This window comes from Balaenoptera physalus (genome assembly GCF_965194825.1).
Source record: "Balaenoptera physalus genome assembly, chromosome: 10".
Classification (NCBI taxonomy): Eukaryota; Metazoa; Chordata; class Mammalia; order Artiodactyla; family Balaenopteridae; genus Balaenoptera; species Balaenoptera physalus.
In genome coordinates, this window is record NC_138889.1 from 90,288,527 (window position 1) to 90,432,705 (window position 144,179).

The 144,179-nt window shown below is 41.5% G+C and overlaps 1 protein-coding gene across 5 annotated transcripts; it reads left to right on the forward strand.

Annotated features, from left to right (window-relative positions):
• The first annotated feature begins 4,394 nt into the window (after window positions 1–4,394).
• Window positions 4,395–116,924, forward strand: TRIM44 (tripartite motif containing 44). 5 transcript variants are annotated; one of them, XM_082477522.1, is made up of 6 exons: window positions 4,396–5,397; window positions 24,691–24,768; window positions 54,758–54,997; window positions 67,612–67,631; window positions 85,423–85,539; window positions 113,467–116,924. In XM_082477522.1, the coding sequence occupies exons 1-5, from the start codon at window positions 4,726–4,728 to the stop codon at window positions 85,496–85,498; spliced, it is 1,086 nt and encodes a 361-aa protein (XP_082333648.1). In that variant the 5' UTR covers window positions 4,396–4,725; the 3' UTR covers window positions 85,499–85,539; window positions 113,467–116,924. The 5 variants fall into 5 exon arrangements, with proteins under 5 accessions (XP_082333646.1, XP_082333648.1, XP_082333647.1 ...); XM_082477521.1 differs by having other exon boundaries at window positions 85,423–85,489; XM_082477520.1 differs by lacking the exons at window positions 85,423–85,539; window positions 113,467–116,924 and adding an exon at window positions 72,435–81,690 and having other exon boundaries at window positions 4,395–5,397.
• The last annotated feature ends 27,255 nt before the right edge of the window (window positions 116,925–144,179 follow it).

The window sequence follows — 144,179 nt, forward strand, 5'->3', positions numbered from 1 at the left end:
TCACTACAGTGACAGTCTAATTACGTAAGAATGGGATCTGCTGAGGGGTGAAAATACCTTCCCTAAAGCAGTGTACTTAGAAATTCCACCCTGTTCTCTTTTCAACTTCTAGAGGTTTTTCTGAAATTAAATGTACTATGTTATGAATCTTACTAAGCACGGTTTGTCTCTTTGGAACAGGTGAAAGAGATAGAAATTGATTTCAGAGCTGAAAGGTAAAGATAGGTAAGGTTGGTATGGTAATATGGTAAGATGGAGTCAGGTAGATCTGAGTTTGAATCCAAATTTAGCTACCTTATGGCTGGGTAACATTTAACAAGTTTCTTCACCTCTCTGAACTTCGGCTTCCTCATGTGTATAGAGTTCAAATGTCTAATAAGTTAACAGCTATTGCCCACATAATTAGGAGATACTTATTTACTTTAGGAATACACCATTTATTTCTCAAAGTCCCACAGGTACTCACAAAACAGTCTCAAATGCAAACTGCCTTGTTCTCCACAAGCACTGCCTGCTGAGTATCTTAGAGACGTCTTACAGTTGTTGATAACCACAACAAGAAGACAATGCCAATGCCAAGTGTGGTAGCCCCCAAGACGATTCAAAGTTTTGCAGTAATGCATTATGCATTAATAGGCAATTAATATATATTTTATTATAAAGAGTGAGGTGCTTCCATAACAAAAACCTAACCTAAAATGTTGGACTGGTTTGGAATTGGACAGTGGGAGAAGCTGGAAGGACTTGGAGGAGAGTGTTAGTGAAAGCCTGGAGAATCTTGAAGAAACTCCTATTAGAATCCTGATGGGTTTTGAGAAAGCTGTAGATAAAGGCTTAACGGGAAAGCAGGAAAAAGTTGTTGGAAACTGGAGAAAAAGGGTCCTTGTGATGTAGTGGCAGGAATTTCGCAACACTGTCACCTGCAGTAATGTGGAAAGTAGAAAATTCGCCTAATTAATTGGGTATTCTAGCTAAGTACATTTCCAGGTAGAGTGTTGAAGGTGCTGACTGACGTCTTCTTCCTGATGATAGCAAAATGTGAGAAGAAAGAGATAATATACAGAAGTAATTTTTAAAAAGGATCCAGAGCTTGCTAGACTTGAAAATTCCCATCTTCTTTAGATGGCAAATAATGCTAAAATGAAGAAATGGCTTCCAGTTAAAAATAAACTCTAGGGTGCTGCAAGGAAAACATCATCAGATGATGAAGGTGAGAGTGTGGCTGTAAAACCCTTTGTTCAGATCTCAGAAAGAGCTACAGCAGTGATTCAGAGACTCATTCAGACAAACAATAGGGCTTTAAAGAAGCTTTTGAGTGTTGTGCCTCAGCAGTTTCAGCAGAATCACTCTCCAGAGTAGAGAAGAGCTTATCTTGAAGAGATTTGTGGGTATGACTTTTGTCCAATGGAGTGGTGCCCCAGTTAGATTCACAGGAGACTCACAAAATTTTTAAATGAATGGTATTGGCCAAAACACTGCCAGCATGCACTAAATGGGACAGAGACAGTACAAAATGAAAAGGAGACCTTGGACCCCCAAATTCTACTAACAGGAAGCAGACTGACAAATTACATAGCTGCAAACATGGGTATCTCTTCATAGAAAAGGAAGGATGACTCAGAGGGTGGAATCAAGAGCCCAATGGGGTAAAGTCAAAAGCCATGGAGAGTCATTCCCAGAAAGATGTAGGATTGAGCCCTAATCAGGGAACTTCTAACATGTGTCCAGCTGGATTTTAGGATTGCTATGGGCTGGTGACTCTTCTATGCCTCCTGTCTTTTCTTCTTTTTGAACAGGAGTGTCAGTACCAGTTATCCTAAGCTTGTCCCACCGTTGTATGTTGGGAGGCATTCAGATGAAAAGAATGAGTGTTGAACTATACTTGAGGAGCTGCATGTAAGACACTACACCTAGGAGCTTCACCCACACCTGGACCTGATTTAGATGATAAGATTCTGGGCTTTGAGCTGATGATGTAATGGGTTGAGAGTTTTGGGCATCTTGGGAGGAAGTGAATGGATGTTGCATTTGAGAGAGATATGAATCATTGGGGGCCAAAGGGCAGAATATGGTATCCAGCCTCAAAGATGGCCCTAAAGATCCCCACCTCTTGGTATTCGTGTCCTACACAAACAGTCCCCTCCCATACAAAACAGGGCTCATCTCTGTAACTAATAGGCTATATTGGAAATGATGATGTGTGACTTCTGAGCTTAGGTCATATAAGACATTGTATCTTCCACCTTGCCCTCTTTTGGATCACTTGCTATGGGAAAATCCAACTGCCATGTCATGAGGCTATTCAAGCAGCCCAGTAGATAGTGGTGAGACCTCTTTGGAACAGCCGTGTGAAGGAGCCATCTTAGAAGCAAATCTTACATTTCTAGTCAAGTCTTCAAATGACTACAGCCCCAGCCAACAGCTTCACTGAAATCTCTTGAGTGACCCTGAGCTGGACCACCCAGCTAAGACACTCCCATATTCTTGGCTCAGGAATGTGTGAGATAATAAAAGTTCATTGTTTTAAGCTGCTACATTTTGAGGTATTTTTTCTATGCAATAATGGATTAATATAACAAGGTTTCTATCTCTAGATACTCCCAAAGTTTCCAATTCCTGTGGAATCAGACCATTCCGATTTTTGTGCGGAGGGGCACAGAAGGTCCATCTCATGAGTCTGCCATACTCCATCCCCAGAATTTTATGAAGTCCCTTTTTTAATAGTTCCATCAACTTCTGTCTCTAAGACCTCCTCACCACAGAGGACTCAAAGAAGGTTTGTAAAGTGTTAGATACTGAACTGCATAGCATGATATTTTAACTTTCTGTTAGGTAAAATTAAGAACAAACAATAACAACAATAATGACAACAAAAAGACAATTTCTGGAGAAATGAATTGGAGAAAAATAGAAATGTGGACGGAACTGGAACAAAACAAACCTTTGGACCTTTCCCCTCACATTCTATAGAGTTGTCCTGAGGTTAATAAAACAAAATATTTTTTTCAAAATAAAATCTCTGACAAAAGCTGCACAGAAATTAAGCACACATTGTATGTGGCTATATTAAAAATTATTTTAAATGATTTTTACCCCACTCCATCCCCTGGCATTTTTGTGAAGATCATCTGGAAATCCTAGATCAAAAGTATCTAAGGGACTCAGTGAAAAACACACCATTCCATCCCCCTTCCTTCTTCTCAACCACATCTCCACCTCTCCCCGGACTAGATCAAAATGTCCATTTCCTCTCCCAAGTACAAATCGCAAGTTCTTCAATGAGCGGTGAGACATATATACGGGGTAGAGGTGAGGAGTTGCTTACACCAGCAGCCAGCCAAAGTGTGTTAAAAATGTTTAAAACCTCCTTCAAAGGGTCATTATGTGCGCTAAATATAATTCATGCCAATAATAATAGTTAAAATGTAGTGAATATCTACAAGGCAGGCATCTTTACATTTCATTCACAAAATGGCCCCATGAGGTACGTATTACCATTATTTCCACTTTACATATATATGTACTTTATATATGTAAAGTGGAAAACAGAACGATCAATTAGCTTCTTCATGGTTGCAAAGCCAATAAGTTGTAGTACCAGGATTTGAGGGTCCTTGGGCAGTGGCTCTTCCAAACTTGGGAGCCGCAAAAAGATCTAGCCCGATTCTTGGCACTTCAGTATTGGTTAATAAATAACAGTCCCTTTCCTTTCTCTTGGAATCCAATCTGAATCTAGATGGCCTCATTACATAAAAGATAAGGACTACACACTGGAACTCTCACTCCACAAATACTGTCTCTCCTACCTACCTCCCCATACATCTCAGCCAAACCCAAAGCAAGCTCTCAAAAAAAGGCGCAGAGGTTACCATCCTAGAGGTTCTGAGCCCCTAGGAGAGCAGGAATGCAAATAGACTTTGAAAACAGGCAAAGCATGAAATCGCTTTAGATCGAAAACATCTGTTTGCTCAACCTGACTCTGATTCCCTGAGCCTGGGAGAACAAACACAACCCTTCCCCCGAAAATCCCAAGGGGTCAGGTTCAGTCTGGTAAACAACACTCCGTCCTAGCATCTTGCAGAACAGGCAGCAGAGGGGACTGGGACGGGCAGCAACAAATTGGAAGGAGGGAGGCTGAAATGCACCTGCCCACCTGCCTAGTGGCCTTGAAAAGTCAGGTTGGCACCTCCAGGGAGGAAGTAGGGCCCAATTCCCGCCTCCAGAGTGAGCTGGAGTGAATCAGAGACCTCATCCATCCTCTCCCTCCTTCCAGGGATGCTGAACCCCTGCGGGAAACGCAGAAAAGGGCCATTGCCACTTTAAATGACTCAGGAAGTGAAAGCAGGCCGCCTGACGGGGACAGGGAAAGTGGAACCGGGGCGGCGCGGGGGCCGGCGGCACCGCGATCTCGCCGGGGCAGCGGGGGGCCGAGCGGGCGGCGCGGCGCAGGGGCCGACGGGGGCGCTGGGCGGCTGCGCCGGAAGTGCCCGGGACGCCGGAGGAAGCGCAGCGGCCGCCAGGCTGCCGAGCCGGCGGGGAGGTCCTGTGCTCCTCGGCTGGGCGCGGGCTGCTGGGAACAGGCGGCAGCGGCGCCGAGGCTGCGGGACACGGCGCGGCCGGTCTGCGGGACGGGCCCCGGGTGGAGAGGAGGACGCGAGGAGGCCGCGCCGAGGCCAGGCGGCGAGCTCTGAAGCCCGGAGACCCGGGCCGCGGCACAGCTCCCACATGGCCTCCGGAGGGGGCGCGGCCTTCGAGGAGCTGCCGCACGACGGCACGTGTGATGAGTGCGAGCCGGACGAGGCTCCGGGAGCCGAGGAAGTGTGCCGGGAATGCGGCTTCTGCTACTGCCGCCGCCACGCGGAGGCGCACGGGCAGAAGTTCCCCCGGCACCACCTGGCCGAGTACGTCCACGGAGCCGCCCAGGCCTGGACCCCGGGAGCCCGGGGGGATGGGGCGGGAGAGGAAGAAGTCGAGGCCCAGGTAGAGAACGAGAAGGCCCTAGAAATTGAGGCGGGGGAAGAGAGCGAGTCTGAGGAAGACTGTGAGTCCGAAGAAGAGAGTCAGACGGAGGAGGAGAGCGAGGATGAGAGTGAGGAAGAGAGTGAGGAAGACAGTGAGGAAGAAATGGAGGATGAGCAAGAGAGCGAAGCAGAGGAAGACAACCAGGACGAAGGAGAATCGGAGGCAGAGGGAGAAACTGAGGCAGAAAGCGAATTTGACCCAGAAATAGAAATGGAAGCGGAGAGAGTGGCCAAGAGGAAGTGTCCGGACCATGGGCTCGATCTGAGTACCTATTGCCAGGAAGATAAGCAGCTCATCTGCGTCCTGTGCCCAGTCATTGGGGCACACCAGGGCCACCAGCTCTCCACCCTAGACGAAGCCTTCGAAGAACTAAGAGTAAGTATTGGTCGTTCAGAGCATAGGCCAGGAGGTCAGGACACCTGGGTTTCAACTCAGGTGGCCTCCCTGTGGCCACATTAACTTTCACCATGTCCCTAAAAAGCTGGTCTGTTCAACTTGTTGGGAGCAGTGATTATTGACCCTTTTTGATTGAAGTTCTTTGAGAATAAGATGAAAGTTCTGGAGTCTGACCCTAGAAAAATAAATGTACACGCAAAATCTAGTTGACAATTTCTGGAAAATTATAAGCCTCTGGTCTCCGTATCCCAGGTAAAGCATTCCTTGGGATTTTGACTCCACTTAAGCCTATTCCCACAGCGTCTTCATTGTTGAGACTGGTTAAGGCTCTTGATAAGGCATTGGTAAGCCATGGTTTAGCCAGATGAATCCAAGCCGGTGGTTCCTCTATGGTGAAAAGACTCCCTAAGGTTGTGGTTTTGATGATAATTTCATGTGTGCCCCTGAGTTCCTTTTAGGTTCTTCATGTTTGGTAGTTGTTTGGAAAGGAGGATGAGAAGGTGGAGGCAAAATTGGGATGGGAGTGGATGTTCCCTGGTCCTCTATCTTTTGCAGGAGGGCAGGGCCTTTATCTTGAACCTTGCTGGTCTCCTAGAACAGTGTATGGAAATCTTACAAATATTAATAAATATTTGTTGAATGAATGAATTTGCAAATGATTTGCTTTTTATTTGTATTGTGGATATTTACAATCAGTGAGAGAGACAGCTGGAGTTAACCAGGCAGGAAAGTTTGAGTGATCAGTTCATTACTTATTGTTGTCATTATGACATCTTTTGTTTCCTGAAGTAGCCTTGCAGTTGCTGGCACTGGGATAACAAATATTTTGATAATGAAAATCCCCTCTATTAAGATTTTCCCTTTTTTATTGTAAAATGCACACTCAAAGTGTATAAAAGCATACGCACAGTCTAACAAATAACTATAAAGCAAATACTGATGTAATCTCCACCCAGATTAAGAAATAGAATATTAGGAGCAATATTGAAGCCGCATGCCCTTTTTATAATTTTCTAGTTACAACCATCTCCCTTCTCCATAGGTAACCATTATCCTGACTTTTGTGGTGATAATATCCTTGCTTATCTTTATACTTTTACCACATATTTATGTATTTCTAAACTTATTTGAACTTGACACGATTGATATTGTATTGTTATCATGCATTCTTTTGGGTTTTGCTTTATTTTTTCAACATTGTGTTTGTGAGATTCTTCCAGTGAGTGGCTGTGGTTTGTCCATATTCATTGTTGTATAGAATTCCATTTTATAAATATGCCACAAGTTACCTATTCTGTCAAGGGTGAACAGTTGATTTCCAGATTCTGGAACTTCTAGTTATTATGAACAATGTTGCTATAAACATTCTTGTTCATGTCTCCTGCTGCACATCTACATACATTTAAATGGAGTATAAACCTAGGAGTGTGATTGTTGGGTCACACACTGTGCATATCTTCAATAGTATTAGATGTTGCCAACTATTTTCCAAAGTGGTTGTACCCATTTGCATTGCCGTGAAAAGTGTAAGAGAGTTCCTTTTGCTCAGTATTTTCACCAACACTTGTTATTACAGAATTTTTAGTTTTTGTCAGTCATATGGATATGTAATGGTATCTTCTTGTGGTTTAAATTTGCATTCCCCTGGTTGCTGATGACTTTGAGTATCTTTTGTATTTCTTCTTTGTGAAGTACTCATTCAGGTCTTTTGCTCATGTTTCATTTGGGTTGTCTTTTTCTCATTGATTTACAGGAGTTTTTATATTTATATTTTTGACTGTGGTTGATATGGGTTACAAATATCTTCTACTCTGTTTTTCCTTTTTCTTTTTTTAAAAATTGTACCTTGAACGGAGAAGTTCTTCATCTTAATGTAGAATTTATCAATAACTTTCTTTATTATTAGTGCTTTTTGTGTCTCGTTCCACTTAGTATTGATTTTTGGGTGGTGGAGTTAGGGGCTCAGTTTCATTTTTTACCCTGTACAGATAGCCAGTTGCTCTAGCAGCATTTATTGAAAAGCCTATCCTTTCTGTACTGATCTGCTGTGTCACCAGTCATATATCAAGTGTCCATATGTGTATGATGTGTTTCTTGGCTCTTGTATTTTATACCGTTGATCTGTTAGTATATTCCAGTATGAGCTACATGTTTTCTCAGTTACTGTAGGTTTGTAACATGTCTTAATATATGGTAGAGCAAGTCTGTCCACTCTGTTCTTCTAGAAGAGTGTCTCAGCCAGCCTTGGCCTTTTACATTTCCTAGAATCATACCATGAAGTTCTGTATTAAGAAAAAAACCAAACCTGCAGGACTTTTTTTTTTTGTATTGTATTGAAATTATAAACCAATATATGGAGAATTAATACCATTACAAAATGAAGTCTTCTGATCCATTTATTTAGGTCTTTTGTATTACCTCACAATAAAGTTTTGTAATTTTTTTTTTCTGAAAGATCTTGTACATCATTGTGAAATTTATTCCTGGATACTTACAGTTTTATAGTATTGTAAAAAATGTTTTTAATTTTTGTTTTCTAATTGTATATAGGAATATGATTAACTTTCATATATTGATTTTCATATTAAACTGTCTTACATATTCTAATAATCTGTAAATTTATTCTACACGATCATATTATTTGCAAGAGGGAAAGCTTTTGTATCTTTTCAGTCCTTATGCCTGTTTGTTTGTTTGTTTTTTCTTGCCTTAATGCTTTGGATAGGACCTCCAGTATAATGTTGAATAGAAGGGATAGTGAATATTTGTGCCTTGTTCTTAATTGAGGGATAATTCATAACATTTCACAAGTGTGCTCGTGGCTTTTTTTTCCCACAGATATATTTCATTAGATTAAGAAAGTTCCCTTCTAGTCCCAGTTTGTTAAGAGTTTTTCTTAATATTGAATGGATATTGAATTTTATCAAATGCTTTTTCTGCATCTGTTGCATGTTCGTGTGATTTTACTCTTTTATTAATGTGATGAATTACATTAATTGATATACTTATTAAACTAAATTTAAAAATCAGTATTATGTTCACATGTTTCAAAAGCCTCTTTTTCACCTTTGGTAACTACTTTTATTAGTTTTTTGCTTATCGTTCAAGTGTTTGTTTTTGCAAATACAGGTGTGTACATATATATATGGTCTTATTTCCATCCCTTCATTATTAGTATATTTTACAATTAAAACAACCTGGCATTTCTGGGAGAAACTCAACTTGGTTGTGATGAAGTATCCTTATGTTTTTGAATTTAGTTTATTAATAATTTATGTAGGATTTTTTCATTCATATTTATGGGAGAAATTAACTTGTAAATTTCCTTTCTTGTAACGTCCTCATGAGATTTTGCTATCAAGGTTATGTTGGCTTCATAGTATGAGTCAGGAAGTATTGCTTCTCACGTATTTTCTCTCTCTTTTAATGCTCTGGAAGTGTATTATATAAGATTGGAATATTTCTTCCTAGAGTGATTGGTAGAACTGACCATGGAAGCCATCTGGATCTGAAAAGAGAGAGAGAGAGAATTAATTTTGTTGTTTTGTATCCAACATTGGATATGTCTGTTTTGTATCCAATTCATTGACTGTGGATTCAATTTATTTGGTGGTTATAGGTCTGTCCAGGTTATGTATTTTTCCTTAAGTCAATTTTGATAAGTTACATTTTCCTAGAAGTTTGTACATTTTGTCTAAATTTTCAAATGTACTAGTATAGATTTGTGAATCATATCCTCTTGTTATCTTTTTTCATGGTGTAGCTATCCTCTTTATTCCTTTAAGAACAGTAAGCATGTTGATTTATAATGTCACTGATAATTCCAGTATTTGAAGACTTTCTAGATCTTTCTCTGCTAGCTATTGTTTTTGTGGTGTTCTTTAGGTTTCTTTCTTTCCTTTTGTGCTTGTTATGTTTGAGTAGCTTTTCATTGCCTTTAAAAAATTATTTGTGGGGATTTCCCAAGCCTTGGCCTGAAGCTGTAGTCTTCGAAAGAGGATTTGCGTTTGCTTCTGATAAGGCCTAAGTGTACAGCTTGTTTAGGACCCCCTTAAACTAAATTAATTACATGAGAGATTTCTTGGAACAGATTTTCAGGAGGTGCCTGCCCAAATTTACAGCCTCTTAAAGAATTTCTTTCATCCTGTCCTGCACCCCATCCCCCCACCCCACCCGCCCCGTTTTGTTCAGCTCCAAGGCATAGCTCCCCACACTCCTCTTTGGAGGGTGAGATAGCAGCAACTTTAGTTTGTCTTTACTCTAGGATTTTACTCTTTGGCAGGGGTAGGAGGATCAAAAGTCTGTATGGAAAGGGTCTCCTTTAAATGTCCCACTCTGAGCGTGCTGTAGGCTTTGCTTTCTTTTATCTTCTTTCCCCCTGCCTACCTCACTTGCTGCCTATAATCAAATGCACATCCCAGTTTCTTGTGATCGGTAAATGTACTCAGATCAATAGAGCTGTTTCCTGTACTCTGCTTATGTTAACATTGGAACAGTATTACTAAACTATAGACCTTATTAGACGTTCACCCGTTTTTCCTCTAATGATTTCTGTACCAGGGTCCTCTGGCCATATTACATTTTCTTGTTTTCAATGATCATGATAGTTTTGAGGAGTGCCAGTCAGGTATTTGGTAGACTCTCTCTCAGTTTGGATTAGTCTGATGTTTTTCTCATGGTGAAACTGGAATTGTGGGTTTTGGGGCAATATAAATTCTCTTTTATGTTTTGCTTTTTTCACTTAGCAGTATGTCTTGGAAATCACTCCATAGATCTGCCTATTTATGTATTCATTTTAGCTGCAAATACTCTAGTGAGTGTCAGTCATTAAATTCTTAACTTATGATATTGTGTTTTTCAACTCTAGAATGCCTGTTTGGTTATTTTTTTTAAAGATTCGTTTCTCTTTATCTTTTGGGATCTGATTCTTGATTATATGCCACATTTTCATGATTATTCTCATCTCATAATTTTTCATTCAATACCAGACGTTGTATTTAAAAGAACTATAGACACTAGAGTCATATTTTTCCCCCTCAGAAAGGGCATACCATTTGCTCTGTTAGGCAGCTAGGGTGAAGGGCTGATCGTTTTTATTCAATAAAAATTTGAACTTGGTTAGAGCTTGGTTGTAGTTTTAATTAGTTTCATTTCACCTCTGGTTTCATATATTTTGAGGGCAGTGTACATTTACTTATTGACAAGAAAGTAGGTCTCTTGGAATATTAAAAGTGGCTTGGCATGATGATGGTGAGAGAAGAGTATCTTTGTTATACTGCATTCATTCATTCACTCACCAAGTATTTATTGAGCATTGGCCAAGGGCAGGTGCTTTCTAAGTATTGAGAATATAGCAAAATGGAAGAAGTCCCTGCTTCTACTGGAGTATACATTGTGTTGGAAGGAAACAGAGAACAACAAATGCTCAAATAAACATGTAATAACTGTTAATAAAGAAAAAATAAAACAGTGTGGGATTAGAGAGGAACAGGAAGTATCCTAGCTCTGCCGCTTGCTTTTTGACCTTGGACAAGTTATTTAACAGTTTGGCCTTGCTTCTGTATCTCTAAAATGGGTATAAAGTTAAGAAATCAAGTAGTGTTTTTGTGAGAATAAAATAACTTAGTTTGTGATAACACTTTAACAATGTTTAACACATTGTAAGTGCTCTTTAAATGTTAGCTGTTGTTTTTATTATTATTAATAGGCGGAGTCTAGTTAAATGTACAAGTTTAGAGTTGAGAGGGATTTGAACAACATATGTTTTGATATCTCAGTGCCAAACTGGGCTGTGAGTGGCTAATATTGGCGGTAGAAGCCCAAATTGTTGGCGAGGGCTAGAGTAAAGCAAACTTCAGAGTGGGCCAGAATGGACAGAAAACTAGGGTAACTGTACAGCAAGAGGGGATCTGAGCAGAGGCAACGTGAAGGCTAATGCCTCAAGGACTAAGGTGAACACCTTGAAGGGATAAGTTTAACCCTAATCACTGAAGTGACTTTTAAAGTCCTGACTTTCCTCTTGTGCTGTATTTCCAGTTTGGCTCCAGAGCATTTGGTCTCCAAGGGATCCTATGGGTCCAGATTTGAATTGAGCCTGTGCTCCAGCTTTATCATAGGAATATAGTTAGTTACACAGTCCATATTATGACCTCACATCTGGTTCATAAACTCTCTTCTCAGATATGCAGGTTTCTCTTATTGTGACCATAATTTCTGGTTCTGAAAATGGGTCATTGGGTCTGACAAAGGAGCTTGATCTGGTTCATGGATATCTTCATATGAAAATTTTTAAGTTGTCAAGGGAATTTGCATTCATAGCTATATTTAATGAATCATTTTGTTGAACAATATAAGTGCAATTACATGTATTCAGAACTCTAGACCAGTAATTTAAAAAATTATTTTGAACGTAACCTACAGTAGGGGAAATATAGTTTACATTGTGGTCTAGTTTACATACACACACGCACACACACATACTTTAACTCAAACGGAGCACTGTTAACCTTATTGCGTATGATGTGTTCTGTTTGTATTCTATTCTGTTCAAAAAAATTTCTGGATTCTCCCAATAAATTGATTTCATTGCACCCTAATGGGTCATGTCCTGTCGTTTGAAAAACACTTGTCTCGTTCACTCTAAGATCACCTGAAGAAAAGGTGGAGTCTTATAAAATGGCAAAGGGAGAAGTGATTGGCAGAGTTCTGCAAGTTCTTATAAGCATCTATGGAGTTCTTAACATGGCTTTGTTATGGACAGATCCAAAAGTTTTGAAGCCACTCCCTTTGCCCTTGAGTGTGCCTTTAAGATGGGTATTTGGAAAGAAGAATGTTTGGTTAAGTGACAGTGGGAACAACTGCAGGGGCACCCCAGCGAGGGGGCTCTAGTGGCAGGGCGGTCGGGAGGATACAGGCATATGCTTGGGACAGCTGTGACTCTGGAGGGGGTGGAGATGGGGGTATGCCGCTGCTGTGTCTTGTAATGGCCGGCGGCTCTGGCTCTGTGCTCAGCTCATAAGAAACAGCTCTGGCAGGGAGGCAGAAGGTTGAATGTCTGCTGTAATGTCCCTATTTATGTCTTTATTCTTCCTGACTGAAAGGATTTGGAGTACCTTCTAATAAAACCATGAAGCGCTGTCTACACAGTGGTTCAGTCTGTGTCTTATTTATTTGTATAGAATAAGACAAAAACTAAGGCTAAGGTAAAGGGAATGATTGAAGCTGCCACAAATGGTTGATGGAAAGTTAAAATGAGGCCTGCCGTTCTGGGATTCTCCATCTCAGTCTACTCTTCAAAATGTACTGTCTTTACCTGAAATAAGTCTGGGACGTATGCAGTGAAGAGGACAGACAGGGCCCTAGCTTTTATGGAGTTTACCCTTTAGCTGGGGAGAGAGACAAGGTAGAGTAATTTTGGATGGTAGTGTGTACTATGAAAACAATAAGTCATAGCAATGAAAGAGTGAGTGGTGTGGCAGGAGGGCAGGAGGGAGTTACTTTTTGACCAGGTAGTCATGGAAGGCGTCTCTGAGCATGTGACATTAAGGCAGAGACCTGAATTATGAGATCTTGCAGAGATCTAGAGAAAACCTCCTATTGTGTTACCACTCAGTGCTTTTTGCACAAAGTCCAGTGATTCATAGCAGAGATGATCGGTTTGGTTCATAGGACTCTTCATAAAGGAATTAGATGGCTCTTGAAGTGAGAGGAGTAGTGTAGTTCTAGCAATTGTAATGTGCTGTTAACACAGGTGAAAGTACTACTGTCTGGAGGGAATATGAGCTTATGGGGATCTCTTTGACAATAGCTCAGTTTTTCAGGGGATTCAACATTCATGGTGATGGAACTTCATTAAAGAGAGCCTAGAGGGCTTCTGCAGGGTTAAGTGGAGGGGAAGAGTCATCTAATTGTGTTCTGTTAGGGACGTGGACTCTTCCCACAATCTTCGTTATTAAAATTACAGTTTATAATCTAAGAATTAAGAAAAAGTCTGGGAGAAGAGTGGTTAAGGCGGAAAGAATGGTGAACGCAAAGGCTCTAAGGTAGAGGTGAACTTGGGGTGTTGGAGGGACAGCGGAAAGGTCACTATGGAGTATATTGGAATGAAAGAGGAGTGGGAAGTAGGTTAACAAAGTAAACAGTGTGTTTCTCACCTTGTTGCCACATTTTGGAATCACCTGTGGAGGGAGATTCTTTAGAAAATACCTGTGATTGGCCTCACCCCAGCCTTAAATCAAAATCTTTGGGGATGATCAGGTATTTTATAGAATGTCTTTCTATTGGGATTTGTCTTCTGTTCATGTTACGGTTAGACTGGCGTTACTGCTTTTAGGAGGAAGACCACAGAATTAAGGGTACACACTATCAAGAGGATTGTTGAGAGAAAAGGTCCAAACTTTCCCTGCTCTCTCTCCCAAGAATCCAGTGCCCTCTTTTTTCTCTTCCCCGACCTTTCAATCAGAATAGATTAATAGGTTAATAGGCATATTGTACTATTAGATGACTGCTTTTCAGGGTAAGATTGCTGATGCAGTAGGTGTATTATTCTTAAGCCCCTCTGGGGATAAAGGACTGTGTGCCTGTGGCACCACCTTTTCTTGACCACAGCCCACAACATGGAGGTTGCCCTGCTGTCCACTGATAACACCCACCTTTTCTCTTCCCTTGCATCGGACCCAAACTGAGAAGCCAGAGATGTGTCGGTGTCAGTGCTCAGTGTGTCTTCTGCTTGAAGTTACAGTTCAGTCTGGGGTAACTAGCTCAGTTTCATGCTCCTGTTCCTGTTGTGGGTTTTAGTATCCAGAGCCAGGGACTAAATTTGTTGTGTGGCAGGAAGGAGCACAGATACTAACGGACCTCTCAGAAGAGAAGACAGAGTACAGACAAAGAAGGGGTAAAACAAAAACTTCAGTGCTGATATGTGGGGTAGAGATGAGAATCTTGTTTGCAGGTGTGTGTGTGACTATGCTAGGGATCAAGCCAACATGACATTGGGGGATAAAAAAATCAATAGTGATGCCCTTTTCGGATGTCAAAAATGAATCAAGAAAGAAAAAAAATGAAACCAACCAAGCAAAATCTCCTAGATATGCTAAGTGCTCAGTCTGTAATTTATGGCAAGTAACCATATAGGCAATGATATGTACATTGTGGTGTGCTAAATTATTCTTGTTGAACATTTAATTTTAAGTTAAACTCACTTCAAATGTATTTAGCTAGTTTTTGATCGGGTAGCAGAGCAATCTGCTTTTAACTTCAATAGGATATTAGAGAAAGCATTATACTATATCCAAACTATAACATATAGTTAGCTTTATTGTCAAAAACTGGTGTATTTAAGTTAATTTTATTTATGTGAATAATTTTTGAGCACTTAAGGTGTGCTGCATGACGGATATTGATAAAGATGCCTGACATCAGGAAGCTTATAGTCTTTTCACATGCTTATTTGCGTATAAATACTAGAAGAGAGGTACAAATAGTATGTCATGGGGACTCAGAGAAAAGAGAAGTTATTTTCAGCTGGAGGCATGGAATTAGGAAAGATTTCTTAGAGGAAGTGGCATTTGAGGTGGGCCTTCAAAGATGGATAGGATTTTACTAGGTAGATATGACTAGAGTGTTAGGCAGCTGTCCTCTGTGTTCCCATAGCAACAGCCTGTACTATTATAGCATTAAATACAGTATACTCCATCAATATTATTTCTTCCCACCATGTCTCTGTCTTGCGTGGGCCATAAACTCTTCTTCTACGGTTAGGAGTGTATGTTATACATCTTTGTGTTCCCAGCACCTAGCACAGTGCCTGTTGGAGAGTAGGTGTACATGAAATATTTGGTAAATGTATGATATGAAGTATAATAATCTCAAATAGTCACAGGGCATCAATGAAGAACTGAAAGAGAGAGTGTTGCATAGTGATTTACTATATCAGTGTTTACATTAAATTCAACTGCATCTGAAATAATGAAATAATTTGGAAAAATCCAAAATAACAGCAGCTCAGACAAGGTGGATGTTTTATTTTCTCTTGTATAGAAGGATGTAGGCAGTCCAAAGCTGGTACAGAGGGACCATGCAGTTATTAGGAATCTAGGCTCTTTCTGCCTCTGCTCTGCCATCCTTAGGGTATGGTCCTTGTCATGGACCAAGATGACTCCCGGAGGTCCAGCCAGTACATCTGAGTTCCAGGATAGCAGGCACGGGAAAGTGAAGATGGGAACACCCCTTTATTTAAAGAGAACCCTCCAGAAGTTGCATGCATTACTGCTTACGTTTCATTGGCCAGAGTTCAGTCCCATGGCCTTATCTAGTTGCAAGGGAGGATGGGAAACAGTCTTTTCTTCAGGCCATGATGTGTCCAGCTAAAACTGGAGTCTCTTACTAAGGAAACATGGGAGAATGAATATGAAAGACCAAGCAGTCTTGCCTTAATTGGCTTTGCAGTCTATGGGTTTGAATCCTGGCTCTGCTACTTATTACCTGTGTCATGTTGGAGAATTCACTCAGTCTCTCTGAATCTTGGTGTCCTCATCTGTAACATGGGCATAATAATTATTTCTCCTTTTTGGGTTGTAGTGAAGAACAAACAAGATGATACATGTAAAGAGCTTAGTACAGCGCCTGGAATATAATAATCCCTCAGCAATTAGTGACTCTTACTCTTACTATCCTTACAGAGGCAACTAAGGTTCTATTCTGCGTTCAATTCCAGACCAGGTAGTCTGGCAGAAGTAGAAGTTCAGACACCAAGTTTCTTTCGGTGAACACTGTTCAGCCCCCTCTCCTTCTGTTCCTTCTGCCTGCTCTATGCTGGTGGGTAGATAGGCTGGTGAAAAACTTGTCTTCAGAGAAGAGGCTCCTGTATATTTCAGTGTCCTGCTGGTGCCATGTGCACTAGCTAACCAAAACACAGCTGGTATGTCTAATTTTAGGTTCACAAGTCTTGCTGGTTGTCCTCTTTAAATTCTGTTTTACATTCTGAACTGTAGGAAATTTTTATAGAAGTGGAGAGGCGGCAGGAGCAGTACACGCTTTACTTTCTAGTTAGAAAATAGCCTCCATTTCCTTTCCAGTAGGCAGTCGTGGGGGAAAGAGGTTAGAGGCAACCCCCTACTGTTCTCCACTCTGTTCTTTGGGTCTCTGAACCCTGGCAGGGTATAACCTGTGTTGAGTGAAAGACCTCTGACTTCATGTGTGTGAAGAATGGAAATGCTAGCCTTTACCTGAGGTTATAAAACTAAGAGAGTCTAGAAACACTTATCTGCTGTTGAATTTTTTTTTTAATTTATTTTATTTGTTTATTTTTAGCTGCATTGGGTCTTTGTTGCTGTGCGTGGGCTTTATTTGTGGTGAGCAGGGGCTAGTCTTTGTTGCAGTGCTCTGGCTTCTCATTGCGGTGGCTTCTCTTGTTGCAGAGCACAGGCTCTAGGTGTGCGGGCTTCAGTAGTTGTGGCCCGTGGGCTCTAGATCGCAGGCTCAGTAGTTGTGGTGCACGGGCTTAGTTGCTCCGTGGCATGTGGGATCTTCCCGGACCAGGGCTCGAACCCATGTCCCCTGCATTGGCAGGCGGATTCTTAACCACTGCGCCACCAGGGAAGTCCCTGCTGTTGAATTTTGAGGCTCTTTTCCCGAGATTAGAAGAATAATAATTATTAATTAAGTGGCTTTAGGTCAGGTGCTTTTCACCTCATTATTTCAGTTGATCTCAATATAACTCCCACAATAACCTGTGTTATTCTGATTCTCATTTTACAGATGAAATAACTGATACTCAAAGAGGTTGAGCTTTGTGGAAGTTCACCTAGTTTGTAAGTGAAAGGATAAGGATTTGAATCCAGGTCTAACCCCAAAGTACATTTTCATTCCACCATCCCATTTAGCCTCTACTCTTAATTATTCCCACTTACATTTAACCTTTCTAAGTTGTACTGACACAATCTCCTGATGTTTGTTATCTCTATGAAGGTATGTAGTAGATAAATACTTTCTGAATAGTCAGACTATTAAAACTGTTCTTTCCCTTCCATCTGGATTTTTCTTCCTAGATATTTTACAGAGTATTTTGATTAGTATCAGATTGTTTTGTTCATTTTTTTCCATTCAGCACTTCTCTAGCTCAGTACTTGATACTTAGTAGTCAGTCACTCAATAGACTGTTAATCACTTAATAATAACAATAACAACAATGATAACTAAAATTTATTGAGAACTTAGTATGTACCAGGTTCTGTGCTATAAACTTCCTACATATTATGTCATTTAATTTTTACCGCAATTCTTTGAGGTACAGTTTCGTTAAGATATTTTTCTATATTGTTTGAAATTAGCGTCATCGTGTTTTTTTCCTTTGATCTATTCATTCAGTCAGGTGGAGTATTTGGGGCTGTAGGGAATTTAACAGTGAACAATTCTAAGTACCTGATCTCATGGAGCTTTTGTTTTAAGAGCAAAACAGACACAAGCAAGTTAAACAGTAAATAACATTCTAAATAATGATAAATGCCATGAATAACAAACTAGGGGAAGGAGAAAGAGAGTGACTGGAATGGGCAATGAGAGAGAGGCTGTTTAAGGATCTGACAAGGACTGGGTATAGTTAGAGCCAGTGGTGGGAAGATCTGGCGGCATAGTGATCTGAATGGAGGAAATAAGCCAGTGTAGAAGTTCTGAGATGGAACAGGCTCACTGAGGATAACAAAGATGGCTGCAGGATAATGAGTCAGGGTTCCAGGTAGAGGGTAGTAGACGAGGTCAGACTGCCAAGTGGACCATGGTAAAGATTTTGGATTTCCTTCTGCGTAGCCATAGACTGTTTAAGCAGGAGAATGAGTGATCTGATTCACGTTCTTAAAATTTCCCTCTGGTGCCTGTGTGGAGAATGGAGTGTAGGGTAGGCGAGTGGGAGTGGTGTCGCTCCTTGGATTAGGACCAAACAGGGAGTAGTGGAGATGGTGAAGAGTAGTTGGACTTGGCCTGTGTTTTAGAGTTAGGTCTGAAAAGACTTGGTAATAGGTTTGCTCAGACCCAAAAATTATTTTGGATCTGAGCAGCTATATAAAGGTGGTTGCCTAACATAGGAGTGGATTTGGAGTTGGAAAATCAAGTCATGTGAAGAAGATGGTAAAGAATTTTTGGACATGGTGTGGTGAAACTAAAATTTCATGGCATACTAAAATTCAGTTTCATTTCCTTTTGTCAGGGCTTTGCTTTCTTATTGGATTCCTTAGGAGGACTTCTTATATATTCTATCTCCCAATCCTTTTCCACTGTTTCTCCCAAACAAAACCTTTTTGTGAAAATGATAGAAAGTTGGATTGATTTTTTGTTTTTTAAGCATGGTACCAACACAAGGCTAGTGGGATAGGAAAAAACCAAAATAGGCAGCCAGTATTCTTTCTGAACTCAGCATCTTCTGATTCTTTGTAATACGGAATTCAATATTTAGGAACCAGTTTAGGATATTAAGTGATTTACACTTACATTTCTACTGACACATGACTTTTTCTTTTCTTTTCTGGCATCTTTTCTAATGCCAGCTGGTTATTGGCATTAGACTAGGCTGACTCCCATGAAAGTACAGAGACTGGTTGTCAAGAAATACTTCTTATTCTGATGTCTCTTTTACCTACCATATTCTACCTTTGTTTCTGCCTCTTGCCCATTTTCAAAGAACGTTTGCATTAGAATGAGCTGTATTATTTCTGTGTTTTGGAGTGAATGGATGGACGTGTGTTTATGAGGTATTCTGAACCCCTTTGAAGAAAGACATGCCAACTTTCTTGGTGTTCAAATACAAGGACCCTTAGAGACAGAAAACTTTCAGAGGGAGTTCTTCCAGGGGTAGCAACTTCAAATGTCTACAGGGACCAGAAGGGTAATGTAAATGAGAGAAGCCAGCCAGGGTAACTATGGCAAACTGGAGGGAGCTTGCCTTGCCTAAAGCGGGTAGTTGCTACTCAGCTTCAGCCAGTTGCTGCTATGTGGGAGAGGAAGCCCAGTACAGTCATACCTTTCAGATTTTTAGAAGAAGCTGGAAATCTTTATTATGTCGTATCTCCTGGTTTTTAAATGTTGACAATGAATTTAAAATTCCTAGTATGCTGTGTGGGACAACACTCTAAAAACAAAACAAAAGTTGTGTAGGCTGCAGCCTGCAAATCTGTAGGTTCTGATTTGGCCCATTTTCCTCATTTACAGGTTGAGAAACAAACTCAGAGATGTAAAATGACTTTTCCAAGCTCATATAGCAGTTAGTAGGAATGGAGCCTGAGTCTCCTTTCTCTTTGTGCAGTGCCCTTTACACTAGGAAAGTTAAACTTTTGGGGGGCTTTGAGAAATGCTCAAGTCCCTTTTCATAGAAAAGGGCATGTACATTGCAAATTTTGTGTACAGTTTTGGGGATTTCAAACTCCCAGAAATCGATGCATGAATACTAGGTAGAGAACCCTTTCTTATACCTTTGGTTCATGTTTGCATGCAAAGGGAACAGTGCCCCAGTATTTATACTTAGGCAAACTCATGGAGAGAGACACTCGAAACAGGAGCCCTAGATCTGTCCTCTCTTCCTCCCTCCCTCCCTTTTTGTATATTAAATCTTAATTAGATAATAGGAATAAATTTAAGTAAGTCTAAGACTCTTCCTACTACTATTCCCACTACTAGTCCCTCAGTCATTGCTTTCTAGTCTTTTACATACATACGTATCACCAATAAAAATGAATAGTTTTATGTTTTTTTAATAAATGATATAGTATGCATTGTTTTGCAACTTTTAAAAAATTCAGCATTGTGTCTCATTCTTTTTATTTGCTATATCAGATCCCATTTGTTAATTCCGTAGTTTATTTGGCCACCCACTATTGATGGATGTTTAGGATGTTTCCAGTTTTTTAGTATTACAAGCAGTGCTGCAATAAATGTTTTTCTTCATACCTCCCTGACCCATGTTAGTGCTTCTCAAGGGGAGAAAGTGAAAAATGGACTTGCTAGGCATGTGATTTCAAAGTAGCTTTATTATATTATATCAGCAACATATGAAAATCCCTGACCTGCCCAAAGTCTCTCGTCACTCGGTATTATCAAATCAAAACTTTTTTTTCAATGTGATGGATAAGAAATGATATGATAATTACAAGTAAGTTAGAGCATCTTTTACATCTTTTCATATGTGTATTAGCCATTTCACATTTCTGTTATGTTCATATCCTTTTTTGGGATTTCTTTTGTGCTTATTTGGCTTTTTCTTATTTATAGGAATCCCTTATGTATTTTCGCATTATTCTTGATACCAACCTCTTCTCTTGTATATGTTATAAATCTTTTTCATTTAGATCTTTTTGATCCTGGTTTTGCTACTGACTAGCTCTGTGATTTGGGGGACATCATTTGACTTACACAGAACCATTTTTCTCTATTGTACAGTGTGAATACCCTACCTTTTAGTTATTGTGTTACTGTGTAATGCTAGTTAAACAGTGCTTGGGCTCTGTGATTTGGGGGTTTCTCATTTGATTTTCACCAGCCATTTTTCTCAGCTGTAAAGTGAGAATGCACTACTTTTTAGGTTTATTGTAAAATACCAGTGAAAGAGCATATGAAAGTGCTTTGGAGAATAAAGAATACCCTCAAATGTAGGCATTTTGTCCTTTCTTTGGCTTTATTATGATTCATCCCTAGGAGTTGGCTTTTATGAAGCATCCGCCATCTCCATAGATGGATCAAATTTTGAGGGGTGTTACACAACATAGCACTTGTCTTGTTTTAATCTACACTCTTCTTGGGGGAGGAGAGAGGTACATAAACAAGATATGCTCACATTGAACTCCTGTGTTCTTGGAATGCATTGTGTGGAGTGGAGGTGAGGAAGAGCAGTATCAGGCGAATCTCACGTCTTCACCACTCACAGTGCTTGCCCCAAGGACTGACATAGTATAATCTGGCCATTTATGGAACCAGATGTCTACAAGGTTAGAATTCTTCTAACTTCTCAATTAGAACACAGGTTTCAGAGGCAACTCTTCCATTCCACCACAGTAGGGAAGTCTGAAAGTATGATCTATTCCAGTTACCTTTTGACTGATGACTGCCCTCTGCAAACAAATAATTAACTAAAACATGATACTACCCGATGGTTTGGGGACACTCATACTCAAATACCACCTTAGACCTAGACAACCCTGTGCCCCTGCCCTATGCTTTTGAGGGTCTTTCCTCTGGCCATGCCTGCCCCCTTCTAGACCACTCTTCAAGTATCCAGGACCCAAGAATTTCCTGATGAAATGTCCTGACCCTGCATCCAGGGCCTGCAGAGGCTCTTTCTGAGCCCATCCTCCCAAAGATGGACCAAACCATTAGACCCCGCCCCTGATATGCTCATTTGGAGGTCCCAGGTGTGGCCAAGGCGACTGTTTGAGAGAGATGTGCCCAGAGTTTGGGTGTATTAGCTTGAACATCTGTGTACAGGCTCCTTGAGGTGCAGGAAGGGACTGGGGTGTGAGAAAAGAAAGGAAGTGGCTTTGGGGCCAGGGTTGTCCATTTGTACTCTTACCCAGCCCTGCCGCTGTCAGAGGAGGGTCTGCCCAGAGGACCCTCTCCCTTCTGACCAACTGCTTATTTGGGGGGGAGGGGTTAAAAAAGCCATTGGGGAAGGTTTTTTCACCACCCGTTTAGAGGCTGGCTCAATACAGACCCCAATTATCTCTGAGAATATTCTCAGAGAGGGGTGGGGAGGTAGTATGGGTGAGTTTCCTGAAGGAAGAGTCTCTGTGCCTCTCCTCTGTCACTCCCCTGGGTAGGCAGAGCTGCAGATGCTTTGTAAAAAGGAGGAAGGATTCTGCTGACACACTGTTTTTATGAAAGAAGGCTAAGGGTTCCCTTATCTCTCCACACAAGGCACATCTGCCTGCAAACAGGCTGCCTGCTTCTTAGGGATTCCTTCGTCGTCCTGTTTCTCTTCTGAATGTTTTAAGACACAGTTTGGTGCATTCCTTTCTGTTCTCTAGAGCCAGGGGGAAAGTCATAATATATCAAAGGCTCTTGCTGAAGAGCTTAAAATGGGTGCTGGCAGCTGGGATGTGGGGGAAGAGAGTTTTCCAGGGACAAGTGACCTGCTTGTTGCAGCCAATGAGAAGCAGGTTAGAGGAATGATATCACCAGACAGTCTTTATTGTCTGATCATCTCATAAAAGCAGGATTGTGTCTGGCAATTTAACCCTTTTTTAGGTACTTCGGGTCTCCTGCACTCCCCTGGTGTGTGACCTCCAGATTCCTTTTCCCACCTGTCTGAGATGAAAGATTTAGATTGGTGAAGAGATTTGAAAAGTTGTCATCATTTTAAAAGTAAAACTAAAAATACAAATTATTAAAATTTAGAACCACAGTTAGGATGGGAATGTCAGCTAAGCTGTGTTTGGAGAGCACATCTAAAGCAGATATCGGTCTTAGGTTACATCAGACTTTTACTGTGTAGACTTGGGAGAGAAAGGAGGTTAGAGGGGAAAAAAGGATTTAGGCTTTAGTCTGTTTTTATCTATATGATGGAGTCTTACTAAGTAGGTCCTGTTTTGGAGGAATTGGAATTTTCCCCCCAAATTTGGAAACTATCACTGATTCTGAGGCCAATTTTGAAGAACAGATATTTGTAGTACTTGTTTATATTGTACTTATTTATTGTCCCATACCCGTAAAAATGACAAGTCATTTTACTTACTCATACCTCCTTTCCAACACTGATAAAATGAGGGTGATGATCCTCTCCTATCCCCCAAGGAGTTGAGATAAGAAAATAAACTAATTCATGTGACTTTACATTGTGCTACACACATGTATTATTGTAAGGGCATTCATATCTTAAGATTGCATATTCATTCATGCGTTTGTTCAGCAGACTTTTTTGAACACCTTCTTGATGCTGAACACGGATAGAGATAAAAAATGTAGTTCTTACCTTTAAGGGATTTAAAATATCGTGAGGGAGACAGTAATAATAAATATGTCTCATACATCTGTTGTCTTTAGCATGTGCCAGGCCCTGTCCCAAGCACCTTGATGTATATGAGCTCATTTTGTCTTTCTACAACCCTGTGAGATGGGTACTATTATTAGCTTCATATTATAAAGAAATTGAGGCACTGAGAGGCTAAGTGACTTGCCTAAGGTCACACAAATCTAGTGGTAGATTTGGGACTTGAATCCAGGCAGTGTGGCTTTAGTCTGTGCTTTAAATCTGTGCTGACCAGTGCAGTAGTCACTAGCCATGGATGGCTTTGGTGCACTTGAAATGTGGTAAGTCCAGATTGAATTGGGCTGTAAGTGTGAAATACACACTAGATTTCAAAGACCTGGTATGAAAAAAATGTATAAAATACCTCATGTTGAAATTCCATGTTGCAGTGATAATATTTTGGATATACTGAGTTAAGTAAAATGTATTCAAATTAATTTCCTTTTGTTTTTGTGACTACTCAAAAACTTAAAATTATATATGTGGCTTGCATTTGTGGCTTACATTACATTTCTGTTGGATTTTGCTAGTCTAAATCATTATAATGCAGTAATAACAACAACAATATAATAGGTGACATTTATTGAGCACTTACTATGTGCCACATACTGTGCTAACGCCTTTACAAACGGCATTTCAGTTAAGCTTCAAAATAACCCTTTTTATAATCCCCATTTTATCGAAGAGGGAGAAGTTTTCAAGAAAGTCAATAATTTGCCTGAGGTTAGTCAACTAGTTAATGCCGACCCCAAATTTGAAACCTTATATTTCTGACTCAAAAACCTGTATTCAACTGAATACACTGAAATACCATTTCCAATTAGGGTTAAATCTTGGGGAATTTTCTTTGTTTTTATTTTTGTGAGAATATTTAATATTGCATACTTCTGTATTTGTGATGTAGAAGTTTAAAATAAAAATCACTCGGTCATAAAATAGACATCCCAGATAGAAATCTCTTTTGCAAAGCCTCAGCCCTCTGTGAATACTGGTGCAGTTGAGCCCTGAGATGAAGCAGTGAGTCAGCCTATACAAATTGCATTTAATTTTCATTCCAGTTGTTCTCTCAGGTCACTGGGCAATTTATGTCCTGACCCTCTTTGTCCATAGAGAAGAGGAAGAGGGGCAACACATCTTTCCTTAGTCGTTTAGTCCTCTTGGCTGATAAGAAGAAATTGCCTTCCGTTTCATTGTCCCATGAAATGCTGTTTGTGTTCGAGAGAGCAACAAAATGCTGTCTAATGACCCCTGACTTTCCTTTCTTCTAGAGCAAAGATTCAGGCGGACTGAAGGCGGCTATGATAGAGTTGGTGGAAAGGTTAAAGTTCAAGAGCTCAGACCCTAAAGTAAGTATTGTTTTCGAATTAATTGGATATTGGTACCCCAAGTATTTCATTCTCCTTGAGCTAAATTTGAGGGATGTTAATGACGATCTATCTGAACGTTGCATCAAGATCTAATTAAGCCTACCCATCAAAAGCAGTGTTCTAACATGCCTAAAGATAAGTCATCTGTTTTCCCCCTTCTCTGTTTTATGACTTACAACACATAATCGTTCATTGTTTTCTCTGAACTGCAGACAAGTGCATTTTTAATCTTCCTTTACCGGGCCTTCGAGACTGCTGGCCTCTGTGTCCATTAAATCCAACCAAAGGCATCAGAGATACCATCAGCTTAATGCTGGGACTGGAACAAGGTCAGGCCTATCCAGTTGGTGTTCAGTACTAGCGTCTTGTCACTCCCCCACTTAACGGGAGCCAGCTGCCACTGTGAATACTTTTGTCCTCATGACCTGGAGTCTGGTCTGGGAAATGGTTTAAGCTTCCCAGCTTTCTTTGCAAGATGTTGGGGGCTGTAGGATTGATATTCTGGGAGATGCCATGCCAGGGTTGTGGGTGGACTGGGAACTGAACATGCCGGAGGGATTATGACTAATGTAGCCTCCCTTCTCCTACCCAGACGTTTGCTGTGGCACTACCCAGTACGGGTGCCAGCTGGCTTCGCCTGAGAGTCAAAGCCTTGCACAATTAAATAGGGAAAGGAGTGTGATTTTATTTGGCTTTTTATACTGTCTTTTTTTTAATTAAAAAATTTTATAAGGGGAATAAGACTAGCATTTCTTGAGCACCTAATAAGAGCCAGGCACTGTGCTAGGAGCCTTACGTACCTTTTAAAAAAATTGTGGTAAAATATACATAATGAAATGTTCCATTTGAACCACTTTTAATTGTACAGCTCAGTGGCCTTAAGCACATTCACATTGTTGTGCAGCGTCACCACCATCCATCTCCAGAACTCTTTCCATCATCCCAAACTGAAACTGCACCCATTAAGCACTAACTTGTTTTTCTCCCTCTCCTCTTCCACACTTGTGATCACTGCAATAACCTTGTAAATTAGCTTTTATTTCCCATTTTATTGATAAGAACACATTGGGGTAACTTTTGTCGATTTTCTTAGCTCAAAGTAGAAAGACCCCCCTCCCCCAAAACTACTTATATGAAAGTAGTTTTCCTTTAGTGAAGATGAACCAATTAATTATTAAAGATAACAGAAAGCTTTTTTTACCGAGTTTCTCTGGTTTGTGGGACAACAGCTATCCTGAAGGAGACAACTGTATTTCCTCTTTCTGCCACACCCACACGCTTATAGACAGTGAAGAGCAAGAGAATGTGTACAGATTACACTGAGTGGCTTCTGTGCATGATGATAATACAGGTAAAGTGCTTTGGGAACCGTTATGAATGCATATAGTGCTTCTGATGGGAAACTTGCCAGAGCTGAAAGAATTCAGTAATCCCCATGAGAGCAACCCGTGGAAGCCTCAGGATTTTCCTATGATGCATCATAAGCTAAAGGATATTTGTTAGGACCTCACTTGATCTTGGATATGTTTATACACACTCACCTTTCTTTCATCTTCTCTTTGTCTCGCCCTGGATAATTTCCCACCAATCTATTTTATTTTCAAGCCCCTTTCTAGCCTAACGTATGTGTACGCCATTTTTACCTGGAGCCAGCTTGAAGAAGGACCATCATAATTGCAGGATGACTGTTAGATCACAAATAGGAGATGAAAAATGGGACACTTAAATACATAATTTCTGCAACAAAGAATATTTTCCCAGAAACAAATTGGTGTCTTCCAAAAGAACTCATTAAGTTTTTAGTCTGTTCTGTTTTCCCTCCGAACCCCACCATCCCTTTTTTAAGTTGGCTTATTTAAGAAGAGCAGAATCTCCTAGGCTTTATGACCTGTCATTTTCTGGCACAGCAGCTTTACATAGAAGCACTGACTGAGTCATGGAGCACTGAACACTCTATCTGCCTCACTTCCTCTAGAATTCCCTAAAGCCTCACAAAGCTTGATTAGTCCAGACACTGAGGTCTACTGGGGACTGAGTTAATTTTTACCTCTCAGTTTTGCCAGAGAGGAGTGGAAGATGCCTAGATTAACCTTTTTTTAAATTATAAAATAATATATGCTTATAGATTAAAAATACAGCTATCCATAAAGGAAAAGTAAAATGGATTTCCCTTAAATTAACCACTATTAACAGCTTGGTGTGTAACCTTCTAGACATTTTTTCATGTGGAAATACACTTCTAAGATATTTTACAAAAATTATACCATAGCTATGGTTTTATTACACAGAATATCTTAAACATTCTTCTATGTCAGTAATATAGACTTCTTAATGAGGTGCCTCATTTTGTCCAAAATATTTGTCAGACATCTTTTCTTCAGAGCAATGGTTCTTAAACTTTAGTGTTCATGAAAATCGCCTGGAGGACTTATTAAAATACAGACTGCTGGACCCACCCCCAGAGTTTCTGATTCAGTGTGTCTGGGGGGACTAGAAACTGCTGGACCTTAGTTATTTTCCTGCCATCTTGTGTTTTGGTTTTCTTCGTTCTTTCAGCAAATAGCCAGAAGAGCCCTTGTAAATGTAAGTCCAAATGATTTCAACCTTGAAAAAAATGAAATACATAAAATTCCAGGCTTAGAAAACAAATAAATTGAGCTGAGGGAGCAAAGGAGTAAGAGAGGGAAGGGAGGTAAACTGAGTCATCCGCTCAGGCTCCCTGAGAGGACAGGGTTCCTTTAAACAGTTATGTCCGACAGAGAAGTAACAAAGCCAAAAAAACGGGAAAGGAGTCCTGGTCAGGGATTAGGAGGATGATCAAGGCCGTCGCCATGGTCCAGGAGTGGGCTGAGTTCTAAAACCAGAGGAACAGCAGGAGACATCAAATCCCAGCTACTAGGGGTGAGCCCGAGGACGGGTATGAGAGCCAGAGATGGTTGGTAAATAAGGCACAGGTCCAGATGAAGTGGTGTGCATGCATATTGCTGTGGTGAGCCCTGTTTTAAAGGGGGCAGACCTCCAGGGATCCAGAACTTGTATACAGTGGAGAGAAGTTATTTTTAATAACAATCTTTATTTTGTTTAATTGGAAGTGGTCTATTAAATAATCCTAATGCGTTTGACTTGACCCAGTTTGCAAACATTTTTTTGCAGCCAAACTTTTCAGAAACATCTGTTGCACAAAGCAGCATTTTAGTCTCTAGATTTCTTATATTTACGCTAGACTTTGGGGAAATTAAAAGATGTAGTCAGTCAGGGGTATGTATGTGTGTATATGTCCGGACTAGATTTTTAGGAAATTTAAAGCATCTGAGTTCTTTACAGCTTTCCTTTGTAGTGACTATGCAATTATCTTTCATAGTTTACCCAGAGGAAACTGAAACTTAGAAAACACATTGATTTCCTTCCTTTCCTTCCCCCTGCTCAGTCTCCCAGAAAGTATTGAACTAAAGGATAACATGCTAAGCTCAATCTAACTAACCTCTCATTATGCAGTTAATAATAGCCATTTTCTCTATGATATATTGATTGCTTTTCTTTCCATATAAGGTGCACCGTTCACTGTTTCCTATAGCTGGTGTGTACTTGAAACAAACAGTTAAAACAATGTTTGTGTATCTCAAATTCATACTAATTTATTAAGAAGTTATTCTCAAAAAATCATCTTAAACTTGAGCCAAGTGGTTCACATTATTCTCTGTGACTGGAGTGGGATTAAACATAGGATCTAATCATACTAAGACTGTCTAAAATATAATCAGGTTCTTTTCCTTATTTTCTCCAATCTCTAAAGGTATTCTTACTGAAGTATGAAACCAAAGAATGGTCTAGCAACATGAAATTAGTTAAATAGAACTGAGGATTGTTTTCTTAGTTTATTTTTATTTAACATTTACAGAGCATTTTATAATTGCAGGAGGACCGTACAGACCTTTTTAATAGCTGATATCATTGACATGGAACATAGCCCAGTCCTTCACTCCAGCGCTAATCAGACTATTGTTAAAATGATAGGTTTTGCATGTACAAATAGTAATGGATATAAGCAAAACCTAACTTGAATTCTTGGTGTTAGTGTCCTGTTATTCACCTGGGTCAAGTCAGGCCTTGGGCTGGTCCTTGTCCTGCCTCAAGATACAAGTATTCACTGGGGCAGTATTTATTCATCCATCTAAAGCAGAGAATTGAGATGCCTCAGTTATGAAGTTGGTTCATTCAAAAGTGTTTCTTTGGTTGGAAAGTTATTAGAATTACTGACCTATTTCTTTTCATTTATTTATTTATTTATTTATTTGTTTGGCTGCATTGGGTCTTCGTTGCAGCATGTGGGATCTTTCGTTGCGGCGCTTGTTGCGGCACTCGTTGCAGTGTGTGGGCTTCTCTCTAATTGTGGCGTGCAGCTTTTCTCTTCTCTAGTTGTGGCGCGGGCTCCAGAGTGCGTGGGCTCTGTAGTTTGTGGCAGGTGGGTTCTCTCGTTGAGGCGCGTGAGCTCAGTAGTTGTGGCGCATGGGCTTAGTTGCCCCGTGGCATGTGGGATCTTAGTTCCCCAACCAGGGAGCAAACCCACGTCCCCTGCATTGGAAGGAGGATTCTTTACCACTGGATCACCAGGGAAGTCCCTATTGACCTACTTGTTCACTTCACATAAAAAAGAAGTAATCATGGAAGACATGAATTGTGTTCATTTTATCTCTGTATCCTCAAGCCCTACTAGCGTGGTCCCTAGTAATAGATATGCATTATCTATTACAGCAACCATATGAAAAGAAATATTATTTGCCCTGTTTTATGGGTACGCAATCCAAGACTTAACAGAGATTAAATAGCTTGCTAGTAAGTGGTGGGAACAGGACTGGACTTCAGATTCATCTTCCTTCATGTTATTCACCCCCACACTGTTGTTGAACCCATGGGTAAGTTGATATTTATACATGTAGCCTGTTATCCCTAGCAGTATGACTCTTCACTAACTATTTTTCCCTCGCACCCTTCTTTTACCTCCCTTACTGGATCCTGCAGCCACAGCTTCCCACAATCCTAGAGTCCCAGGACTGGAGAAAATATGGGGAGATGACAAAGGATCCATGACAGCCCCAGAGCATTTAGCCCTGGCCAAATGGAGAACTAAGGCAAGTGCTTCAGTAGTTTCCCCTTATGTATGAAGGACACCAAATGGAAAAAATACCAGTGCTTTCTCAGGTCCAGTCTAGGCTCTGAGGCATGGAAATCACCCAGAAGCAAATGTGACCCCTTTTCATCCTCTGTAGACACCTAGGCAGCAGAAAGAGGAGAAACAAGCTCTTTGCCCTCCTTCACCATCTCCCTGCCTTTATCAAAACAAAACAATTTCCCCTTTTCCCATCCCCCAGTTACAAAAGTAATACATGTTCTTCGTAGAAAAATGTAGAAAATACAGACAGCTATAATCTAGAAAGAAGAAATCAGCCAATCTTCTCCTACCTGCAGTAGTTTGTAAACTTTCAGTACTTTTTTCTAAAATTGAGGATTCTTGAGCCTCACTCAGAACATCTAATTTGGTAGTTCTGAGTTCTGCTTTTTTAGTGTGCAGCCTGGTGCACATGGTCAGTACTCCATACTTTGAAACACATCAGTGAAAAAGCTGATTAATATTATGGTGCTTTGCCTTTCAGGTAGAAGAGTCCTATTATTCTATATGTAATTGACCTTTGAACAACATGGTTTGAACTGCATGGGTCCACTTATGTGAGGATTTTTTTTCAATAGTAAATACTATAGTATCAAAACTACATGATCTGCAGTTGGTTGAATCTGTGGATGCAGAACCCAGAACTGCGGCTATGGAGGAATCCCATAACGGAGGGCTGACTCTTAATCATACAAGGACTTTCAACTGCATAGAGGGGTCAGAGGGCTGGCTCCCCAACCCCAGTGTTGTTTAAGAGTTATATAACTATTACTCTATGTGTGTGTGTATATATATATATATATATATATATATACTATATATATAAAACTATATATAACTGTATATACACACACACACACATAGTTTATGTCCTGCTTTTTTCACCTAACATTATTTCTTATAAATACATACATTTTATCATTTGAACCCACTTCTATCTTTGAACCCCAATTTAGGAAACTAAAATCCTGAATGCCAGTCTGCCGTTATTGCCAAATGGAACCTTTACATAATAAGGCATTTCTCTTTTCTTCCTAATAGCATAAGCAGATTCTGTGAGTTTGTTTATTTGTTTTTTGAGGCAGGCATGATAGTCACAGTCTAAGGTTATTCAGGCACAATGGAAACTGAGTTAATGCAAAGTCAGATACACAATCGTGTAGTCAGCTTCAAGCTATCTGTTTCACAGCATCTACCTCCCCACTGGTCAGGGTGTCTCCCATCATGTGACAGAATGAATAAATGTAGGGCACAGTGGGAAGTCTGAAGCCATTTGCTCCAGGCCCTCCACTTTATAGATGAGGACACTGAGGTGCCAGGGTAGTAAAGGTTCTTGCCCAGGGTCACCCAGGCAGTTACAGCAGAGCTCAAGAAGGTCGACAGCTTTTAGGACTATAGCTCTGTAGTTTTCCCATTAAAGAGAAGTTTTGTCCATTTGACAAGGATGTGGAAAAATTGGAACCCTCATAAATTTCTGGGGGGGGTTGTAAAAAGGTATAGTGACTTTGGAAAATGACCTGCCAGTTACTCAGAAGGTTAAACATAAGGGTTGCCGTGTGATCCAGCAATTCCATTCTGGAGTATATACCCAAGAGAAATGAAAACATACATCCACACAAAAACTGCACACCAGTGTTCATAGCAGCATTATTCATACTATCCAGAATGTGGAAACAACACAACCAATGCATGGGTAAATAAAATGTGGTATATCCACATGGTGGAATACTATTTGGCAATGAAAAGAAGTCAAGTCCTGACACATGCCGCAACAAGGATAATCCTCAGAAACATTAAGCTGAGTGAAAGAAGTCATTCACAAAAGACCTGATATTGCGTGATTCCTTTTATATGAAATGTCTAGAATAGGCAGATTTTTAGAGAAAGAAAGTAGACTTGTTGCTTGGGGCTGAGGGAGATGGAGGAGTGGGGGCGGCAGGGACTGCTGATGGGCATGGAATTTCTGTCTGTGGTGATAAAATGTTCTGAAATTGACCGTGATGATCGCACAACTCTCTGAATGTTCTAAAAACCACCGAATTGTATGGTAATGTGAATTATATCTCAGTAAAGCTGTTGAGAGAGAGATTACTGTCTGAATCACTCTTTTCAGGCCTTCACTTGAATTGTCAGCAGTGAATAGTCTTTTTTCTTTCTCCTCTCCTCTTCTAGACAGGAATGAGGTTCAGAAATCTAATGTTAGCCACTGTCAGGGGGAGGCAGTATTTTACAGATATTAAAAGCTCACTGGGACAGATACCCTCCAGAGTTGATAACTATGCAGTCTTGAGCAGATCCTGTGCTTAACCTCTCCATTTCCCAGTGTATTTGTTTTTTCAGCTGCAAAATAGAGGATAATAGTACATCCTTCATAGGGTTGTTAGGAAGATGAAATGAGATAATCCATTTAAAATGCTTAGGACAACATCCTGTAAATGATGACTGCTGCTAGCTTTCTCCTAGTCCTGAGACCCATCCCACTGTTTCCAGTAGAAGGGCAAGGGTACATGGGGGTAGTTTCCCCCCTTCATCCCCTCCAGGAGTTTAGGAGACCTTCTAATACTGGTGGAGAAAAATAAGCCACCTGTTCATAACTAACTGGATTCTGCACTTTGATCAATTAACACTTTCCGGGATTAGTGACACTTACAGATTTCAGGTTTTAAAGGGCCATTGCTGCCTCTTCGAGTGATAATGACATGCAAATAAATTGAGTTAAATCTCCATAGTTGAGACCCCTGGGTGTTGCTGCCTGGCTGGCTGACTCTGTGGGCCTTGCATGGCCGCCTTGCCTCTTGTTGGTTCTGTGTCTATTGCCCATTCAAGTCAAGGCAAATATATCTGCCTTGAGGCGTGTGCAGCTGTGTGTCCATATATTCCCAATGGAAACAAGAAATCAATGACTAGAAGCAATTATGTTTATTGTTATGGAGCAAACTCTCTAGTTAGCAAAACTGCCTGGTGCCAAATTAAAAGAAAAATAAAGAAATTAAGAGCCACAAAAGAAATCGTGTGTGGCATTTAAGAGACACATTAGGAGATATAGCCCCGCTTTGAAGTAAACACCACTGAGATTCTGGTTCCCTCCCTACTTTCCGTTTCCCTTCAGCTTTACCCTTTGGCTGTTCTCTTTCTATTGGAGCCCGAGAGCTCCTAATTGAATCACTGTACAAATCAACTCTAGGCATTTTAAAACTAGGTGGACATGGTCTCTGAGCTGCCTAGTGGGCTGGAGCATTTTTGGAAATGAATGGGATTGAGCTTTAAATGGCTTAATAAAATTAACACATTGTGATGTCCTTCTCCCCCGCTCCAGCTCCTCTCTGCACTGACAGGAGCCTTGATAATTTACTCTTTGCCAGAGCTTAAAGGGCTTATTACATGGCCAGCGTGAAGAAGGGAGTGGAGCTGTCAGGGCTCCCCCGTAGCAGCCACACATCACGTTTCCAGTGTAGGATTGTATTTGACATTTAATTTAGGAGCCTGGGTAGCTAGATATAGAACTTTTTGTGATAATCGTGATAAAAACCACCCAGAGTTTTATTTAGGGATCTCCTTCTTTCCTGTCCCCCTCCCTCCTCTTTTCCTTTTAGTTCAACCTCTCATTCAGCTAGGAAATAAAATTCAGGTTTACTCAAGGAAAAATGTGGGGTTTCCCTTTTTTGATATCTTAAGGCTAAAGCTACAGAATGCAGCCTCAGTCAACCAGGTCTGTGTGTAGATGCTTGTATGTATGTATGAATGTAAAATTTGAAAACTGGCCTCTCCCCTGATTGACTCTGCATTTAGCCAAAGGGCAAAATCCACCAGGGCTCTGTGGTTGTGTAGAACACTTCCATTCAACCCATGACCCTGTTGATCGCCATCCCATTGTTGAATGGCTTTTGTTTACTTCTTTAGCAGGTGAAACGGATTCTATGATATCACCTTAATTCCTAACACAACCTGATTAATTAGACATTTATAATCCCCATTTTACAGATGAAGAAACATTTAAGAAGTATATTGACTTGTCCAAGGCCACAGGGCTAATGATGGCAATAAATTGCCTTTCTATGATTGCTATATGGAATTAGTAGAAGTTGTAGGAAGTTATTAACTTTTTGATTATAGAAGATGGGTTGGCAGTAGTATACAAATGTAGAGTTTGTTCAGACTTTTAGGGAAAAAATGTTAGATTGAGTATGCCATGCTTTCCTTTACTTTTATGTTGAAAGAGCACAGACATTGGAGCCAGATGACCTGAGTCCAAATACTGGCACTTATTACCTCCATCATTTGATTTGCCTGAGCCTTCAGTTTCATCTATAAAATGAGACTAATATTATGTTTTTATTAATGAGTATCCTGAAAATGGAAACTTTTGAAGAGGAGATAAGAAATGATGGAAGATGATTGGTATCACAGCTTTTGGTGGTCCAGAAAGTATTTTAGAAACTGTAGTTGTTTAACAAGCCCTATGGTTCTTAGGCTAGCAGATTGTTAGCTGCTCCAGGGAGTGTAGGGTTTCAGTCGGCTAAAGAGAGAAAATATGATAGAGGCAAGTTTTGAGGTTGAGGAGCTGACGGTACCTCCAGACTCTGTGTAGGTGCTGAGAAGCAGGGTGTGACCTGTCCTTCCGGTGCTTTGCTTCTGTGTTGCGGGAGTGGACTGTATCTGATCTTATCAAACTAGAAAAGGCTCCCTGACAAGCTGTGGCTGTCTACTGAAACAGGGGCACGGAGCCTCTCATTGGCATCCGTGCTCTTCAGTGCCTAGGACGTGTGAGGAAGTCCTTCCTGTGTTCCTTTGGGAAATTTGAATCTGTACTACCAAGGGCGTAGGTTCTCTTTCTCTAAGAGAACTGGCTGGGGCTCTGTATCTGTGAGAGCTCGGTGGGTACCATAGGAAAAACCCACAATAAATGCTCACAGTTACGGTTATCTGGACCAGCAGAGCAGTTCTGCTGATGTGTCTATGTTCCCAGAGAGTACTAAGTTCTTTCCATGTATTATTTTGTGTAAACGTCACAAAAATATCTATGAAAAAACTTTCACCTTTCTGAGCTTCAGAAGCATAGGGTTAGCAGAGCCAGTACTGCAGTCTTTCTCTGTCACCAGACTCCACCAGCTTTACTATTCTGACCCTCTGTAGCAAAGAAGACTCAGAAAACATGAGACCTACATCTCAGTGCCCTTTCCTGACTATTCTTGGTGGCAGGCAGCTGTTTTGGTTTTGTGGTTTCTATAGTATACAGATAGCTGTGGCTTTGCAGGAAAGGTGTGTGGCTGGAGAACTGGAATGGAGGTGAGGGGTGAGTCTTGTTTTAATATAATTGCTTTAATCTTCAGTGGATAAAATAGGCTTTCTTTGTATATTCAAGTCTGAGAGGTTTAAAAATAGTATAATTTCTGTTTAGTTGCCCCTGAAGCTTTCAGTGTCACCTTCTACTTCCCACTTCCTACACAATAACTTCTGAAGCAGAAGCTGTCTTTCTAGTTTATACACAGGTTAAGGTGGAAAGAAAGCTAGAAAAGAAGGTGGAATAGAAGCTCTCACTCATCTTCTTCTTTGTTATAGGCCCTGGGTGTCTCTGGGGACCCGTTCTTCTACTTTCACATTTCTACAGGGGGCACCCAGAATTTTTTTTCTTTTCACTCAGGAAAAGTGTTGCTCAGAAGTTTATAATTGCTTTCTTTATTGCCACCCTGGGGTCAGGCAGAGAGAAGCGTCTTAAGAGCAAGCAATAGTATCCATTCAAAGCGAGCCCAGCATCCCTCTTGAACTGTTCTCTGGTGCATCCAGATCAGTGCCATGACGCTGGGTTGCACATCAAGTTGTCATGGCAATAAATTCATAGCAGCTGACCGCATGAACAGGCAGTCCTGGGAGGAGACAATGCTTGGCAATGATGACACAGCCATAGTGGTTAGATCTCCGTCTCTCATACTAGGGCTACTTGTCAGTCTGCTGTGACTGTGTCTCTGTCAGATGACTGGGGCACACAGTTGCTATCCCCTTCACAGCTGATTAGTAGATTCAAGTGTTTATTAGGATCTTTCAAGTACACAGCCTCTAGGAAACATAGTCCTGAGCGCCTCTAATGCTCTCTGTATGTGTGTGTGCGTGTACATGTGTATTTATGTTTGTATGTCGAGGAGGGAAAACCATGAAAGGGAGGAAGTTCAGAAGAAGCATATTACAGGGTCATATGCATGAAGCTGGTAAAGAACAATAGAGTACTTAGGCTCAAGTACCAAAATTTATAGTCTCAGGGAGAAGCATGCTGGCAGAAATAAGAGGAAGGCTGGAGTATTCTGACTGAAATATGGGGTTCCTATCCAAGGGAATGTGATTCTGAAAGTCAAAGGTACAAGCCAAGCCAAAGACTATATCAGGCAAATCTAAGGTCTAAACACGAAGAAGGAGAGCTTGAAGAGCACATATAGTTACTAAGTCTGAAGGGCGAAAGGTGGGATTTGAGGTCAAGATTAGGAAGCCAAGGATTCAGGGCCAAGTGGAGATGAGAAAGGAGAGAAAGCTGGCCTGGAACAAGTTGGACGTAGGATCAGAATCCTAAATAGTTTCTTCAAATCACTCAGAAGCTCTTCGTGTCTTAGAATTGTGTTTCGGCAAATTAGTGGTTCAAGTGAGAGTGGGGCTGGGTTAAAGGCTCTAGGTTGCGGGGGGCAGGTGGAACTTAAATGGAGCGTTTGAGTCTAGAGAATGGGTATAGTTATTTAGTGGGGAGTGGTGGGAAAGGGGTGCAAGAAGGGGTGTTCATAGGTAAAGGGGGAGGCTTCTTCAGCCAGACTGTGGTGGAGAGGCAGGTGCGGGATGGCTTCTGACACTCAGTCAGAAGGTATTGACCGCCATGATGTGCCAGACCCTAAGCAAAGATGTTTTAATTTCTCCTCCAGATATTAAGCCAAGGCACCTGTTATCTAGTGGAGAAAATAAAACTTGATTCCAGAGTTCAGAGCCTGGGTGATTGCCTAAACTTTGGTATCGTTAAGGGAGAGAGGGGAACAGGACAAGGTTTGAAGGGAAGATATGAAAGAATAATGTTGTGGTTAGAAGGCAGATCATGTAGTCAAACTGTGTGGGTTCAGACTCCCAACTTTGCCACCTACTATGTGTGTGAATTTGGGCAGGTTTCTTATCCCCACTGTACCTCAGTTTCTTCATCTATAAAATTGATATAATAATAATTGCTACCTCATGGTATCATTGTGATGATTAATTGAAGTAACACATGTAAAGTGCTTAGAATAGTGCCTAATATGTAAGTGCCCAAAATGGTAGCAGTGACAATCATGAGGAGGAGGGAGAGGATTCAGTTTGGTGCTTGATGGTTTAAGTAATAGGAAAGTATCCACGTGGAGATACACATCAAAAGGGATTGTGAGATTAGATACCTCAAGAGAAAACCCAGGCTTAGGAGCCATCTCCATGGAGCTGGTAGTTGAATTGCAAAGATGGGATGAAGCTGCTAAGGAGGAGGTTATAGAGAGAAAGCAGTTTTGTCCCCAGAGGCCATTTAACAATGTCTGGAGACTCTTTTGGTTGTCGTAATTGGGGGTGGGGAGCAGTGCTACGGTCTCTACTACATAGAGGCCAGGGACGCTGCTACATATTTCACAGTGCACAGGACATTTCCCCACACCAGAGAAATACTGACCCCAAATGTCAGTAGTGCCAAGGTTGAAAAACCCTCAGAGTGTCTCAATCGCAGCTGTCTGGAGAGTGTGTGTAAAATTTCAGGGATGAAGCTGATAAACAGAAAGCCGGGGAAGTCCAAGGTCCTAGAAACCGTGGGAGGAGAGAAATTAAAGACTGAGGGGTATCAGCAGTGCCAAATGATACAGACAGGTCAGTAGTGAGAGCGAATGGAGTTGGTGACTAGTAGACTCTTTAGTGCTGGAGGAGACCGGGCAGCAGGCTTTATGTGACTTTCTAAATAAGCTTGGTGGCTAAAAGTAGGAGAGGAGGCAGCATTGCCATAGGAAAAGGGTTATTCTGCATTCTTCTTTACTTCTTATTTTGACTGTGTTACCCTAACAACTTCCAGGTCAGATCCCTAGTCCCCTGATGCCCCCTCTTGTTTTAGCAACAAGTGTGATTAGAGGCAAATCTGGATTAGTGAATTAGTTCCAAGAGTATAAAATTTGTGCAGCTGTATCATTTTAGAGATAAAAGGAAGATTGAGTTTAGCTTTTCATTTTTAATAGCTCAAGAACCGGAGGCCCTGAGAGATTCAGTGACTTGTCCAAAGTCACGCAGCTGGTTGGTTCTGAAAACATCCACGGCCTCTGACTCCCCATTCCAAGTGCTCTCTTCTGTGCCAAGTTGCTTTCTGGAGGTCTCATAGTGGTTCTCAGAGGCTCAGTTTCCTTTTCAGGAGGAGGTTACTAGATAGAGTGGTTGTCAGAGCCCTGACCTGGAACAGGCTGACCTGAGGTGAATCTTTGCTCCGTAGCTTACCTGCTGCGTAACACCGGGCCAGTGACTTTACCACTGTGGGCTTCAGTTCCCCTACCATAAAATGAAAGTAGTATTGCCTGCCTGAGGATTGAATCAGAAACACGTCTGTGATGGCACCTGTAATGCTGCCTGCACGTGGTCGCTCTTAATATTTTCATCATTATTATTCGTAAGACCCTATCTTTGTCGCAGATTAAAAGGCAAGAGAATGTCCAGTGACAGGAACCAGGCGAGAGTTAGGCATGCCTTCTGTTTCTCCCCGCCTTGCTCCTAACTCCATCTCCTACTTTGCGATAAGAGCAGTATCATGAGGGTCGGTGCTGCTGTGGTTATACAAGGTCTTGAAGCACATGTCTCTCCAGTATATTGTGATGATGTCTGTTTGTCATTGATGAGCCTGGTATTTCTCAAAAGTAAATAACTTCACACTTCAGGTCACTCATTGGATCAGTTAGACCTTTTTCAGAGTTTTTCCAGACACTAAACCTGGCTCTTCTGAGGAGCCCCAGGATGACTGAAGGTCCCATAGAGGAATCTTCAAATGGCAGGAGCAGCACATGCTAAAAGTGCTTAGTTGTTGTGGAAGCCATTATTTTAACTTAAGTTGAAAAGGACTTTTAAAAAGCTTTGATTTGTAGTAGAAAAGGGGAATCAGATTAGGAAGGAAGGGTCTAGTATTTACTGGGAAGGCAAAGAATAAAATGTTGACATGTTTGAGACTAAGGTTCAAGCAGAAGAATTGTCCTGCCTGGCCCTTTGGATGCTCAGCCCACCCCCAGACCTTCTCTAGGCTCCACTTCAGTGGCTATTTAGTTTTCTGTTTTAATTGTATTAACTTTTAAAAGTAGACTTTATTTCTTAGAATAGTTTTAGATTCTCAGCAAAACTGAGCAAAAAATAGCATTCCCATATGCCCCCTGCCTCCACAGGTACAGCCTCCAACATCAGTGTCCCACACCAGAGTGGTGCATTTGTTACAATCAGTGAACCTGCATCATTATTACCCAAAGTCCATAGTTTACATTAGGATTCACTCTTGGTGTTGTACATTCTATGGGTTTGGAAAAATGCACAGTGACATATTATCTACCACTACAGTATCATACAGAGTGTTTTCACTGCCCTAAGAATCCTCTGTGTTCTGCCTGTTCATCCTTCCCTCTCCCCAAACCTCTGACATCCACTGATCTTATTACTGTCTCCATAGCCTTTTCTAGAATTTCATACAGTTGGAATCATACAGTGTGTAGCCTTTTCAGGTTGAATTCTTTAATTGAGTCATATGCATTTAATCTTCTTCCATGTCTTTTCATGGCTTGATAGCTCTTTTTTTACACTGAATAATATTCCATTGTCTGAATGTATCACAGTTTATTCATCCATTTACCTACTTAAAGACATGTTGGTTGCTTCCAAGTTTTGGCAATTGTGAATAAAGCTGTAAACATCCATGTGCAGGTTTTTGTGTGGACCTAAGTGTTCAACTCCTTTGGGTAAATAGCAAGGAGCATAATTGCTGGATCCCATGGTAAGCGTATGTAGTTTTCTAAGAAATTGCCAAACTGTCTTCCAAAGTGGCTGTACCATTTTGCATTCTCATCAGCAGTGAATGGGAGTTCTTGCTCTACATCCTCATCAGCATTTGGTGTTGTGATTGTTCAGATTTTGGCCATTCTAATAGGTGTGTAGTGGTATCTCAGTGTTGTTTTAATTTGCATTTCCCTAATGACATATCATGTTGAGAATCTTTCCAATGCTTATTTGTCACCTGTATATCTTCTTTGATGAGATGTCTGTTCAGGTCATTGGCTCATTTTTTAATTGGGTTGTTTCTTATCGTTGAGCTTTAAGAGTTCTTTGTATATGTTGATAACGGTCCTTTATCAGGTGTGTTTTCTTCCAATCTGTGTCTTGCCTTCTCATTCTCTTAAGTGTCTTTCTCAGAGAACAAGTTTTTTAATTTTAATGAAGTCCAGCTTATCAATTATTTCTTTCATGGATAGTGCCTTTGGAATTGTATCTAAAAAGTCATCACCATACCCAAGGTCATCTATGTTATCTTCTAGGAGTTTTATAGTTTTGCATTTTACATTTAGGTCCATGATTATTTTTTTATTTTTTATTTTTTTTAAAAGGTTAGACTTTATTTTATTGCCTAGATTCTATTTTTTTTTAAATTTATTTATTTATTATTTATTTATTTTTGGCTGTGTTGGGTCTTCGTTTCTATGCAAGGGCTTTCCCCAGTTGCGGCAAGCGGGGGCCACTCTTCATCGCGGTGCGCGGGCCTCTCACTATTGCAGTGTCTCTTGTTGCAGAGCACAGGCTCCAGACGCGCAGGCTCAGTAGTTGTGGCTCACGGGCCTAGTTGCTCCGTGGCATGTGGGATCTTCCCAGACCAGGGCTCGAACCCGTGTGCCCTGCATTGGCAGGCAGATTCTCAACCACTGCGCCACCAGGGAAGCCCTCCATGATTATTTTGAATTAATTTTTGTGAAAGATATAAGATCCCTGGCTAGATTCTCTTTTTTTTTTTTTTTTTTTTGCATGTGGACGTCCAGTTGTTTCAGCATCATTTGTTAAAAAGACTGTGTTTTCTCCATTTGTATTGCCTGTGCTCCTTTGTTCAAGATCAGCTGATTGTATTTATGTGGATCTATTCATGGACTCTGTTCTGTTTCACTGATATATTTGCTTGTTCTTTCAGCAGTACCACACTGTCTTGATTACTGTAGTTTTATAGTAAGTCTTGAAGTTGAGTAGTGTCAGTCTTCTGACTTTGTTCTTCTTCTTCGATATTGTATTGACTATTATGGGGCTTTTACCTCTCCATGTAAACTTTAGAATCAGTTTGTTAATATCCATAAAAAAACTTGCCGGGATTTTGATTGGGACTGCATTGAATTCATAGATCAAGTTGGGAAGAACTGACATCTTGACAATTTTCAGTCTTCCTGTCTATGAACATGGACTGTCTTTACATTTTTTTTTCTCCTTTGATTTCTTTCGTTTTAGTTTTCCTCATATAGATTTTGTACATATTTTGTTCGATTTATACCTAAGTATTTCATTTTTGGGGTACTAATATAAATGGTATTTTGTTTTTAAATTCAAATTCCATTTGTTCACTGATGGTGTATACAGGGAAGTGATTGACTTTTATAGATTAGCTGTATCTGGCAACTTTGTTATAACTGCTTATTAGTTCCAGGAGCTTTTTTTGATGATTCTTTTGGATTTTCTACATAGATGATCATGTCAGTTGTGAACAAAGGCTGTTTTATTTCTACCTTCTCAGGCTGTAAACCTTTTATTTCCTTTTGTCTTTTGAAAAGGAGTAGTGAGAGGAAACATCCTTACCTTGTTTTTGATCTTAGCAGGAAAAGTCTAGTTTCTCACCATTAAGTATGATGCTAGCTGTAGATTTTTTGTACATTTTTTATGAAGTTGAGAAAGTTCTCTGTTCCTAGTTTGCTGATGGTTTTTTACCATAAATGGACATTAGATTTTGTCAGGAGCTTTTTTTGCATCTACTGATATGATCATGTGATTTTTCTTCTTTAGCCTGTTGATGGTAGATCATATGAACTGGTTTTCAAATGTTGAACCAACCTTGCATACCCAGGATAAATACCACTTAGTCGTGGTATATAATTCCTTTTATACATTGTTGGATTCGATTTGCTAATATCTTACTGAGGACTTAACTTCTTTTTGAGCCATATTTCTTTTAAAAAATTACTCTTCAAGAAAAGATAAGTGTTACACATTATTGTAGAAAATTTGGACTGAAAAGTGAAAAAAAGAAAAGTACCCTTAATTCCAGCACTCAGAGATAACCACTCTCCAACATTTTGGTATATTTCTTATAGTCTTTTATAATACAAATAATAATAACAGCAGCAGTAAATATCATATTACTTCATTGAGTGGATACTTGAAGTAACTAAGTGATAACTGAGGTAGAGATCCCATGGTACTCTTAACCCAATGAGGAAAGGAGGTAAAGAAGATACAAATGACTGCTTTTGTCTAGAGGCTGCTGATGAAGATGAGAAAAATGGTTTGGAAAGAGATTAAATGTTCATTTTAATAACCTTTTCTCTACCCTTCTCAACACCCCATTGTAAAATCCAAGCAATCCAGGCTTCTAACCACGTTGTCAGGAAAATGTTTGCCATCCCTCAGAAAGTTGGTAATAGAATGTAGTTCATAGTTTTTGTTCTTTTCATAGGTCTTATCTGTTGTGTTTCTAGCCTGTTGGACAATTTTCCAAGCCTTAGGAGTGGACAGTTGTCTTATTCACAAACAGTGGCTCTTCCACTCATAGACAAAAGACACAGGAAATGGGAGATCCAGCCATCCACTGAAAAAGGACTCTGTCCTACTTGTTCATGAAGCTCTTCCCTTGTCTGCCCTCACTGGAGCCTGGCAGAGGTTTGCAAGGAGCTCTCTCGAGGTAAAATGCCAGAATAAATCCCAGGCTATACAGAAGGCTTAGCTTTGAGATTTCCTACCTGGAAGTTTCCATGGACACAGGCATGCTGAGACGGTGCCATGCTGTGGGAGTGAGGACAGATTGCAGCATTGAAAAAGTTCCATTTTCTGCTTTTTTATTATACTCTTTTAGAATAGTAGCCATTCAGAAGAGGAAAAGGTAAAAATGGACTTTTTCACCTTTGGGGAGGTATTTAGCATCTTCACACTCTATTTCATGCACTTCACAATTTTTTTAGTCATTTTTGGAATGGGCTTCTTTAAAGTTACTTGCAGGAAATTTGGCTAAGAGAACAAGTATTTCTGAAAGCTTCCATCATTGTAGACTCAGATGCTTTTCCTTTGTGTAGCTTCCTGCTCCTGACCCTGTTGCATCTTTCTCAGTTCATCTCAGCAATGCTTTTCTGGAACAAATCTTTCTTAAGCCATCATGCTTTCTAGCTACTATGCTTGTTGTTTTTATAATCTGCCTATAATAAAAATGTAAATAAAACCTTGGTTTCCTACGGGCCAGCTAGCTAGGACGTAATGGCTTCCAGCCCATGTCAAACACATTGAATGCTGGTGTTTTTTAAGTACAAGCTCTTAATTCAAGGTTTTATGTGTTTAATTATGTGTGTGTTAATATAAAGTGCCAGTCTGCATGCCTCTTGGGTCTGGTCTAGCTTAGAAATATTAACTATAAGAGCATATAGAAAGTACCATGGAATGAGACTTAACTCTTCAAATGTATATCCTTTATCCCAAGATTCACTTCGGGGGAACAGTATCCTAGTGGGGATAACAACAGAAGCAACCTGTTAACTGAAGAAATATCTCAGTTAAGAAGAAATAAATATGAAGAACCTGAAGCAGGCAGAAAGGGATCATTAGAGGCAATGCGTTACAGCAGGAAGTACACTGACTAGACCAGAGGAAAGTTGGTTTCTAAACCATACATTGTTACTGTACCTCTCTGGGACCTTTTTTTTTCAACCTGTAAAGTTGGACTCAGCTCTAGTAAGAACTATCAGATGTTCACTAGTTAGTTCTGATGATTCACAAATAAGCTGCTTATTTTTTCAAATTACAATGCTGTGTTTAAGTAATTTTAGAAAATGCTATATTTAAGTAATAGCTGCTTTTCACCTAATGCAACCGTAACGAAGATATGTCAACTTGCTTACAACCTAGGGCTTTAAAGTTTTAACAACGTAGGGACCAGTCAATTGACCAAAGAGAACAAACTCTTTTTACAGTTTTGTTTGTGTAGAGCAGCGGTCCCCAACCTTTTCGGCACCAGGGAGCAGTTTCATGGAAGACAATTTTTCCACGGACCGGTGAGGGGGGAATGGTTTCAGGATGATTCAAGCACATTACATTTATTGTGCACTTTATCTCTATTATTATTACATTGTAATATATAATGAAATAATTATACAACTCACCATAATGCAGAATCAGTGGGAGCCCTGAGCTTGTTTTCACTTGCCACTCACTGATAGGGTTTTCATATAACTCTTCAAGCAATTGATTGATTATGGTCTCTGTGCAATCAAACCTCTCTGCTAATGGCAATCTGTATTTGCAGCCACTCCCCAGCGCTAGCATCACCGCCTCAGCTCCACCTCAGATCATCAGGCATTAGATTCTCATAAGGAGCGCGCAATTCTCATTAGATCCCTCGCATGTGCAGTTCACAGAAGGGTTTGCGCTCCCATGAGAATCTAATGCCGCCGCTGATCTGACAAGAGGCGGAGCTGAGGCAGTAATGCAGGCAATGGGGAGTGGCTGTAAATACAGATGAAGCTTTGCTTGCTCACCTGCCCACCACTCACCTCCTGCTGTGCAACCCGGTTCCTAACTGGGGGTCTGGGGACCCCTGGTGTGGAGGACCCAGGTCCCTCAGGTGCAGTTTTCCTGGAGAGCACTACCAGTGCCCTAGGAAGTACTTCAGGGAGGAAGGGGAGATTCTTCTTTTAACCAGAGTGGTTTTACTTTTGGTTCTATTATACTTTGGGGTTCTACATTAAGACTTTGTTTGGGGCAAGGGAAGTTCTGTGGCTTTAAAAAGATTTGACAATCACTAGTAGATCCTATTTAAAAAAAGGAACCTTTTACAGCACCAGTTTTATCATTCTGTGATATATCCAGCCTTCTCTCTTCTCTGCTTGTGAAGAATTTTCTCTGTGGACATAACTTGTGTGTGGTATAGTCAAGAGTATGGGACTGTCACGCTCAGCTTTGGGGAGCTGTAGGATAGAGACTGAAGAAGTTCTAGGAAACCTAGTCAAATGATGTCAGTGGCTCCCAACTAGCAGGTGCGGATGCAAAGGGCCTGCTGCTCCTGGAGAACTCTGAAGTTTATAGCAGGATGGAGTTTTAATGATGAGGTGAAATGAAACCTGAAAGGGAGTCTTGTAAGCTGTTTCATTCCTGCCATTGGTAGGAGCCCTTTCTCCAGAGTACTCAACGTACCACTTGCCTAATCCCCCAGGGTGTCTCTCCTTTGGGCTCTGGATTTAAATAAATGCTGTGACCCAGAATTTGTTCTTGCCATTTTGAACTAGGTTGGAGAATACCTGTCTGTTGATTGATTAGTAGAGAACTGGAGTGAGAAGGCAGCATAAAACTTTTATAGAGTAAATTATTCTGCTTTCAATTCTCATTTGTGGCCTGATGTGTATAAAAATAAATAGCATAAAATAAAGGTTGAAAAACCTGTGTAAAGTAAAGGAAAATAGAGAATTTAATTTTTAAAAACCATGATTTATTCACCTACTGCAGTGTAGTCCCCACCTTTCCTGACTGTAATGTCAGCTTCCTAACTTCAAATCGCATGTGTATGTGATGTCTAGTAAAATAGGTTGTGAGTCAGTTTTTATTATGCTGTCCATTTTTAGTCACTTGGAAGAGCTTTTCTTAGGAATTCAGAAAAGTTCATCCCTTAGCTAAAACTTCCTAGGTTTAGTCTCTAAGAGAAGTTCCTAGGTCTTATAAGACCAGATTTATTTCATGGGTAGAGATCCAGGTCCACTGATAAATGATCACCATAAAGCATAACAGCCTTGAAATATACACACTAAAAATAAAAAGGAATTATATAAATAAACACAAATCACAGTTCTCAATCTGATAAAGAACTTGCTGGGACATTAGTAACATTTAACACTCCCCCTCCCCTTTTCTTTAGCACCAGGGGGAGTACCTGCAAAGAGTATATGAATTCATGAAGGCTTATGTCACTTAGTCACTTGATATGTGAATGGATACATGTCCTACAGATCTTATTTTGCATTGACGTTTTTATGGCAGTGTTACAAAAGATGCTTGAAATATCAAGCCTATTTCAATTTTTAAGAGGCTAATAAAAAATGGCCTCATCTTACCCTCTGCTTTAGTCTTTCTCTTTCTCAATCTCCTTTTTAGGTTTTCCCAGTTAGACTTCTCTTCTGACAGACTGTTACAGTGAACAGAGCACCAGACTGGGAGCAAGAAGATTGGAGAACTTTTTGTCTCCTAAAAGATTGCAGCTGGGTCTGTTTCCTTATCTGTGAATGAAAGGGGTTCACTTAGATGACAACTACTTTCTCTTTTAGCTCTAAAATTCTCTATTGGCTTTTGTCCTTTGGTCTACTGTTCTACCTCTTCCCTGTTTCCTACGTCAGCTACTCAATATGCATAGTTTAAAAGTACTCATAAAATAAACACGGTTATGAGGAAACATTAATAAGTGTAGTTATTGGCAACATGTGGAGTTTAGAAGTTCTTATTTTGGTAGTTTCTCATTTTGTTTGCCTTATGCCCTAGCCAAATACAGCCTAGAGTCATATTTTAATTATTCTGCATAGTTGTTGTTGCAAAATAAAACAGTAATATATTTTCACCCATCAGAGAGTAAAGATTTAAAGACTTGATAATATCCAATATCAGTAAAGGTGTAGGAAAATGCTTACTTTTACACATTGTTGTGGGAATGTAATTGGTGCATCTTTTTTGGAGGGCAGTTTGGCAGTATCAGTCAGTACTTTTAGAATATATATAAATTAATTCAGTGACTCCAAAGGTTTCTAAAGAAATTCATGTACAGATATTAAGAGATATAGCCAATGATGTTCATTGCTGTATTGTTCATAGAAGCAAAAATTTGGAAATATCCTGTATTTCCATTAAGTAGGGAAATATTTAATTGATATATTTATCCTTTTCTCTCTCTATATAAATATCCATATCTGTATATACGTGTATCATACAGAGATTAAAAATAATGCAATGAATGAAGTTGCTCTGTATGTACTAACATATTTTAAGTAGAAAAGCAAGACAGAGAACCATATGTTCACCATGATCCATTTACATAAAAACAACGTAATTGTCTGTATACATACAGGTATACCTTGTTTTACTGTGCTTCACTTTATTGTGCCTTGCAGATACTGTGTCTTACAAATTGAAGGTTTGTAGCAACCCTACATCAAGCAGTGCTATTTTTCTAATAGCATTTGCTCACTTCTTGTCCCTGTGTCACATTTTGGTAATTCTTGTAGTATTTCAAACTTTTTCATTATTATTGTATTTGTTATGTTAATCTGTGACCAGTGATCTTGATGTTACCATTGCAAAAAGATTATGACTCGCTGAAGGCTCAAATGATGGTTAGAATTTTTTAGCAATGAAGTATTTTTTAATTAAGGTATGTACATTTTTGTAGACATAATGCTATTGCATACTTAATAGACTACAGTATAGTATAAACATAACTTTTATATGTACTGGGAAACCAGAAAACTTGTGTGCCTCTGTTTATTATAATATTCATTTTACCGTGGTGGTCTAGAACAGAACCCTCAGTATCTCCAAGGTATGCCTGTATATGAATTGATGTAAAACTAAAATAGAAAAATGGCTGGAAGGGCATGTATCAAACTGTTAACAGTAATTATCCTCTGAGGAGGAAAATGCTATTGGGATAGAGAGAGAAGAGGAATTTCTTTTTTTTCTTTTGATATACAACCATCTATTAAATTTTTAAAAAGTAATCACATATTACTGGTATAAAAATAAACAAAGGAGAGATTGGAACCAAGATGGCAGAGTAGAAGGACATGCTCTCACTCCTTCTTGCGGGAACACCAGAATCACAGCTAGCAGCTGGACAGTCATCGACGGGAGGACACTGGAACTCACCAAAAAAGATACCCCACATCCAAAGACAAAGGAAAAGCCACAGTGAGATGGTAGGAGGGGCGCAATCACAGTAAAATCAAATCCCATAACTGCTGGGTGGGTGACTCACAGACTGGAGAACACTTTTACCACAGACGTCCACCCACTGGAGTGAAGGTTCTGAGCCCCACGTCAGGCTTCCCAACCTGGGGGTCTGTCAGCAGGAGGAGGAATTCATAGAGAATCAGACTTTGAAGGCTACTGGGATTTGATTGCAGGACTTTGACAGAGCTGAGGGAAACAGAGACTCCACTCTTGGAGGGCACACACAAAGTAGTGTGCGCATCAGGACCCAGGGGAAGGAGCAGTGACCACAGGGGAGACTGAACCAGACCTACCTGCTAGTGTTGGGGGGGTCTCCTGCAGAGGCGAAGGGTGGCTGTGGCTCACAGTGGGGACAAGGACACTGGCAGCAGAAGTTTTGGGAAGTACTCCTTGGAGTGAGCCCTCCCAGAGTCTGCCATTAGCCCCACCAAAGAGCCTGGGTAGGCTCCAGTGTTGGGTTGCCTCAGGCCAAGCAACCAACAGGGAGGGAACCCAGCCCCACCCATCAGCAGTCAAGCGGATTAAAGTTTTACTGAGCTCTGCCCACCAGAGCAACAGTCAGCTCTACCCACCACCCATCGCTCCCATCAGGAAACTTGCATAAGCCTCTTAGATAGCCTCATCCACCAGAGGGCAGACAGCAGAAGCAAGAAGAACTACAATCCTGCAGCCTGTGGAACAAAAACCACATTCACAGAAAGAGAGACAAGATGAAAAGCCAGAGGGCTATGTACCAGAGGAAGGAACAAGATAAAACCCCAGAAAAACAACTAAATGAAGTGGAGATAGGCAACCTTCCAGAAAAAGAATTCGGAATAATGATAGTGAAGATGATCCAGGACCTCGGAAAAACAATGGAGGCAAAGATCGAGAAGATGCAAGATATGTTTAAAAAAAACATAGAAGAATTAAAGAATAAACAAAGAGAGATGAACAATACAATAACTGAAATGAAAACTACACTAGAAGGAATCAATAGCAGAATAACTGAGGCAGAACGGATAAGTGACCTGGAAGACAGAATGGTGGAATTCACTGCTGCGGAACAGAATAAAGAAAAAAGAATGAAAAGAAATGAAGACAGCCTAAGAGACCTCTGGGACAACATTAAGTGCAACAACATTCGCATCATAGGGGTCCCAGAAGGAGAAGAGAGAGAGAAAGGACCTGAGAAAGTATTTGAAGAGATTATAGTCGAAAACTTCCCTAACATGGGAAAGGAAGTAGCCACCCAAGTGCAGGAAACGCAGTGAGTCCCATACAGGATAAACCCAAGGAGAAACACTCCGAGACACATAGTAATCAAATTGGCAAAAATTAAAGACAAAGAAAAATTATTAAAAGCAGCAAGGGAAAAATGACAAATAACATACAAGGGAACTCCCATAAGGTTAACAACTGATTTCTCAGCAGAAACTCTACAAGCCAGAAGGGAGTGGCATGATGTACTTAAAGTGATGAAAGGGAAGAACCTGCAACCAAGATTACTCTACCTGGCAAGGATCTCATTCAGATTCGATGGAGAAATCAAAAGCTTTACAGACAAGCAAAAGCTAAGAGAATTCAGCACCACCAAACCAGCTCTACGACAAATGCTAAAGGAACTTCTTTAAGTGGGATACACAAGAGAAGAAAAGGACCTACAAAAACAAACTCAAAACAATTAAGAAAATGGTCATAGGAACATACATATCGATAATTACCTTAAACGTGAATGGATTAAATGCTCCAACCAAAAGACACAGGCTCGCTGAATGGATACAAAAACAAGACCCATATATATGCTGTGTACAAGAGACCCACTTCAGACCTACGGACACATTCAGACTGAAAGTGAGGAGATGGAAAAAGATATTCCATGCAAATGGAAATCAAAAGAAAGCTGGAGTAGCAATACTCGTATCAGATAAAATAGACTTTAAAATAAAGAATGTTACAAGAGACAAGGAAGGACACTACATAATGATCAAGGGATCAATCCAAGAAGAAGATATAACAATTATAAATATATATGCACCCAACATAGGAGCACCTCAATACATAAGGCAACTGCTAACAGCTATAAAAGAGGAAATCGACAGTAACACAATAATAGTGGGGGACTTTAACACCTCACTTACACCAATGGACAGATCATCCAAAATGAAAATAAAAAAGGAAACAGAAGCTTTAAATGACACAATAGACCAGATAGGTTTAATTGATATTTATAGGACATTCCATCCAAAAACAGCAGATTATACTTTCTTGTCAAGTGCGCACGGAACATTCTCCAGGATAGATCACATCTTGGGTCACAAATCAAGCCTCAGGAAATTTAAGAAAATTGAACTCATATCAAGCATCTTTTCTGACCACAACGCTACACGATTAGAAATGAATTACAGGGAAAAAAACGTAAAAAACACAAACACATGGAGGCTTAGCAATACGTTACTAAATAACCAAGAGATCACTGAAAAAATCAAAGAGGAAATCAAAAAATACCTAGAGACAAATGACAATGAAAACACGACAATCCAAAACCTATGGGATGCAGCAAAAGCAGTTCTAAGAGGGAATTTTATAGCTATACAAGTCTACCTCAAGAAACAAGAAAAATCTCACATAAACAATCTAACGTTACACCTAAAGGAACTAGAGAAAGAAGAACAAATAAAACCCAAAGTTAGCAGAAGGAGAGAAATCAAAGATCAGAACAGAAATAAATGAAGCAGAAAGAAAGAAAACAATAGCAAAGATCAATAAAACTAAAAGCTGGTTCTTTGAGAAGATAAATAAAATTGATGAACTATTAGCCAGACTCATCAAGAAAAAGAGGGAGAGGACTCAAATCAATAAAATTTGAAATGAAAAAGGAGAAGTTACAACAGACACCGCAGAAATACAAAGCATCCTAAGAGACTACTACAAGCAACTCTATGCCAATAAAATGGACAACCTAGAAGAAATGGACAAGTTCTTAGAAAGGTATAACCTTTCAAGACTGAACCAGGAAGAAATAGAAAATATGAACAGATCAATCAGAAGTAATGAAATTGAAACTGTGATTAAAAATCTTCCAGCAAACAAAAGTCCAGGACCAGATGGCTTCACAGGTGAATTCTATCAAACATTTAAAGAAGAGCTAACACCCATCCTTCTCAAACTCTTCCAAAGAATTGCAGAGGAAGGAACACTCCCAAACTCATTCTGTGAGGCCACCATCACCCTGATAAGAAAACCAGACAAAGATACTACAAAAAAACAAAATTACAGACCAATATCACTGATGAATATAGATGCAAAACTCCTCAACAAAATACTAGCAAACAGAATCCAACAACACATTAAAAGGATCGTACACCATGATCAAGTGGGATTTATCCCAGGGATGCAAGAATTCTTCAATATACTCAAATCAATCAATGTGATACACCATATTAACAAAATGATTAAAAACCATATGATCATCTCAGTAGATGCAGAAAAAGCTTTCGACAGAATTCAACACCCATTTATGATAAAAACTCTCCAGAAAGTGGGCATAGAGGGAACCTACCTCAGCATAATAAAGGCCACATACGACAAACCCACAGCAAACATCATTCTCAATGGTGAAGAACTGAAAGCATTTCCTCTAAGATCAGGAACAAGACAAGGATGTCCACTCTCACCACTATTATTCAACATAGTTTTGGAAGTCCTAGCCGTGGCAATCAGAGATGGAAAAGAAATAGAAGGAATACAAATTGGAAAAGAAGAAGTAAAACTGTCACTGTTTGCAGATGACAGGATACTATACATAGAGAATCCTAAAGATGCCACCAGAAAACTACTAGAGCTAATCGATGAATTTGGTAAAGTTGTAGGATACAAAATTAATGCACAGAAATCTCTTGCATTCCTATACACTAATGATGAAAAATCTGAAAGAGAAATTAAGGAAACACTCCCATTTACCACTGCAACAAAAAGAATAAAATACCAAGGAATAAACCTACCTAGGGAGACAAAAGACCTGTATGCAGAAAACTATAAGACACTGATGAAAGAAATTAAAGATGATACCAACAGATGGAGAGATATCCCATGTTCTTGGATTGGAAGAATCAATATTGTGAAAATGACTGTACTACCCAAAGCAATCTACAGATTCAATGCAATCCCTATCAAATTACCAATGCCATTTTTTATGGAACTAGAACAAAAAATCTTAAAATTTGTATGGAGATACAAAAGACCCCGAATAGCCAAAGCAGTCTTGAGGGAAAAAAACGGAGCTGGAGGAATCAGACTCCCTGACTTCAGACTATACTATAAAGCTACAGTAATCAAGACAGTATGGTGCTGGCACAAAAACAGAAACATAGATCAATGGAAGAAGATAGAAAGCCCAGAGATAAACCCACGCGCCTATGGTCAACTAATCTATTACAGAGGAGGCAAGGATATACAATGGAGAAAAGACAGTCTCTTCAAGAAGTGGTGCTGATGAGCTTCCCTGGTGGCGCAGTGGTTGAGAATCTGCCTGCCAGTGCAGGGGACACGGGTTCGAGCCCTGGTCTGGGAAGATCTCACATGCCGCGGAGCAACTAGGCCCGTGAGCCACAGCTACGGAGCCTGCGCGTCTGGAGCCTGCGCTCCGCAACAAGAGAGGCTGCGACAGTGAGAGGTCCGCGCAGCGCGATGAAGAGTGGCCCCTGCTCGCCGCAACTAGAGAAAGCCCTCGCACAGAAACGAAGACCCAACACAGCCAAAAATAAATAAATAAATAAATAAATTTTAAAAAAAGAAGTGGTGCTGGGAAAACTGGATGTAAAAGAATGAAATTAGAACACTCTCTAACACCATACACAAAAATAAACTCAAAATGGATTAGAGACCTAAATGTAAGACCGGACACTATAAAACTCTTAGAGGAAAACATAGGAAGAACACTCTTTGACATAAACCACAGCAAGATCTTTTTTGATTCACCTCCTAGAGTAATGAAAATAAAAACAAAAATAAACAAATGGGACCTGATGAAACTTCAAAGCTTTTGCACAGCATAGGAAACCATAAACAAGACGAAAAGACAACCCTCAGAATGGGAGAAAATATTTGAAAATGGATCAACAGACAAAGAGACAAAGGATTAATCTCCAAAATATATAAACAGCTCATGCAGCTCAATATTAAAAAAAAAACCCAATCCAAAAATGGGCAGAAGACCTAAATAGAAATTTCTCCAAAGAAGACATACAGATGGCCAAGTAGCACATGAAAAGCTGCTCAACATTGCTAATTTTTAGAGAAATGCAGAAGAAAACTACAATGAGGTATCACCTCACACCAGTTGGAATGGGCATCATCAGAAAATCTACAAACAACAAATGCTGGAGAGGGTGTGGAGAAAAGGGAACCCTCTTGCACTGTTGGTGGGAATGTAAATTGATACAGCCACTATGGAGAACAGTATGGAGGCTCCTTAAAAACTAAAAATAGAACTACCATACGACCCAGCAATCCCACTACTGGGCATATACCCAGAGAAAACCATAATTAAAAAAGAGAGGGGCTTCCCTGGTGGCGCGGTGGTTGAGAGTCTGCCTGCCAATGCAGGGGACATGGGTTCGAGCCCTGGTCTGGGAGGATCCCACATGCCGCGGAGCAACTAGGCCCGTGAGCCACAATTACTGAGCCTGTGCGTCTGGAGCCTGTGCTCCGCAACAAGAGAGGCCGCGATAGTGAGAGGCCCGCGCACCGCGATGAAGAGTGGCCCCCACTCGCCGCAACTAGAGAAAGCCCTCGCACGGAAATGAAGACCCAACACAGCCAAAAATAAATAAATAAATAAACCCAAAGTTTAAAAAAAAAAAAAAAAAAAAAGAGACATGCACCTCAATGTTCATTGCAGCACTATTTACAATAGCCATGTCATGGAAGCAACCTAAATGCCCATCAACAGACGAATGGATAAAGAAGTTGTGGTACATATATACAATGGAATATTACTCAGCCATAAAAAGAACGAAATTGGGTCATTTGTTGAGACGTGGATGGATCTAGAGACTGTCATACAGAGTGAAGTAAGTCCAAAAGAGAAAACCAAATATCGTATATTAATGCATATATGTGGAACCTAGAAAAATGGTATAGATGAACCGGTTTGCAGGGCAGAAATAGAGACACAGATGTAGAGAACAAATGTATAGACACCAAGGGGGGAAAGCGGCGGGGGGGTGGGGGCGGTGTGATGAGTTGGGAGATTGGGATTGACATGTATACACTGATGTGGATAAAATGGATGACATAAGAACCTGCTGTATAAAAAATAAATAAAATAAAATTTAAAAATTTTTAAAAATAAATAAATAAACAAAGGAAAAAGTAAAAAGGAAGGATAAGGAATTACTTCCTAAAGAATGAAATAGTCAAGAAAGATTAGCAGGAAATTCATCAACGATATTAGAGGAGCATTGTTCAGAGGATATTCCCAAAACTTCAGGATCACTCAGGACCCATGGTTTGTGTGTGTTTTGGCCAGGTCTGCCTGGCACTTAACAATAATAGCTCTACTCTTCCATTTCTTTGTGTGTCCAACTTATTCTTGTCTGTTTTCTGCAGGTAACCCGGGACCAGATGAAGGTGTTTATACAGCAGGAATTTAAGAAAGTTCAAAAAGTGATTGCTGATGAGGAGCAGAAGGCCCTTCATTTAGTGGACATCCAGGAAGCGATGGCCACGGCTCATGTGACTGAGATACTGGCAGACATCCAGTCCCATATGGATAGATTGATGACTCAGATGGCCCAAGCCAAGGAACAACTTGATACCTCTAATGAATCAGCTGAGCCAAAGGCAGAGGTAAAGGAGAATGCCTATAATAATTAGTAGCACAAGAAATAGGCAGAAGCTGACTGCCATGTTTGTTAATCCTGTAAATTCCCCCTTTTGGTCCCTAAACATGAATAGATTGAAAGCTTAGATAGGGTATCAGTGTTTAGATCGGTGTGTAAACCAGTCTGGAAGTATTGGCTGCTAGGCCCTGTGCTCAACAACTAGGCCTAGCAGAATATTTGTACACCATGACTTAAAGGAGTACAGTCAGTGGGGCAAATACTATTCACAGTTAATGAGGGAAGCCAGAAATCACAGCCGGAGAAGAGGGCAATTGACAGATCTCAAGTTGTGAAATGAGCCTGTAAATATGGGCTGAGTGAGAGTCAGGAAGTGGAGCATAAAGCAGGCCAAAATAAAAGATTTTGGACTGATTCTGTGAATAGTAAAAAGGTGCCTCAGGCTGGTTTTTATATGGAGCTAACTGCATAAATTGGGGGCATGACTGTTAGATTAAGAGAGGCATGAGGGGGCTTCCCTGGTGGCGCAGTGGTTGAGAGTCTGCCTGCTAGTGCGGGGGACACGGGTTCGAGCCCTGGTCTGGGAAGATCCCACATGCCGCCGAGCAACTGGGCCCATGAGCCACAATTACTGAGCCTGCGCGTCTGGAGCCTGTGCTCCGCAACAAGAGAGGCCGCGATAGTGAGAGGCCCGCGCACCGCGATGAAGAGTGGCCCCCTATTGCCGCAGCTAGAGAAAGGCCTAGCACAGAAGCGAAGACCCAACACAGCCATAAATAAATAAATAAATAAAAACATCTGATTGTCTTTAAAATATATATATATATAACTTATATTTCAGCCACTGGGGAGAAGCTATTGTTTATGAGGTTTCATACCATTATGTTGAAAATTCTGGTCAAGGTTATGCCAGATAGGTTTAGGGTAGGCCCTTCTAGAAGAAAACGTAGGAGAGTCCTGTGAAGTTTCTAGGACAGCTGCTGATTCAGTGAACTCAGCCTTAACCAATAGTTTTGCCTTGGCCCAGGAAAGCCTAGCCACAGAATAAACCAGCCAGCAGAAGAGCCACGCTGTGATCCAGGAGGCAGCTACTGTCTGTGCTGTCCTGACAGGAACGTAAGAGACCACTGGACAGTTACCTGCTTCACTCATCCAGGGTTCTTGATTAATTTTCATCACTGTGTGAAAGGAATAGAATAGCTCTTGTTCTTTTCATTTCATCCTCCTCAGAATTAACAAAGTGTGTGCCTAAATAAGTTTCTAGATAGGCAAGAGAGCATGTTATATTTATCATTTCATTTAATCCTTATTTCAGCATTCATTGTCTCCATTTTTCAGATGGGCTATTGAGATGCCGAGAACTGCAGACATTGACTCAGTGTCATTTAGTTAGCAGAAAAGAGAGCGAGGATTCAGTCCATCCTGTTCCCATGCCTGTGCTTTTTCCCTACTATGTGCTGTATGCCAAACATCCCGTTTATATCTGTGGGAAGAATAAGGACAATCAGTGCCCTAGACAGTCTTGCATTCCTAAGACCTTTTGCTCTGTGGAGGTCGTCACTTTGTGTCTTTTTTTAAAATTAATTAATTAATTTAAAATTTTTTATTTAATATTGGAGTAGATTTTGTGTCTTAAAAAGTTCAGCCTTAACTCAAGGGATCATTGGCATAACTCTGTCCCCAGTTCCCCTCAGATTGGACCTTCCATATTTATTGTGTGTTGATTAGGTTGTTTTTTCAAAAATAAAGATTTCATTTTTAAAGACATCTCCCTCTCTTTTATTTTCATTTCAAATAATGAATTTAGTCCCTCCCCAACATTAACTGTCCTTTAAGTACTTCAGTGACTCAACTGCACTATCCTTGTTAACTCTGATGGAATTACTCTCAGGGATATAAAGATGACAAGGCCTAAGTACCAGGCAATGGACAAAATAAGCTATTAACAATGAGAAGTAGCATACATCTGGCTAGAGCTTTAACACAGAGCTGTTATTATCTAATAGCCTCTCGTTCCAGCTAATCTGGTAACTTATTGAGCAGAGCAAATTTCCAGTACCTCTCTTTCACTCAACAGAGTTCTTTTTTTTTTTTTTTTTTTTTTTTAATTAATTTATTTATTTATCTTTGGCTGTGTTGGGTCTTCGTTGCTGCACGTGGGCTTCAGTAGTTGTGGCACATGGGCTCAGGAGTTGTGGCTCATGGGCTCTAGAGCGCAGGCTCAGTAGTTGTGGTGCACAGGCTTAGTTGCTCCGTGGCATGTGGGATCTTCCCGGACCAGGGCTCGAACCCATGTCCCCTGCATTGGCAGGCGGATTCTTAACCACTGTGCCACCAGGGAAGCCCTCAACAGAGTTCTTTTCTTCTCTTTGCATGGTATAGATTTTTTTAAATTACCTGTATTTTTAATTTAATCAAAAGATCCCCCCCCAAGATTTTATTGTGAAAATTTCCAAATGTACAGCAAAGTTGAAAGGATTTTTTACAGATTACACCCATATACCTGCACCAAGATTCTGCCATTAACAATTTACTATACTGATTCATTTTATATATATAGCCATCTTCCAACCTTCTACTCCTCAATGCATCTTATCTTTGCATTTGAAAACAAATTGCATCTTCTGGTTCTGAACAAGATGGAGTAAATGCATTTCATTTTACTCCTTCCATTAATCACAGTAAAAAATTCTGGACAAAATACTAAGTCACCTACCAGAAGACTCTCAAAAGTGGAGGAAAGATGGCAGACTGACCAGGGACCTTGGGATATGAGGAGCCACACAGCAATGAGTGCCCTGGGGGGCATTTTCTTGCTTCCTGTGTATCCTGGCCTGGGTGCCCTGCAAACTGGAAATGCTAATGAGCATAGGCAAAAAGAACGTCTCCAAGAAAAACCTGCTCTCTAGCCAAAGGACTGGGGAAAGGGCGGTTCAGCTGAAGAGAAACCTTTTAATAATACCTGCATATTCTGGCAATGAATCCCTTCCCAGCCCCAATTGGCACCACAGTAGTGGAGTCTATTTTATACCCTCGCCTGTAGCAATGAGGTGTCACTTTTTTCTCCATGGAGCCTTTAGGTAAAAGTCTAACTTCTACCTGCCCCTCTCAGAAGTGAATGGTGCCCACCTCCCATGGAGCCTGAAGGTGGGACTCTGATTTATACCCCTCCCCCGCAGTAATAGGAAGGGAATAACAGCCCTCCCCTATGGGGACTGTGGATGGAGCTTTAACTCCTCCCTCCCACCCCTGCGTTAACTAGGCAAAGCCCCTCCCCAACTGAGTCAGTGGGTGGATTCATACCATCCCCTTTTACTGTGTAGTGATGAGTTTGTGCCCTTCCTCCTCCTGAGCTAACACCAGTGGAGACTATAGAGTCTCCATTGGAGCACTGTCACCTGAGGGAGGCAACCAGAATGGCACTGCAGAAGCTTTATAAACTCAATTGACATTTGAACCATAAGCCACAAAAGTGGTCTAGGACATGTGTTCTGACCTAAATAGGTTGACTACCTGCTAGAATAGAAGATTTAAACAGGAAGCAGGTCTTATAATGTCCAGGATACAGTCCAGTCCAGTTACTCATCATACCAAGAACCAATGAAATCTCAACTCTAATGAGAAAGAAAATCAGTAGATGCCAACACCTACATAGGGTGACATAGTATTTGGAATTATCAGACAAGGATTTTAAAGTCGCTATTATAAAAATGTCTCAATAAGCAATAACAAACTCTGGAAACAAATGAAAAATTAAAAAATATCAGCAAAGAAATATAAGATATAAAGAAGGGCCAAATGAAATTTTAGAACTGCAAAATACAGTGACTGACATAAAAACTTCACTGGACTGACTCAATGGCAAATTGGAAATGACAGAGGAAAGAATCAGTGAATTTGAAGACAGATCAGTAGACATCCAGTCTGAAAAACCAAGAAAAAAGATTGAAAAATAATTGAATTGAGTCTCAGGGACCTATGGGACAATAAAGAAAGATCTAACATACATGTCACTTGTACAGTAAGGGGAGGAAAAGGAATATAGGGCTAAAAAAAAATTCAAGAAATAATGGCTCCAAACTCCTAAAATTTGGTTGAAAAACATAAACCTAGAGATTTAAGAAGCTGAATGAACCCAAGTGAGATAAATCTAAGAAATCCATACCCAGACATATCAAAGTCAAACTTCCAAAAACTAAGGACAAATAAAAAATCTTGAAAGCAGAGTAGCCAGAGAGGAATGACACATTAGATATGGATATGGATAGAACAGTAATTCAAATGAACGTGGTATATGTAAGATTTTCTTCTGTAGCCATTGAAATGATTAAGTGGGTTTTCTCCATTATTCTGTTGTGATGGTTGATTACATTGGTTAATTTTACAATATTAAATCAACCTTTCATTCCCAAGATAAACTCCCGCTTGATCATTAATGTATTATCTGGGTTCAATTCATTAATATCTTGTTAGAGATTTTTATGTCTGTGTTCAAAGAGGGATATTCATTTGTAAATTTGTATTTTTATAATGGAATTTTCAGGCTTTAGGATTGTCAGGTATTAGGATTGTGCTGGCCTCAGAAAACAAGCTGAGAAGTATTTCCTCCTCATCTGTTTTCTGTAAGAGTTTATGTAAGATTGGTGTTATTTCTTCCTTAAATATTTGATAGAATTTACCAGCAAAACAATCTGTCCTGGAGTTTATGTGAAGGTTTTTGATAACCAATTCAGTTTATTTAATATAGAACTAGTCAAATTTTTTCATCTTATATTGATTTAAAATTTTCAAAATTTGTATTAGCTGTAATTTTCAAGGAATTTGTCATTTTCATCTAAGTTGTTTTAGTTTCTAGTATAAAGTTGTTTATAGTATTTTCTTATGATTTTTTAACTGTAGCCTCTGACGTGTCTATAGCCATCTTTCATTTCTGTTACTGATAATTTGTGATCTTCCCCCCTTTTTTCCTTGATCAGTCTAACTTGTATTTTATTAATTTTATTGGTCTTTTTAAAGAATTAACTTTTGGATTTGCTCATTTTACTCTTTGTTTTCTGTTTTGTTTACATCTGCTTTTTTTTTTTTTTTACTTATTTTGAGTTTACCTTGTTTTTTTGGTTTCTTTTTTTTTTAAGAATTAACTTGATATCATCTGTACTTTTTTTTTTGGCTGTGTTGGGTCTTTGTTGCTGCACGCGGGCTTTTCTGTAGTTGCGGCAAGCGGGGGCTACTCTTCATTGCGGTGCGCGGGCTTCTCATTGGGTGGCTTCTCTTGTTGCAGAGCACGGGCTCTAGGTGTGCAGGCTTCAGTAGTTGTGGCACTCGGCCTCAGTAGTTGTGGCTCGCAGGCTCTAGAGCGCAGGCTCAGTAGTTGTGGCGTATGGGCTTGGTTGCTCCACGGCATGTGGGATCTTCCTGGAGCAGGGCTCGAACCCGTGTCCACTGCATTGGCAGGCGGATTCTTAACCACTGCACCACGAGGGAAGCCCTACCTTGTTTTTTTATCTAGCTTCATAGATCACGGATTTTACTACTTTCTTCTTTTATGTAAACTTTTAGAGCAGTACATTTCCCTCTAGTCGCTGCTGTAGTTGAGTCATACAACTTTGGTTATGTTGTGTTTTCATTATCATTCAATGTGAAATATTTTTTCATTTACCATGTGATTTCTTCTTTTTGCTCATTGATTATTTAGGAGTATATTGTTTAGTTTCTAAATATTAGGGATTTTCCTACATTATCTTATGGTTATTCATTTCTAATTTAGTTCCATTGTGATCAGAGAACCTATTCTGAATGATTTCCATCTTCTAACACTTAACTGAGACTTGCTTTATGGCCCAACATATGGTCTTGGTGAATGCATATGTGCACCTGAAAAGAATACGTATTCTGTAGTTTGAGGTAGTGTTCTATTAAATATCAATTAGGTGTTCAGATGAAATATGTTTTTACTGATTTTTATGTCTAGTTCTATCAACTGCTGAGAGAGGGATGTTTAATTTCCAAGTATGATTAGGGATTATCTATTTCTTTCTTTAATTCTGTCAACTTTTCTTTAGATATTTTGAAGCTCTATCATTAAGCAAATACATACTTATGATTGTTACATCTTCCTGATGAACCAACCCTTTAATCATTATGAACATTCCCTTTTTCTCTGATAATACTCTTTGTCTTGATAACTGTTTTATCTAATGTTAGTAGAGCCAATCTACTGTTTTTGTGGTTTATCTCTTTCCATCCATTTGCTTTCAGTCTGTCTGTATTGTTAAATTATGTCTCTCACAGACAGCATATAGCTGGGTCTTAGTCATTTATCCATTCTGATAATCTCTGCCTTTTAATTCAAGTGTAATGTCCATTAACATTTAATGTTATTCTTAATATGGTTAAATTTAGGTCTACCATTTTACAATTTGTTTTCTGTTTGTTATTCTGTTTTTGTTCCTCTCATTGTCTTTTCCTGCTTTCTTTTGGATTTTTGAAACATTTATTTGAATTCCATTGTTATATATCCATTGGCCTTTTAGCTCTGTTACTTTGCATTATTTTTTAGTGGTTTCCATAAGGATTATAATATATATCCTTAAATTTTCAGTCTACTTAAAATTAATATTGAACCACTTCACATAAAATGTAGATAGCTTGAAACCGTATAGACCAACTGACCCTCTTTCCATATCTTTTATGTTATAGTTGTCACATGTATATAATCTACATATGTTATAAACACTGCAAGACAGTTATAATTTTAGCTTAAAGCCATATGCTTTTAAAGAAATTAAGAAGAAAAAAGATAATTTCATATCTGTGTGTATGTGTGTGTATATATACATATAGTTTTTAAGCAAGTTTGTAATAATAGTTGCATAACTCTAAATTTACTTAAAATTATTTATATACACTTAAAACAGGTAATTTTATGGTATTATACCTCAATAAAGCTGATAAAAACAATGCGTCTAGATATTCCACCTGCCCAAGTGCTATTTGCCTTTGATTCATGAAGATTATTCTAAAACCAGAACATTAACACAGTGTATCTGTTTTAAGAAACCTTCAGGATAGATGAATTTGATTAGGTCAAGCAGAATCACAGAGTTTCTGGTTGAAGGAGTCCAAAGATTACAAGGTTTCCTGGTGACATTTTTTTTAAAATGTGTTTTAAATAAATCTTTTTTGGTCATCTTATAGAACATAGGGTAGGGGAAGAGTTTCAATACCAGTTCTATGTCCTGTGGTCTTTCTTCTCTTCAATAAGATGTGGTCTTTCCCCTCTTCAAATAACTAAAGTTATTTCTTTTTTAATCATTATAAAACGTTTAAAACTCATAGACACAGCAGAAAATAAATACAACACACTAACTTGATAGTTATCATTGGGTGTTATATTTATTCTATTTTTTTATTTTGTGTGTGTGTGTGTGTGTGTGTGTGTGTTTTTCCCCAGCTTTATTGAGATATTGTTGACATATAACATATGTAAGTTTAAGGTGTACAATGTGATGATTTGATACATGTATATATTGCAAAATGATTACCCCAGTAAAGTTAGTTAACACCTTCATCCTCTCATGCCGTTTTTTTCTTAATGTCATATTTTCAGTTTTCTTCATATTATTAGAAATTCTTCATAAACATAATGTTCGAACCCTGAACCAGTGATACAAATTTGACTTTTACCTCATTTTAAGTTATTTCCAACTTCTTATTGTCATTTATAACATTGTAGTGAATGTTTTAGTTTATAAATCATAAGTAATTATTGAGTCAAAGGTATGTACATTTTTTAGGCTTGTGCGTATTTATAAACTGTCCATAGAACAATTATATCAGTGTGTATTTTTATCACCAGTTTTTAAAATCTCTCATTTTTTGCCTGAATTTAGTTATATCTTTTATAAAACTCTTGCCAAAGTCAAGTATTTAAAAAATGTGTCTTTATTTTTACTTGCATGTCATGAGAATTTCCATCTTTTGCCTAGTTTTGAGAGAAGAGTACTGAGCTGCAGTGAGATAATCTTAGAAAAATTTAGTTTAAATGAGTAAACCATTAAAAATGATACATGAATACCCTAAACATTTATTTTAAACTTGAAATAAAGATCTGTGTATTTCTTTGATTCCAAGTCAGGGTCTTTTCTTTGAGAATATGGGTTTGCTGTTTGGAGTGGAGTGTCATATTTCTGGCATTAACCATACCCATGCTCTATTGTTTGTAAGGTCCAATTTCAGTCTCTTTATAAGTGAGGAGGATAACATTTGAAGAAAGTGGAATGTAGAATCCTAGACTTTTTAAATGCCATTTTAAAAATTGAAGTATAGTTGATTTACAATGTTGTGGTAGTTTCAGATGTATAGCAAAGTGATTTAGTTATATTCTCTTTCAGATTCTTTTCCGTTACAGGTTATTACAAGGTATTGAATATAGTTCCCTGAGCTATACAGTCAGTCCTTGTTTATTTTATGTATAGTAGTGTATATCTGTTAATCCCAAACTCCTAATTTATCCCTCCCCACCCCTTTCCCCCTTAGTAACCATAAGTTTCTTTTCTATGTCTGTGAGTTCGTTTCTGTTTTGTAAATAAGTTCATTTGTATCATTTATATGTGTTCCACATATAAATGATATCATATGATATTTGGCTTTCTCTGTCTGACTTACTTCACTTAGTATGATAATCTCTAAGTCCATCCATGTTGCTGCAAATGGCATTATTTCATTCTTTTTATGGCTGAGTAATATTCCATTGTGTGTGTGTATGTGTATGTGTATATATATATACCACATCCTCTTTATCCATTTATCTGTTGATGGACACTTAGGTTGCTTCCATGTCTTGGCTATTGTAAATAGTGTTGCTGTGAACATTGGAGTGCATATATCTTTTCAAATTAATATTTTCATCTTTTCTGGATGTATGCCCAGGAGTGGGTTTGTTGGATCATATAGTAACTCTATTTTTAGTTTTTTAGGGAACCTCCATACTGTTCTCCATAGTGGCTGCACCAATTTATATTCCCACCAACAATGTAGGAGGGTTCCCTTTTCTCCACACCCTCTTCAGCATTTATTATTTGTAGACTTTTTAATGATGGCCATTCTGACCAGTGTGAGGTGTTAGACTTTTATACTTTATTTTTTCTAATATTTTGCATGTGTCTCACCTACATCAAAATTGACAGCAATTGTTAAGTAACTCATCTTTATTGAATGCTTTGGAAGCATTCAACTTAATTTTCATGGAAGCAACAACTCATGGAGCAACAGTTCTCTCTTGCACTCATTTTTTGTTATTTAGTAAAACATGTCATCATAATTACAAGTTCAACTGATATAAGCAGGCTTAGGAGCAAACTTGTTTGATTCTTCGTGAACATACATTTTCATTGGTGGAAGTAGAAATGGGAGGTTGTACTAGATAGAGTGTAACCTAACAGCCAAGAGCACTCAGGATATTTTACAGAGGGATTTGGGAGCATTGCTGAATCTAATAAGTCATTTAAATGGAAGTTGTTGTTTAACAGACTTTCAGTTCTAATACCCTCTGAAATCAGAATTTACTCGTAATGGGGTAGAAATTAATCTTAAATCCTATTTAAATCTTGCCCTCTCTTCTTTCCTCTCTTGAATAATTATTTACTATATGCCTTGTGCTGTGCTAGGTGTAGAGAATAAAGAGATGAACAATATATAGTTTCTATTCTCAAGGAGCTGAAATCCAAAGAGAGAGACACTGTATGGTGCTATCATTGTCAGTTTTCTGCTTTAAGAACTAGCCCAGAAATGTGGCCTAAACAGATGTGGAGGACAGAATAGGGTTACTCCACTCAATCTGTCAGGAAAATTTTCTGAGTGAGGCTTGACCTTAAAGGATGGATGGGAATTAACTAGGATCTCAGAATAGGGATGTGCATTTCAGGTAGTGAGGAGAGTATGGGCACACCTTTTACTAGCAAGATTAGCAATCCTCTGAATGTCTGCTGACCTGTTCAAAATTGCCTTATAATTATATGTGTGTATATTTGTTCTTTCATTCATTTATTCATTTCTTCATAAGTGAAACTCTCATCCTGGTTTTCCCCATGCTTTGTGATAGTGATTATTGTTTTTGAAAATAACCACTTACCTATAAGCAGCAGAAATGGATGAATGTAAAGCAAAGTCTTGTGTTCCATCTTCTCTGTTTTTCCCCACTCTCCCTAGAAGTGTTATTAATTAACATTTCAGGGAAGTACAGTAATGACCACCATTTGTTGAACAATTATGCTAGATACTTGCTTAATGTTTTATACATATTTTTTCACTTATTTTAATCCATATAGCCACCCTGTGAGGTAAGAATTAGGATTTCCATGTGTAGATGAGGAAACTGAACCTTGGGAAAGTTAAGTAAATTGTCAAAAGCTTCACTGTTGGAATTGACGAACCAGAATTTGAAGCCATGTTTCTCTAACTCAGAAAGCCTGTCTCTTAACCATTATACCAAGATATGTGATTGTGAGGACTTGCTCTAAATCATGGAAGAAGGTTCGGATACTTTTTTCCATACAGTTCTCCTAGATAATTATGTTTTAAAATCCAAAGATAATTTAAAAATTGCGTTGAGGTTTAATTATGTCATTGATAGTTAATGTAACTCATATTAAATTTAAATTATATGAATTTTTCTCACTAGATTATAGTTCCCATAAGACATGCCAGTCAAGTAAACTGCAGAGGTTTTCACCACCCCTATACCCTCCTTCCACCACTTGCCCCACTTCTCTTTCATTAGATGATTAGCGCCCTAATCAATACTGCAAATTCTTAACAGTCTGCTAAAAATGCCTTTTTTATCCAACCTCCAGTGTACTGAACATAATCTGTTACAAATCACCTTTTTGGCTGCCAGTGTCCTTTATAGGCCTGTGCCCTGGCAATCTCCCTTTACCTGTGTTGCATTCCCAGCCCCTCAGCCCCACACCACTGCCACCTCCACATCCCCTGCCCCAGATACACACGTATACATCCCCATACTCTAGTTTCACAGAACGCAAAATCCCTTAAACCTACATTTTTTTTAAACTGCTGTGCCTTTGCTCTTGCTAGTCCAGTGCTCTTCCCATTTATCTTCTGTTGTCAGCCTGGGAAACTCCTGCTTATCCCTCAAGTGACAGTATGTATGTCACCTTCTCTGTGAAGCCTTCTCCCCCTTCTCCAGGAGAGGCAGTGTTTATCACTTCCCAAGCATTCAGTTTATGTCTTTGGTAGCACCCTTAAGACATTTAGTCATAGCTCATTTTCTATCTGTTTCCCCTGCTCCGGAATGGGAGCTCCTAGAAGGATAGATCATTATGGGTTTTTTATCTTTTACCCTCCGCACCCTCATGTAATAGCTTCTTAATGAATCATACTGAATTGTTAGTGATAATTGATAATCACCTTTATTGAGTGCATTCTGTATCTTAGGCACTGTGCTTGACATTTGTACACATTATTTCACTTAATCCTCATACCCATCCTGTGTTATAGGGACAATTTTTACCCCTGTTTTACAAATTAGAAAATTGAAGTTAAGAGAGGCAAAATAATTTGACCAGGGTAACACAGCAAGCAATAATGGAGTCAAGATTTGAATCCAGTGTCTGACTCCAGAGCTCATTCTCCTTTATACCTTACCTATAGAATCATCCAGTCAGTCCATCCATCAATCAAATACGTTGTCTGGGGAGTTATCTCCAACTAGGAGATACAGTCTATTGAAACCAATCCTGAATGACTAAGGAGGATGTAAAAGATACTCTGTCACCAAAAGGATGAGTGAGGTCCCTTGGAAAAAGGCTTGAGTGTCATTTGAAAAATCTGGTTTGGTCACAATCAGAGGCTCAAAGAAATCTGCTGCGATCACTGATAAAGTTAGGCTCACAGAACACAGTACCTGGTAAAGTCGCCCTCACACATTGTTTTTGTAAAGAGTGAATGAGAAAAAGAAAAAAGTCATTGTTTGGCTGAAGAATGATGTGGATCATCAAATGCCAGAACTGTCCTTTTACAAAGGAGAAGACCAAGGTCCAGATTAATTAATTAATCAGCTTGCCCAAGAGCACATAACTAATAAATAATGGAGCTTGGACTAGAATTCCAGTTTCCTGAGTCCCAGTTCGTAGCCTTTTGCACCACAGTGTGCTCTGCATTAGAGTTTTTCTGCGTTCATGTTTGGAGAAAAAAAATGCTAGGCCAAGGCAGAGGTGAGCCTTTGAGGGAAACAGCTTGATGCTTTTGGAGCTGGTCAGCTTTTGCTTAAGACCTGCTGCTATTTTGGGCTGTCAGTTTGCTCAGAACTAAATACTGCCAGCCATACAAATAAAAAGGCAAGGCTATTATTTAGGCCTCCTAGGTCTATGCATTCACTTCTCTGCTTACAAGGGCAAATTATTAGTTCATCTCTGCTGGGTGGTTTGAGCATAGGGTTATATTAGCCCTTGTCTTAGCCCTTAGATGTCTACTGGCTTGTCTCTGTTACAATAAATGTACAAGCCTTGCTTTCAGGTTGGGAGAGAAGAGGGAAAAGAAAGAAATCTAAATCAGTCTCTACTGATCCTGATTTCTTACGCTGTTTCTTTCTCTTTCTTTCAGGGCGACGAGGAAGGACCCAGGTAAGATCACATTATTGTTGTTTGTCTGTTCTCAGAATTGAAGTAGAGTGACATTTGTGGCCTTTTAATGCCCCGTGAAATATGAACAGCCAAGGAACAGCACAGAAAAGGGATTTCCATCTTAAGCCAGGGCTTTGAAGATCTTATTTTGTAGGATTCCCATCTCCCTCCCCATCTATGCCATTTCCTGTCTGTAATCTTCAGATAAAGATAGGCTTTAAAGTATGTAATGACAGTAACCTTGCTTTATTCTGTAGCACATTCAGAATACCTTGTTGAGACAAGTAGGTACTATATTTGAATGATAATTAGGTATCAGGTGGACTGAATAGATAAACTTTTGCATTCTTTCTTGATTGGAATTGGATTGCTTTTTTTTTTTTTTAATGGACTCTGGTTCCAATATTCCTTATTTCTGACCTGTAATATCCTTGGGTCTGACTCAAGACACCTATACAGTGAGTCTGAGGTCATAGGTATACAAAACTTTGTTTAGGAAAAAAAAAAATGCTCTTTGTGCTTCTGTTTCACCACATGAAGTTTAAAAGTGCATTTTATCATTGCCTCAGGCTTGCAGTGAACCTGGACTTTAGTTTACTTACCTTTGCTGTCTTTCTGCTCAGACAGTGAGAACAGACTCTAGGAAATGCTATAGCTATGCTGTGAACACAATCAAGGGGCATTTGTACAAAGTAAAATGCAGTGTTCAGTTGGGTCCCCTCTGTCGTGTAGGATCCAGGACTGTTAAGGCTGGGAGGTATCAGAACGTTCATCCAGTCCACAGCTATTCAAACTTCAGTTTTAGTAGAAACACCTTTTTTTCAAATGGGCTTTAAGTAGAACTCCAATGTATGCAAAACATTTTTTTGTTTGGTTAAAGTTGGGGGCCACATCTACTGGTGAAACTTCTCTCTTCCTTGCAATAGGCCCTGAGGGGCTGCTGCAGAAACCTAGGGTTCCTGAGAACTCAGTTTGAAAATCACTTATCTAATTCAAGCTTCTCATTGAAAGAAGCTAAATGAGTTGTCCAAGGTTACCTTACTGGAACCAGGGTTTGGCCCTTCTTTGGTTTTATTTACAAATCAACAAATACAGCTTCTTCTTTTTCCTTTCTCCCTCCCCACATCCTGAGCCTCTCTCTTAGTGCCAAATGTATTCCACATCTGCATCTCCTGCTGCTTCCTTCCCTTGAGAACTGTAGTTCTCAGCCTAGATCTTGTTCCTTGTCCTCTGTGGCTAAAGCTACAGGCGTCCCGCTTTAAACCTGCAGAGCTTCAGGGAATCCGTTTAAATTCCATCCTCCAGCCATTCTCAGGAACAGGCTCCCTTTATGCTGTGGTTCATTTCTTTCCTCCCTTCCTCCCTTTCTCATGACCCAGTGTATAGGCCCTGTGCTATATACTGGGCATATAATGAAAACTAAGGCAGACATGGTCCCTGCCTTGTGGATCCTAAGCCTAGTAGGAGAGACAAGCATATAACTGGGCACTTCTACGTTGGGGGAAGTACTATGATTAAGTGAAGTTTAGGCTGCTTTAGGAAGGGAGGCTCACCAGAAAAGGTTATGTGTAAACGGAGGTCTGAAGGATGAGAAGGCAGACAAAGGAGAGGCAGAGATAGGGCTGTTCTAGGGATAGGGAACAACTTGCGTAATAGCTCCAGACAAGAGAAGAGTGGAGGAAAGAAAGCAGAGTCCAGATCACTGAGGGCCTTACAGGCCTCCTTCAGGTATCTGAGCTCTCTCCCGCAGAGTGTGGGAGGGCATTAAATGATTTAAAACGTGGATTAACCTGAGTAGATTTGCATTTGGGAAGTCTCCTCTGCCTGCAGAATGGAAAATGAATTGGAGGTGGGTCAGAGCCTGGGAGACTAGTTAGATTAGGCTAGTGATGGGAGCTTATATCAACATCTTCCCTAGTTATTGACCAAGTTCTCACCATTTTACACAGACCTTTGGTTTAGATAAACTCTTTAAATTATCTCCTTCGCACTCTGCCTCTTCTTTCAAAACTAGCTCTAGCTCCTTAAAATCCAGACCAAGCAGAGCCCTACACCTTTTCTTCCTCAGCAAGAGAGTTCAAACAAGACCAGTATAAAGAAAACACCTTAGCAGATGTAGCGTGCAGACTCCACAGGATAGAAATGGCATTTCTGTCTTGGGAGAGCCTGATGAGGATGGACACGTTCATCTTGTCTTTATGGCTACATGCCAGAGTCATGCTGATTAGAAGAATATAGGGACCTTATGAAGAGATTAACTCCCTTCAAAGATACTATTCAGTGTGAGATACTGGCTTCAGAGTTTAACTGCAGATTCCTTCTTGTCATTTTGACAAGATTGTGGTGAAGTATAGAGTTTCTTTACTAGCAACCAAGACGTCAAGCTGTTTCCCTCGAGCCAGGCTGCCATGGATGTCAGTAGGGATTCTCTTGGACTGGGACTTTATTGGTAAAATGAGCACTTGAAAATAATCATGTTCCAATTTGGCAGAAAGAGGAAAGATGAGTCAAATTTTCCTTTTACCCTTTAAATTCATACTTGTTGGTTCCATTCAGTTTGTGCTGAACTACCATTTGGCTCAGTTTATTCCAATTAACATTTCAGGGCAGATTGCCTTTGATCTGAAATTTCTCTCATTTATGATATACACTTTACTGTCTCAGTAAGCCAGAGTTTTGTTCCAGAGGCTTCTGTATTGCTGACGGTGTTAAATGAGAGTTTGATGTGTAAGGAAGACAGAAGGAGTGTGGGTCTGCCTGCACAGGGGATGGAAGAGAAATGAATCTGGAGACCCTGCATTCCAGGTCTGCTTGGATTTTCATGCCTGTGTCTCCTTTGCTAGTATTCTTTCCACACAGCCACTTCCCTGCTGTCTGCACAGAAGTCCAGGGAGAATTGAATTCCAACCGCTCTCCATGGTGGTCAGAACAAAGGAAAATTCCTGTCCTTTTGAAAATTATTTGTCTATAATAGATCTATATTTTTCTCCATTCTACCGGCTAGAGTCTCCCTGCCTTCTTTTTTCTTTTCAGTTTTGACTTCCCAAGCTGTTTGACGTGAGGTGGCCAAGTATTTGTGCTTTTGGTCATGTCTGTGCCTTGTTCTGAATTTTATTGTGTATTTGTCCTGTAATTAACAACAATAATAAGCAAAGCTACCATTTAAGTTTTACTACATACAGTGTTTTATATATATTCTCTTTTAGCCCTCATGTAAAGCTTATGACGTAGTTATTATTCCACTTGTAAAATGAGGAGATGAATGCCCAGAAAGATTCACTTGCCCTAGATCACACAGCTGGTAGAAGCAGAGCTAGGACTTGAATCTAGTCTGGCTTCAGAGCTCATGCCCTCAGCCACCTGTCTCTGAGAGGCCAGCACACTTCTCTCTGTGACCCTGAATGAAAGGTAATAGGATTCACGCTCACTTGTCAGCGCATCACTTTGGTCTTGTTCCTCTCACCTAGGAGTTCTCACTGGCTTTGACATTGAAATGATGTGGCGTCTGTTTGCTGCAAGCTACCTCTCCTCTCCTTAGCCTCTGTCATTATAAGGGGATATTTCTTCATCTCATCCTCACACAGTGTCCCCGGAGGGTCAGCAGCAAAAGGGGTGCTTTTAGACTCCCGGGGGAACAGGTAACCAAGCCTTCCTTTGACCCTGCAGAATTAGCTGCCTGTTGCCCCTCCATCCAGTAGTTACTCTTCACACCCATGATACAGTCATACAGATGACAAGGTTTCTTGGAGCGTATGGAGGAACAAAAGTCCTAATATGTGGAACATGGATATTAACCACTGTAGAGTCACCTTTGAAGAGGGTGTCTTTGAAGCCCAGAGTGATTCTTTTTTTCCAAGCAAAAAAAAAGCAGTTTACACTTTTGGCAGCAATTTTCTGTCTCCTCTGTGCTATTATGGGAGATGTTGTGTTTGCGCCCTCACAGATTGACTCCTTCTGTGCTCCTGCCGGAGCCTGCTGAGAAATAATGTATGTTCACGGAGAGGGGGCGGCAGTGGGGTCTGCTGCCTTAGAGCTGTTGTGTAGTGGAAGGAAGTCAGAGAGTTAAACTCTTGTGTTCAGAGGACAGAGGAGCAAGGTCAGTTTTAAATTTTGATTTGTGATTGAGATTTTCTGTGAATTTTTTTTAACTAAGAGGAAAAGGGCTTTTTAACAGTAACAGCCATACTTAAGATTTTGGTAGAATTTTTCATCTTCAGAGCTGGCTCTTATTCAGGCAAAAAGCTCCTGCTGAGATCAGTGTGAATCTGACCCATGCTGATTCTCTGATCAAATGGGCAGTGAGTTCTGAAGGAATAGAAACTCAAGGAGAGTCAGCAGACCTACCTTCTATCCTTGGTTTACCTGGGACCAGCGCTGTGACCTTGGGCAAGTCATTTAACCTCCTTGCTTCTTTGTAGTCTATTTTTACTTCCCTGTAAATACTAGCCTTTCTTTCCCCCACTCTGCACCCAGTTTTTTGGGATATAGTTATGTGGAGGAATACAGTCATATATTAAATATGAAATGAAAAGAATCTGCTTATAGGTTCTGTAATTTGGTAGATTTTTTTGTACATTTCTCAATTTTGTTTCCTTAAACATTTTCTTGGGGCTATATACTAGGTACTCTTTTTTCCCCCCCCTCTAAAATAACAATCATATGTATGTTCTTAGATATGACATTTCTCTTCTTGATGACTTAGTTTGTAGAGATAAGAGGGAACTAAGTCAGTGATACGCTTAGGTTTCTTTTGTCCTCCGATTGCAAATTTATGGTTTTGTTTTTACATTATCTCCATTTCAGAAGACCTAGCTGGAAGCCAAAGAAAATGTCTCTGATACCTGTGACATGGAGTGGAACTGTCAGGGCTGCGTATTATCCGGAAGTGGGGTTCCAACATCTAAGTTGGTCTTCAGTACAGAGAGTCTCTTAGCTGTCACATTTCCCTCTTATGGAGCCTGAGCTGGCTTTGTTTTCCTCTGCTGATATGAATTATTTATCCTCTACTCACCCAAATGAAGGATGAAGCCATGCTATGCATTGTGCTGCCTATCTGTAATAAAAGCAAGCCTTCTTCTGCAAGTAATTGATTTTCAGATATTTACCTGTGAGAGTCACAACTTTATTTTATTTTGTGCATATTGGCCTATAACCAGAGAATCCATTCACAGCTGGAAAATTCAGCTGAGGTACCTCTAGTTTATTTCATCTGCCTCACAGTGGAAATGCCAGCTAGGAGCAGCCTGTATTCTGACATACATCTGCCTGCCTTTTCTGGCTTCACAATGCTAAGAAAAAAGGCCCAGTGGGAAGAGACCTGGATGTCACTTTTCATGGTGTGGTTTTATGCTAATCAACTTTTGTTTGCCATCCAATATGTAGTTATGATGCTTGACAGGCTAACCTTGTTTATTTCTTTGACCTCAGAGCTTATCAGGATAACATTCACCTCTAGGAGCTCTGTTTCCTAATCTCTTTAGCAAGAAAAATTACAGAGGAATTTTTTCATTTATTTTCAATTGTCTACTGTGTTGCCAGGCCCCATGCTAGGCCTCAGAGATATGAAGATGAAAAAGACTTTGTCCCTGCATTTAAAGATCTCAAAGTCTAGTTCAAATGAGAGAACTAAGTAAACAATTTTAATTTCACATTTAAGTGCAATATAATAATAATTATTATAATTATAAATTACTATAAGGAAGCATTTATTGATTGCCAACCATGTACCACGAAGTATTTTAAACATTTTTTATTTCTCACAACAGTCCTAACAAGTGGCTAATACATTATCTTCATTTCTCAGCCAAATGAGAAAACTGAGTTGCAGAGAGGTTATACATACACTAACGAGGTCACTCAGCTAAAAAGTGGTAGAGCCAGTATTCAAATTCAAGTAGTCTGACTTGAGAGTGTGGGCTCTTAACCACTACAGTATAATGATTCTCTATAATAAATATGTTGGATGTAGAATAGGATACAACTAACTCAGAATAGAGAATCAGAAAAGATATAATTTGTGCTGGACTTTGAAGGATGGGTGTAGGGGTAGGGTTTTGCAGATGGAAAGGGTAGGAAGGCCATACAAGCACAGAGATCAGCATTTCTAAAGGCCCAGAGGAATGAATACGCATGTGCTGTATGGGGAATGGTGAGGAGCTACATGACTGGACTGTTGGTGGGGGATGAGATAAGGGTGGCTGAGTGTCCCTTGTATAGGGTCTTGTGTGCCATTTGAGGCACCAAAAGGTTTGTACCATTTCCTGCTAGGCTTTACCGCTTGACTACAGCATGGTCCTATTCATAGAAGATGGATGGACTTCTGAATCTTATGGATCTCTTCCTGTAGTCACATCTCATGAGTTGTTATGTGTAAATTGTTTGCTTTCTCTGTGCCTCAGTTTCTCCATCAAGTAGCACATTTTACTATACTTAAAGGACAAGTATTTTATGAAGCATTAAAAGTATTCTCCTTTTGGGTTTCTTCTTTTATATGGGAAAACAAGCAACTGAGATAAAGTAATTATAAAAGGAAATTGTTTGTTTGATTTCTATCTTATTTATACCTTGTTTTGACAGCTCCAGCCTTCCTCTAACTTAAAATCAAATTTGGAGAGTAGATACCCAGTTCCTTCTAAATTGATGGAGATAAGGAATACTAAAGCACCAACATTTTCCAAATAGATTTAAGGCTACAGATGTTGCTTAGAAACTAGTCAAAGAATTACATTGATGTCACATTTGTCCCTGAGTTCGAGCTGGTGCTGCAGAGTCTGGCTGGAGCCTAGTTCTCTTCTTCCTGGTTTATCTGCGTAGCCATTTTGGACTGGCACTAAGCATAATAGATTTTAGGAAGTCAAAAAACTCCAGTCTGTGTCTTAAGAATAACTAAATTTGATGTCATTGGTTATGCCCTCCCTCACCTGTGGCAGCCACAGCAAAATGTGGTTAGTGGTGTCTTTTTCATTTTAGGAGAAACCTGCTGGTCTCTAGCATCTTCTCACTTTCTGTCAGTGAGAGGCAGACAAGAGGTGAATAATTCCATTTCCCCAATAACTTCCAAGGAGCCTTCCTTTTTTTCTAAGTTCCATGTGGCTGAACTGCGTTCACCTCTTTACCCGGAAACCCACAGCACGTGTCTGTACCAGATGGTGGGAGCAGAAGCGGGTGTGGTTTTTTGTTTTATTTTAGGTTTTTTCTTTTTTCTTTTCATGACGGTATGACGTTTAGAGTCATTGAGTGCAGGTTTCTTTAAAATTAGAACTGCAAGAAGGTAGCTTCAGAACATTGAGAAAGGTGTCCAAAGGCTGTGATAAAACTGGGGTACCCTAAATGGTGAGGTCTTTGCCAAGGACCAGTATTCACGTGCCTGTCCTGTTTGGACCTAGGACCTACCTATGAGTGGTTATAGGGTCATAAAAAAAATACTTCTTTAGCCACAAGCAGACGTTTTAGGGAAGAAAAACACTTTCTTACATAAGTGCCTCATTCCCCCACTCAACACCACTACCAATTGTTCCCTGTAGGTTGTAATGTGGTTGTAAAACAGAAAAGCATTTTGTTTCCTTGGTGAGTACATGTCTCCTTCCCCTCTGGTTCTGTCAATTCTATTTAAAGGAAAGTGAGATTGAGCATGAGAAAAACTGTACAGAGAGGGAGGGGCTGACAGAATCACAGAGAAGGTAGGCAAAGAAGCATTTCTCAAGCTGTCCCTGGCTGCCAGATGCATCTTGGTCCAGATGCTGTGGGGCAGTGTGCAGTTTTATCCCATCTCGCAGCTACTGCCACTCAGACAAGAACCAGTTAAAACTGACCAAGCTGCCAACTTTGCCCTGACTTTCAGGGTTGTTCAGGATTAACAGCTGAACAGCTCTAATAGTGATACCTGCTTATGTGTCGAACATAAAATAGGAGCTAGACCTACATATATTATTTCAAAGCTTAAAAAAACTGTTAAATATAGTTATTCTCATCCTCTTTTTACAGATGAGGAAATTGATATTATAAGAAGTTAAGTGACTAAGCCGTGGTCACACAGTTAGAAAGTAAGTCAGCCAGGATTAGAACCCAGATCTATCAGGCTTAAAATTCTGTGCCTTCAACCACCACGCTATCCTGCCTTTCTCAGGAGGTGGAAAATTCACATCTTCCAACATCTTGGCTGGGAATAAGTAAAGTTAATGGATGGAATTGTGACAAGCCAACAGGGATTTGGCATTTTTATCAGAAAAATTTTTTTCATTTTCTTTATTGAGTGCCAACAAGCAGTTTGTATGAGACAGAAGTTGAGGTGGAACTTGCCAGGAAAATGCCTAAGGTGGAATGAATAGGAACTTCTCTCCCCAGACAGGTAAACATTAGTTTGCTCCCTGGCTTTTGTGGAGCGGGCAACTGCCATCACCTCTTCTGAAAGAGCCACTGTTCACACAGTGGCAGGTGCAGGCCAACTGTTGTCATGACAACAGCAGGAGAGGCAAGCAGTTTAATTCTAGAACTGATAATTAACTGGGGGTGGGGTGGAGGTGGGGAGAGAAATGGGGGGATAATTGTTTCAGAAGGGAAAACTTAGCAATTACCAGCCAGCTGCATAGATAAAAAGGCCAGGCACAGATGCCCCAGCCCAGCATGCCCCTGGAATTCAGCACTCATCCCCTCTGGTTAGGAATTTTTGATAAATGAAAATGAAGGGTCGAGTCCCCAGCCAATCAAGACTCTTTAAGGAACCAAATAAAGAAAGAGGAAGTTACATACGCTGTAAAATGAAATGCAGGGGGCCAGATAAATGACTACCCTAAATGACATTACCCAGCCAGAAGCAATCCAGAAATACTATCCAAACTCTGCAGGAAGAATTCACGCTTGGAGATAAAACAGGACCCACAAGGCCTACCCATTGTGAGTTTCTACTTCTGTGGATGGAATGAGGGGAGAGTGGCATATTAGAAAGAAAATAAAAAGAAGACTTACAGAGGTGATGAACTTGTTTAGGTCCTTGATCATCACGGCTATTAGTCTATCAACCCCTCAGAGATTGCAATAGTGAATGTAAGCTAAGCATTCCACATGGGTCCTCTGTCTCATTTAGGCCTTACAGCAACCTAGGAGGACAGTGCTGTTATTATTCTCATATCAGACTTAGACATGTTCAGCACTTTGCCCAAGGTCACAGAGCTACTAAGTCAATATACTGAATCCTATTATCCTATTGATTTGCATTTTTAAAATAAAACCTCTACTACTCTATGGGGAAGTCGTGGTCCCAATCTAGAATAAAATCAGACTTAAGTAGATATAAACAGTTTAAAATAAAAAGGAAAATAATATTTTTTGTAGTAGAATAAATGTAAGCTACAAAATAAAAATTACTAGATAAGCAGTATTGGAGAATGTCCTGGTTTTGAGATCTGTCAGACTCATAGTTCACAGATTAGCCCTGTGTCTCAAGCTCTGACCAGATGAATAAGTGTGAGCCAGGATTTCTTCCTAACTTGTTCTGTGGCTCAGGGCATGTTAAGGCTTGGAAGAGGAGATGACATTACACAATGCAAAGTGACTGTCCAAAACTCCTCTAATGATATATTTTCACCAAACTTCCATGTTTTATGTATTGTTCATGGGAAAAATGCCATAGTGTATAGCAAGACCTCCCTGTATTCCAGAGTGTATGTGTAATGTACATGTGTGTGTATGAGAGAGAGACAAAGAAAGAGTTGGGGGTGGGGGAAGAGAGAGAGAGGGGAAAGAAGTGGGGGAAGAGAGAGGGAGAGGGAGGAAGATTTTCCTTTAAAACAGCGAGTCTCAGTGAAAGGAGAAGCGTGGTGCTCATTCAGCAGTATTTACAGATCACCTACTTTGTTCCAGGCATTGTCTTTGGTGCTCAGAATATAGTTTTCCACAAAACATTGAAGGCCCATGCCCTCAAAGAGCTTATAGTCTAGAGTCTCAAGGAAGGATTGAGGAATGTAAGTGGTATGTAATTTAAAATCACATTTTAAAGAAACCCATATTACTTCTTCTGTTAAAACCTAATACAGGGAATAAAACTTGCCTAGTCCTTCTGGCTAGTAGGAAAATGTGTAGAAGATAGAATGCAGGAGAAGTATAGGTTGATAATCACTACTTAAAACTATGAGCTTCCCCTTGATTTTCCAGAGGTTTGACAAACTAATAAGTTGATGTTGCCTTTGCAAGTGAAACAATTAATATCAAAATTTGGGAGCTCCACTGACACAGTTATTATGCTGGAAAATGTAATTTTGTCTGCATAATGGAAGTGGGATCATTTCAAGAAGATCTCATTAATGTGCTGTTCATCTACAAAGAGCAATGTAACCTTTCTCTTATTAGATTAGTGCAGGGTCATGATGCAAAAGGTGGTTGGAATAATTCTCAGTCTTTTGTTCTAAGAAAATAAATTAAGTACTGACTAGGAGTCTAGATATGGAAATCAAAATCCTTGAAGACAGAAAAACAATGTAGCCACTCATTCTGAAATTGGCATAACCTTCTTTCATTTCTGTAGGTTTCATTCCATTGAGCCATTTATTTAACAAATTATATCCAATGTCTGCTATGTGCAGGCAGTGCTAGATGTTGCAACTATCATAGAAACCAAAAACAGTCCCTTTTTTCACGGTGCTTACTATATAGTGATTGGTCTCTCCTCCGCATTTCAGGGCCATACATCTGTTCTGTGTCTGCTCAACTCTCCCCAAGCTTAAAGAATCAGCACCCTACTAAAAAGATGCATGTCATGTGCAGTTATAAATGGAAATCCCCCAGTGCAGGGCCTTCCCAGGTATATTAGACTGAACACTGATTGAGTTGTGGACTTAGTCTTTTAAACTAGGGTTCCGTGGTCCAATAAGTTTGGCAAATGCTGCTTATTTACCCACCTCTTGGAGTTCCACAAGTACCATGGTATAATAAAGTCTTCGAGCAGTCCTGTGATAATGAGACTTACTTACTTTGTTTAACCCAGCATTTCCAAACTTATTGACCATAAGGATCCTTGAACCCCTATCACAGAAATATCCTTTAGAAACAGAGTTCCTCAACTGGATGTGGCTCATCGTCTGCTACATGCTGAGACCTACTGCTGATGATTTGCCATCTAGAAAGAGAGTATAAGAAATGTAAGGCAATATATAGTAAGAGTCCACATCTCTTAGGTTGAAATCTTGTTGTACTCCAAAAAACTAGGTCTTCTGAACCATTTCTCTACTGTTATTGATGTAATTTATGTCTAATACAAATGGGAATGTAGCTATCAGAGGTACAAATAATTGAAACTGGTACACATTCCTGGCAAAAGAAAGTCTAGAGAGGGCCACTGGGATATTTTTTTTTAATTGACATGAAAATGAAACTTGGATGTCCGTGATTCCATTCAAAAATAAAATATCCATCATAAATAAGTTTTTTGTTCCTTTCGTCTTAATAACATAATTCATGTCACTTTTTAACAATAAAAAACTTGTAGTTCCAATGTATACCAAGCACCCAGCACATTGCCTAGTATGGAGTAGACCCTCAAATATTGGCTGAATGAATGACTGAAACAGACAGTGACGAGGAACATTACTAAATACAAAGCAATACAGAACAGTGTCATTTTTCCTCTTTTAAGTCAGTGTATAAAGTGGGCGTATCCTTCTGTTACATGATAGTGCCTCTTACATCTAATAGCTATCATATGCCTACCACAGGTTGGGGGAACTAAGAAAATATATATATAAAAGTATTTTGCAAACTTAAGTGCTGCGTCTAAGTAGTTGTGTTTGTTTTTTTTACCAGTGGTCATGGAGGTGCTCAGCATTCTATGTGTCAGAAATTTCCCTGATATGACCAGGCCCTGATGCCAAGTGGATTATACACCAGGATCGCAGTATTCTGACTTACAGACCAAGAGAGGAAGGCAATAAGACTAGGATGTCAGGCCTTTGATAGTACTTCTCTGTCCCTCAGTTTTCTCATCAGTCATCTAGGGGCCATAGCACCCACTCTGTCTATATTAAGGATCAAATGCGATAACCTGCATGAATGATAGTAAGATATGCAAATAAGAAATGTAAATGATGCTCTGTACCCTTCGAAAGTATAAGCATTAAACAAGCAAAACAGAACTGGATGATATAAAGTTGTCCTTTCGTAATGTTATTTGTTAAGACATAATTGTGTTTGTAACCTGAGGTTCATGTATGAGTCATTTAAACAAATGTTTATCAGCAATAACAAAGGAAACAAGAAGATTACCCTTGATTCAGCACCTTTACAATTTACAGGGTGTACACAGACATCTCATTTCCTTATTCGAACAAACCTGAGAGGTGGTTTTGCTATCCCCATGTTACATAGATGAGGAAATTGAATGAGAGTAAGTGACCTGTCCAAGGTGGCCCAGCTAGAGCTAGGAGTGGCAAGAGTCAGGACTTGGAGTCAGGCCTTCTTGTTACACATCCTGTGCCTTTGCTCTCATAGCTGCTTTTGTTCAAAACATAACTCGTTCTCCTCCCTCTCCAGCATGCTTCTGACCTTGACTTCTCCTTCTCCATAAATGGCATCATCTTGTCTCAGGCCAGTAACCTAAGAGTCATACTCAATATCTCTCTTTTCTTCACATTCCAAATCCAGTTAATCAGCAAATGTTGTCAGATTTACCCTCAACTATACATCAAATCCAAGGACTTCTCACCTCCGCTCCCTCACTATACTGGTCTGGGCCACATAATTTCTCTCCAAGAATTCTACTGTCGTTCCCTCGTTGCCACTCTTACTCATCCTTCCCCTCACTGTAACCCCTCCATTCCATCATTCACGTAGATGCTAGAATGATCTTTTAGGATACAAAGGAAGTCATGTAACTATTCTATTTAGAATGCTCCAGTGTGAATTATATCATGTCTGGAACTTGCTTCAGAGTAACCTGGGGGGAAGAGGACCTGTAAAGTCACACAAGATGAGATTCCCACCATCCTCACATCTGCTGCTCACCCCATTGCTCACTCCAGCTATGCAGCTTTCTTACTCTCCTTCAGACAGAGGTCACATTCCTTCCTACTTCAGGGCCTTCGTGCTTGGGTTCCCTTCCGCCTGATGCTTATCCCCAGACCTTCACATGGCTCATTCTCTCACATTATCTAGGCCTCTGCTGAAATGTTGCCTCTTCAGACCTTCATTCCTTCCTTACCTGCTTTGGTTTTCTGCATATACTTGTCACTGCATGAAAATGTATTATGTATTTAACTTATTATTTTCTTTCTACCCCACTAGAAAATAAATGTTATGAGGGTGAAAGCTTTGTCTTTTTCACCACTGTACTGTCAGTACCTAGAACATTACAGGGACACAGTTAATTTTTGAATAAACAAATAGCTATGCAAAACCTGTTTTCAAAGTTGTAGAGAGAACCCTGGTTTGGAATAGGAAAACCTTAGATTCACTTGATTATATTCTCAGCCTGTCACCTTGTGCAGGTCATTTACCTGCAGCTGTTATTTGTGAATCTGCCTTTGTTATCCACCAACAGCCTGTGAGTTTCTGAATGGCAGCATCTGTACTTGATTTTTCTTTATCTCAGTAGTAGATGTAGCAAGTCTGTTACACTATTTGATAGCTATATACATGAGCAGTGCTTTGCTGTGTTCCAAACTTGGGAAATGACTGGCAAGGACTCCTGAATCCTTGGCTCTTCTTCAGATAATAATGATCATGGCCATAATAGCAAACACTGACTGAGGTCTTACTGTGTGCCAGGCACTTTTCTAAGGGTGTTACGTGTCATGAGTTCATTTAATCCTTATAACAGCCCCATAGGGGTAGAGGCTGTTACTATCCCCATTTTCCAGATGAGGGAAATTAAACACAGAAAGACCAAATAATTTGCCCAAGGTCACATAGCCAGTAAATGATAGAGAGCCAGGGTTTGAACCAAAGCCATCTGGCTGTAGAGTCTGTATTCTTAGCCAGCTCTCTCTACTGCCTTCTCAAATCACCACGGTAGGCTTACACTGAGGTAGGTAGGTAGGTAGGTAGGTAGGTAGGTAGGTAGGTAGGTAGATAGATAGATAGATAGATAGATAGATAGATAGATAATTTAGTAAATAAATATTAAAAAAATAAAAGTTCACCCATGTATACCTGCTCTAAAGAAGGGTTTTAATCTAAGTATTCCAGGCTAGTTTCTTTGCTCTTTTCACTTAAAGCTACACACATGCCCTGTCTGCTCTGTTTGAGCCTTCTGAGAAGGGTAGGGATGCAGCAGTAAGAGCTTTGGATGGAGCAAAGTGTGCACTCAGGACTGTGGAGAGATTTGGGCAGTGCTCTTTCCCTGTCCTTGGCAAGTGATGGGCTGCAGAGGTGCTTTCATGTCAGTGGCCACCCTTTCAGCTGCAGACATGTGTGCCTTGTCCATGATGAGGTTGGAGAACAGCGGCCTGTCTGAGCCAGCAGTAGTGCAGGCTGCTTGCTGTCTGGAAAAGCAGGGTGCGAACTCAAATGTATCATCCTGAGATAGTTCCCAAAATAAACAGATTTTTTTTGTGCTGACTCTTGCTTTTCTAACTGAGGCCTGACTGTTTCCTCTTTCTTCTCTTAAAACAATCTTTCTAGAAGGCATTTCTCTTCCTCCCTGCCTTTGAGTGATAGGGCTGACATCTGGGAAGAAGGAAGTGATCTACTCCTTCAAAAGTTATATCTCCATCAGACCTGAAAGTTGTTTAAAATTCAGTCTTTGCCTCTGGAGCTCTTGAGTCAAGGTGAGGAGTGCTTAAGCCAGCCTTCTGACTCCCTGAGAACTGGAAGTAAGAAGGGTGAGCTCTTGTCCTGAATGAACCATCATCAGTCAGTAAAGAAGTCTTTAGGAGGGAATCTTTGCCTGCAACCAGGGGGAAATGGCAGAGGATAGTCAGAAGATTATATGTGTGTACTACCCCATTATACATAAATAAAGGACTTGCACATCGTGGATTCTGGTATCTGAGGGGCATCCTGGAATCAATTCCCTGTCAATATCAAGGCATGATATCATATATGAAATAATCAGACAGCTTTAAGATAATATGTAATTTAAAACAATGTGTATTTTAGACTCCAGCAGTTTTAAGAGTTCTCAGAATTAGTGTGATGCACTGGTTAAAGAATATGGGCTTTGGGGTCAGAGGTTCTGGGTCTGAATTCCAGCCTCATCACCTACTAGCTATATAACTTTAGCCCTACTATTTAAATTCCTTAGACCTTGCTTTTCTCATCTGCAATATGAAGATGATAATAGTATCTAAAATAAGATTACTGTGAGGATTAGTGAGATCATTCATTCAGTTAAAAAAAAAAATCTTCTGAGTGCCTTCTTTGAGCAAGGCACTGTTCTAACTGCATGGGATACGTAAGTGCCCCTGAAATCTCAGTGACAACAACAACCACAAACATTTACTTCTCTCACATACTGCCTGTCCACTGCGGATCAGCTTTAGCTCTGCTCCCTTCTCCTTCATGCTAAGACCAAGGCTAAAGAGCAGCCCCTGCATGGGACATGCTGGCCAGGGGAAGAGAGCAGGGACAGAACGGTGCAACCCACCCCAGTGAGCAGGGGACCACTTTCGAGGCAAGTGAGAAGTGACTTCAGATCGAGAGAAGAGTCCTGAAGGTCCACAAGATTAGAATATCGTTGCTGTGATTCACATGAAAGATCTTGAAGTTCTAGGATTCTAGGCTTGGATTAGAACAGTAGCAGTGGGGAGAAAAGAATAGGTGGGGGAAACGGGGGTCTGGGGACTGGAGAGGACTGAGTGAGTAGCTGTATTTGAGAAATACAAGAGAAAGAGCTAAATCAAGAGCACTGGCCTCCAAGCCTCGCTCTGCTGCTACTTAGTTATATAAACTCAGGCAAGTCATTGAACCTTTCTGGGCATGAGTTTAACATTTATAAAATGAAAGACCTGAATTTGATGTGACCCCTGAGGTTCCCTCTAGCTCTATCCCTCTCTGGCGCTAAGGCTCCGGAGTCTTTGTCTTAGGAGACCACAGACTACTGGGAGTGATGCTAATGGGATGGAAGGTTGGCTTAGAGAGAAAGATGTTATAATGACTCCAGTTTGCATTTGTCTCAGCCCTTTGGGTTGTGTGCCTTTCCTCTTTGCTTTTGCTCGTAGGTCACTTTCTCCTTGAGTTTGCTGTGAATCCAAAAAGGAGATAGAATTTATTTTTCATCTCCAAAGTGGGGTCCTTGGGAACACATAGAGCCTTGAGGTCATGGGACTGATGTAGCCTTATGCACAACGTTTCTCCAGCATCTTTTGGTATCCTGGCATCTTTCTATGCTTCTTCCAGTGTATTTCATGTTATGATAATACCTTCACAATGTCAGCCGGGGTGTCTGAGGAGAAACCTTATCCTCGCCCACCACATACCACATATGCACAGAATCAGAAATTTCTGCCACTCTTCCTCCCTCTCAAGGGCATGCTTCTGCCTCTCTTTTATCCTTTACTCACTCCTTCCCTTGGGAAGAGGATTAGCTTGTCTGATTGGTGAGAGTCTGGTAGTCATTTGGCCTCTCTTCTCTGTTGTGCAAGGTTAATGTGGTAACAGTCACTGCATTGAAAAAAACCACATGGCCGTATCTTTCTTTCTTCTCCTTTGCTTCTTGGATTACTTGATTCAGGCAGGATGGACCTTCCTTGCTCTTTGCTCTCCATTGCAATAAGCAGATTAGGAAGGAATTGTCTCTCCTGGACCCAGGTAGGTCTTTGTTCCTACTTCTCCATCAATGACTAGATGAGTAAATCAAGTTGCTCCTTCCCTGGGATTCAGATAACTTTAATTTAGTGGGAGAGGTGGCGGGAGGCACCTACTGTAGCCTCGAAATCTCCGCACTCTATTATTTGGGTCTCCACTAACAAAAGTAGTACCTTGATCATAGTTTAGCTCCTTAAGTCCCTGCTCTCCTTGTTTGAAAGTGGAGAATGCAGTGAACAAATGACACCATGGGTTCTTCAGCAGAACCCTTTCAACATCACCTCACACTTGTTAATGGCTTCCTATCCCCCTCCCTCAGCTTTGCCAGTAGGAAAGTGTAGTTATTAAAGAGGTGAGTGTTTCACCGTGCATCATAAGAAGTAGTTTACAAAGCTGAGTTGCCAACAACCCGTGTCTGCTTGTCCCATAAACTTTGTTTCCAGGAAACTCAGTCCACCTCTATATCCTGGCATTTTAACCACTTCAGGCAAAATGCTGGGTTCAGCACTTTTTTCATGTCATTTTAGTTAAATGATTACTTTGAATTTTCAGTATTAAATTAATGGTACAGTCTGAGCTCACCAAAGATGAGAGCTGTACTTAACAGTTTGAGGTGTTTAACCTCCTTCGCATCCCCAACTCCATGCAGTGTTTTGCAGTGCAACTTTTCAGCAGGTATTTAAATTCTGACATGTTCTTGGTACTTTTTTTGAAACTAAAATTATAGGCTAACTCAGTTGAAATGGTTAAACACAATTTGTGTGTGTAGTTGTAACCCCAGTTGATTTGTTACAAAAAGTTTTTAATCTTAATTACTGTTTCCAGGAAGTCTCCCATGAGGCAGAGTTAATGAGCCTTGATTTATTCCACCAGCTTGTAAGTCAGACACTGTGCGAGGCACAGCAGGGTTAGAGAATGAGCCATGGGCCCTGCCCTCAAAGCACTTGTAGTCCGATTGAGAAATGAGCAAAGAATTATAGTATACCAGTATGAGAACCCACATAGAGAGATGTGTTAAGTGCAATGGGAAGCAGAATAAAAAGTAACTAATTCTTCCTAGGGAATCAGAGAAGATTTCACAGTTGTTGACTCATTTGAACCAGTGCCCTGAACAGAGCTATACAACAGTAAGTTGATTGATGGCAGGTGGAGAATGGACATCATAATTGTACGCTCTGTGAGTAACAAGGGAATTTTGAACTATGGTTCACGAGGGGAAAGTATGTACTGTATCACTGTTTAAGTCCTCAGCATTGTGCTTTATTTTATAAGAAGAGAGCTTTGCCGACACTTATCCTTTTCGTTCTAAAAAGAGTATAGATATCTAAAAAGAGTATAGATAAAATGGAAATAAACTTGGAGTATTTTGAGGCAGCCATAATTTAGAGTCTTTTCAACTTTGAAGACTCATTCATTCATTCATTCTCTCCTCTTTCTGTATGATCTAAAAGAAAGATTTAATTTTTTTTTTTTTTAGCCATTTCTTACTCTTGTCGTTGTTCTGTGATATAACTATGGCTCCTGTTTCTTATTATATTAATCAGAGACTATTTGATTGTAAGGAACAGAAATCCACCCACGCTAGCTCAGATAACACAGTGGGGTATGGAAAGGACATGGTGCATTTCACAGGACCCAGTCAAAGGAAGTATTTCTGTACCTGATGGGCATAGGCGTGGAAATTGGTCAAGACCAGAAGTTGCTCTCTCAGTCTCTGTTCTTTCTTTGTCTCTTTCTCCTTCCTGCTTTACTCTCCGCCCCGCAGAGCAGCATCCTCTGTTTGCTTTCCTTGTAATTTCAGCTTGTCCTGGCAGCACTTTGGCCCCTGCTATATAGCAGTTTTCTGATGCAGGATTCAACATTGCCTCACCACAGTCCCAAGAGAAAATATAGCCAATTCATACCTATTAATTAGCTGCCCTTGAGTTAGGTGGTCATGCCTGTGTAGTCAGTTACCGTAGGAAAGGTTGGGGGGCAGGGAGGCGGAGGAGTCATGTGGTTTGTAGGGCTTCTCTTCTCCCAGGTGGGGGCAGGACAGGAGGGTAAATTGGAAAAGGTAAGCACAATTGAACAATATTCTGCTCTGCCGCCCTTACAGAGGCAAACTAGTGTGTAATCTAAGATGACAATTTAGTTTTTCTTAACACAGATTTTTATAGTTAGACAACAGAGTGCCCCTAAGTGCCTGTATCTTTTGTCCATCCCAGAACAAGTTCCATTTCTTATACACCTAGCATTTCAGATAAACAGAATAGTGCTCACTCAGCTAGCACGTGGCTCCTAACAGCACCCCTGTTTCTCATTTGCTGTGGCCTCTTATAGGTCGGGTGTATGAGAAAAACCATGAATTTGAGGTCACTGGAGTTACTTCCGTCTCTTGCTAATTTGGTGTCCATAAACTAGTTCCAACTTCTTAGAACCTGTTTTCTGATTCACAAAATGGGGCTGACTTGTGCCTCCCCAGCCTGGGTGCCTGTGAGGAGCACATGGTGAATGTGTGTTGAATGATTTTGTGAGAATGATTTTGTGAATAATAAAGCACTGTAGTGATGAGTTCAGTTATTAATACATATGTTAGTGGTGGCAACAAAGATGCAGTTTTTTTGTTATTTAGCAAGAGGTACTAAGGCGTAGACCCTCTGGCATCTGCTCACCTAAGGCAGGGCACGACTTTAGGCAAGACTCATAAACACACCAAGTTTCTGGTTCTCCAGCTCTAATTTCGGGCTGTCATCAAGCACTTGGAGTTCCTTGGATGAAAGGTGTAATAGAAGGTCATAAGTGTGCTGCTCCTCCATCAGTGTGCATGTCATCATAGCTCCTGTTCATGATAGATGACCTTTTGTTTTGTTCATTTGTGAGCTGGAACTATTGTAATCATCATAATGGTATTAAGTGGGCTGTTACCTGGGATGCTTCTTTTAATTAGATGGTGATGGTAAGAGAAAAACATGGATCACAAATTATTCCCATTTTGCAAATAAGTAAAAGATGCTAAATAATTTATTGACCTTCACTCAGCTACTAAGTTGAAGAGTTAGGATTCAACCCAATTCTGTTGGACTCCAGTTCCCACGTTTTCCCACTATGCCTCACTGCCACCAGATCTTAGAAATCTACATGTTTAATTTCTAACTGGGCTCTTCAGACCCCAGAAGGATCTATGAAGATAGAAATAAAAGTCTATGAACTATTTTCAATATTTCAAAACTTGTAGTGGGAAATCTTACATTTAACTGCAACAGGGCAGAGTTATGTTAGCTGTTTTCCCCCCATGGTGACCTAATTTGTCAGTTATTGATTATTTAATTCATGCAAGAAAACTAATTAAATATTCAAAAATGTTGTATGTTAGACAGAGTTTCAAATTCTGAAGCCTTTGGAGGGTACATGGGGATCCTTAGTGATGAAAAGATTATGAAATATAGTCTGATTCAAAAACCGCAAACTGATGGCTCATCAGCCAAATCTAGCCTGAGGATATGTTTTGTTTACCTCATAAAGTATTTTTTTCAATTTTTGAATTACTGACCAGCATTTAAAAATTGAAAGATTTCACATCAAAACGCAGATTTTTTTCAGCTTCTTTTGGCAATTCAAAATTTCTGGCAATACTGGATCTATATTTACCCATGACGTTGACCAGCTGGCTCCTTAGATGGGGTATGTACTTTGCAATTTACCAGACTCCACCTGGCCCAATTTATTCACTTCATTCATTCATATTACCTACTAGGTCCCTGTAAGCATTTGAGTCTCTAATGCCCAGGCTAATCCAGTCTCCTCATTTTGTTGCTTGGTTATAGAGTAAAACCCATTCTCTAGCTATAATCACTCACACATTTTATACCCTGTACAGTTTTGTGTCTTGGGCTTCTTCTTAAGGTCTTTCATGCAAACTTGTCTATTTGGCTCTACTACATCTTTGCAAACAGGAGCGACATTCTCATTATTGTTTAAGGGGGTGGGAATGCAAAGAAGAATAAGATGGAGTGCCTACCGTGAGAAAGGTCATGTAGTCTAGCCTTGTTTCTTTTTAATTCATGAATGTATCTAGGACCCTGATAAGTAGTACCAAGTGCGTTTTCAAGACCTGCTTGCTAGAGTATTGTGAAACAGAATGGGGTTGGTGTCAGAAAGACCTAGGTTAAAGTACTAGCCACCATTAATTGTCCACATAAGCAATTTATGTAAACTCCTCAGTTTCAGCTCTCTTGTCTGTAAAATGGGAATAATCATAATGCCCGTGGGGTGAAATGAAGATTGAATGACCTGATGCTCATAAGGGGTTTGGCACAGTGCTTAGCATTTAATAACTGCGAGGATATAGTAACTGTTACCACTAGGGTTAAACGTGCAGTTGGCACTCACTTCATGCATGTTGAATTAACGAATGGGTAGAATAAATTGAGTGTAAGGAATTAAATGTGTTCAAACAGTAAATATCTATCAAAGAAGATGTCACCAGAAGTGTCTCTAGCAGGCTTGGAGACCACAAATTTTTGATGGCGTTGAATGTCTGATTTTGATGAGACTACAAGAAGCACACGTTGTGGCAGGATCAGCGCCCAGAGCTCTTGAAAACAGATGTATAAGCTTACCTCTGTGGAATAACGTCAGCCTCAGTTTAATGTAAGTTGATGTAAGGTTGAGAGGAGAGGAATAAATTTCTAATAATCTTTCAAAGTAGACTCATGCTCAGTGTTTTGAGAATATACTCAGGACTTCAAAATTGGCCTGTGGGCTCACCTCCGTGATACAGCAGGTTGACGTTATCTCCGTGAAGAATCATCGCGGTTGCTAAGGTGACTGCTAGAATGGGAAAAAGCATTAGACCACTTTCCCGGGGCTCCTGGATGCCTTCCTCCTTTTACAGCCTTAAGGGACAGGCAGAGGGGAGCTAACTTATTTACTATGTGCCATCGCTGTCTCATTTAATTGTTACACTGATCTTCTGAAACAGTTTACCATTCAGATGACAAAACTGAAGCTCAGAGAGAGTAAGGGACATGTTCCAATTAGTCAAGTGGCAGAACCAGAACTCTAGCTCTTTCCGTAACTCCACATAGCCTCCCAAAGCTTACCTCACCACCTCTAGGGATTCATGATAGCCCTCAACCCCATCTTCATCCTCACTCCCAAAGGGAAACTCAAGTAAAGGGCAGCAAAATGGATTCACTGAGTGAATACACACTGCCCATTTTCTTCTTATTCATTTTCAACACAGTTTATTAAGCACCTATATTATGCCAGACACAGCTCTTGTTGCTGAGGATACAGGGCGAACAAGACAGATGAGATCTCTTCTCTGGTGGAATTTAATTCAAGTGGGAAGAGATAGACAAAAAACTAGTAAACCACTAAATAAAGAAAATAATTTCAGATAGCAGTGTTAGAAAGGAAATGAAACAGGGTGACTCCATAGAAGGGAGCTGGGGAGAAGAAGCTGCTACAGATAAGGTGTTCAAAGAAGGGCTAAGGAGGTCACTTTTGAGCTGAAACCAAACTGAACAAAGGGGCCAGCCGAGCAAAAATGGGCATGGTGAGCATTAGAGGCAAAGGGAACGGGAGTTCAGACTTGAGGCTGGCCACTGGTGACTGTCACAGGGAGACCACTTCACCTTCTAGACTTTTTAAAAATGTAGTGTGCCTAATAATAGAACATGTTTCTGATTTATAATCTGAATCATAATATTGCATTTTTCTGGATATTTTGCAATGGGATTAGTAATGTTACTTCAAGAAGGCTGTGATCTATGCAAGTAATGGAGACAAGCTGGCTTTATTGGAAGAGAGAGGACACGAGAGTTTACATCTGTTTCCTGCTGGAGAACCACATACTTTAGGCTCAGCCTGAGGACCTGCACACTGTGCATTCAAGGATGGTAAGGACACGGATATGGCAGAGACAGCAGGACGCCTCCAGAAGCCCCAGTCACACAGACAGAACTCAAGACACCTAGGAAGGGAGCTGCTGGACGGTGTGAACATTTATTTTGGTGCCAAATAACATTTATTCCCAGGATGTCTTTGGTTATCACAAGGGTAAATTCTAAAACAAGGAAGGAAATAAAATTAGTTTTGTGTAGATAAGTATGGACTCAATAAATACACAGCAGAAAATAATTTAGGAGGCTGGAATAAGGGAATGTCATGAACTCAAAACAAGGATCAAGTGGAATGACTGAAAACGGTAAATCACTGTCTAGACCTATGCTTTCCCAACCTAGATACCCTGAAAGTAATAATAGGAATTAGAAAGCTATTTGCAGTGTTTCAAAAATATGAATGGATACCAAGGCTACACAGGCTATCATTTACCTCATGCCCTTTCACGTCATTCTTTCGTTGGTTTATTCAGTATTTCAACAAATCCTTAATGAGTTATCTACTGTGTGCCAGGTATTATGACAAGTGCTACGAAATTTTTTAAATGGCTAAAATAGGGATCCTTGCTGTTGAGACATTTTAAGCAACTGGTGAAGTAAAGAGACAAGTAAATGGATCATTACAAAGCAGTGTAACATGCACTGATAGGGGTGTTATGGAATGCTTTGAGAAGTCCAAAGGGTGGGAAAAATGTGAGGGCTAGGGTCTTGGAAATCTTCCTAGAAGAGATACTACTAAACCTATGCTTAAAGGATATATATAAATTAGCCAGACGGGTCCAAGAGAATGAACTTCTTGGCAGAGGGAAGATTGTGTACTTTATATATATAGGGCTTTTAATTCACCGGAGTACTTAATGCACTGTATCAGAATTGTGCTCAGCTTTGAGTAAGAGAGAACTCTGGTATCAGTAGCTTAAGCAAACAAAGGTTTATTTGTTTCACATAATAAGTGTGGAGGGAGGTGACTGCTGGCTTTGGTTCAGTGGCTAATGATGTCAGTACTGCCATGTGCCTCTGAGACTCCCTGGGCTTTTCCTTCGTGCTTGTTGCCTTATGATTGAAAAAGGGCTGCAGCTTTGGGTGTCATATCCATGTTCAAGCATGGAGAAGGGGTCAGAAGAAGGGCCATGTCTGTATTAATCAGAAAAGTAAATGCTTTCCCAACACACAGCCCCCGCCCACCACCGGAAGACTTATCCTTCTGTGTCAGGCTTGAACTGGGCTCCAGCCATGTCCCCATCCCCCCACTGCAGTACAGGCTCGGTATGCACATATTTAACCCTTCCACACTCCAGAACAGAACGCAGCAGGGAGAGTGAGTTGAGAATGACTAAGTCAGCCAATCAATAGTATATGCCAAACATTCCACTTCACTTGCTCTTCGTAATAAGCTCACACAGTAGGGAGAGCAGGTGTTATTAGCTCCACTTTGCAGAAGAAAAAACTTGGATTTGGAGATTCAGAGAGCTAGATGATGCCTGAAATCACAGAGCTGTGCATTTATTTCGTGATAACCAGAAGAAAAAGGAGAGCTAATGTTGATCATATGCTTATTACCCACCAGAGTAGCTGAGCACTTTACATATGCTCTCTCATATCCTCCTCATGCAGTCCTGTGAGGTAGCTCTCCTCCTTTTACGAGTGAGCAGTCTGGATATTGACGTAACTAAGGGGATATTGACATGACTTGCCCAGGATCACACAGCTGGCATATAGCAGAGCCAGGATTCAAACCTCAGTTCTCCAGAATGTCAGCCAGATGCCCTTCTTGCCTCTCCTACCTTTAAACTATCATAACTCTCTTCCTGTGAATCCGGTGAATGTGCCGTCTCACTGACATTGCCCAGAGCCCTCGAAGCTGCCTCCTCCCCCGTGCCCCTCTTACTCCTTTTATTTGACCCACTCCTGTCTCTTCATTATTGCTTTTATGGGCACAGGATCCAGCAACACATTATTTCAAATGTCCTGCCATTAGGAATGCATTTCCTGTCATTGTAATAGCACCGACCATAATGAATACATTTTGTATCTGTGTAGATGTCACTGGTGTTTTCAATGCTCCATTCTAATTTATGTTGGAACATGAATACTTAAAAGTATTGCCCAGGCTCCCATTACTCCAGAGAAAATGAGGGATGCCCTGTGTGTGTGCATATGTTTTTGCATTCATGCAGCAGATAGGATGTCTGGGTCGGAATGAATTGTGCGCCAGAAGTGGGAGTCAGGCCCTTTCCTGGAAGGGCACATTGGAAGTAATGTGCTGTGCACATCAGCAAACCTGTGCAAGCAGGTTTCCTTAGGAATAGAAGGGCCTACTTAATGGACACAAATTACAGTCAGATGTTGTTAGAAAGGCAGAGGGAAAGCCTGATTGAGGGAACCAGGTTTGGGGGTACCCCAAGATCTTCTTGCCTTCATGTGCACAGCCAGCAAGGTTGATATGCTTGGTACCAGCAAATCACCCCAGCAGTCAGCCACACACGGTCCCAGCCTTTTTGACTTTGAGGGTAAATAGTGAGACAGGCCAACCAGGGAGCAGAATGTGCTCAGTTCGGGGTTAGTTATGTGACCTGATCTTTATGATGAGAGCCTGTCTGTGAAGTAGAGGGATGGTAAATAATAGTCACGGAGTCTGAAATGCCAGATTGTGGCAGAATGTAGCCCCTTCGTGCAGAGAGGCGGGGGTACTCAGCTATGCGAGAAACGGCCTCCCCTATGTTTGAAACAATATGTGGGCTGTAAGGTGCCAGACATTTAGCCTGCAGCCTGCAGGGGGTTCTTGGGGTGATATCTTTTTAGATATATCTATGACAAACATATCCTTTCCAAGGTTTGGAATCTCAGCGCTTAAAGGGTACCTGGAAGATAACCTGTGAGGCCCAATATTGTGAGTCCTCATTCGAAAGTTCTAGAAATTAAAAAGGAGGTGATGTGGTGGTTTACAGAATGTAAGAGTATCCTAAATTTCTGTAAAATCCTACATTTTTATACCACACCTATTCCAGCTAAGTCTTTTAGATCTGCAGGAGTTGCCCATTAATAAAACTTGGCTACTCAGTTTAGGATTACTGACTCAGTGATTGCAAGGCAAATTAAAGGAGTAGAGGTTGCAAACTGAATTTAGAATGGGTATGGGTGTGTGCGTGTGTGCTTGTGTGTTTGTACACACATTTGCAATATGCAATCCATTAGGGGGTCTGGAAATGTTTGGTTTTGCCTTTAACAAAAAAGGGCAAGCAAGACTAAAATTTCGCTTGGGGGAGAGCAAAATGTCTTTCTAGGTCTCTAAGTAATCTTAAATCTCGCCAGCTTTTTATTGCTGAAAATCTGCTATCAAAAAACTAGGCTGTGGAATTTCAATGTCTGTCCTTCTCTGTTTCCTCTGAGTCTCTGGAGGCTTAATTTTTACATACTGCATCACCTGACTCTTCTGTCAATACCTGAAAGACAGACTTGAGAGAACTAGTTTCCCCAAATCTACCTACAGATATAAGCCCAGTTAAGACCAGTGCAATAACCTTAAAGAAGTTATTGTTCTTTCCTTCCTTCATGCCAAAAAGCTACTAGCACTTGTCCTATCCTGAAAAGCCTACTATTTTACAGGAAGTTCTGTAGAACCAAATATACTGTTTGGGGGATTGGTTAAAACGCAAATGAATCTAGCTCTGAGTTGAATCTCTGAGTCCCAAATTCTCCATTCTTGCAAATTCAAATGACTGGAATGGCTTGCTGTATCCTCTAAAGGAAAAGCGGTAAAACAGTAAGAGAAAAATCGTTCACCATTTCCTCAGGGGCAGTGACTTGAAGCACAGTTTACTTTTGCCCTGGGGCAGGGTTTAGTCTTGCTTCAAACCTAGAAAGCCTTTCTGAAAGGGGTGCAGAAATGATGCAGATAGAAGCTGTCTCCTGCAGCAGTGGCTTCAGGTTTCCATGGGCAGAGAGCAGAAGAAGATGCAGTTTACCACCAGAGCAGCTTTGAGTGCAGGAGATTAAAACCCACGAAGAACCTCTGGGTCTTTGTGCCCCTGTTGGGGTCAGAGTGAGGAGCAAGGGCGAGGACACAGTGTCAGCCTGATTCTCCTTCAGTTCGCTGCTCCCTGCTCAATTAAGGTGGCTGGCAAGCCAGGGAACCAGCCTGAACTGCCCTCCCCAGGAGCTGCCCATCTTAAGAGAGTTCCTCTAGCAAATGTGCCTTCAGGGGACTATATAACTAGAAGCAAAGCCATTTGCATTAATTCTTCCTACACGTGTCTTTCACCTCCTAAAGTGCTCAAGGTTCCTGCCATATGTGTGTATAGCATAAGTTTCTAGTCTCTAAATACCTGTGTTTATAGTCTGCTCTAAGATGACTGAACAGAAGGGGAAAGGACCAGCCCCAGAGACAATATGGCTCTCTTTCTTCAACTCAAGTTGTCTGTGCTTCCGCTGCCATTCTTTTGTTATAGTTGTTCTTAGGTATGAAACAAACTCAAGATTTTAAAAAAATTTTCAACAATAAACAGCATCTACTGAATGGGAACAAATTGATGCTAAACCTGTGTATTTTCCAAAACTGTTGATCTGAAATAAAACAGAAATTACAATAATAGCTGTCATTTGTAAAATATTTACCTTGTGCCAGATATAATATTAAGGATTTTAATAAGGTATCTTATTTAGTATTACATAGGTTTTATTAGACCCATTTTACAGATGAGGATACTAAACTCAGAGAGGAAAGTGACTTTCCCAAGGTTACCTTATCTGCTTATCTCAGAACCAGTCCTTCCCTTTTAGATGGTTATTGACACCTAGAGATTGAAGAAAGATTCCATCACAGAGACTCAGTTAGCCCACTTAAGACAGATAGGTTTATTCTTCCTTTAATCAGTGGACAGGAAAGGCCACTGTGCTCTACAGACCACCCACGCTAGTGCCTCATTAGCCCAGGCGTAACAACAGGTAGGTCAGAATGATGCAGACCTGGCAAGGAGTCACAGCCCAACATTTTTTTTGGTAGGAAGAATATTGGCTTTGCAATCAGACAAACCTGAACTCCAAACATGGTCGAGCCACTGACCTCTCTGAACCTCAGTTTCCACATCTGTAAAATGGGGAATCATAGTTGTCTTCTTCACAAAAATGCAGTCCAAATTGGATGAGAGACTATATGTTATAACGTACCTATTATAATACATGCTCACTGAATAATTTTTTAAAAATACATAGTTGCTTAAAATGTCATTTTACTCTGTATTAGCAAAAGGTTTCTCAGGCACCCTGAAGTGTTTTGGCCCCAGCAGGAGAGTGGTTGAAAGATACAATGTTCTGTAGTTTTCCTAAGGAAGCCCCATTCTTTAGAACCAATTTTGCTTTTTATGGCCTGTTTTTCCCTCCAAGGCAGGAGGTGGGCTGATGCTTTCCCTTCTGCCCTCCCTATGCTATACCTCCCCAAAGTATTCTCTCATCTCCCTCTTGTGATTTCCTTAAGTGCTTTTAATGGTTGCTTGACACTAGAAAGATATTCCCAGCAGGCACACAGTTTGTAATCACTGCTTGTTGCTTGGTGTGAACTTGTGGCTGACCTCTGGGAAAGCAATGGGGGCTAGAGGAGGGAGCCAGGCTCTGCTCCAGCAAAGCAAAGATGATGGGTCCCAGAGCAACTGGCAGGCAGCTGGGGGAGTGGCTCCAAAGATTCCTCGCACACCTTTTGCCACCTCTATCCAGTCTGGAAGTATAATCAGTAGAGGATTATGGGACGGGTAAACTTCCACATTCTTAAACACCACCAACCCAAAACAAAATGAAAGCAAAGATAATGAACACAGGGCAGCTTGAAGTACATTTCTGCAGTGTCTGTGTTATCACTGTGAGAGGCGTGCAGTGCCCTTAGGAGTATCCTGCCTACGCTGGAGCCCACCAGCCATTATCCCACGGCCTGACCCCGACCCCAGCGCGTCTAGACGGCCTCCCACTTTTTTTAACCTTCTAATTCCGACTGTCTTCACCAAGGGGAAGGTTATTGACGTACAGGAAATGGAGGAAAAATGCAAAGCCCTTATCTTCATTTCACAAGTCTTAAACACAAAACTGCTCATCTGAGTTGTGATAAGTCGCAGTACATGCCTGTGAGGGGCTGCTCGCTGTCCAGAGGAGAAGAAGGCAAGCCTCACACCAGGTTAATGGCACCCCAAGAGATGCCTGTGGTGGCGGGGATCAATGCCAGGGAAACGGATTTCACATTAAGTGCTTCGCGCCCAGTCTCGTGTGACTTCCTTGAACCTTTCAGGCGCTTTGCCCCGAACCACACAGCCAGGACCGCCTTCCAGTGCCCATCATGTTCACAGCCTCCCTCCTGAATGCTTCAGTTCTGCCCACCTTGCATTCTACTTCCTAGCCTTCCTGGACCTTCTGAAGGTTGGACTTTGTAATGAATGATCCTGTTTACGGACGTGGCTCACTGCTCCAGCTGCCACTGCCCCTCTAGCCTTGCCTCCGTGGCAGTTTTCATGCATAGTCTCTTAATTAGGTTGCTTCTGTCTCACCTGGTCTCACCAGCCCTCAGGATCCTGCATTTCTATCGCTCCCCCATGAATAGTATAATCGCTAAGTTCCCCTGGGCCCTACAGGCAGCACCCAGACTCTGAGAGTCTGAGGGGGAATGATAAGTAGTCTCTGTAGGCTGGAGGGTCACCACACCCTCATGAAAGACGTAGACTTGAAGGCTGGTATGATTGGAGTAGGGAAAGAGAAAGGATATCGATATTCCAGGCTGGAGCAAGAGAGGTCCTTGTTATGACTTGTTAGCAGCTGTTAAAACCGTCAGTGTGAAGGAGGAGTTTAGAAGTGGAGCTGCCACAGAGATTTAAGGATTATCTGTGGATTTCAATGCTATTACTGTTCTTTACCAGAGGAGGGGGGAGGAGGGAGTTGGAATGAAAGAGAAAAAATAAAGCCTCTGGTATGGAGTTATGTCAGATTCATGGAGTTATTCTACTTTCCTCCTCCAGATGATTTTTACATTCTTGTGCTAGGCCTCATCTGAGAGTCTCATTTTGACCCCTAGCAAGAGTGCCCTTTACAGCCACACTGTGACCATTCATGCCATTTAAAATGAGTAAGAGCTGAGTGGGTGATCATGTTGTCTTTCTTATAGACCAGTGGTTCCGGCCTTGGTCCGCACATCTAACCCCATTTTCAGAGCCCATCCTCATCAGTGGGCGAGAAGAGGCATCTGAGTACCCGCCAGAATCCTTCATCCCACCAGGCTCTGAGCAGAAATCAGACTTAGATCATAACAACAATAACAAAATGGTAATTAATGTGAGGTAAAGGACGTGTTAACTAACCTTATTGTGGTAAACATTTCACAATATACACATGTATCAAATCATCACATTATATACCTTAAATTACACAATGTGATATGTCAGTGATATCTGAGTGAAGCTGGTGAAATAAAAAAGAAATCAGACTTCAGAGAGATTGGAGAAGCACTTTGAGAAGGAATAGAGCTTTCTCTTTCCAGCTGAACATAAAACAGGTAGTTCCATAGGCTTTTCTTAAACTCTTATATACAGAATTACCATCTTCTTTTTAACTTCTTTTTTTTTCCTTTTGTATAGATTTCAGCCAAGGGCCCTAAAAATAATTTTTAGGGAGGAGTGGCTTTATAGTCTCATAGCAAATGTTTTTTAATTTAAAAACAACCCCTAAAGGAATTCTCGCATCTTTTCCCCAAAGTGGTGAGCTGAAATATTTATTTTGTTGTCATTCCCCGCCCCCTGTCCCTACGACCCGTCTGTGCTGGGCTGGGTGGGGACCCTGTGCCGTGTTTTAAGTAGTGAGCGGGGGAGTGGGTGGGAAAAGAAAAAGGTCTATGCACTTTTTGTTAACTTCTCATGCTGGTGTAGAAGAGCCATCTGATATGCTTACTGTCGTGTATAAACTTTAATTCTGATTGGGACTTTGAATGTGGAGCCTGAGAGAGGATCTAATCCAGGCAAGAAGAAGGGAACCGAGCCACATGTGGGGAAAGTTGGGTACGTGCAGGCACTGTCTTGCGCACCATTTCATGACAAGAGCGGTCCCTTGATGAGCATTTACCACGTGCCATTTGCTCTTACGTTCATGAAGAACCTGTGAGCCATGGACCCTGTTTTACAGATGAGGAAACTGAGGCCGGTGGAGTAAGTTTTGTCCAGGGGGACGCAGGTAATAAGTGGAAGGACTGGATTCAAACCTTGGTTTCTCTGTGCTCTTCCTGCGCCTCTCAGTCTGAAAGCCAGGGTTGAGAGTCTGGCAGCAGGGAGCCATCTAGATTGCTGGCAGACGCCCCTCAACTACGTAGGCCTAGAGGGTGACTGGGCCTTACTGGATACCAAGGGGAACATCCCCCTGGTGCCTGGTGGGGTGTTTGGATTGTCTGCTCTGGCTGAGCCCTATAACTGGGCCAGTTGAGAACAGTCGCTTTCTGGGTATTATAAATAAATCTTAATGACATCTGATTTATGTTGAGACTGAGCCATAAACAGGTTCTTCTGCAGATGCATGAAACAGGTCTGAAGTGGTAGGATTATGTCATTGGAGTGTCACAGCAGAGCTGGCTTCAGGAAAACCTAGGAGGAAGGCAGAATGTGTCTTTAATAATCTTTATCTGCTTCCTTCATTAGACTGTACTTATACCCTAGTCCTGGTCCTTTAAAGAGTATTACTTCTTTTTCCCCAGCAAAACCTAACCATCCATCTTAACCCATCAGCTTTTGAGATGACAGCTGACTCACCCAGAAACTCATCTGTGCTCAAGTGGCTTATGGTGATCCCATGGCCTACTCTTGTCTTGTAATATCTACTGATTTTTTAACTCTGGGAGCTCAGCCAAAAGTGCAGTACCTTAGACTAAAGGAACGACTTTGATACGGTCTTTAGACTCACTGACTTATGCAGAGATCTTTTGAACGTGACAAAGGCTGGACTGCTTTCTGCATGATGCCGTGTTGGGTATCTATGATTTCCTCCATTGCCTAGGGCAGCCCTTTGAGTCAGAGCAGTGGGCTTTGTTCAGTCTTGTGATTGGGCAATGGCGTGCAAAAGGATGTAGACCTGCAGTGTTCAGTTCCTCTTTTCTCACTTTGCTTTGGCTCTCCCGCTTGGTGTATTCATGTGTTTTGGGTCGTCTTCCTCTCTTCTGGCCAGACTAGTGCTCTCTCTCTCATCTGACAGCACTAACCTGGAGTCCAAGGAGAGCCTCTGGTAAGGCTGGCTGAGTGCACAGTGGATGTGATCTTCGTCTCTTTGGCTGTCTGCATTAAGCAGCCTTCCTCCCAGCAGGGGCAGATTCCTACAGTCCAGACCTGTTGGCTGTGTTATAAGCTTTTGGAATATTGGGGGTGGAGATGGCTTCCTTAATTTCTCCATTTCCTGGGGAGACTCATGACAAGAGCATTTACTGCAAGGGCAGGGATAGGACAGAGTAGTAAACAGGCAGGCAGCCGGGGCTCTATCTGAATGGTTCCCTTACACAAACATCTCCTCTGCAGTTACACTCATCTCAGAGAAAATGTGCTGGCAGAGATGCCCGAGTTATTAACTTGGCACAAGAAACCTCCTTGTAGTTTCCTGTTTCCCTATGACAGGGCCCTCTCATGTCCCCAGCATGGGCCTTAGACTCTTGGACAAGTGAGTATGGCTTTGGCAAAGAGGGCTCTGCTTGGGAGCAAGAGTCCGTTCACCCCAGACCCCCAGCATCATACGCTGGCACCTGCATTCCTCTTCTAGGCTGAGTCTCAGACTTGTGCTGATGATGTAGTCACATTTGAGCAGCCTGACACCTGCCTTCCCCTGACACAGGATTTATTTTGAGTTACCACTGGGGGTTTGGTTTCCCCCCCTTGAAACATCTGTTTGTGCTGCCTTGGGTAGTGTCACACAGACCTCAGGCTGAACATTTCCAGCATAGCCCTTATTCACATCATGGAGTGTTAGCAATGTGTTAGATGCCATATGGAGCCCTGACACACTTCTCGTCTCCTGTTCTTTCCCATCCACACCCCCCCAACCCCATCTTCTTAGGAGACACTTTAAGCATGACCCATGAAGATAAGCATTAGGAGCTGCTGATGAGATACTTCTTCTCTCAGTGTACCCTCTCACACTTTATCTCTAGCCTGAGTTTTCACAGCTCTCTGCACATGCCAAGCTGTTTCACATCTTCAAGAGTTTTTTCAAGCTGTCCCTTCCACCTGGCATGCCCTTCTTCTGGCCCTGTAGTCTTCCTGGAAAATACCAATCCATCTGTCAACATTAAGTGATAGTCTTTTCTGACTCCGTAGGTGGAATTTACCACTTCTTCCTTTGCTCATAGCACATAGGCTACATTCTTTGCCAGACTGTGAGCTCCTATCTGATTCCCCTCTGCGTGCCCCTCACCGGCGTTTAGTAGGGGCTCAGCCACTGTGAGGTGAGGGGAGCAGCTGACCTCAGGATGAAGTAATATAACAACAATTGAATTTTGGTTGAGTGTTCATTACTTGTTAGTAAGTATGCTAAATATTTTGCATCCATTTTCTCATTTAATTCTTATCAACTCTGAGCGGTAGATCCTGATAGTTTCCCCTTCCTGAGTTGCCCCCCAACACACACGCACCCACCATTTTCTATCTCAGCATCCTGCTTTGTTTTCCTCATAGTGCTTTCCACTATCTGAAATTATTAATTTGTTTACTCCCTTATTAGTTGCCTTCTTTACTAGAAATTAAACTTCATGAGAACCAGACATTGTCAGTCTGGCTCGCTACCATAACGCCAGCACCTGTTGCAGTACCTAATATATTGTGAGTACTCGATAAACATTTGTTCACTGAGAGAGCGAATGAATGACTCCCTGTGTCACAGGTAAGAGGCTGAGACTTAGGGAGGTTGAAATGCTTTGCTATAGTCAATGCAGCTCAGAGGGCTGGGGTGGGAATTCTGGTCGTTCCCCCAAGTGGGCGATCCTCGCATGCTGTTCTCCTCCGTTAGGCGCTCTCCTAGCAGGCAGGTCTTAGCGCTCCTAGGAGGAAGGTCTGCTTTCCTGCTGCACCCACTTTCTTCCCTGAAGGTCAGCCTTCCCCAGCTTTCACTTCACCAGCTAAATCCCTTCTAGGCCAAGGCAGGTAGTGAGAGATGCTGTGTGCCAGCCGCCGGATGTGTCCTAAATGCCAGGCATGTTGTTAAACACTCGGGGTAAAATGGTCAGTGAGAAACAGACTCAGCCTCCAAGGAGTTCAAGTGGCAAAGACTGACATTTACAATACCGCCACGCGAAGGTATGCTGAGTCCCTGAACGCCTGGAGGCTGCAAGGGCAAAGCAGGCATCTACCAGACCACCCTCATCACCGGTTCCCTGAAGGCAGACAAGGAGGCATTATCTCGACTTAACGCCAATTTTATTCTCTAGTTCGGTGCAGTGAAAATCAGCTAAGGCCTTGAAAGATATTTTCTATGCGACCTAATTAAATGAGTGAGACCTGGGTGCCTGTCACCTCAGGACAAATGAAATTGAAATTGAAACTGATGTCTGACCCAGAGAGACTCCGTCCAGGGGATGGTGACTTGGTGGCAGACCCTTTTGCATGACTCTGTTTGCTGGAGCTCACAAGAACCGAGGTGAGAATCGGAGGGAAATGGCTAACTTGCAGCCAGGTTGCTATAGGAAAGTCACAGACTGGCTGTGGTTGAAAAAACTGAAAACATCTGGCTGTACCTTTCTTTAAAAGAGACTATTGGGATCCCCTATAGCAGGGAGGTAGTTTTCTAGTACATGGTTTAGAGTTTGAGTCTGCCGAGGCCTTGGAAAAATCTTTAGCAATCGCCAGAGGTTCCCGTCTGTGCTACTGGTAATGAGGCATTACCAGTGACCTGGCTGGATAAATGCAGCCAAGCTGGCTTCACAAGTCCCCTCCTAGCTGCCTTCACTCAGCACGGAGTCCCCCATCCATGGTTAAAAACAAGGGCCAGGCCTTCTAGTTCCAGCTCTGCCAGCTGTGGAACTTGGGATGTTATTCATTTCTCTACTCCTCACTTCTTTCATCTGCAAAATAGAGTGGTAATGCTGTTATACAGGGTTATTATTATGAAAACTGAATGTGAAAATGTTGGTGAAGTGATTAGTTCAGGGCCTAGTAAATAACAGTAGCATCCATTTAGCGAGTACTTACAGGTGTCATTATCTTCATTTTACAGACATGGAAACTTTAGTTTAAAGAGGCCCCTCGCTCAAGGTCATACTGCTGATGTGTACTGCAATGAGGTTTGAAGCCATGCCTCTGATTCTTAGTTGTGTGCTTTTCCACTATCTGTTGCTACCACCACAATAACTAACACAGCTGTCCCACTCCTGGATCTGCACCTCAGCTGATGTTTCATCCAGAGGAAGGAAGGAGAGGAGCAGTGAATAAACATCGCTTTATTTCCGTCTTGGCCTGGGTGACTCTCTCCCTCCACAGACCATTAGGGTGAGGGGGCGGATGGTTGAAGTCTTGGAATCCAAGACTGCCTTGAGTCAGCTGGATTGTAGAGGGCTGGAAGTTGCCAACCGTGCAGCTGTTTTATAAGGAAGGTGAGAACATTTCCTCATGGAGGTGAATTGGTTCTTCAAGTTTCCTTGCTTGGGAAGGGCTGGACATGAACTTACTTAGGCTTTGCCCTCAATGACACAGCATCCCTTGTCCATCAAACACACACGTCCTTTACCAGTAAGGCTTAGTCACTTGTAAGAGTAATCATCGTTTATGATACAGCATTTAATCCACAGCTGGTACCCCCAGTGGTTATATGTGCCTGGTATTGCAGTGAGAGTTAGAAAATCAGTGGAGCGTGGGCTTACCTATATAGTAAGCTGTCCAGGAGATTCCTGGGCAGTATCTCTGAGACCAACAAGTTGCCCACAGTTTGCCTGGGAAGACTTGGAATGTTTCTGGAACAATAATTCTTTTGGGGGCTGTTTTGATCATTCACTCAAAAAAACTGTGTTGAGGTTTCACTGGTGGCAGGCACATTATCAGGTACTAGTGATATAGCAGGGAACAAAATAGTTAAGGACCCTTACATCTCAAAACAATTTAGATAGTGATCAGTGCTGTGAAGACAATACAATAGTCTAATGTAATAGCACAGGGGTAGGGCGGGTGGCTACTCTAGATTGCTTGGTCAGGGAAAGCCTCAGAGAAGGTGACATTGGAGCTGAGACCTAAGTGTTAAGGAGCCAGCATTCCAAGCTGTGAGGGGAGAGCTTTTGAAACTTAACAGCAAATGCAAAAGCCTTAAGACAGGAACAAACTGCTTATTTGAGGGGCAGAGAGAGCCAGTGTGTCTGGCAAGTGGCATGAAATAGGTTAAAGAGATAGGCAGGGGCCAAATCATGTAGGGATTTGTGGGCCACGGGCTTTATTCTAAGGCTATAGGAAGCCATCGAAGGATTTTTAAGTGGAGCAGTGACATAATCTGTTGCACATTTTAAAAATATTACTCTGAATGCAGTTTGAAAGCTAAACAGTAGTGAAGTAAGAATAGAAGTAGGAAAACCAGTCGGAAGTCAACTGCAGCAGTTCAAGCAAGAGATGGTGGTGGCAGTGGAGAAGAGGAATGGACAGACACAGGATAGAAGTGTGGTGGGAGTGGACTGAACTTGCTGGTGGACTCAGTGGGAGAGGGAGATGGTGCTTCTGAGGTTTTGAGCACAGTGATTGGCACATATAAAGCACTCAATAAATTAATTATAGCTTTTGACCGTTGTTATGAGCGAACGGCCTATTATCAAACACCAAGAGGACAGGCTTGAGAAGCAATCTTGAACCCATTCAAGTGACAGGATGGTGCCTATAGTGCATGTGTGACAGCGGTGTCAGCTCTTCTCTTTTGTTAATAAACGAGGGTTGCAGGTATGATGGTGTATTCAGGAACCAGAAACTCTGATTTTCAGTTAATCTCACCGCCATCAACTCACTGTATAACTTTTAGCCTCTCTTAGCCTTGATTTCTTCATCTAACCATAAAATGTATTGAGCACTTTCTAGGTGCCCGGTACCATGCCAAGCTCTCTCTATATATGTCCAGCACTCTCTCAATATATCAGTCCTCATCTAATCCTCCAGTAACTCTTTCAGGTAGGTACTAAGTTGTCCTCCATTTCCGGGAAAGAGCACTGAACTCAAAATCCCACAGCTAGCAAATGACAAAGCTGTGACTCAAACCTAGGTGTTCCTATCTCTTAAATCCACATTCATAACCCTCTGTGACATGAGAAGTAGGTTTTGAGAGTTGGTGTGCTTCCAATTTCCAACTTTCTACAACTTCTGGACCTCAATTTAAGGTCAGAATGGGCCTCAAAACTACTGAGAACTAATATGGGACACTTGAAAAAAAGCCTACTGTTCATTCAGAGATCAGAGATTAATGTCAAGAGTGTATTAATTGATTGATCTTTTCTCCTCTTCCTTTGGTAACTTCTAAGATACAGCAGCTGAGGCAACAGGAAATTTGAAGTCCAGCATTTTATTAAATCTTATGTTTAAGATTTCTGTGGAAGGAAACTGCTTGAGAGAGATTTGGTTTCCATTATTCACTTGCCAAGAAAAGATGAGGAAACTGGGTCGGGTGGATTTCCTGAAGGTGCAGGAAACAGGGAAGGTAAATCCTTGGACTGTTTTCTGCATCTCACTCCCCTACCCCCTGGAATTGCCTGGGCCCTAATAGAGGCTTTGAGAAGGGTTCCTTTCAGCCCTCACAACAGGAGGTCATCAGTTCTGTGAAATCCAGCAGCGGTGGGGAAGGGAAGGGAGGTTGGGGAAGGCCAACAGAAAGGCAGAGAAAAGGGAAAGCTTGCAACCCCCATGGCATTTTCCTCTTGAAGTTCAACAGGAAACCAAATAATAACATAGAAGTTATTTCAGAGAGGAGAAACACACACACACACACACACACACACACACACACACACACACATATCTCATCCTCACAGACACTTTGAAACTGCCAGACATTGGCAAGGATGTGGGGAAAATGGGCATTCTCATACCTGTATGAGTAATGATTGTAAATCAGTACAAGTTGATTTCTGGAGGGCAATTTAGCGGGAATATATCAAATCCTTTTAAAAATATTCAATACATAGCCTTTGCTTGGAGAAATATCTGATTCTACGACTGCGGCAGAAAATATACAAGATGAGCCTGGAGCATTTTGTAGTGTCAGAAAGTAAAGGAGTGCTCCCCCCAAACCTCAAAACAACCCTTACATTGGTGAGGGTATGTCAGGGGCCACAGGAGTGGACTAAAAGAGCTCCCCAAGGCCAAAGCTGAACAGTTAGAGCAACAAAATAAATCAAGTAGTATTGGGTTATAACCCAGAGTGTAAAAATAAGTATCCATGAGTCCATACTGATATAAACAAATGATCAGTAAATAAATAAATGAAGAAGAGACAAATCGCATGTTCAGAAGAATTTCACATAATTTTTGTAGATACTCTACCTTCAACCAGGGGGAGCACAACTCCTCACTCCTTAGGTGTGGCTGCTCGTCGTGACTTCCTTCCAAAGAGTACAGTGTGTGAAGGGGGAAAAAGTAACGTTACAGTGGAGAAACCTCAGCAAATACTACCTCAGCCAGGTGATCAAGGTCAACGTCAACAGCGCTAAGTCATATCAATAGTATGTGCCCTTGGTACGATGTGATGAGAATGGTGCTTTACCTCTGTGATTTTTCCTTCTCAAGGCCCATAACCGTGGCCTAATCATGAGAAAAACATCAGACAAATCCCAAATGAGGGACATTCTACAAAATACCTGACCAGTACTCCTCAAAACTGTCAAGGTCATCAAAAACAAGAAAGTCTAAGAAACGGTCAAAGCCAAGAGGAGACTAAGGAGACCTGATGACTAAATATGATGTGGTATCTCAGGTAAAATCTGGAACAGAAAAAGGACATTAGGGAAAAACTAAGGGAATCTGAATAAAATCTAGACTTCAGTTAATACTAGCATTAATACTAGTGTACCAAATTTGTTGATTCATTCTAACAAATGCACTAATGTAAGATGTTAATAATAGAGGAAACTAGATATTGGAACCCTCTGTACTATCTTTGTAATTTTTACTTTGACCCAAGAGTTTCCCTTCTGGGAATTTTTTTCTTTGGAAATAAATAAGGGTGAACCTAAAGATTCACCAGCGTGAATATGTGTCACCGAGGTGTAGGTTATAGTGAAAAGGTAGAAATAATTTGTGTCCAATAATTAGGTATGATAAATCCATACAACTTAATCATGAACCATAATCTTACAGAAATACATTTCTTGATAAGGAAAGGTATTCATGATTGATAGTTGAATGAAAAAAATAGATTATGAAAGAGCCTGTGAAGTATATATTCTTACATATGCATAGGAGGGGTATAGATGAATATATTTCAATGGCTAATGTTGATTATCACCAGTGGATAACACTATGGGTTTTTTTTTTTCTTTTTATAGAAGCAATACGTGTTTGCTACAGAAAATACAGATCAGCAAAAAACAAAAAGTTACTTTTTGAATTAAAAGAAAAAAGGCTGGAACTGATTCCATTATAAATCCAGCAGCAGCAGTAACAGAAGACTCAATCCTAAGGAAGGGAGTTCTGAGAGCAGATGGGACACTGGCAGGCTAAGAAGCCTGCCTGTTACTTCTGTTCAAGTGTCTCCCTGTCACAGGGCCCTGCCTGCACAGGCCTGCTGGCGCCTTTCCATCCTCCATAGAAACGGGCCGCCACCCCAAGTGGAGTGCAAGAAGGGCAGCCACCTGTAAAAACAGTAAACAGGTTGCAGGGCACATGGAGATCAAACTTAGCACTGTGGTCAGTGTGTGGACCTGCGGCCGCCCTGGAGCCCCAGACCTCTCTCACAGGTGCCTGTGTCGGTCTGTAGGGGCAGAGGCAGCTGCGAGGGCTGAGAGACAAACCCAGTGTCTACTTCCTTCTCCTTCTGTAGTCATCCTACCCTTTTCTGGCATTTTTTCATCTTAAAAAAGAACTTGCAAGTACTTTCCAACTCATTACAGCAACCCTTGGAAATAGATATTATCATCCCATTTTTCAGGTAAAAAATTGAACCTCAGAGATCTTAATCTTCAGTGGCTGTCACTTATTGTCTGGGTAACCAGGGGTCAGAAGATTAGGTTTATGTCTCTCTTCTTACACGAGTGCATTTTCATATCTGAGGGTTCTGGAGTCTGCATAAGCTGGATCTACCATTTACAAGCTGTGTACCTCAAACAAGTCACGCAGCTTCTCTTGGCCTCACTATTCTCATCTGTAGGATGGAGACGATAATACTTATTCTAAAGCTACTCTTAGGGTTTAATGAGATTGTTTATATAAATTGCTTAGTACAGTGCCTGGAACATTAAGTCGGCCGTCTGTGAACAGTGGTCATTATTGAAGGAGAGAAGATTCATGAGATCAAGTATAACGTGATCTAGAGAGAGAAGAGCCCTTCTCCCTGTTTCCTGTGATTTGCGAAGGAAGACACAACAAGGCTTGGTACCACTTTAGACTTTAAGAACCACGATGAATTGGGAAATCACGGGAAATCATTTGCCCATAGAGCTCACTGTACTAGGGTGTGTACTAGGTATTGATCAAACAGTGCAATTCCTCAACCTGGCATTTAGGCCCAGCCAGAAAAAGAGGTGAAAGAACTTGGAATGTTGAGGTCAGCCTTCAGATTGAGTTGGAGAGGAATGGGGAAAGAGGGCAGTGCATAGGAAGCAAGAGAAAAAAACAGCATAAATGAGCTCTAATTAATTAGCTCAGCAAATGTGTAAGAAAGGAGCTTCGCTTTTGTCTGGTTTGAATTTTTGTAAATTTCACTTATAACCCGAGGTGTCCTAATTTCCCAGCTGGGGAAACTGGGTCCCAGAGCCACACAGCAAAGCCAGGACTAGAACTGTGAAGTCCTCTGATGTTTTTCTCAGTTAACCCAGGATAAACGGGGGAGGACATGTAATTTATTTTGTATTTGTATCTCTTTTAAATGTATACTTACATCTCTTAAAACTAATTTATATTAGTTCCACAGGCAGCAGCTAAATATGTAAGTGCTGATTCCTTATAGCTCAGTAACCCCTCACTTTCAGCCCAGGCTACTGGGACAGGTGACATGGGAGACAAAAGTAGCAGCTCTGCTCTGTCTGGTGGAGGAGTATTTCCGGGTCTGGGTGTCGGGCCTGTCCCCCAGCTAGGCCGATCATTCTCACTGGAAGTGAGCAGCTGCGGCCTCAGATGGTGAATGGACACTTCCCATTAATTCCTCATACAGCGCCTATGTGGCTTCCTTTCTGGAGAATACTACATCTATCTTTTTGCATCTCAACTGAATCTAGCCTGCCTTCCTTGTTGATACCTCTTAATTTCTCCATCCTCTTAAGTGAATAATCCTTTTACATCAATAATGAATAAATAGCCAAGGACTCAGATATAAGTGATGCCAAATCAAATTAAGTTGTATTGTATTCTCAGGAAAAGAAACTAACTTGCGAGATCAGAATGCCTACCCACCTCATTTATTAACTTCCTCTTATAAGCGTCCATCTCTGGGGATGGAAGCTGAAAAACTGAGCTGCCTACCTATATGGACTATCTTAAAGCTTGTCAGGCAGTGAAACACTCCTTGATCTTAATCACTTTATGAGCAGGTGCTTAGGGGCTGAATAGGACTGGGGCTTGGGGCGTGCCTCTAACAGTGCCTTCAATTTCACAGGCACAGCAAGACAGAAAGGATTGCTCATGAGGCAGCGCGCCCAACTGGCAGAGGGGACACAGCATTCAGCTGGCTGGGCTCCTTCGTCCCATTCTGTCACCTGGACCCCTACCCCTAGGGGGTGTTAAATGTCACGTCACTCTCCCGGTCATGATTTAGGAACTCTCAGTTCCTTTAGCTACACTTTTTGTTCTTATACCCCCCAAAATAATTTAGAAAACATTATGCACCTCCTTGCCCATTTTAACTCCTGAAATTATATGTCAAGTTTAGATAGCTGAGAAGGATGTTAATTCTGACATACTGCGTAGTACGAGCTTTATATACATTTTCGTCAAAGCTTTGGCACTACAGATTTAGCATATTAAATTTACAGGCGAGATTCACTGTGTAATCTCATTGGCAAAGATGGTTTTCACGGTCAAACCATCCAGCCAAATCAGTCTTGCTTTCTGTCAGATCCAAGTCTGATTTCATTTTGTCAATTAAAATAAACATATTAGTACCCATTTCATGACAACCATCTCATTTCTGAATATGAATTCTTAGATCTGTGGATAGACTCTTTGCCAAGAGTTTATTACCTGGATGAAGTAAGGGATTATATCCTTCACTATTTCTTACCCTGTTCTCATAGGACTCCTCTTAGAAGCAAGGCATTCTAAAATTGTCCCATGGTGAGATTCAGGAGGGTGAGGGGTATGCATTTCTTTTCTGAAGTAGGAGTAAGGTGAGTGTAAAAAGTGAGAGTGGCTGAAGAGAGAACCTGTAGATCACAAGCATGTTCTGGGAGAGGTCGTTTTTAACAAAGAGTATGTATGGAAGGTAAGGATCTGGACATTAATTTCCTTTGAATTACCAATGACCAAAATACCTCCTGGAAAATCATTAGGTACCACAAAGGTATGTGTACCCTAGTTTTAAAACCGCTGCTTTTAGACACACCAGCACTCTCAAACTGGGTCAGTCTGTGACTGAGGCCAGTTAACTGGGCTTCGCTCAGTATCTGTCCTCAGCGGTGTTTGGCAGGGACTGACTTTTCTAGACACCTGTCAAGTAGAAGGGTCAGAACCTTGGAACTCAGCCTTTCTTTCTATTCAGTATCTGTAGGTCTGGAGTTGTCATTTAAAAAACTCTCCAAGCAAGCAAAGAAGGGCATTCCAGAAATTTAAGGACATTTGGGGATAGGAGCGCACTTGCTCTGGAATGTAACATTGCAGATGCCAGAAGAACAATGTTGAAGGAAAGTTAGGCAGGTGTTGATTATAAGAAGAAAAGCAGGTTGAAGAAGGGAGCCAACATTTTAAAGTATTTCTATTGCATAAAATACATAAAACTCTCACAATAACCCTGTAAGATATACAGTAAGTATTACACAAGGAAACCGAGACTCAGAGAGGTTGAGCAGCACATCCAAAGTCCCACAGCTCATTAGTGCCCGAGTGGGGATTTGAACCTAGTTTAGTTTGGTGACTTCAAAGCCATTATATAATGCTGCTTCTCTCATGGTAAATACCTACTACAGAATGAGCTACCTATCTAACACCCTTAGTTAGTTTATTCTCAAGACAACAATAACAGAACAGACACTCAAAATTTCAATATCCTCTGAGTATCACTCCCATTATAAATCTAAGTGTGAGTGGCAGATGTTTCAGAGGAGGAGGATAAGTGGCTGAGGTGGAAGGCTGTGTTACTTCCCTTGGAGAAAGTAGACTCCTATGGACTATTTAAGATAAAATCCTGTGAACACAGATCAGCTTATATACAGAGTGAAGAAGGGACATTCAGATGATATCTCACACTAATGATACTGTGTGACCCTCCAAGAGAGACCACACACAAGGTGAACAAAGCTGTATGCTATAGATTCAGTTATGATTTTTTCCTCTTTATTGTTGGAAAAAATTAATTTCATTAATTATGAAAATGAGTATGATTTATTTGAAGATGCTGTTCTGGACAAAAATAAGTCTCTCTCCCTCCCCTCCCCTTTCTATCTCTCTTTCCCTCTCCCCCTCCCTCCCTCCCCCTCCCCCCTCCCTCTGTCAGCTACTAGGCTCTGAAGTCCATGAGGGCAGCTACTGTGATTTCATCTTGTTCATTGTTGTGCCTAGTGTTATGCCTAACACAGAGTAGATAGTCAGATTAACCAGTGATAGGCCAGAATTCCAAGGTCTTAGGCTTTTAGACTGTGAGATGAGCTATGTCATTCAGGCCCAAGAACAGATCTCTTTTAGGATAATGAGAAAAGATTTTATCAGTCAGGGCTGATCTTTTCCCCAAGTCAACTCTGCACATCTTATAATAAGGGACCTGGCAACTCGAAAAGAACTTAGTTTATTTATAATTTCATTATACTCAATTTTGGGGGGTTGTTGACCTCTTTGTGAATATGATGAAAATTATGGCCTCTCTCACAGACAAAATTTTGTATACAACTTCAGTAGGTTCATGAACCCTTTAAACTATGCATCTCAAGTTAAGAATGCTAAATAATGAACCGCAGTTTAAGGAAGGGGCACATGCTTGTGCTAGACCTCTCATATTTGAAGGAAAATTAACAAAAGAACATTGAGCTTGCTTTGGATATAATACGAAAGGGGAGACTATGGCACCGGTTCCCGCTGGGTCTTGATTCTGGTGAGACGCTTTCATGAAAGAACCTTTTTGTTCCCTTTGCGACAGATGCCACCAAACACTGCTCCTTAATGACGGTCCACTGTCCAGCCCTTCCTAGCATGCACCCTTCATCCCATGATTGGACAACAGGCAGAAAAAGGGCATGGAAATAGGGCAGAGTTTGGATAGTGAAGGTTGCTGAGTTGGTTCTTTTGGCTCCTTAGAGTACGCGTACCTTAATTTCACGTTCCATGTCTCGAAATGTTTTTGCCCTTAGCAGAAGTACTACAGGTCTGTTGTCTAGGATATTTTCCCTTAAAGGCTTTCCCAGATGGATGCAAAAAAGCACAGATTTTTATATAGACGTAGATAATCCCTTGTGAGATAAAAAAAATCTCTAGGTCATAGCAGGGCGCTGATGCACCCCAGGCCTGTCCTCTTCCCTAACCCCTGCCTCTACCAGAGGAAGGGGGATTTACCTCCCTTACAAGCTCCCTAGCTTGCCTGCTTCAGACTTTATCCAGCCGAAACTAATGCTTACGTTTTAAGGACGCAGGCCTTACTATGTGACCGAGGATTTTACATCTCTCAGAGCTCCACTTTCTTCATTTGCCAAATGGGGATAGTAATAATAATAATAATAATAGTCCCTACATCCTAGGATTATTGTGAGGAGTAATGGAAAGAATGGGTGAGGAGCGCTTAGCTCAGTGCCCCTGGCACACTTGATCAAGCTGGCTCTTGTTATTATTTTAAGGACAGTGGCCTCTAGAAGTGGTGGAGGAGGAGAAACTAGGCACATTTGCTGCTTTTGTCCTTCTAAGTGTCCTAGAAGTGTAAGTCTTTTTCTGGCCCTGACTTTTTCTTGCCCTGGTACTTGTATCAACAATGTTCTCTCCCAGGACCAAGCCAGGGAGGCTGTAACCCTGAGCAGCTGAGGCTCTAGCCATGCCTCTGAGACTCACAACTCATTTTTTGGCCACTGAAATACTCCTGACATCTAGGATGCCCTGGTCAAGGCAGTCATGACTGACCATCCTTTCAGCCGCTTCCTTCCCTCGCTTCCTGTTTTTATTTCTCACTCTCTTTTTAAAACAACTATTTATTGAACACTTCGATATGCCTAGCACAGTCCTAGTGCTAGATAAACAGTAGTCGATAAAATAGACAATATTGCTATTCTTTTATGCTCTGGTGGGGGTAGAGGGGAGAGTAAGTAGCAAGCAAATGATTTATAGGACATGATAAGGGCTATGAAAGAAATAAGATGGAGATGGAGAGTAACCAAGGAGCCCGACTTAGATAGAATACCTTCTCTGAGGAGGTGACCTCTGAACCCAGTGACTGTCCCTGTGGCATGAATTAAAACCTTGACTTTATTCCAAGTGAGAAGTGCCATTTGGTGTGCAGAATGATAGCTTCTCTTTGCCTTTCTCTTCTAACAATAGGTGGCTTTAAGGCTTAGGGGACATCAAACTCCTGATTTTTACCAGCAGTTTATTTTGTCAAGTTAAAAAAATATTATGACCCTCACCTGCTCCTTTAAATAGCTATTCACTTACTATGTACCAGGCACAGGCATTTTATATGTATTATTTATTCCTCCAGTAACCTAAGAAAGTAGGTTTTATTATCATGATTATCTCTGCAGTCAAATAAAGAAATCAGAACGTAGAGAGGCTAAGTAACTTGCCCCTGGCCACAGTGCCCAGCAGTGGTAGGGTTAGGGCTGGAATCCAGGGGAGTCTGACAGCATGAGCCTGTGCCTTCTGTCAGTAGACTAGGCTGCCCCCCTTCTTGTGAAGTCTTAACTCACTTGGTTCTCCTTTCCTTTGTAGTGGTGCCAGTGAAGAAGAAGACACATGAAGACCTGCCATCCCCAGCGGAAAACCATCCCTTCCCCTTGTGTGTATGTGACGGCGTGTATGTAACGGCTTCTGATTCCTGTGAAAGCTGCCCAGCAACAAACGTGCTTCCACCAGATGCCTCCCCAGATCCACAGCAGGCACATAGCTCTCCAAGGAATGACCAGTTTTACTCTTACTGACTGTGCTTCTCATTCTCTTGTCGTGATAGGTCAAGGAAAATGCCCCTTTGATCAACCAGGAGCAATTAAAGGGTCCTTCAGGTAATGCCTCAATGGCTGCTTTGAACTTACTCAGGAAAGCCGGCCCCTGTCATATTGTATACCCAAACAGTATCACTTCATTAAGAAGGATCTGGAATAATCTTGAAGGGCAGTCAGAATTTGTTTCCCTACCTGCTAATAAAACCACACTTTATTCATACTGAAGCATGGAATAAATGAGGGAAAAGTAGGGCCGAATCAACCCACATAGTTAGTCTCTAAAAGTCCATTTAATACGTCTGTGAAAATGTGGTTTCATGAAATAAGATGGGTGGCTTGAAAACAGATAAAGAGTTAAAAGTTAGAAATATATAGAGATATTTTTAGTACATGAGGTTATCCAGGATTTCAGATTCATAATTCAGTGCTGTGGAAATGAAAAAAAAAAAAAGAAAAGATTGAAGAGATAGAAAGGAAATGACTTTTTTTTTTTTTTTTCAAAAAAAAGGGACCAAAGAGATCTGATTACAAGTTGAAATCGAAATCAGTATTTCTGAACTCAAATTGCCTAAGTTTCCAAAATAGTCACTAAAGGATCTGATGGAACCTGAATTATTTGAGTGGATTCTGAGGTTTTATGGGTCTTGTCACAGCATGAAAGTCAGGAATGTGTATTACAAATGGGAATTTTCAGTGTAGGTTTTGCTCCCCCTCCCCCAGCTTAGCCTAATTTGGCTTAAATGCAGTGTGGGGAGAATTCTTGGCCCTCTGTGGTGTGTTGAATCGAGCTCCATCTCCTGGCAGATATACCTTCCTTTTACTCCAGCGGGGACCCCTCTTCCCCTGGCTCTCCCCACCTCCAGGTCATCTCCCACACGCTGGCTCTCTCCTCTTAAGTAGCGTGAGCAGAGACTCACCGTGGTTGGACTCTGGTCTTTCCCAACTCCCAAAGCTCATTTCCTTACAACCAAGTTTTTTACTCCTAAATAAGCAATGATGTACTAGGGAATACAAAACTGCAAACTAAAAAACATGCGTCTTCTGAAACAGCAGTTTTACTTAACAAATGGTTTGGAGTCAGGGAATGACATTATTTTTAGATAAAACAAACACAGTTATATTATGAAATAGAATGTTTGTATATATAAACAGTAAAGATAAAATAGGAGACTTCACAGAGAATTTTTATTTGCGAGTGGGGGGTGTGTTCCCTCTCCTCTGCCTTTAGTGGTATTTTGGTGTTCGCTTCTGAGAAGTACAATTGGAACTACATCCAAGCAGCCTTAGGGTTTCTGTTGACTCAGGACCTAGACTTCTAGTGCCTCTGAGGCAGAACCAAAGGAGCCTGCACTGAGGGAAATTCCTCTTTTCCTGCTTGCCTGCCTGTGTACCTATCACAAAGCTTTAGGGCCAACTGATATGTGTGTGCAGGATGGTTTTGAGGGAGAAACAATGCTTACTTACTATAGGAATCCTGTCTATATCACTGTTCAGTCCTGTGCATGCTATGAAATGATTGTTTCTTTGAGGCCAGGAAGCTACCAGGTGTATATGCTTCTGGGTTAGGATTACCCTTGCTCACTAAATATGTTGTTGGGACATTGGGGCTGAGAGTAGTTTGGGCTGTTTAAAAAGAAAAAAAAAAAAAAAGTATTTTTCTCTCAAACTGGTGGCCAACAAATGACTAAGACATTTTCGGTGCTTTACCTTTTTGCCCACAAAGACTGGAGATTTTGGCATACCACTAATTACAACCCCCAACCACATCCAAAGAAACTACTCCTAAAGGAAGACCAGTGGCCATTCTTAAAAGAGTTTAAAAATCAGAATATTAAGAAGATTTTAGGATTTGGAAGCTTGTGTTGTCTTTCCCCAGTAATTATTGTTTAATCTCAAGTAGTAGCCTTATTTTAGCAATGGACAGATCATTGGCTCCTCCATACCTGATCATATGTTATTACTTTAAATCAGTATTTGGGAAACCCAGGCATTTATGCAATGGATATGAATGGAAATACAAACATACATGCCAGCCTGTCTCAATAAATTATCATACTCTGTAATCCTCAAGGAAAGCACTTTTGCTTTTACTTAGAAAGGATTTCAGATTTGCTTTATGGGCTCCTGCTGTTTTCAGCACCTGATAAAACTTTAACCAGGGAAGCATTAAACACAGCTCAGCAGCTTCTGCCCAGGCTCCTGAGTTCCTGCCGGCAGCATTTATCAGTGTAAGAACTAAGATGCTTCCTGCAGTGGCACCAGCTTCCCCAAAGCTGGAGCATGCTTCTCGGCCTTAAGCCCCAGCCTGATGAGACTTCCCTCCTACCAGGTCAGTAAGAGTTGCTCACAACTGTGTCCTAACTGGCTGCAGGGTTTGCAGAAATCCCTAGGGAGAAGTCATCGAGGGAGGCAGGTAATGAATGTCTTCAGAATGAATTGGGTCTTCACAGCAATCCCTGGCTCCCTTCCAAAGGTTGGGTATCTGGAGGCTAAGAGGAGGTTTGTCCTTTGATTTGATTGTCATTAAATCCAGGGCAATTCCAAGAATTGCTTGGAGTCTCTGCTCTGATAGCCTAGAAGGGGAAATGACTTAAAATATTGAGGACCAACTATGAGGACCCATTTCTCAGATGATAATACAGATTTGGAGGGCAAGAGTCACTTGCCTTGAGTTACACAGCTAGGAAGTATTGGAGCCAGGTTTTGTACCCGGCTCTTCCTAACTCTGTGTATGCCTAAAACAGAGAGAGAGAAAAAGGCTGCAGGTTCCCCCCCCTGCAGTCTGACCATTCCACTCTATGGATTCTTTTTCAAAATTACATTTTATGGCTATAGTTTAGGCTCAGAAATGGCAGCAAGGTAGCCTTATTCTTCTACTTTAGCAGATACATTAAGTACACATTGCTAACTTGAGCCTGCCCCCAGGAGTTGGCGTACACCTTTCCTTTTCGGTGCCATCCCCCATAAAAACAGTGTTTTTAGGCCTTCAGGAGTATGGAACTTCTCAGAAATAGTAAAAGTGAGGAGTGTTCTGCTCTCTAACTTTATTTGAAAATGTCAGCTGCTGCACTGCTGCAGAAAAGGAAATCTTCATATTTTAGTAAACCTAGCCAGTCTGTGAGGATGTGGTAATTCAAAGTCCTGTGAACATAGACCTTCCTGCTAACACCTGATGTGTATATGTACACACACACACACACACACACACACACACACGCACGCACGCACGCGCGCGCGCAGTTTAACAACTAAGAAATTCAGAGCAGCTGCCTCATTATCTCGCATACCACTGCAGAGGTTTCTGCCAGCCCTGATTACAAGTGTCACCAGATAATGGGGCTTAGTTGCTTGCTTACAACTTGCTAACAAGAAGAGCAACTCCTTGGCAAAGGTTGTCAGCTCCTAAAGCGTTGAGCCAAGGCGACAGCCCTGAGGGAAATTGCACTCCAGCCCTACTCCAAGGTGTCTAATGATATGGGAAATTTGGACACCCAGACTTTTTGGTGACCTGAGAGTCTGACCACCCTAGTCAGGCCTGAGGGCACGGCTGCAGAATTCACGACTGATAGGAGTGGCAGGGCTTAGGAAGTCCTCTCCTCCACCTAGAAAATATTCTCTTGCCAATACCTGAAATGCCACACTCAGTAGCTGTTAACACATGCTTTTCGATAAGAAAATTAGTTGCATGTTTACAGTGTGCCTAGCACAACTGGTATCTCGTTATGAATGGACTCAGCCCAGCCCTGAGAGAAAAGAAGGCCTGCAGGGGAGACTTCAGATCTCATTAATATTGCCTTACCCAACAGTGTTTCTGAAGCCCCACCGCAGCCCGTTCCAAGAGCTGTAAGGCCCATGGGGACTGCCTAGTAAAACAGTAGCATTTGGAACCAAGAACACACGAGAAACAGCAGAACAAGCGCCAGGGCAGGAAAATAAAAATAAATTAAGACACTAGTGGGTATACTGGTACAAAAAATGCCGCAGAGCCCATGCTGGGCTTGATATGACCTCGAGGGGACCGTAGATTTATACTTAATGGGACTTAAACCTGACCAGTCTTTCTACAGTGACAGGCCACACTGCATGGATGGGGAGAACCAACGAACCCATTGTCCTCTGCCTGTTTTCCTGTGCAGTCACATTCCCTCCTCAGTCATCTTCCCCTTTCACGCTTTACATTAAACAAGGGACCACTCAGTCTTTCATGGGAATTACACGTTTGAGTTAATGTTTCAGTATATCATTTTCATACTGTAAATTATTTTGTAAGAGAGATTTACTGCTATCCCAGGACGTTTGGACTCAGTGCCCCTGTGCATTTGGAAATCAATAAACTATTACTGGCAATACCATCTGTCTCTCAGAGTTGTGCACAGAGGACCCTGCTAGGTGTATATATTCATGGTGATCTGCATTGTTAACTGTGATAATGCTGGACATGATAGCGTTTTGCTTATGCGAGGTGGGACACTCATTTGCCCCGACTTCTCTAGCGTAGCCTAGGAGATCTCTGGGAGTGGCAAAAGGACAGACTTAAAGTCATTGTTATTTAAAGAGATGTTTTCTCCTCAAAGTGAAATGATCCTTGCCTAGGTTAAATTTTCTGAGCAAAGTAGATTATAAAGTAAAGAATGCTTGGTCCTGAATGATGTTTTCAAATAACGTTAAAGCTTTACAATTTGGATCAGCCAGGGGGGTGGTCAAACTTTAATTTTTACCGTATTTGCTAGGAAAAAAAACCTTCATAGAGCAAGTTACAGTTAGGCCAGCAAAATCATCTTTGGGGAACCTTAGAAGTACACATTTGATATAACTGATGAAGAGATAGAATTAAGTTCTAAATGAAGCAATTCTAGTCCAGTTTGTAATATCAGGAGCAGAGGATGCATTGATATCAAGAGGCAAAATGTGAAAACTCAAGATAGTAGATACTGTATGAATTAGAAAGTACAATTCCTACCTAAAGGCATTACAATTCAGTTTTTAAAATCCATCCTTAAAACCCACCAGCAAGTGTCTGGAGGAGCTGCAGTTTATGAACCCTGCTGTAAAAAATTTTTTTAACAAATTTGTCTCCATCAAACCCTTTTAGTTAGCTAGAGGCTGTATGTGAACTTTGGAGAAATTGTTCAAGATAGGGTTCTAGAGGGAGTCAGTCACTCAAGGTCATGCGGTGAGCCACGCTGATAAAGCCAGGCCGGGAGACTCTTGTCCCCTGTAACAATCATTAGGCCCACTTCCTCCCTCCCCAGTTGCTAAGCTCACTTCTGCCGGGTGGGATGGGATTGCCAAGCCCTGTAGCGCTTGGGAGTCTCGGTGTTTTAACAAACCACAATGTGTTTGGAGGTTTTCTTCCCTACTTCCTGGTGCGAGTATCTCAATACCGCACCCCATTGCCTCAGCCCTTTTTCATTTTATTGTCTTTCCCTCTGAAAGCTACAACTCTTTATTTTGTTTCATTGACCTTTGCTTGATCCAACTTGCAGGTGGCCGCATTTCCTTTACACTCATAAAAGAGTGAAATTGCAGCTGGTCTAGAATATCTCCTGGCCTTAACAAGGCACCAGAGGTAGGTACACCCAGCAGAAAGTCAGGCTGCCAGTATTAATAAGAGAAGAAGGTGTCACAGAAAAGAAAACAAAATGAAAGGCGGCTTGAAGTCGCTAACTGACTGCATTGAGTATCTGTACTCGTTAAATATTAGAGTCTCCAGGTTAAATCATTCATTTTGTTAATAATAATAGCTACCGTTTAGTGAGGTCTTTCTCTGGGCCAGGCACTGTCCTAGTTGCCTTTTACGTTATCTTATTTAATTCTCACAGCACTAATATTATCATCCTCTGTTTTATTGCTCAGGAATCAGAGAGTTAAATACTGTGCCCAAGGTCTCACCCTAATAAATGGGAAGCTAGGATTTAAACCCAGGTCTAGCAGACTTTACACCCTGGCTCTAAAGTTCTCCTCTCCTAGCTGCACTGATTCCAGCAGATGCTGGTGAATAACCTTCACCCATCCACCCCCTCTCCACTAACACATACAGTATGGCCTTGTGGCAAAGGAGTTTGTCTTTTTTAGGCCTTGTTTTGTACAGTTTGCAAAGTACAGTGTACAGTGAGGGAAGGAGGGTTAAGGTGAGCAGTGAAATTCTCTTCTGACCTGAAACTGCACTTTTGGAAGGAGAAAGCTGTTATACTTGCTCTCCTTTATTCCAAGGCCATAAATAATGAAATCACCAGGAGAGGCAAAGCCATGGCTTCTTTTGCCATAGTCTTAGAATCCCAAAAGTCAGCCAACTCTGGCACTGAGTCTGTAATTTAATTAAACATCTTGAAGGCATCTCCAACAACTTGACATTAGGCCAGCTTCATATTCTTGGAAAGGGACTGCAAAGGGAGCTTGTCTATTTTATAGTTCATTTACTGAGTTGAACCCTCATGGCCATAGCATACCATTTGCCTTACAAAAGTGGCCCACAACCTTCATACCATTTTAGGGAGTCAGTCACAACTCATTTACCTACGGCTCAGTCAGCTTCACCTATCCCTATTTCTTAAACATGAAATCTGCACAAGTGGTTTGACAGTGAGTAATTGAGACAGAACTGGACAAATCTGAAACCTCTGCTGGACCTATTCAAAAATGACTGAGAACTAAGAAGTGAGTAAACAAGACTTCTGACCAGTTGAAATAAATAGTATGAAGCAAGCACATAAGAGAAAGGCCATCTGTCTACCCATAAAGCACCTACTCAGAACCTATTTATTCCTGTTTCACACATAATTCTAAATGTTTGCTGTCTGGTTTCCAGGCCTACAGCAGATTAAATTTAAGGGCGGGAAACAGATTTCTAGAGGAAACTTAACTCAAGAAGGAGAAGGAGCTGACAGCAATAGAGAAGACAGAAAACGTTTAAGTAGACTGAAGAGCTCAAAAAGCACTGGTTCAGGGGTGCGTTTAGTGCCCCAAATAGCTCTTTACACGTCTCAGTTTCTAAACACCTCATATCATAGGGCTGTATAATTATACTCAAAGTGATGACCCTGAGCATCACAGCTAAAGGAACTAAGTTATGCTCAGAAGAAAGCAAGAATTTGCATATCAAATATTTTAGAAATATTTCTATCACAAAGGTAAAGAAAATGAAACAAATGCCCCTTTTAGGGGTTAAAGGAATAAACCTTGGACTATCCAGAACGTTTAGTTAAACAAAACATCCCCCACCTGAGGTTTTATTGTTCCAGGAGCCTCTTGTGTTTAGAGAGTTTTTTCATAACTTTGTAAGTGACTTTCATGCTACAGTGCTTTGCATATAATGGCATGAACAATGGAAGTGCCAAGTTTCCAATTGATGAATAAAACTAATAACCAGAATACAGGTCAAATCCTGTTACAACAAATACTGCTACTATAAAAATCACTTAAGCATCCCTGTTATCTCTCAGCCCCTGTCAATTGCCCATTTATTTCAAGCAATAGTCATTACAGCAAAATTGGGGTATAATAAAAAGAAACTGGACCCTCACCACAAGTTGGGTGTAACACAATTTAACCTGTAATACCAGGTTCTTACTTGTATTTCTCCAGTTCTTTGCTGAAAGAAAAATAAATCTTATGTAGACATAATACCAGCCTGGGAAGCTGGTATTTAGTAGTTGTTGCTAGGAGAAGGAAGAATTCAGAAGCAAAGGACATGGAGCTGTGTGGCAAACCCTCACTGGGGAATTTGGTCTCCAGGGCCACTTTTGACCTTAATCCACATTGGAGCCATCAACCACAGAGTCGCTTGCTCCTAATAGTGATGTAATGCATATATTAAGCCCTGGAATGAAAACATGATTCACTTCCCATGGGTCATTGAGCACTTCGCGGCAATCTGGCCCTGATCCGATGACCCTGAGATAAAGAAATTGAGAAACATGTGACTGGAACTATCCTTGATCCCAAGATGCACTGCTTTCAACACTGTTGATTGTATGTAGAAATGATGTAAGTTAATCAGCTGCATTCCATTTGGTATACAGGCAAAGATTTTTCCCTGCCTATCCATCTGCTTGTGGTAATGATGAGTTTTGACATTTGCTATAATTTTCTCTTTTTTTCTACTTCCTTTTTTTCTTTCTGTCTTTCTTTTACTTAAACACTTTTTATGACTGCATTGCAACCAATATTTTGTAACACCCTTAGCAGCAGAAGGCGTTAAATCATAGCTCATGTCTGAACAGTACAATCAGCAATAGGAAAAGGAGTGGGGAGGGAGAGGGAAATTGTCCACCTTTTCCTGATGATAATGCCTGGCTCAGGCCCCAGATTCACATCATACTGTGAAGAAGTTCATAAATTCTGGGCACTGCTCAGCCTGAGGAGGCAAGCAGTATCCCTTCATACCTCAGGGTGAGATGAATGGTCTGTTGAAATCATGCCATTACAGAATACGTTCACCTCTGCTTGCTTTCTCCCCCAAGCCAGAATGTAGTTAAACATTTACATGTCCCAGGCCAGAAGATCAGGTTATGAGGAGCTTGAATGCTTTGCTTGGCTCTTGAAAACATTGAGTCCAAGTGTAGTTCTCTGGCTTGAAGGTCGCCATTTGCTGCCTCACCATTTTTATTAGGACATCTGGAGATTGCAGGTGTTAATTGGAAGTAACTTTTCTGTATTTGGTTTCTCTCCACACATTCAGGCTTCTAGGACCTTTTGACCCAGTTGGATGGCTATATCCTACTATCAGATTCAGCCTATTCCAAGTGGGAAGAACCATGATAGACAAGTAAGATTGCTCTTTGGCTTGGTGGCGGTGGTGGTGTTGACTCTGTCAGTGGGGTGATTATGGGTGGCCATGATGGTAAAGAAACCACTGATAACAATAAAAATGGGTATTTTCTCAGCACTTAAAAAACCAATTTCCATCTGCTAACAGGGGTTCTGATCTCTTTTCCCCAAACTCCTTTTTTCCCTAGAAGATACTGGCCTGTCTGATCAAAAAAGAGCATTCCTTCTGAGACCATACCTAGCCAATTTATGGCCAAACTATACTTGCCTGTTAATTTACTCAAAACTAGGTTGCCTTTTAAGCCTCTTTCCCCGCCTCTGGCATGAGGACAAGACATGTGGAGGAAGAATTAGGTCACCTGGGGGTCCACTGTTGCATATGGTTAAAGTGGTGTAAAGAAGCCAAGATTTCTAGAAGTGTCTGTGTTTTGTCATTTCCGAGATGGTGAGAAAATCCGTCTGGAGTGTTTATGCCCCTCTTCATAGCCAAGCCATGGGCTTTCTTTTGTATCGTGCTACTGAGGTTAGTCACTGCCCTCAGAAGGGACAATTTCACAATGACTTACTTCCTAGTAATCACTGGAACAGTCTCACGAGAATGTGCACAACTGCTGCGTTTCTTTGGGCCTGGCACGTTTTCAGATGGCAGACTTGCAGAACAAATGAGAGGCCTGGCCTGGTTCACCAGGCAGAGCGATCCAGAGTTCAGGCTTCCCCTTGCCTTTTATCCTTCCACCCTCCTTCCTCTGCTCCTCCGCCGCCTCTTCTTCCGGTCTCTCCATCTGGAAACCATGAGCCTCATGGATTCCAGGCACAAATTCTCAGATTTCAGATGGTTGGGAAATTTCTTTGCTTGGGTCATTCTTCAAGAGTAAGAGAATTCAATTTGGGAGGAAAAACAGCTGAGACCCTTCCTTTCACAGAAGAGAAAATAAATAAGGTGTGGTACATATCCATCCCCTTACCCACTCAGTTCCAAACCCACACACAATGTCTGATTTCAGAAAAAATATTGAGATTCCCTCCTGGGAGGGAACAGAATGGAAAAAACAAAATCTCCACTCCTAAACACATACTTTTCTCCCTTCTGAGGTATCAATGTAACTGGCATCAGATAATAGGATGTAACTGATTTTGTGTGTGGTGTTGGGGAAGAGGAGGGTCTCTGGAGGGTAGAACTAAGAGTGATGGAATGAAGTGAAAAGTAAAATGTAGCCTACGTTGTTAGGGAGGAACTGTTAACATTAAGAACCACTTAACCCCAGTGTTGCATCTCCAGGAAAAAGAACAATGTGTGGTCTTCTGTCCTTGGAAAATGGAATGAGCTTTCTCCTAATAAATACTGGGTTTTAGAAGCAGACAGACTTGGTTCTGGCTCTGTTAGTTAAGGACTGGCTCTGTCCTTAACTAACTCTGAGGAATTAAATAAGCAGCTGGCTCTATGGGGCTTAGTACAGTGCCCGACACATAGGAGGAACTTAGTAAGTGGTAGCTTATGACCACTATGTACTGTGAGGACCGTCACTCATCAAAATGGAGTCCTCTTGGGGCTGTAGATGGAGCCTGCCCTCATGTCCCACACTGGCTTGTCTGCTCAGCCTCTAGCTCCTCCCCGAGGCTACTTCTTAGCCCTCTCTACCACACCCACCCAATTATACTTTCATATCAATTATAAGGATCTCAAATTATATGTATTTATTTGTTCATAGGGTTACTGTCTGTACCTCTTTGAAGCTTGTATTGTTTGTTCACTGCTGTATTAGCAATGTTGATAAAATTGCCTGACACAAAATAGATGTTCAAAAATATTTGTGGACTTGCTGACTGATATCTTGATAGCATTCGTATCCAGAGTTACTCCAGGTATTAATTACATCTTTTTTTTTTTAAATGAATTATTACTTAATAGGTGTGTGGGTTTTTTTAAATTTATTTATTTATTTATTTTAATTTATTTTTGGCTGTGTTGGGTCTTCGTTTCTGTGCGAGGGCTTTCTCTAGTTGCGGCGAGCGGGGGCCACTCTTCATCGCGGTGTGCGGGCCTCTCACTGTTGCGGCCTCTCATTGCAGAGCACGGGCTCCAGACGCACAGGCTCAGTGGTTGTGGCTCACGGGCCTAGTTGCTCCGCGGCATGTGGGATCTTCCCAGACCAGGGCTCGAACCCATGTCCCCTGCATTGGCAGGCAGATTCTCAACCACTGCGCCACCAGGGAAGCCCTTAATTACATCTTGATGCAGAAAACTGGAAACACCTTTAGCTACATCTGCCCCAGCATAAGTGACCATAGCACTCAAAAGGTACCTACTCTTCCCAGAAGAGGGAAGAGAGTTAGGAAACCTAACTGCCATTCCTACTCTGCCACCAATAAGCTGTGCAGCATTTGGCAGGTCAGCTTCCCTCTCTAAATACTCATAAAATGAGGACTAGAATCCACTAGATTGGAGGATCTCTCTGCCTCTTCCAGATCTAACATGGTAAGATCTTAGCAAAGCAAGAAGTGACAGCAGGAGCGGCAAGATGCTTCCTCTAAGAATCCCAGCTTTTCTTCCTCTGTGTGCACGTGTGTGTGCACATGTACGTGCACACGTGCAAGCGGCAGTGGGGTTCGGGGGACCAGGGGGGACACGCGAACTGGGGCTGGCCAGGAGAGCTAGACTCATGTAGACTCTATGGAGAGTGACATTTCCCCAAATGCTTTGGGCTGAATATTCCAGTTATCCCCAAATTCCTGTGTTGAAATCCTAACCCCCGATGTGACGGTGTTAGGAGGTGGGGCCTTCATGGAGTAATTAGGTCATGAGGGTGGAGCTCTCACGTGAGGACACAAGGGGAAGTCAGCAGTCTGCAGCCCACAGAGGGCTGTCACCAGAGCCTGACCAGGATTCAGACTTCCAGCCTGCAGAACTATGAGAAGTAAATTCCTGTCGAAGAGCCATCCAGTTGATAGTATTTTGTTATAGCAGGCCAAGCAGACTGACACCAGATGCGCATAAGCCATGACCAAAGGTACCGTAGTTGAGTAAACGGGGAAGTGGAACAGTGGGCTAAACAAAGCTGAGCAGGTTTCTTTTCTGTGGGCCTTCTCAGACCTCTTAATGTGTTCACTTGCACTGTGGAATTTCAGGGAGGGGTAGGGTACAGTTTTCTGGCGTTCCGTCTAACAGTTTTAGGAAACACTGATTTAGGGATGAGTCCAACTGACCTCGTTTAACTGGTGAAAAAACTGAGGCCCAAAGAGAGGAAATGATTTGCCTAAGGTCATACAGCTGTTGGGAAACCTGAGTTCTTGCCCAGATTTGGCCACTGTCTCCCAGAAGAGAAAGTCTGTTTATTGGCCCAAGAGCCCACATTAGAACGTTCTAGGAAACACCCCAAGATTCCCTCTTTGATACTAAAGGGAAGCATTGCATAGGCTGGAGTTCTCAGTCTCAGGGCTGCACGGACAGTAGCGTTCGGCACAGTGCAGACTTCCTTCTCAGAGTGGCAACATCTGGAACCAAGGTATGGTTCTCTCTCGCTTTCCCTTTCTCTATCCTTCTCTCTGTATATATATATATATATATATATATATATATATATATATATATATATACACATATATATACACACACACACATAGTTTTCTCTCTCTCTCTTGTTCTCTCCCTCTCCCGCACCCCAGTTCTCTTCTCCAGGCTGCGTTCTGGGGTTACTTTTGTGACAAGTAAAGGCAGCACTGGCTGCTTGATTATGACCCCTACCATAGCAGTACACCAGGCACCAGAGTGAAGGTGCTCAGTAAGCCTTGTGCATTGGCCAGACCTTTTATTCCAGCCTAATGGTTACATCCATTTTCTGGACTAGGTAATTAAGGCGTAAGTTTATTAAAAAGGGTCATGGCATTTGTGTCTGGCCTCTAGAGGAGTTGACTGTGGACCATTCTCAAATGCCTTCCTTGGCACTTTAGCCTTGAACCTTCAGGTGCACTCGTGGGGGCATCAGTGTGGCAGGCAGCAGCACAGGGGTGGGAGATGCCAGTGAATGTGTGTGTGTGTGTGTGTGTGCACGCACGCACGCACACGCGTGCACATGCGCATGTGTGGCAACACCAGAAGGGGATGTGGGCACATCAGGAAGAATACCGGCTTGGCACCCCTCCAAACTGCTATTCTTTAAATATTAGGTCAACATTTATTTAGAGGAAAGGGTGGTAGGCACCTTTCTGTGAGTGTGGTGGGCAAGCAGTTGAGGCTATCCCTACCTGCATTCCACACGCAGAGACAAAAGCCCTGACCGCCTTTGTAGAAAAGACCATCTAGGGATCCTCAGTTGTTATTCCAACGTACTCTTTTGCGGTCTCACCCCACCCACTAACAAATGACTTTCAAAGTATTTCTTCCAACTCCACACAATTATCTCGCTGAAAGGACTTCTTAAAAGTACAATTTTCGACCTCATTACAATTTTAGTGACGTTTTTACACCAGCCCTCACCCTCAACAGACTGGTCATAGGTCATGTGTGCATGTGTGTGTGTATCGTCAGGCTGGTGATTTAGTGCTGACCCTGTTCCTTATGTAGAAAGTGTGTGTGACACTCCCATGTGGTCACAGGCTCTCTCCTGCTGAGTTCAGGGCCTTCCAAGTAAGGAAGAGACACAGGGCGGTATTTTCTTAGGAGATTATTATATCCACTGGAATGTAGCAAGAGCACTGAGCAATGATGGTAAGGAATAAATATCCCCACTTGCTGGAGCAGCTGTCTTTCCTCTGCCTCCTCTTTCTCACCTCTTTCCGTAGTCCCCTCTGACCCTTTCTCTCCCAGGGACAAAGGCATCGTCCAGAGGAGCTCATGGACACAAACATGCCTGGACAAAAGCTATTGCCTGAATGGTCCCCAGTTGTCATCATGATGTTGCACACCTATGGAGGGATTCCCTTTCTAAGAATGCACAAAACCTATGACCTTGAACTGGATTTACCCACCATCCCACTTCAGGTACTCTTAGCCTTACACAACAGAACACCAAGACAGCCAGGTAATGGAGGGGAAAAAAAAATCACCTCAACCAATTGTTTGGCAGAGATTAAATGGAACAACTATTAGGTCAATTGAATTATGCATTAAAAATGAGGTTTCATAGGCACAGCTGGAAAGAAATCCTCTTGTGACCTTGAGCTTAAGGTCCTTGTAGGAACACCAAACTCAAAGATTTGCTAATGAAGACTCAAGATGGTGACACTTCCAATAATATGCTTCCAACTGGATTCCTTTCCCAGCAGTGGTTGCCAAGTTCACCTCACCTTTTAACAAGTTCTCTCTTTCTAAAAGAGAGGTAGGTTCTCTTTTGAGTAAAATAATGGGTCAGAATGCCTAGGTTTGGCATTTATTAAGTCACTTTAAACAAGTAACTTACATGCCCTGTGTCTCTATTTCCTCATCTCTAAAATGAGAATAATAATAGAACCTACCATTCTGAATTGATGAGATGAGCAATAAGATAATGTATGAAAAGTGCTTAATATAGCACCTGCCGTATAGTAACCCCTCAAGAAATAAGATAGTTGTGATTAATATGAGCATTATTATAAATTGATTGATGAAGTATAAAAAAGGCTTTTAAAGGAAATTTGGTTTTATCCAATCTCATGTCTAGAAATCTAACTGAAAGAAATATGACATATGTACAAAGATTTTTGCATAAGAATGTCCATGTAGCATTGTATTTAATGGCAAAAATGTGGTAATAACCTAAGTATCCATCAACAGGAGACTAGCTAAGTATCTTAGAGTTCTTCCATGTAGAGGACTACTCTACAGAAAATCGAGGGTGGGTTTTGCACTGCCTGCTCAGCGCAGCCAGCAATGCTTTTGAAAATCACCAAGGCCTCCATGTTTAGATTGGCAATTACAGCTTTCCTTCCTGCAATCACAGAATATTCTCTGGGATCTAATGAGATGATGATTTCGTTTTACTGGGAAGAGTGGATTTGCATCACTCAAGCCAAACTGAAGAGGCACAAGCCCTGAAGAGGAAGGAATCAAGAGGCTTGGCTGGAAGATGCCCTGGTTCCTGGTGCAATCCCATCTTCTTCCTACGACCTTTAAGTCATGGGGCCACTAGGGCAGAGCAAATGAGTTAAGGACCTGACTTTTGGCCATTGGAAGCCCTCCTCAGAGCTTTCTACCATGAGAGGAAGAAAAATTCATCTCCTAGGCCATGTTAAAATAGAAAAAGTGGAATGACTTTCCCCATCTCTTACTGCCCCCCAATCCCAATCCCCTGGTCTGCTCCCTGGGGTTCACCTGTTCCCTGTAGCAAAAACACTAGCTTGGGAGTTGAGCCAGGCACCTCAGCCACTTTGCCACTTTCCAACCTCTGCTTCTCCAAAATGAAGTCCTCATTCCTGCTGTGTCTGATTTCTCCCAGCCAGGAGCACTAATCAAGATCCTTTTCCTCAAAACAAGAGCTGTCACTCTTCATCTGAGGTTCTTGTTTTGTTTGGGTTTTTTCTCTCTAGCCCTGGACTGCTCTGTGCTTGCTTTCCCTAGACCCCACTTTCCTTGCAGGGGCAGGCCCCATTTTATTTCAGTTTAATGAAAGAAGAGGAGAGAGCACAGACCACAAGAAGGAAACACGTTGTAACTCTGGGCAGTCCTTATACCTGCAAACTCTACCTCCTAGTATAGTGACCCCCATTATATACATCCTTGAGCACTCCATTTTGACCGTGACCCTTCAGAGTTCTTCCTCCTTGCAAATGAGGCAGAATGAAAAAGCTGGAGAGAAAACCTCTGCCCTCTCTAGAGGTTAAAGTATGCAACGAGCAGTGAGTTTGAAAGCATGTTGAAAAACAAGTGCTACACTACATGCTGTTAGCAATGAAGAGCAAGCTGGCAGGACAGGCAGATTCAAGCCCCAAACTGCCCTGAAGGGAGATTATTATCCCCGGCTGCCTCTTAAAAGCCACTGTAAGTGAAGTCTGATCTTTAGCTCCCATTTGGACACACTTTTCGATGAATATTGACACCTACAAAGAAAGTGAGGCAAGGCTGAATTCTTGGCATCTCAGGTCTCTTGCCCCTGTAGCTAATTTACCCCTTAATATGAACAGGAGGTTGTGTTTCCCCATGCAGTGCCAGACTAGGCCAGCAGGGGTCTGACATTAGTTGCTTTTCACCCACAGTGACTGACTTCATAGTGACGGCTATGTGAACTTGAAGTGAGGAGCTGACTGCCATGGTTTGAGATAGCAGAACTCATAGGTATAAACAGTTCATCCATTTCTGTAGTTAAGACTATAAACAGTTCAGCCCACATGGCATCGATTTTCCTTATCTACAATGAAGTGCTTGGCTTAATCCAATTTTCATGTTTACCCAGAAAATACATTCTGTAAGGGAGCTACCTTAATCCAGGAGCTTGGACCCTCCAGATTTCTGTCTGAAACAGTTCACCAATTGCTGTTCAGTCCCTAAGAAAGATGCCATGCGATCCTAAGGTGATGTTAACAAAAAAGACGGTGTCTAAAAAAGCAAAAGTCTTACAGACGCTATTGTAAAGAAAAGCATAAGTTTAGTATTTCTGGATTGTTTTTTAAGGTTGGTATTTCAAACAATGAGTCTTTACATTTTCCTTGAATATATTTTTGTTGTGGATGAAAATTCGTTACAATACCTAAGGAAAGTATTGTGCTTTCCAGTTTTCAAAGCCCTTTCACACATTACCTCATCTGGTCCTTTATTACAAGAAAGAAGTTATTAGTCTCATTTTATATAGCCAATGAAACTGAGGCTCAGAAAGGTAAAGAGAGTTGCCTGAAATCACACAGCTAGTAGTGGCAGAGCCGACAATTTTCCATGCCGATGCAGCAATTAAAGTCCATGTATATTACAGAACTTTTACATGTGCAAACGTTTTTATAATGCAACCCTATTACGAATTGTGCTTTTTTCAGCAATTAACCTAATTTTACTTATTAGCATCTATTTATATCTTGTTGCCATGCTGGAAAGTAATAATACTGTAATTTCCTTAAATTATGGAATGCATGCTTTTCATGAAGTTGCACATTCCTTCCCTTCACATGTCCCTATCCTATGTTCTGCTCTTGGCTGAGATGGCAGGAAGTGACAAGAATCCAGTCTCCAAGGATTCACAAATTCTCCCTATCTTCAACAGGCTACTTTCATCAGAGAAGATCAAACTTGTTTGTTAATCATCAAAACAACCCAAAGAGCTAGGTACTATTATTATTATTATTTTTCCAGACGAGGAGAAATGCAGAGAAAGGCTATGAAGTGCCGGAGCTGAGATTTGTAGCCGGGTAGCTTGGCCCACACCGGGTCCACAGTCACTGCGGGCCGAATACAAAAGCCTCCAGATGGCACAAAGAGGTACCAGGAAGGACTCCAGAATGTCCCCACAAGACACCAGGCGGTTGTCGGGACTAAATGAAAAGGGAACGTCGCTATACCTCGGAGAAGAGGAGAGAAATGTTTTTTTTTTTGAAGTCATGAAATATGGATTTAAAGGAACTTTACAGACAACATTATGATTTTAACGCTAACCACTCTGAGCTGCTCAGGCTCTCTCAGAATCTTACTTCACTTTCTCCCCTGTTATTTAGAGGTTTAATGACCTCACGCACAATTAAGGACAGACACCTTGAGCGCAGGTATCTGTGACCTCTGCAGCCTGAGAACCTACTCTGTGCGGAGCGATTTGCAGCGTCTCTGAAATGGGTGCTTCAGGAGGTCTATCTAACCAGCGTGCTGCATCAGCCACCTTCCCCGCCCCTGCGCTGGGAATATGCCCCGCCTCCCAGCTCCAGGGGTGCGCCTGATTGGTCTAAGGGAAGTCCCGCCCCCTCTGTCAGTGAGTGGTTCAGAATGAGCACATGACCTGCAGGGGCTTCTGGGGGACTTCCTCACCTCTAGGAGAAAGCCATGCAGAGGCCCTAAGGCCCCATCTCTCTTCTTTCGTACAGTTTCTTGTATGAAAATTAATACACAGGAACCTCTATTTAAAATGGAGTCAGGAGGCCAGAAAGGGGAGCTCTCACGCCCTGCTACTCAAGGTCAATTGCATGGCCCACAGGAAGAAGAATACCTTGCACCCCCAAGCAGGAAGTGCAACTACTGGACTATCCCCAGGGAAGAATTTCTCCTTGCTCAGCAACAACCTGGCCAATGAGAAACACCCCGGCTCAGTCAGGGAGAAGCCACTGCCACCCTGAACTTCTACTTTTCTCCAATGAACTTTCATTTAGAAGAGCCCTTCCTAGTTCCCTGCTTTTCCCCATAAAAGCAGGCTCCCTTCCTTTGTTCTCTGGGCATGCCTGTGGTTCACCATAGACTGCATGTCCTGAATTGCAATTCTTTGCAAAATTTTGCTAGTAAAATAATTTGCTGTTTTAATAATTTTGGGTCAACAGGTGCCTGGGTGTGACCCAGGCTCCCGAGGAGGAAGCCAACCTAGGGAGGCAAAGCAGAAGGCGAGGCAACTTGGGACAGACTCGCCGTGACCTGTGACCAAAATGCTCTGACTGACATAAGGCTCTAACCCTCACAGCAACCCCGCTAGGGAAGCCTGGTTAAGGCCTTTCTGCAAATGAGGAAACCAAGGCCAAGGGAGGTACACAGAGGTGCCTTAAAATGAGTCAGTGACAGAGCTGGAGTTGAACCCAACCTGGATCTGTCTGCCTCCAAAAACCGGGGCCACACTTCCTCACCCCAATCTGTCACTTGACCAGAAGGGGAAGAAGTTAGAGCAGCCCCCTTGTATGCTTGTCAGACCAGGGACTCACCCGACCCAGGCATCCCTCCTTCCTTCCTCCCCACCCTTTGAGGGCAATTTCTTTGCTCAGGGTGCCCTGGGCCCTCCTCTCCCACCAGAGAAATTCTTTCCATCCACCAAAGAAATTCTTTCCATCTTCCAAAGCCCACCTCTAGGTTAAATTCCTGTTCTGCCCTTGAAATACATTACATCTCCTCCAGCCCCTACCAAGCTCTCTCTCAGCTGAACTTCTGACCTTGTCATCTGTGCCCCCCAGTTTGGCAGTTCCCCAAGTTTGTGTCATTCTTTGGGTTTTGATATATCAACATTTAAGACTCTTGATGTTGGCCATCATCAGGTCTTCCTGGAACCTACCTCTGGCTTATATACACATCTCTATATCCTCAGGAATGAGGTCTGACATCAGGGGGGTACTTCTTTCCTGCCGTTTTCTCTCATTTGTTTCCCTTGTGCTCTGTGAGCCAGACTAGTTTACTAGCTTTCCAAGTGTACTTGTTTTCCCTCCTCTAGATCTTTGCTCAGGCCACTCCCCCTGCTTGGAATGCTCTCCATTTCTTTATTTCTACCCAGTAATATATTAATTTTTGTGTCTTATCTCCTTTAATGAACTGGGGACTTGATGAGGGAAAGATCCTAGTCAATTTCATCTTTCTTCATATCCTCACAGCACCTAGCTCAGGGCCCGGCCCACAGGAGACATTCAATAAATGTTTGTGAAATGAATAAATGAATAACTTTTACTCAGATGTGAGAAGACTGCATCTATGTATATTTTCAGGACCTAGGAAAAAACTCTTCTTTGGAATGGATCTCCCGAGGAGGTAGTATTTTACAGCCAGTGGGGGTCTTACACTTTTTTAAGCTATTTAAGTGACTATTGGTCTCTCTCCTGTATTTTAAATAACACTTTAATTTTGATTCTTGCCCATAGGCAGTGTTGCAAAGTCTAACTTTTTTTTTTTTACAATCAGTAACACTGATAAATTAAACCCAGAGCATGCACATGTGTGGTAACACCACTCACTGCACTCCAAAAGGTTCAGACGAGGCTTAAGCAGCCTCCCACCTCCTGTATCTTCTGAGCTAAATTCAGCCAGACCGTCTGGGTTTGTTGTGGATGGGAGAGTTACTGGTGGTTAATTGAAATCCACCGCCAAGACCTCGTTGCACTTAACAGCTTTGACGACCTTTCCTGACCAGGTGTTAATAAGTAGGAAATGTAAGACACTGAAGTTTGGCTCACTCTCCCGGCCAACCAATAATGGAAACTCGAGAATACTCAAAAGGCACAGAAAGATTTAACAAAACTTCCCACCACCTACTTCCCAACCCTGCCAGCTCCTGACTTATAATAATCACCTGAAATGATTTGATGTTTTAAGAAAGTCCTGGAGAAACAGTGTTGCCTCATGGTAAAGGTACAGACCCTGGAAGCAAACAGACCTGAGGTCAAGTGCGGACTCCACCACTTTCAACTAGGGGGGCGGCGGGGAGCGGTACTGCTATGGTCTAATGTTTGTGTCCTCCCTGCGAAATTTGTATGTTGAAATCCTAACCCCTAAAGGTGATAGTATTGGCAGGTGGGGGACTTTGGGAAGTGATTCGGTCATGAGGCTACAGCCCTCGCGAATTGGGTTAGTACTCATATAAAGGAGATCCCACGTATTTCCCTAGCCCCTTCCATCGTGTGAGGATACAATGAGAAATCTGTGACCCAGAAGAGGGCCCTCATCCACCTTGTTGGCACCCTGATCTCAGACTTCCAGCCTCCAGAACTCTGAGCAATACATTTCTGCTGTTCATCAGCTTCCCAGCCTGTGGTATCTTGTTACAGCAGCCTGAGGGACTATGGCAGGCATTTTGAGCAGACTCCTGAGCATTCAAAGCCCTAGTTTCCTCATCTGCGAAAACCCACCTCCCAAGGGTTTGGACTGAAGTTATAGATGTAAAGATGCTCCATAAACAGTAGTTCCTACTGGAATCTCATCTTGCAAACAGACTGGATACAGGGCCGCCCTCTCTCCTCTCTCCTGCCCCACTCCCAGACGGAAAAGCAACACGGAGAACTTGTCCCTATACTCGAGGCTCTTTCTCTTTCCTCCTGCAACTGTTCACGGCCTGTCACACTGCACATGCCCCAGTGGCTCTCACTGTCCTCACTCGGGGCACTGCAGAGGAGCAGTTCAGTGTATGGGCTTTGGAGACAGATGGTAAGGGTTTGAACTGTGGCTCCATCTGGGATGTCCGATCTTTCCGGCTTGCCGTGAATTGTCCCAGTTTTAGCACTGAAAATCCCACATCCCAGGGAACCTTTCAGTCCCAGGCAAAGCAGGACATTTGGTCATCTTCACTAGACTCCTTAGTGGGCAGTGATCCTGGCTAACGTTACCTCTCCGTACCGCGGGGATTTGAACAATTCTGCAGTCATCCTTGGTGATTGGAAGGAACGAAGTGAGTGCCTGCAGCATCCTATCCCAGAAACTCAGTCAGCACTCAGGGTCTGTCTAACCCCCTGAGCCCACCAAAGGGCAGAGCTGCCCTTGAGAATCTATGAAGTGCCTGGTATCAGGGCCACCTCTTTTCTTCTGGTGGGAGGGAGCTTTGACATGACCATACTAGGACGAACATTCCACTGACACCCTCCCCTGTGTTTCTGAGCCCCCCGTTAAATCTTGACTCTCTCCAAGCCAGAATGAACCCAAGAACAAAGGAGGCCAATGGGGATGAAGGAAATGGGGAAATTTCTCCCTGGGATTGCCAGGTGTAGGCTGGAGGTGAGGGCAAGGTGAACAGAAATGGGGCAGCTGCTTCTCTTTAATGAGAGCAGAGCTGTTGTCTGCTCCAGGAGCACTTCGACAGCACTAATAAACCTGAAAATCAATCCTTGTTGCTGTGCAGGGGCTCGGACCAGGTTGCCAGCAGCCCAGGCTTTATGACTGGACACCCTGCAGGGAAGCTTCCAATCCCCCTTCCAGGTTGACATGCACATAGGAGGATGGCCGGCTGTGCTGTCACTTCTCCCAGGGTGGCTTTCTGCTTTTATTGCTCAGCACTTTATTGGTTGCTGGGGGGTTAGAATTTTGAAACAACTCTTCAAGATAGACAGTATCAATATCTCCGTTTTCCAGTGGAAAAAATCTAGGCCTAGAAAGTCAAAGGGATTTTCACAGTGTCTCACAGCTAGTACAAAGGTAGTGATTAAGAGCGGTGATCTTCAAACTTTTCTATCTCAGAGCCTTATCAGAAAGATGAATTCTGAACAAATACCCCCAATGTATATGCATAATTTATTTATAAAATATAGCCATGACTATTGTATTGATATATTAAGTATGTTATAAAGCATGAAAATAAACATTAAAATGATTGAGATCATACGTATTAATAGAAGGTCCAATATCTGCTTCTCTCACCCCAGTGGATGATCTTATACCATCAATGAAGTGGACACTTTGGAAACACAAACCCAAATGCCTACCAGAGCCAAGCAGGCAACATAAATAAGGGAAGTGGACTGAGTGTAAGAGAACTAATGGTATAGACAGATAAGAAATGGCAACTGATTCTCAGCCTCAGTGTTGGGCCAATAGGGAGTGGTGGGGACTGTGGCAACAATGAGAACAAAGCCTTCATTTAAAGGAGGCGGCCATTACTCAGTTTTAGTCAATCATTGCCATATGAGAACGTGGGCCCAGCGTTTCCAACCTTCCAATATTTCAACAGAAGTCAAACATTCAGGTTTTTATGTGAAATTGCACACTTTTAAGATGTTGGCCACTGGTTTCATTTTTTTACAAAAATCTTGAGGTCTCAGTGAGTCAAAATCAGGTTGCAGGCCTCCAAAAGTCAACCACTGGAGTAAAGGAAGGAGCTTGGCCTTTGTAGCCAGTCTTGATTTTGAATCATGTTTCTACGTTTAACAAACAATTAAACCTCTCTGTATTTTTGTTTTGGGGCCAGCAAATGAAAATAATAATAAGTTCCTTTGAGAGTTTGCTATGATGTATATGAAGCCTTTAGCACAGTGCCTGGCATATAACACAGGCTCAATTTATTGTGCCTCCGATCATTAGTGGGGGCCACCTAGATCTCGGCCCTGCTCACTGCTGACCTAGTTCTCTTGCCACTCTAAGGAGTCTTCAACAGAAAACCCCTGTCCCTGGCATCCAAATTCCAGTCCTACACTTTGTAGAATTTATTCTCCCTCTCAGAAAGTCAGTTCTTTCCCACCCTGGTCCCATTGTTCCCAAGAAGAATCCAGAAGCCAAAGGAATGAGCAGGCTCTCCCCCTAGCAGGCGGGGGTGGGAGGCGGCATGGAGCCAGTCACAAGCACTGGAATGGGAGTCACACAATCTGAGCTCTGGTCCTGGCTTGGCCACTAACGAGCTGTGTGAACTCAGACAAATGGAACTACTCTGGGCCTCTGTTGTACCATCTAGATGTGGTTACAATAATATCCACCTCAAAGAGTAATCATGCAAATGTAAAATTATACGCTGTGCTGGATATTCTCCATCTACCCCACCCCAGATCCTCTCTCCACCCTTCTCCTACCTGCTTTGTGCCCCAGAGTTTGATCTTAACAAACTGCATCAGCAGGGCCCTGCTCTGGTCCCCAGTAGTGGTCAGCAGATGGGATACGCCAACAGGTGAGCAGTAGATGGAAGGAAAGAGAGGACGGGCTGTTTATTCCCCCAGCTGCCTGTGTGCCAGGGCCCCAGTCCATGGCAGTGGTCAGCGGCAGTGCACCTCTCTGGAAGGCCACGGCTCCTCCCAGGTAGTCCACACCTACAGCTCCAGCTCCAACTCCAGCCATAGCTCCTTTCTTCTTTTGGAATCCACTTCCTCCCCTTCCTCCGTCAGCAGGGGTGGCAACGGCTCCCTGGCATCGCTAGCCCCAGGGGATTTTGCCACCCACTGTTGGTTTCCTGTAACCCTGCCCACACCTTTGTAAGTAGTCCCCATTATGCTCTCCTCAGCTACCCTGATTGTACCACCTTTCCTGCCGAGATGATGATCATTACACATATATAGCACATGAGTTGTTGTTTTTTTGTTTTTTTTTTTCTTTTTACCTTGGAGCCTTGGATGTGGAAGGCACTCAGTGTTGCCGGAATTAATTTGAAATCATAAGCTTTTCTGCTTCACCCTCAAGCTGCCAGAAAATCCAATTATCCTGATCCCTCATTCCCCAAGTGCCCCAGTCCACTGAAATCCATATTCATTGATGGGCAATTAGTTCATTCACAAATGTTTGTCAGGCAGCTACAATGTACCAGGCCCTGAATTAGGTCCTGAAGCTCCAGCTGAGATCAAGCAAACGATGTGTTTCTCTTTTGGAATTTTTAGTCTCCTGGGATTACGTGAGTACTGTTACCAGGGGAACAACCTTTCTGCAGGCCACCATGAAGCCAGCTGACTGGCCAGAGCTCCTTGTGGGTAACCCAAGGGTGCCCTCTCGGGACTATGTGAATTTGTGGTTAGCGTTTGCAGCCAACACCATGAGTTGGCTGACTCGATTCCCATTCAGAAATCTTAGCCACCTTCCAGCTCAGTAGCCATGAGGAACAGTTCTGGTAATGAGACATAAGCATAAATCATCAGGGTGGGGCTCCCAGGGAAGCCCTTTCTTCCCTTGTAAAAAGAAACAGACTCCACTGGTATAAATGTTTGTTCTCTTTCTGTCTTTTCCCTTTGCCTGCTTAGAACAAAGATGTGATGTTTAGAGGTGCAGTGACCACCTTGGCACCACAAGACAACCAGCCTACACTCTAAGGGTGGTGGAGCAGACAGACCGAAAAGAACTTGTTCTTATGATGTCATTCAGCTGCCACATCAATCCAGACTGCTTAACTCTGGATTTATATAAGACAAATAACTCCCTATTTGTTTCAGACACAGGTAGGTAGGTGTGTTACATATATTCAAGAGAATTCATATCTGCAGGAAAGCCTCAAGATTGTCTGATCCAACTCTTCTCCTTATGTAGGAGGAAACTGAGGCACAGTGAGGGACAAAACTTGCCCCAAATCACACAGCCCGACTAGAACTCAGGTCCCCCAGCCAGCCCTAGTCCACGCTCACAACCTCCTATAACCTGTGCAAAGATCTGTGAGCTTGTGCGTGTGTTTCCACTGTTTGCATAGTTTACAGGCCCTTTGGAAACAGAGCTCATCTCTTTCAGTCCTGCTTGGCCCCCTTAAAAATAAAGCTGACAGGTAGATTCATGAGCAACAATACACGCTTCGTATTTTAAGCCACTGAGTTTGGGGGAGGGTGTTGTTACACAGCAAGAGCTAACCAATACATCACATTTATGGACCATTTACTGTAAGCCAAATCGATGCTGAGAGCTTTACATAAATACTTCATTTAATTCTCACACTGGCCCATGAAGTAGATATTGTCATCCTCATTTTGTAGATGAAAAAAACTGAGATTTAGAAAATGTAAATAACTTGCCCTAAAGTCAAACAGTAAGAAGTGAATCCAGGATTTGAACCCAAGCATTCTGACTCTAGAGCCATACTTGGATTTCCTTTCTTTCAGTAGCCTCTGTCTTTCTTTTGCTCCTTCTAAAACTGGTTTGGCTCCAAAATCTTAGGCGGTTGTTTTTCTTCTTTTTTTTTTTTAAGAGCTTGTCACAGTACCCAGAACCTCTTGGGGGTCAGGATATGAGTGATTTTAGCCAGGGACTGAGTGGACATTCTGAACAAGCCTGACCTTGCCAGCAGCTCTAATTCCTCTCTTTCCCACAAATCCTGTTTGCTCTGCCTGCAAAATCTGCCTGACTCATCACCTCGTTTACTACCAAGCTGGTCCAACCCATGGGCCCTTTTACCGGCATCACCACAGCAGCCTCTTAACTGGTTGCCTTGACTCTACTCTTTCCCACTAGTCTTCTTCTCATATCAGCTGGAGTGATCATTTGAAAATTAAAGTCAGATTGTGGCAATCTATGCTTTGATATCATTTGTATTTGTCTGTAAGGGCTGCCATAATAAAAAGCCACAGCTTGGGTGGCTTAAACACCAGAAGTTTATTTTCTCATCATTTTGGAGGCTGGAAGTCTAAGATCAAGATGTCAGCAGGTTTGGGCAGAAGTAGAGACACAGATGTAGAGAACAAACGTATGGACACCAAGGGGGGAAAGTGGTGGGGGATGGTGGTGGTGGGATGAATTGGGAGATTGGGATTGACATAGGTACAATAATATGTGTAAAATGGATAACTAATAAGAACCTGCTGTATAAAAATATAAATAAAATAAAATTCAAAAATTCCAAAAAAAAATTGAAAAAAAAAGATGTCAGCAGGTTTGATTTCTTTTTAAGCCTCTCTCCTTGGTTTGTGGTTGACCACCTTCTCACTGTGTCCTCATGTGGCCTTTTGTCTATACACGTGCATCTCTGGTATCTCTTTGTGTGTCCAAATTTTCTTTTCTTATAAGGACCAGTTGTATTGGATTAGGGCCCACCCTAATGGCCTCATTTCAGCTTAATCATCTCTATCAAGGCACTATCTACGAATACAGTCACATTCTGAGGTACTGGGAGTTAGGGCTTCAACATATTAATTTGCGGGGAACACAATGCAACCCTTTTACAACACCTTTTTATGATTTCCCAGCAAACTTCAAATAGAATCCCGAGTCACCTCCGCATCCTCTAAGGTTCCATGTGCTCGGGGCCCTGCCACATCTCCAACTTTATCTCCCTCCACTTCCCGCTTTGCTCCACATGCTCTGGTTGCACTGACCTCCCAGCTCCTCGTATCCACACAGCATGCTCCTGCCTGCAGGGCCTTTCACTTTCTATTTCCTTTGCCTAGAACATTATTTCACCCCCAGATCTCTTCAAAGGCTTACTCTGCCTTTGTCCTCTGTTGTTTTGCCCTAATACTACCTTCATAATGGGCTAACTTCTTACTTTGCTTTGTTTTTCTTTGAAACATTTATTACTACCTGCCATTATCCTATGTTTGTTTATTGTTCAATTGTCTGTCTTCCCCACTGGAGTATCAACTCCATGAGGCAAAGGCTCCATTTGTTTTTTTCCCAGATATATCTCCAGGGCCTAAATATAGCCATGCTGCACATAATGTAACACCCAATAAATGTTTGAAAGAAAGAAAATGAAATGAAAGGAATGAATAATAAAGTTTTTTTTTTGGCTGCACATAGCATGTGGGATCTTAGTTCCCCGACCAGAGATTGAACCTGTGTCCCCTGCAGTGGAAGCACGGATTCTTAACCACTGGACCACCGGGGAGGTCCCAAAAAGAATGAATAAATGAAAGAAATGAAATAGAATGGAGTAAAATGAATTGAATGAATGAAAATTAAAAATGAAAGAAAACCCCATGCAACTAAAAACAAAAATCTTTTTCACACCACTATGACCTTTGTTCTTAATTCCAGTGTTTGACTTAAGGGTTAACCACTTATCTTCTGGAAGCTCATTAAGCATCCCAGAACATTCAGCACTAAATCTCTCCCAAGTTGTCATCAACTGATCACAGTACAAGAATCCAGAAACTTGCAAATATTTTCCCCCTGTTTATCTTTTTTCTCACCTACAACTGACAGCTCCAAGCAAAGATGCACCCCACAACTTTGACAATGAAATAATTGAGAAACTAATATACAAACAGATCCTTTTATTATGGGTAAAGAAATTCAGATCTTTTGAAGACAGAAAAATGGGGGAGGGAATGTATACAAAAATTACGCAGTCTTCAAGCCAACAATCCAATGTAGGTTTCACTGCAATTCTGAGTCGACCCATTGCTCTAGCCCTAGTGGCAGCTTCTGGAATTGTGGGCAAGGAAGAGGAAGTGAGAAGTAAAGAGAAGCAACTTTTTTTCAAAAACTTCAACAACTAGTTTAGGGGACTCAAGATATAGCTGCCTCCCCTTTTGGGAAATCAAACCCCAGTCTCCAGCAAAACATGATCTAGAAGCACGAGTCTGCAAGCGTATTTTGACATCTTCTTTGTTCTGGTCCTATAGATGCATTTGATGGGGAGCATCTGTTTGAATCCTCACAAGACGCACGCAGGAAAGATAACTATTGCAAGGAAGCAAAGGCTCAGAAATATGAAGTATTCACACAGGTAAAAAGGGTCAGGATGTGAACCTAGGTCAGGCCGATTCTAATCTATGTGATCTTCCCAGTGCCTATCAAAGGGGATAAACCTCAGGAGTTCATCTCATTTCAGCCCACATCAAATTTCCCAAGTCTCTGGAATTTGAATTTCCCTGCCAGTTATAGCCTCATTAATTCAACAGCCTTTATTGATTGCCTCCTAAGTGCCAAGAACTGTGCTTTGCCCAGTGGCTTCCAGAGAATGAGTAAACGATAATAATGATAAAATTTAAGTGGTGAGAAAGCAGCTCCTAAGGGTGTCAGAGTGCTTTCTCAAAATGAATTACTTTCTCATTATTGAATAAATTGTAATTTGAAAAGCTGGTAAAAATGCCTTCTTTTGGTGAGCCAAGCCAATAAATATGTGCCATTTAAAATTCTCCTTTCTGCTTTTCTCCTATTCAGGCAGGCTGGAGAAAAAGCAAGCATTTAAGGCTGAGATTACTGAGCTGAGTTTCTTAATGGAGTGGTTTTTGTTTTTGTTTTTGTTTTTTTTTGGCGGAGGGAGTGATTTGTTTCTGAAGAATAGGCAGTCTAGGGCTGGCTAAGTGGACTGCTTTCCTGGAGAGAGAGGAAGAAGGGGCTTGCCTGTCCACTGGTCATGGGGGAAGCAGGGGAGGGGGAATAGCCCCTGCAGGAATCTGCTTGGAGAGGCATCCACTCCCACTGGCCCCAGGGATAGCTGACAGCTGTCGTAAGTATTGATCAACCACAAAAGCAGATTTCTAGAACAGTAGGTATCTGTTACAGGACACACATATTCATGTACAAAACTTGGAAACTTTGGCTCTAAAATCTTAAAAGGGGCTATTTCTGCCTGGTGGGATTATTAGTGACTTTTTTTCCCCTTTTGCTCCTCTGTAATGCTAATTTTTCTTCTCTAGTCTTATATCCCTTATAATCAATAGGTGTCATTGGGCTACTAGATATACTAGAATAGATGTCATCTGGCGACTCCACACCCCCTTTCACTCTCTTCTCACATCTCCTCTACCTCTCTTTCCCTTTTCATTCCCTTTTCAAAGTGATGATTTTTTAAAAATAAAAATAAAAAAGTTCTTTCTCCCCCATCTCCTTTCTGTCTAACAGGGATGAGAACATCCTCCCTGTGCCACCCTCTCTCTTCTCTCCCCTCCCTTCCTCCCTCCTCACAGCCTCGCTGAGAATGCTGGGGGTTCCGGAGTAGGAAAGGAATTTCTCCTACCCTCAGTCATAGCTTGTCCGTCAGATCCCTCTAGATGTTTCACTTAGGAAGGGACCACCCATAGGTACAAGCAAGGGTAGATGGCAGGAACAGGGTTGGCACATGATAACAAGGCCATAAATCTATCCCGCACAATTTCCTTTTCCTGAGCTCCAGGAAGAGTGGGGCTGAGTCAAGTGGCCAGGATCGCACATCCACAGGATGACCTTTGAAGCACAGAGATGTTCGGGGACTTGCCAATTTCTTCATTTGTCAAAAAGAGAGAATAATGTCTCTTCTTCACAGGTGTATAATGAGGATCAGATGAGATAATGGATACAAAAGTGTTCCAAAAGGTCAAAATCCTACAGAATGAATCACCAGGCCTAGTAAGTCTCTCTTCTTAATTTCTTTCCTATCTGTCTTCTCTCAGCTTCCCCCGAGCCTACCCTAGTCTAGGCCATAATCATCCCAGCACTGCTCTTTCGGTCTCCCTGTCTTTACTCTTTCCTCACCTCAGTCCCTCCTATACATTAATGCCCAGTAATCTTTCTAAACCCCACTATTCAGCAAGGTGCATCCCTCAACAAAAATTCTTTTTGACCAAAACAAAACTCCAAATTCTTAGCCTAGTGGTGGTAGGCAGAATTCTTAAAATGAGCCAGTGACACTCATCCTTATATAATCCATTCTCCTTTGAGTATGGTTGGAACCTGTTAATAGGATGAGTTATCACTCCCACAATTATGCTATACAGCAAAAGGGAAATTATCCAGCTGGACTCAATTTAATCATATAAGCCTGTTAAAAGCAGAGAATTTTCTCCAGCTGGTAGCAGAAGAGGAAATCAGAGATTAGAAGCATGGGAAGGATTCAGCAAGGAAGCAGGAACTTCAGTCCCACAACCACAAGGAGCTGAATCCCACCAGCCAAAGGAGCATGGATGCTGATTTTTCCCCAGAGCCTCTGGTTAAGAGCCTAATCTGGCCAACACTGCCAGATTGAGTTCTGCCTTGTGACTCTGAAACAGAGACCCCAGATGAGCCTACCAGGACCTCTGACCTACAGAACTATGATATAATGAACAGTGTTCTTTCAATCTGCTAAATTTTTAGCAATTTGTTATGCAATGTCTTAGTTCAAGCTGCCTTAACGAAATACCATAGGCTAGATGGCTTAAACAACAGAAGGTTATTTCTCACAGTTCTGAAAGCTGGGAAGTCCAAGATCAGGGTGTCAGCATGGTCAGGTTCTGGTGAGGAGCCTCTTCCTGGTTTGCACATGGCTGTCTTCTTGTTCTGGCCTACATGGTGGAGAGAGAGATCATCTCTCTGGCCTCTGTTCTTGTGATGACACTAATCCCATTCATGAGGGCTCCCACTCTCATGACCTAATTACCTCCCAAAGGCCCCACCTCCTAATACCATTACATTGGGGGTTAGGGCTTCAGCATATGAATTTTGGGGAAGATACACACACTCGGTCCCTAGCATGCAGCAATAGAAAATTAATACACTTGATATTTCAAGACCTTAAGAGTTCTTTTTCAGCCTACATGTCCAATCCATCTCTCAAACTTAAGCTCTGGAGTGATTATGGGGTTCAA

Bases quoted from the DNA above. Each gene is read 5' to 3' on its own strand.
- TRIM44 (XM_082477520.1), top strand. From the start codon at position 4,726: ATGGCCTCCGGAGGGGGCGCGGCCTTCGAGGAGCTGCCGCACGACGGC. The intron at 24,769-54,757 runs GTAAGTATTGTT...TGTTTTCTGCAG, and splicing joins TCAAGAGCTCAGACCCTAAA to GTAACCCGGGACCAGATGAA. The intron at 67,632-72,434 runs GTAAGATCACAT...TCTCCATTTCAG, and splicing joins GGCGACGAGGAAGGACCCAG to AAGACCTAGCTGGAAGCCAA.